This window comes from Symphalangus syndactylus, chromosome 11 (genome assembly GCF_028878055.3).
Source record: "Symphalangus syndactylus isolate Jambi chromosome 11, NHGRI_mSymSyn1-v2.1_pri, whole genome shotgun sequence".
NCBI classification, from domain to species: Eukaryota; Metazoa; Chordata; class Mammalia; order Primates; family Hylobatidae; genus Symphalangus; species Symphalangus syndactylus.
Window position 1 is genome coordinate 38,220,579 of NC_072433.2, and position 144,179 is coordinate 38,364,757.

Genomic DNA, 144,179 nt, shown 5'->3' on the forward strand with positions numbered 1-144,179 from the left:
AGAGTGCAAGAGCCCAAACAGAATACAGAAGTGTCACTTAGAGAAGGAGACAGAGATTAGAGCCTGAGCAGGCTGAGTTGGTTGGAAAGTGTGGAGTATAGTACTGAGAAAAAGGAAGTTGGTTATAGATATAGCTACAGAAATCTCTACAGGAAACCCCTTAAGTCTTTAGTTAATTATTGTTATGAACTGAATTGTGTCTTCATCCCCCTCACCTAAATTCCTATGTTGAAACCCTAGCCCTCAATGTGCCTGTCTGTGAAGACAGGGCCTTTAGAAAGGTAAGTTAAGGTTAAATGAGATCATAAGAGTGGTGGTCTAATGCAATAGGAATAGTATCTTTATTTATTTATTTATTTTTTATTATACTTTAAGTTTTAGGGTACATGTGCACAATGTGCAGGTTAGTTACATAGGTATACATGTGCCATGTTGGTGTGCTGCACCCAGTAACTCGTCATTTCACATTAGGTATATCTCCAAATGCTATCCCTCCCCCCTCCACCCACCCCACAACAGGCCCTGGTGTGTGATGTTCCCATTCCTGTGTTCATGTGTTCTCATTGCTCAATTCCCACCTATTAGTGAGAACATGAGGTGTTTGGTTTTTTGTCCTTGCGATAGTTTGCTGAGAATGATGGTTTCCAGCTTCATCCATGTCCCTACAAAGGACATGAACTCATCATTTCTTATGGCTGCATAGTATTCCATGGTGTATATGTGCCACATTTTCTTAATCCAGTGTATCATTGATGGACATTTGGGTTGGTTCCAAGTCTTTGCTATTGTGAATAGTGCTGCAATAAACATACGTGTGCATGTGTCTTTATAGCAACATGATTTATAATCCTTTGGGTATATACCCAGTAATGGGATGGCTGGGTCAAATGGTATTTCTAGTTCTAGATCCCTGAGGAATCGCCACACTGACTTCCACAATGGTTGAACTAGTTTACAGTCCCAACAACAGTGTAAAAGTGTTCCTATTTCTCCACAACCTGGTATCTTTATAAGAGAAAGGGATACCAGAGCACTCTCTCTCTCTCCCTCTCTCTCCAGACATATATAGAGAGAAGAGACCACGTGAGGACACATGAGTAGGCAGCTGTCTGTAAACCAGAAATCTTATCAGAAACCATCCTTAATAGCATCTTGATCTTGGACTTCTAACCTCTAGAACTGTAAGAAAATAAATGTCTGGTTTTGTAAGCCTCTCAGTCTGTGTTATTTTGTTATGGCAGCCTAAGTAGACTAATATAGCTACTAAGCTGCACATGCTCAGCAAAAGACTCCATGAGGACAGATAAAGAACATCTATTGGAGAAACAAAAAGTACTGAGGAAAGAATACCTACAAAGGAAGCTGTATATTGAATAACTACTGGAGCTCACACAAGGTTAGAACACATTTGATTTCTGAACAGCCAGAGCGTAGAGACCTTGTTGAATATCCAGGAGATTCAAAAGAGACCCTCAGAAAGGCTACAACTTAGGCATAAGGCTAGTCTAATCCTAGAGTAAAGAATACTATGGACCCTTTCTTGTAAAACCTTAAAATAAGCCTAGAAAGAACCAGGCTGATCTGCAAGTAAATTAACCACCTGGCAGAACAAAACTAGACACCCGATTTAAGGATGACAGCCAAATCTAGACACTTAATAAAGTGGCATCCATAATTTCCAGGATATAACACAAAATTATCAGACATGTAAAGAAAAAGGAAATATGACCTATTACTAGGAGGAAAATCAGCTGATAGAAATAGAACCAGAAATAACAAAGATAGAATAGGAAATGAGAACTTTAAAACTGCATATAAATATATTCTAGAAATTTAGGAAATCTGTGAACATAATGAGAGAATAGGAATTCTCATTAGCCAAATAGAAACTAAGAAAAAAACTAAATAAAAATTCAAGAAGCATAAAATGTGGTATCTGAAATGAAACATGTATACTGCAGGAGACACAATTGGTGAACTTGAAGAGCAACAAAAAATTTGAAAACCAAAGCATACAGAAAAAGGAAGATGAAAAAAATTAACATAGACTCAGTGACCTATGGAATAGTCCAAATGGTCTAACATATAGTAATTAGAGGAGAGAAATGAGAAAGATTGGGGCAGAAAAATTATTTGAAAAAAAATACCTGAAAAATTTCCAGATTTCATGAAAACTTTAAACTTACAGATCCAAGCAGTTCAATAAACCCCAAAAACATAAAGAATATCACACCAAGGCAAATCATAATACAATTTTTCAAAACTAGTAACAAAGAAAAAATGTTAAAAGTAGCCTATCTACAACTATCTGATCTTTGACAAACCTGACAAAAACAAGCAATGGGAAAAGGATTCCCTATTTAATAAATGGTGCTGGGAAAACTGGCTAGCCATATGTAGAAAGCTGAAACTGGATCCCTTCCTTACACCTTATACAAAAATTAATTCAAGATGGATTAAAGACTTACATGTTAGACCTAAAACCATAAAAACCCTAGAAGAAAACCTAGGCAATACCATTCAGGACATAGGCATGGGCAAGGACTTCATGTCTAAAACACCAAAAGCAATGGCAACAAAAGCCAGAATTGACAAATGGGATCTAATTAAAATAAAGAGCTTCTGCACAGCAAAAGAAACTACCATCAGAGTGAACAGGCAACCTACAAAATGGGAGAAAATTTTCGCAACCTACTCATCTGACAAAGGGCTAATACCCAGAATCTACAATGAACTCAAACAAATTTACAAGAAAAAAACAAACAACCCCATCAAAAAGTGGGCAAAGGACATGAACAGACACTTCTCAAAAGAAGACATTTATGCAGCCAAAAAACACATGAAAAAATGCTCATCATCACTGGCCATCAGAGAAATGCAAATCAAAACCACAATGAGATACCATCTCACACCAGTTAGAATGGCCATCATTAAAAAGTCAGGAAACAACAGGTGTTGGAGAGGATGTGGAGAAATAGGAACACTTCTACACTGTTGGTGGGACTGTAAACTAGTTCAACAATTGTGGAAGTCAGTGTGGCGATTCCTCAGGGATCTAGAACTAGAAATACCATTTGACCCAGCCATCCCATTACTGGGTATGTACCCAAGGGACTATAAATCATGCTGCTATAAAGACACACGCACACGTATGTTTATTGCGGCACTATTCACAATAGCAAAGAGTTGGAACCAACCCAAATGTCCAACAACGATAGACTGGATTAAGAAAATGTGGCACATATACACCATGGAATACTATGCAGCCATAAAAAATGATGAGTTCATGTCCTTTGTAGGGACATGGATGAAACTGGAAACCATAATTCTCAGCAAACTATTGCAAGGACAAGAAACCAAACACCACACGTTCTCACTCATAGGTGGGAATTGAACAATGAGAACACATGGACACAGGAAGGGGAACATCACACTCTGGGGACGGTTGTGGGGTGGGGAGAGGGGGGAGGGACAGCATTAGGAGACATACCTAATGCTAAATGATGAGTTACTGGGTGCAGCACACCAACATGGCACATGGATACATATGTAACACACCTGCACATTGTGCACATGTACCCTAAAACTTAAAGTATAATAATAAAAAAAAGTAGCCTGATGATAAATTACATACAACAGAACTAGGAAGATAATTATTTTTAATTTCCCATCAGAGACAATAAACAGAAACAGACAATGAAATCTGTAGTGTACTAGAAGGAAAAGAAAATCAACCTAGAATTCTGTATCCATCAAAAATATTCTGTAAAAATTAAGCCGAAATAAAGACATATTTAGACAAACTAAAGTTGAAAGAACTTATTGACAGAAGACTTGTGCTACAAGAATTGTTCAAGGAAGGTCCTCATGCTTAAGGAAAATGATGAAAAGTGGAACTACATAAAGAAATGAAGAGTGCCAGAAACAGTAAATATGTAGATAAATATAAAATACCTTTCTTTATCAAAGTCTTACTTGCTGTCAATTGTTATAATTATTTATAACAAAAATAATTAAAGTGTCTTGTGGGGTTTAAAACAGATAAATAACATATGACAATAGCAGAAATAATAAGGTAGAGTAAAATGAGAGTATATTGTTGTAAGGTTCACACACTATAGGTGAAAAAGTGTACTATTATTTGAAAGTAAACTATATTACATTAAAGATACAGTTTAGATGTGAAAGATATTATAAGCTTTGGAGCGACCATTAAAAATAGGTAATTATATCTAATAAGCCAAAAGAAAACATAAAATGATAAAATGTCAAAAAAATGATTAATTCAAAAGAAGTCAGAAAAGGAAGAGAGAGTATCCTAGAACAGATGGAACAAACAGAAAACAAAAAGCAAGATAGTAGACTCTGTATGGTAGTAAACCTAACTGTATCAATAATTACATTAAATGTAGGTGGAGTAAGTGCTCCAATTAAAAGACAGAAATTGTCATATAGAATAAAAAAATCAAGGCCTTAATGGGTCATAAAACATTCATTTAAGAGACGCATTTAAAAAATAAGGACAGAAGTTAACAGTAAAAGGATGAAAAACTATAAACCATGCAAACACTAATGATAAGAAAGTTGGCATGGTTGGAGTAGCTATGGTAACATTAGGAGTATTACTAGAATTAAAGAGGAATATTTCATAATGATAAAAGGGTCAATTCATCAAGACTATATGAAAATCGTTAAGTGATTATGAATCTAAGGGCGGGATGTCAAACAAACTGACTGCTGATAAAACCATGGTTGCAGTTGACAATTTCAATATCCCCTTATCAATAATTATAGAAGAAGCGGACAAAAAAAATCAGTGAGGCTATAGAGAGCTTATATAGCATTACCAACTAACTGAACCTAATTTTCCTTTGTTGAACATTACACTCAACAAATGCAGAATACATATTCCTTTCAAATGCACGTGGGACATTCAACAAGACATACATAGACTGGGCCATAAAATGAGTTTTGAAACATTTTTTAACTGAAATTTTTTGAAAAATCAGAGATTCTTTCACCCTGCTCCAACCAAGCACCCAGCCCAAGACAGAAAACCTTCCTCATTGTCTTTCTTTGTCAGGAGATGGATTTTTCCAGTTCATTATTTTACTGAGCCTCTAACCCTTCATCTGTTTTTTCTCCCATGAGGTCTCAGTTCAACATTCCCACCTTATACAAAAAGCTTGTTTTTGTCTTCCATAGCCAAAAAATACTAAGTCCCTTTGTTACTGAGACTGACAAACGTCTACAGGACAACTGTAACTTTCAGGCTTTTACACAGTTTTGGTTTTCAGCTGCTTTCCACTTTTGACCATTGAGGAGTTCCCTCAGTATTTTGCATGCTCATCTATGCATTTCAAAATATGTTTGTGATATTGTGTTCAGTATTCTAGGGTTTTGTGGCCAGCAGGTTCTCAGGTTATCTAGTTCCCATGTTTCTGGAAGTTAAAGCCTGGTTATTTTAAGGGTTCAGGTTACTTTGGCCTAATCAAACATCCCCTCATTTAGAGCCAGGCAGCCTTGGGTTTGAAATCTAGCCCTGGTATTCACTAGTTATGTAACTCTGAGCAAGTGATGAAACTTCTCTGAGCCTTAACTTACATATGAGTTTCAGACGATCGTAAGTCTACGTTTTCAAGTTTGTTGTAAGGACTGTCTCTAATCTTACACAATACAAGGCAGAATAAGCAAAAAAATTAATGTATCATTATTCATTCATTCATCAAAGATCGAGTGTTTACTGTGTGCCAGGCATACCTTCTATGTGCTAGGAATAACAGACAATAAATATATAAACAAGTAAATAGTTTCATGTAAGTTCAAGTGCAATAACAAAACAGGAAGTGGGACTGAGAATGTCTGTAGAAACATAATGGGCATTTCTAATTAGTGACTGGAGTTCCTACTGGATGATGTGACATTTGATTTAAAATCTGAATCAAGATGAAAACTTTCTGAAATTAGATTGTGGTGATGGTTGTACAACTCTGTGAATATAGTAAAAACATTAAAATGTATACCTTAAATGGGTAAATTGTATGTATATGAATTATATCTCAATGAAGCTGTTTGTTTAAAAGTCTAAATGAAGAAGAGAAAGCCAGATAAAAATCTTGGGGAAAAACACTGTACTTAAGAGAACAGCAGCACAAAACTCTGAGGCTAGAATAGGGCATTAGCCAGTTTGAAGAAAAGATTTGCTGGTAGGAGTTTAGTGAGGGAGGAGATTGGAGACAGTTGAGATTTAGACTGTGGGTTGAGCCAGACTCAACACCCTATTTAAGGGTGACAGGGCTTTGTAGGCCATATTGAATATTTTGAATTTTTTCCAAAATGCAATGGGGGCCTTTGAAAAAAAATTAAACTGGAAAAGTGATGTCTGGTTTATGCTTTGAAACAATCACTGTGCTTTCCACAAGGCAAGAGAATTAACAGCATAGAAAAAACACAAACAGGAAGAAAAGCAAAGGAGATAATTCCACAGTAACTAGAAGGAAGTCCTAGGTATCCCACTTTTGACTTGGTCCTCAGTTTCCTCAAACTCTACTTTATTGATTATATTCTTATTTTGAGAACAGAGGTGTGACTGAAAGGGCTATCACAGCAGAAGGACCAATAAGAAGTAGAGAATTCATGCTCCACCACTACCCACAAATGAAAAAAAATATTGTAGTATCCTGAAGTTCAAATTGTCTCTGATTTCCAGTACCTGGACTGCTCACAGAAGGTTTTGGCATTTTTGGCTGACCGAAAATAGGCCATTCTAAACCGCTTCTGTCTTCCATTTAAAAACGAAGTCAACATTTGATATATATCATTCATCGGTAAGAAAATATATGGCAGAAGTTAAATCTATAAATTCTATAAATCAGGCGGCTGTGTTGTTTTATATAAATGATTAAAAGTATGGCCTTTACAATCAGACAAAATTTGATTTAAGCTTTGTCATTTAATGAGTGACTTAGAAATAGTTTTAAATTTTGTTAAATAAAATAAGGGACAAACATAACTATGCTTCATTGAGGTTCAGATGAGTTGAACTGTAAATGAGATGCCTAGACATCACTTAGCACAATGACTAATACATGATAGGCACTCCAATAGGTAGCCATTATAATTATTATTGCTTATTGTAATAATTGTTGTCTGTTACTTTTACAAAGGAAAAAATAGTTTGAAAAGGTGAAATCTACTCACCTTTAGAAGACATGAACCGGTTAACGTCATGTAAAATTACCTTCATGTTAAGTTATGGTTAAAATTACCATACTCTATGTAATCTATAATAATAATGTCAAATTTTTCCTGTAATAAAAGTAGTTTAAACCCAATTTTAATAATTATAAAATCTTCAGCAGATTTCTCAGTAAGTTTTAGCAAACTATTTCTAATTATGAACTACTATGGAATATTGAGTTGGATTTTTTAATAGATCCCAAATGAAAATCAAACTCATACTGAAAGGTGAAGCCAGTTGTGCTTCTGGGTCGGGTGGGGACTTGCAGAACTTTTCTGTCTAGCTAGAGGATTGTAAATGCACCAATCAGCATTCTGTAAAAATGGACCAATCAGCACTCTGTAAAATGGACCAATCAGCACTCTGTAAAATGGACCAATCAGCCGGACATGGGTGGGGCCAAATAAGCAAATAAAAGCTGGCAACCTCGGCAAGTGGTGGCAATCCGCTGCGGTCCCTTTCCACTCTTCACAATAAATCTTGCTGCTGCTCACTCTTTGGGTCCGCACCAACTTTAGGAGCTGTAACACTCACTGCAAGGTCGCGGCTTCATTCTTGAAGTCAGTGAGACCATGAACCCACCAGAACAACCAACTCCGGAGGCGCCACCTTTAAGGGCTGTAACACTCACCTTAACATCCGTTGCTTCATTCTTGAAGTCAGCAAGACCAAGAACCCACCAGAAGAAATAAATTCCGGACATAATATGTTTAATATTAGAAGAATGATTACACATAGCTTGTTACCGATTTCAAAAAAACAGTAGGTACAGTTTTTAAAATTTACATTCACAGAGAATTTTAATGACATTGGAAAATGTTATGCTATAAGTGAAAACATAGGATATAAAACAGCATATACACATTGTTATTTTGAAAATGTAAGAAACTTTGAAAAAAGATGGAGTAAAATATGTATAAAATTGATAATAGTTGATTTAGGGTGGTAGAAGTAAACATAATTTTTTCTGTTTATATTTTTCTCTATCTTTTAAATTTTGCTAATGTGCATAGGTTCTTTTAAAATAAGAAAATAATAAAGTTAATACGTTATAAAAAATAGGGAGCTGGCTGTTGAAGTGCAATGGAGACAATTCGTTAGAACATGTTGCTTGTTACACAGACACTTGAGAAGTTTGTTGAGAGAGAACGATTACTTAGAAACAAGAGTTACAGTAAATGGGGTAAAAAGGGCAAAAGTTCTTCAGGTTACTATCCTATTTACCAAAGTTTGTGATACGTAATTTGAATATATATGAAGAGCTTCACCGCTATGAAGCCATAGGACTTATTTGTCACTCTGAAAAAACAATTTAACAAAAAATTGAGGAGTTCATTCAAATGAGCAGAAAAGGAAAAAAATGTAAATATGTCTGCTTTCCTGGAAATGGTCTTGCACCAGTATCTTTCTATTCATGTTAGCATTTTCTATATAAGAAACAAATACCCAAAGACTTTTGTAGTGGAGAGTCCATCTGTTCCAATATAGTCAATACCCTCTATTTGAGCATCAATTAGTGGCCTTCAGTTAACCACCTTGCATTCGGTAATAGTCTGAAGGGGAGAGTTCTTGATTCTGGGAATCAGAGAGCTTTACTGCTGTGCCTCATGCAGAGAGCAGACCAGATGTCTTCTAAAAGTGAGGCAGTCTCCTTTAAATATCCATCAGAGCTAGCATTACTATCACGCTTAGCCTTCCAAGGCTCTAAAAGCAGTGGCAAAGGAGGAGTAAACATACATAATGCAAGCAACTTGGTCTATAAGCAGTCAGTATGTCATTATCCTTCAACAGAACTCTTTCAGTTGAATTTTTATGGTTTAGAGGTTTTAGGATATAATACTTCTCTCTTCAAAGAGTATTTTTTTATATTACTGTATGAAACCATAGTGCATTTAACTGACTTAATAAAATGTAACTCTTACTTTAAATCTTAAGAGGAGAAAAGTCTCTGTGAAAGAAATCTTTGTTAGCAAGGTATATAAGCAGAGTCCTGGTCTGCAATAATATTGATGATCACAACTTGTGTTACTATATAAAATTCAACCATTCAAAATTCCACATCTTTAAGAATATTGCTACTTTGGGCAAAATTTGAGTTTTTCATTAGAGTAAAATCATTTCTGACGTTTCATAAAGTTTAATGCAAATAAAAATGATTAATCATATTCATAAATATGTAAATATATGATATTAAAAAGGTATATTACATTTGATACAAAATGGCAGAACCAGAATTTTTTAATTGCTAAGAATTTTATGTAGCAAGTTTGTTTATTCAGTAACATAATCACAAAATAGAAATATCACATTCACAGAAGTGGAAATAAAGAGCATAAAATATTATTTTAAAACAGGAAAGCAATGGGATCACTTTCAAGAGCCTCAAAGAAAACCTTTAATTTACAATGCTATGCTTTCATGATTAATAGGATTAATGTGTGGTTTTTCTTTGATAAAAGTAGTCATGATTTTTTAGTATTACATACATTCATTGCATATGACAGACACTCTGATAAAAATGTACTGTTCTAATTACTTAAGCAATAGTTTTGGCTCATTTAACACCTTGTTTAAATAGCTTTAAGACATATAAGAGGCAAATAATTACATATACTTAAGGATAAAATTTTCAGGTATTATCCAAACACACATTTACCCATTAAATTAGAACACTAACTGCTTAATATGTAAAACTAGTTTGAAATCATGACTCTTGATTAAATACATACTTCAACATCTCTCATGAGACTTCCCAACTTCAAAAATGACTTTAAAAAATTAGCTTGGGGGCGAATCACCAATACATTCAGAAACACAGCCAAAACAAGGAGTTTTATTTCAAAGACTGAATTCAGAAAATGAACCAACTATTTTCGTACATTATATTAATAAATTGGTTCTTTGTTGAAAATCTCAAACATGAATGATATTAGCAATATGCATGTATGAGACCCATTAAAAATGACAATTCAAAAAAATTATTGCTTAACCTAAAGGAAAAATGTTACTGTTGGATTCCTGCCTGGGGCTTAAATTGTGGTCTTGCATTAATAAAGTAGGTTTTTTGATTCCCTAGCTTTGGGTGATACCTTGAAACCTTTTGTGTTTTCTGGGAGATATTTCACACAAGTTCTAAAATTTGAGAGTCCACTCAACAAAATAAAATTCCCACTTACATGATAATACATTAATTCTAATATTATATAAATAGAACAAATCTGATTCATTTATAGGGCAAGTGCTACATTCTGAACTAGCTAACTCAAATTAAATTCAACTCTGTGGCAAACAATTCATTTTCTCATTAGGCAATCAATGTTACCTTCAATAAGGCAATTCCCATTTACCCTCTGGCCATAGCAGTTGTCTTAAAACCAAGTTCTAAACCTGTAGTTCATGTAAAAGGATATGATTTCCTTAGCAAGTAGTTAAGAAAATCTACAATAGGCTCAGGTCTGTAATCCCAGCACTTTGGGAGGCTGAGGCGGGTGGATCACCTGAGGTCAGGAGTTCGAAACCAGCCTGGCCAACATGGCAAAAACACATGGCTACGAAAAATACAAAAATTAGTCAGGTGTGGTGGTGGGCACCTGTAATCCCAGCTACTCGGGAGTCTGAGGTACAAGAATCACTTGAACCCAGGAGGCAGAGGTTTCAGTGAGCCGAGATCGCACCACTGCACTCCAGCCTGGGTGACAGAGCAAGACTCCATCTCAAAAAACAAAAGAAAAAAAAACTACAATAGAGATGTATGTTAAAGAGAATATAAGTTCTTAAGAAGCTGTGTCTAATTAATGAAGCTCTCCCTTCCCATATTCAGTGATCCAAGAAACTGAAACTTAAATGGAAAAATGAATCTGTAAAGTTATAGATGTAAAATTCTCAGATTCTTCATTCTTATTTCCCAAATGGAAAAGGATTAGAAATTCTATTACTGATATTTAGAGGAAAGTAGATTAAAAAGTGTTTATATTTTTAAAACTTTATACGGTGCTGCTCAATGCTCACCAATAGTAAGACCATTGCATTCATTTGTATATGCAAATTAAACTGGAAAATCCATAAAAACGTATGTATCACCAGTAAACGAATCAGTAAAGTACAATATAACACAAAAGAAAAAGAAATATTGCTTGATTTTTTCCAATAAAAGCCAGGTTAATAAAAACATTTTTAGTAAGAAAATCTATCATTCTTATTTTAAAAATTTTCAATTTTAAACATCATTACCAACACATTAAAAGTATTATCAATAAGTGCCTTTACAATTTCAAGCAAAAGCTACTGTGTTTTCCTTATTGGAAATACTGCTTTCAGTCATCTTTTTTGTCTGAGGTACTCTCTTCATGCTTTTCAGGGCTGACTTTATTACTGGCGGTGGAAGGGGTTGTCTGGACTTCTTTTGGTAATGAAAACACATGGCACGTCTGGAGGTCTAGGTATGTTGTAAATATCTTAGCATATTCTGGATGCTTTAAAGCAAAACTTTTAAATTCCTCTAGAAGAGAAAGAAAAAAAATCCAGTAAGTTGGGGTGAATCTTCTTTTGGCATGATGCAGATTAATAAATGACTCTAATAATGCAATTATTACAAAATTCTGCTACTCAACACACAAACATTGCTGATGAAAATATAAGTTGTACAACCACTTTGGGAGATAGTTTTTCCATTATCCAGTCAAGTTGAAGATATACATACTCTTTGACCCATTAATTCTACTCTGAGGTATATATCCTAGAGAAATTTGTGCATATTGTGCTCTGAGAGACATGTATGAGAATGTTCACAGCAACATTATTTATAATAGATAAAAAATAAAAACAACTTGGATGTCCATCAACAGTAGAAATGCATAAATAAATTGTGTCATACTCATGGAACATAAGGCCATATGGCAATGAAAATGAATGAACAGCTATATAGTAACAATGTGGATTAATCTTAAAGCCATACTGTTTAATGAAAAAAGAAAGACATAAAGTAACACATAATTGTTTATATAAAGTCCAAAAACTTAGACAAAATTAAAATTTAATACTTAAAGATACATACTTTAGGGGTGAGCTGTTAAAGTAAAATAAAGCAAGACAGAGATTCCTTTTTAAGTCAGGATAACAACCCCCTTCTTTAAGAGAGAGGTAGGGGTGTGGTTGGGAAAGGGCACACAGGGGTTTCTGGAGTTGTGGAAAAGCTCTATTTCTTGACTTGAATGGTAGTTACACAGATGTTCACTTTATAAAACTTCATTGTGCTTTATATGTTTTATTTAGTTTTCTGTATTTTTGTTATTTCTAGCAATTTAAAAAATGTTTAACAAATTATATTACCCACCACTTTCTATAACCGGTTTTTAAAACCATTTGAGCCATTAACTCTGGTACAGAAAAATACAGTCTTAAAAAGCTGAGCCTTGATTTATAATCAATAATGGATAGGAAAGTGTACAATATATAATAATCATACCACAAGACCTCCAAGTAGAGGAGTTCTTTTTATCTCAAGTGTTTTAGAAGCTGAGATAGGGCTATAGAAGGCTTACTTAGTTAACTATCGGGACTTGAACCTCAATCCTCCAGTAACCTGGAGTTTCTGAAATATTCTTCTGTCTTCTACTTTGAAATCCTTCTATTCTCTTCTTTTGGGTGGATAAAACTTTTATTGAGCTTATTACAGCAAAGATAGCATGGTCTTTGGATTAGCTGCCATTTGGCTCTATAATAAAAGAATTTTAACTAAATGTCCTATTTCTATCCGTTTACTTTTAAAAAATCCTCTGATAAGCAAGGGTCTGCTTCATGACACATTAGACTACCTAACTCTTGCATATAAAAATAGGTCTTAGTCTGCAGTGATCTATGATCATGCCACTGCACTCCAGCCTGGGCAACAGAGTGAGACTGTATCTCAAAAAAACAAATAAACAAACAGGTCTTAGTGATGAGGAAGTCACCAGATTGAACCCAAATCATTATTTGCAATTGCAATGTTGTTTTGCATTAATAAACCACTTTTTATTTCTAAATCAGGCAAACTACTAAGTATTCTTTTTTAACTTCCAAAATAAAGGTTCTTGTTTCTAGGGATACATTATAGAAAAAAAAAATAAATAAATAAAGTTTCATCTACATGAGTCTGTTTCAATGACGGAGACACATAGAAGACTTAAGTGACTTTGAAGATAAGTGAGCATGACAGTTGATCTACTGAAACCAAGAACTTTAATTTCAAGACTTGTGCTATGGCCAAAAGATCAAGATCCTCTATTGGGATGTCAGTGGCATTAAAGAGTAACTCATTTCTGGAAGTCCTGTGATTGACTCTGTGTGGAATTTGAGCATTAATTTAGATAATGGAAAACTGAAAATAAAGTAATTTAAGGCAGCAGTCCCCAACCATTTTGGCACCAGGGACTGGTTTCATGGAAGACAATTTTTCCATGGATGGTAAAGGGGACTGGGGAGATGGTTTCAGGATGAAATTGTTCAACCTCAGATCATCAGGCATTGGATTCTCATAAGGAGCGTGCAACCTAGACCCCTCACACGTGCAGTTCACAATAGGGTTCATGCGCTCCTATGAGAATCTAATGCCTCCACTGATCAGACAGGAGGCAGAGTTCAGGCTCTAATGCTCACTCCTGCTGTGCAGCTCCATTCCTAATGGCCACAGATCGGTACCCATCCATGGCCTAAGGGTTGGGAACCCCTGATTTAAAGGATCACATTTAAACAATCTAAATGGTCACATTCATGACAGATATCAGTATCTACTTTCTAAATAAAATTATACTTAAATACTTCAAACATTCTTGAAAAAAATAGCAGATTTGCCTAATATTGAGAAAGGGGAGATATTCTGTATTCTGCAAAGAAAAAGGTTGAACTCCAGAAAACAAAGCAGATTTCCCTGAAAAATTACTTAAATCAACAGGTTATTATGGCTATCTACAAATCATTTTTAGTATTAGCTTCCATTGAAGTAGTTATCCCAAATAGTTTTTCAAAATTTAGTAGTTTAGAGTAATAGTCTTACTTATGAAAAGAAAATAGCCAGAGAATTAGTACACTTGAGTTTATGACTCATAAGTTTCATCTCAGTATTTATACTTACCATTTTATCCTATTTTTTCAAATGAACTCAATAGATTAAGTGCCCTAGGCATTTAATTACCTAAATGACAGTAATTAAAAACAGAGAGTAAGAGAAGTATGTGATCTGCTTTTCCCATCCCATGAAAGTTAACAAGCTGAAACTCTTGAACACCATAAGGAAAGAGTAATTAAAGAGGAGTCTCCATCCAGCCTCAGGGGAAAGACTGGGGAAGATAAGCCAACTTGACATCCATGACCACATCAAACCCAAGATGGGGAAACAATTATCTTGGCCTCTCCATTGAGGTGTGTTTCTCAACAACTGCACTGTGAACATAGAGAAGCTTCAGTCCAGTGCAACTTGTTTTGATGGATGGACTCGAGCCATCAAGAGAAAAGACAGTTACTGATGGATAGACTTGCCACTTTGCCACAAGGTCTTTCTCCATGATAGACCCTATCTCACAGGAGTTGCTAACAAGATGGCATGAGACAAGGAATGTGAAAAGTTACATAGGTCACTAGTAGTAAACATCAATACATTGTTTAGCTACTATTATTGTTGGTGCCTCAGTCCATGTTCCTTTACTATAGTTGCAACCTACTTGGTTTACTTGTTCAGTTTTGCCTGGCCACACTGACAGCAGAGATCACTAAAGTGTAGCGTCAATAGTGCAGGCTCCAAAGCCAAACTGTTTTCGTTTTTGAATTGTGGCTCTGATGTTCTTTAGCTGAATTATCTTAGATAAGTTACTTAAAGTCTTTGTATCTTAGTAAAATAAGAATAATTAAGAATACCGATTAGATAGGCTTGCTATAAAGATTAAATGGGTTAATAAATATATAAATATTTAGAAGAGTGCCTAGCATATAAGTCCTCAATAATTAGCTATTACTATTATGCCATTACTACTATTATTACTGTGGTCATCATTATTACTATTATGTCTATTATTAATGTAATTAGTTAAGAGAAACAGTACTCTTGAGCATCAGTCCATAGTCTGGATGTCCTCCTTGTAAACTAAGTCAGGAGGCCAGATTGCCTACTCACCATAGGAAATTGAGTCCCCTTGGGCTATTTCCTTGAAGAGACCAGAAACATCAAGGTCAGGCACTCCAAGGGAAGCCTGTAGAATTGTGGAGAACTCTTCCTCTGTTATGTAGCCATCCTCATCAACATCGAAGAGCTGAAGAAAATAAAATGTAAGAATTAGCTCCCTCAGGGTCATAGTGGTAGGGAATAATCTTGGAAAATAAAGTCTTTAATAATTCAAACATCTACTGTGGCATGGGCTAGAAATATGTATATTAAGAAAGTATCATCTCTACTACCCTCACAACACCTGTAGCTTGGTGTTTGAGAGAGACAGGATTAAAACAGGAGCTGTACCAATGGTACATAGTACAAAGGCACAGGGGATCTCCATGGGGAACATAATGAATCCTACCCAGAGAGGTCCAAGAAGGCTTCACAGGAGTTGACATTTGAGTTGGGTCTTAGAACATGAAGAGAAGTTCCCAGAATATACAAAGAATGGCAAGTGATTGCCTGGGGCTCCAGTCAGGGGATAGAGACAAACAGGAATTAGATCATGGTGGGTGTATAATTCCTCACCAAATCCTGTAGGATTATAATGGGAGTGGAGGTGGTGTGATCCTATGAGAACTGAGAAAACTCTGAGGCAGAGTATGGAGGATGAATTGGAAGCAAGAGGTTGATAAAACCAGAGGCAGGAAAACCAATTAAGAGTCTGGGTTTGAGAAGCAGGAAGGATAGGAAGGGATAGAATTCATAAAAAGCAAAGACAAGACATGCATATCAATAAGGGGTCTGTAGTGATGGAAAGGTCAGAAGTAAAAATGATATCTTCTACTTTAGGCAACTGGGTGAAAGCTGATTACATTAACCAAAGTGGGAAAACAGAACAAGTGCCAAATGAGATCAAGAATTAGACCTAGATAGGTTAAATTTGAATCAGAGGTGCCAGGAGTAAATAAGAGATTCGGAATATCAGTTTAGGAAACTGATGAGTCTTGAGATATGAATTTGGGTAAGAATGGAAACTATGGGTATGTTTGAGCTTATCTGTAGAGAATGCACAAAGTAAAGCAAAGTCCTGGGAACAGCAACAGCTGAGGTATGAGTAGTGAAGAGGAACTGACAGAAAAGGCTTAGAAGCAGCAGCCAGACAGGAGAACCAAGAAATAAGAGCATGCATCTTAGAAGCTAAGGGGGGTGTGTTCAGGAAAGAGGAAGAGATGCTAACAGTGGTAAGAGCAAAATGCCATAGGAAGGCCAAGCAAGAAGCAAAACTGTTTGTTGGATTTGATTATTAGAGGATCCTGATGACTTTAGTAAACAATTTCAGGGGACCAGAAGCCAGATGGTAATGGGAATCAGAGATGAATAGAAGTGAAAAGCAGAGGCAAGAAATATGGACTCTTCATTTTAAGAAATTATGAAACAAAGGGAAAGAGATAATCGGGGTAGTACCCAAGCACAAAAGAAGTTATTTTAGGAAGGGAGAGACTGAATATGGTTTAGGAGGAGGGGAAAAGGCAGTAGAGTGGGGTAGACTGAAAGTCATGCAGCAAAATAAGGATAACTGATGGATAATTAATATTCCATATTCAAAATCCTCTCCTGGGTCTTAAGAATTTTTAATGATATGAGTACTTACTTTTTATAACACTGATCAAAAATATTCAAATCACTTTACATGCATTAACTCAACCCTCACAATAGTCTTATGGTAGGTGCCACTGTCAGTTCTGTCTTACAGATGGGAAAGCTGAGACACAAAGAAGTTAGGTAACTTTTCCCAAGGTCACACCACTTGCAAGTAGTACAGGGGGCATCCAAATCCAGGCAGATAATATCTAGAGTTCCTGATGTTGACATTTCTACTTCTGACCAAATACAAGATCAAAAACAGAGAAAACCAGGTATTAGATAAGGGGTGATAACCATGAAAAAAATAATAAGCAAATACTGAATCATATTTTAATGGTTCCTAAAGGGTAGGAGGATAAAAAAATATAACTTGAAGTTGAGATTTGTTGCCCCAGCAGACAAAGGTCTGGCTTCAAGTCCATTTCTTACCACTCAGTGCATAGTTAGGGGATACAATAGTTGGAAAGTGAAAAGTGAATCGGCATCTGTTTTCACAAACTGTAGACCTCAGGCTCTTCATGCGCCTTGGACTTCACACAGTAATTGCCAGGACTCAGTCATAGCTCCCTCCTCACAAGCTCTAAGCTTTCTTCAGAGGCCTTCCATTTCTAAACAGTTTGCGCCAACTCATCTGAACAGTCTAAATTCTTGCCAGGTTTGGTGCTTTGGTGTCTCTCACTTCTGTGTAAGTTCCTTTTACATGGTCCATACTAAAGACTTTTACTTCCTCTATATGTGTCCTTTGCCATAACTCCCCTCTCTAAACTCTTCAATTTCCCTCACTTACTCGTCACTCCCCACTACAAAGCTCCTAGATCTAAGGTAAACCCCATGCATGATCTAGACTCTGGTAGAAAGTTTAACACCTCAGTTTCCTTTGAAATGGGGACTGATATCTCCCTATTGCACAGAATAATGTGGAATCTTAATGAAAACATTCTGTCTTTCCCATCAAGTACATGGCCCAAGACCAGCTGGACCCTCCCTGAAATGTGCATTATGAACAGAGTTGGAGTTTGCTCATTTTAACTGCAGTGGCCAGGGAGGTTGTAAGGCTGTTCCTGCAGCCAGGACCTCTGAAGCTTCCTGGCTGTGAGTTTTCCCTTGAGTCTACTCCCTGGCCTTAAAAATAATTCCACTTTGGCGTCCGTCAGCCAGTCTATCTTATTGCTTGCAAATGAAGAATCTTGATTAATATTCTAAGTGTCACTGTGAAGGTGAAATGAGATAAAAGATGGGAAATTAACTGTGAAGTGCTATCCAAATAAAAGTACATAAAAGAATCCTCTATGTAAAAGGATACTACTAAATAAAAAGTATGCAAAAATACTTCCAAAACATAAAACACATTTGAAAAGGAGGATTAAAAAATAACCAATGTAAAGCATAATTCTTGCCTTACTGAAAAAAAAGCTAATTATAGTTTTAAGCCCTCCTTTTTTCCCTTCCCCTTCCCCAAACCAAGGTCTAGGCTAGATAAAAATCTCACAGCTTCTTTCAAAACGTAATTACTGTGATTAAGGGCCAAATTTTATATCAGATCTTTCATTGGTAAATCAAAAATGACCGTTTGCTCAACTAAACTTATAATTACACATACAATCCCCAAACAGAAACAGAAATATCTAGATCAGAATAAGTTAGCTATGTGTGTAATTTTAGGTTTTATGATGAATAAGTCTGTAAAAGCTGAAGGGTTTAAACTTTGGAAAAAGTCTGGCCCTTGCCTTATGACCATCTGCTAAGCATCACCCATTTAGGTTCTTTATAGGCCTAGCAGTTAACACAGTTTAAACCAATCTGAAATAAAAAATAAACTCAGGGGCTCTTCTGTCAATGATAGTGCACATGAAAATTCCTAAGGCTTATCCCAATTGGCCTCTAAGACATAAGAAAGAACTCTTGGAAGAAGAAAAGTCTTTCTAGATAATAGAGGGGGGGAAAGACTTCTTGGAATTGCAGGGAGACGTTCTTCTCCAAGAAAGTCAGGAAGAGATGAGTAGAAAACAGAAACAGAGAAGGTCTGCAGCTCTCCTGCCAGACAAAAGCAAGGAAACTACGTGGCTGTACAACAAGAGCCAATATACATAGCTTAGCAAGACAAGGAGAGAAATGAAGTTTCTCTTTTACTTGAGAGACAACCTTAGAACTAAAAGTGAGTATCATATTTAAACATACTGATTAGATGAAGCCCCTTTACTCTCAGAACAGAACATACATTTTGGGAATGTATTCTTCCCTCTTGTTTTGCACTTGTAAGTAAGTGGTCCTCAAAATTCAAACTTCATCAAGCTCTGTGGGAACCAGGGACATGAATTTTATTCTTCTGCTCCCAATTTAGATCCCTGTATTGCTGTGAAAATATATGTGATACTACAGGAAGACATGAAGGGTAGGAACTTGGGACATTTATGATGGTGTTCACCTGACGCCACAATGACAAAACAAATTTTATTAGAAAAAGTACCACTGAAAATATCACTGACATACAGAATGAGAAAATAACGATAGATCAGAACTTTCCAGAGAGTGAATTAGGATGACTAGTGACAGGTGGTGTTTATTTATAAACTTCCCTTTGGGGCTTCAAAATGGGGAAGCTGAAAAGAAATAATTTTTTAAGTTATCTTGTGAAATCTCCTGCTCTTCAATCTTGATGCTGTTAATTAGGCTACTTCTAGAGACTTTTTTGCTTAAATAAATGCTTGTGTTTTCTTTATTCTCAGTAGCAACTGACTTAATCACATTATTGTCCTGTACATGTCACAGCAGATCTATAAAATCACATAATAGATTCACTGATTTTCAAATAATACACTTAGAGTCAACACTTGTTTACAAGGCAGACCAAGATGCTTTCAATGGGGCTGACAGTACCTTAAATGCCACCTGGATGATCTCCTCTGTGTTGGAAGGGTTGCACAAGACAGCCAGGCCAATCACATACTCTCGGAAGTCGATACTGCCATCATGGTTCTGTGAAAGGATAGGATAAATCAATTAGGAGGGCCACTAGTGGAATTATTATTAATCCTACTACGAGGTGAAATTCAGGTATGTCTTATAGCTCAACCTCATCATTCACTGTTTGGAGACAAGTCTCACTGAGAAGGAACAGCAAGCAAGTAGCCCAACTATTCCCAAGAAGGAAGAAAAATATATTTTCTGTTCAGCAATAAATATAAACTTCTCATGACTGGGGCCATTTATCATGGCTCTGTGGCACCCAGTGTGGGTTCTTGAGCTCAGCTTTGCCATGATGGGAGCCCCTCTGGGAGGCAGGACCTATGAGTTTCATCCTTTGTGGAAGTGAAGTGTTCATTCCACCATTACTGGTGGTCCTGCCATAAAGACCAACACCAAAGGGTCATTAAGGGTCCTAAGGGGTTACTAAGCAATATTCCACATGTGGTTAATGGAAAGAAAAGAAAAAGGGCAATAATCACAGCTACATTTTTTCTTTCTTCCAGGCTTAATCTGCAGTAAACCAGGAGCAACTGAAGCAAACTTGGGCAGCTTTAATAGCCCTGGGGGACATCAGCCCAGAAGATCTTACACTTCTAAGCCACTGAAAATAAAGCATAACTAGTATAATACACCTTAGGAGGCATTGCCTGATGGCAATATAAAGGAAGAAATTGATCATTGTAATTCGGGCTGACTAAATACAGAGTTTTCCCTGTACATTAACTGTTTACCTAGACAGGAGCACTAAGAAGATGAAAATGGAGAGAAGAAAGCTTAGGAGAAAAGGAAGAAAGAGAGAGACAGATAAGGTAGAAAGTAGGGAGGACTGAAGGAAGAGAGGCCATATAGAGAACTAAAAAAGAAAGAGGGAGAAGAGGAGAAAGGACAAATGCGATGGAAGTGTTAGAAAAAGATAGAGAGGTGGAGGGAGGGTAGGAGGAGGGAGAAAGAAAGAGAACTGTAAGTAAGTACTTGATTATAATACCAGGTGTTAGAATCATTTTGGCAGCAAAATTTTCAACTGATAAATTCCCAGATAAAGTATGAACTAGTAACAACAAAGCTAGGGCAGTACTTAATTTGATAGGCTAATAATAATATTTGACACAACAAGAGTATGATAATCATCTGTGATGAAGTATCTACACTTCAGTCAAAAGTTTCTTAAAAGCAAGGGCTGTTTCCTTTGTGTAACCGTGTATTCTCATTCCGAGGCACAGAGACAGGGGCTAAGAAAACAAAAAACAAAAAACAAAAAAACCCAACTTGTTCTCATCTACCCTTACCTACTACTCTAGGTTCATAGAACTTTCACTTTAAAACACTAAGGTAAGAATTCTTTGCTGGAGATTCATGGATGAATTTGGGGAAGGAAGGGCTGTGAAGCCCCTGAAATGGTAAGCAATTTTTATGACATCTTTCTAGAGAAAAATGTAGCTTTTATCAGCTTCTCAAAGCAACCAAAACTTAAAAAGTTAAGAATCATTTTCACCATATTACTTTATCTTACTGCAGGGCAGAAACTAAAAAGAGTAATAATCTAATTTCGTTTTCCCACCAGAGAAGGTAGAAACAGAGGTTTCAAGATTTCCCTAAAGGAACAAGGTTTATTCCTGAAACAAACATTCAGGTCATCTGACTTCCTTTTGTCTGATTACGTCTGTTGGAGAGCTGGGTTTTTTTTCTCGTTGTTTTTTGTTTTTCCTTTTCTTTAATCAGCTTTATTTGTGTTGATTACGTTTACATTCAACAGAATGCATCTATTTTAAATGTACAGTTTGATGTGTTTTTTGGTCTTTGGTTTTTTTTAAAGATATGCTCTTACTCTCTTGCCCAGGCCGGAGTGCAGTGGCTATCCATAGGCACGATCATAAGCGCACTACAGGCTTGAACTCCTTGTCTCAAGAGATCCTTCCACTTCATCCTCCAAAGGAGCTGTAACTACAGATGTGTGCCACCACACCCAGCTTAGTTTGATGTGTTTTGACAAATATATACACCATGGTAACCAGCGCCACAGTCAATATCTACATTTCACCACTCCAGAAGTTTCAGAGAAGGCAGAGTATTAAAGGAAATAATTTCCTTCTTTGCCACCACCATTTAATTTTCTTATGCACTCTGGAGGGCTGTTTTTACTGAACCTTAGAGGTTGAGGAGCTTCTTGAACCATGGCTATATTGCTCAACATAGATACACTTCTTCTGCAATTAGCTTTTTCCACTAAGCAACATAGAAGTCTTAAATAGAAGTTCTTAAGAACAGATCCAAGAATGATTTATGGACACTGAAGTTACTATCATAGATTGTCTGTATAATTGGAAATACTCCTTTGAATTTATGTTGTATCTTTATTGTGAGATACCCAGTTTTTATCTATACTACCAAACCCTATGTGTAACACAGGTCAAGAAGCATCATTAAGTCATTTTGCAGATGGAGAAATAGAAATGTGACAAACTCTTAACATTACCACTAGTCACAGAACAAGGTAACATTCTGGACCCCTAATTTCATTAACATATGAGTGGTTTTGAATGACAAAGAATGTTAAAGCAGAATCTTGATGATCACAAGACAGGGTATATGAATCTTTTCATCCTAGTAATGTGAAGGAAAAAGCAGCATGGAAATTATTCTGAGAGATTATATTATTGGATTAGTAAGTCAATATACTGTTAAGATTCCAAATTCAGAATAACAAAATTTAGAACTGGAAGGAATCTTATAAATCATCCATTTAACTTCTTCATTTTACCAATGAAAAAAATGAGACAAAAGTTTCTCTTGAGGTCACAAAACTCACTATTGCCATAGCTGCAATTAAAATTTAGATAATCTGGCTGCTTACTAAAGCAAATAGCTTGATAAAATGTACCCCAAAACAGATAAAAATTATACAGCAAAATATACTATTTTTAATTCTTAAATGTCAAATCAGTATCATGATAAGAATTATTGCACAATCTTTGGTTCTTTTCTTTAAAACCTACTGAGGTCCCCAGGAAGAATTATAAACTTAATAAAAAAAAATCTAGACTTGAAAATATTTCAGGGCCACATTTCAAAGGAGACCAGCTCTGTGGAGGGAGGCCATAATCCCTCCATAACCTGTCCTAATCTGGAGCCCAGAGAAGTCCAGAGTTAGAACTAAGGAGTTACATTGGGTAAGTACAAATAGAAAAGATAATGGTCTCATGGAAACTCCAGCGTGGGCCCCATCCCTTTGCTGGAAGTCAGCAGGATCAGAAAAGCATGGAAGTGTGTGTGAGGGGAGGTCACTGTGAGCTCATGGCCCCCCAGCACCTTTCATCTGCTTAGTCACACAGCACCAGCTTTCAGGGCCAACAGGAAGCTCCAGGCTACTTGTTCAAATATTGTCCACTTAAAACTCTTGAAAAAATAAGTGATTCTCATGTGTCTGATTCTCAGGTATCAGTTCCTTCCAGTTGTTTCATAGTTGAATTTATTCAACATCTTTATTCATATGGAATTAGATACTCTTTATAACTTTTTATGTTTAGTAAAATTTAAGGATATGGTTTTGAATACATTTTGCAATGATAAACTCCCAAGAAGAGGGACTATTTTTCTTTGTTACGTTATAACTGAAATATATCATCCCTGTAAATGAGAGATAATCAGTGTCATCAAAATAATTTTAAAATGTTTACATAAAACAGAATTTACTTGGCAGCAACCAACAGAAAAAGTCTTCACATCTTCAGAGATACTCTATAAATCCAAAGGAGTATTATTATTAAAATACAGTAAATTCTCAGTTATACAGAAGAGTATGAGAAGAAGTATTCTATTTAACTCAATATTCTGATTAAGAGCATATTTCTACCCATATATATAATTGAATCAGTTTTCTAGGAATATAATTGTTTTAATCTACTTAAATATTTTTAAAAAGCAATTCTGAAGGTTCTTCAAGATCAGTAGGCACATTAAATATCCATACTTTGTAAGTGCCTCCACAAATATTTTTTAAGTCCCCACTATATGGGTAGTTGTGTAATACTACTGACAAGATTTTTTTTAATAATTGTTTTTTGAAGACAAGGTCTCCCTATGTCACTCAGGCTGGACCCCCCGGGCTCAAGCAATCCTCCGCCTCAGCCTCCCAAGTAGCAGGGACTACAGGTGTGTGCCAACTTGCTTGGCTAGTTGTGGGGATTTTTTAATTTTTTTGTAGAAACGGGGTTTTGCCATGTTGCCCAGGCTAGTCTTGAACTACTGGGCTGAAAGTGATCAGCCCACCTCAGCCTCCCAAAGTGCTAAGATTATAGGCACGAGCCACCAAGCCTAGCCAGTACTGATAAGATTTCTGACTGGGGTAGCTAGATAAACCAACTTTTAAGAACACATGCATCACTACCCAAAAATATTTTTAAAGTGACCTTTAAGATCACATACAAATTTTGAATGTTTTTGGAAGTTTGCTGTTCATAGTCACAGAGTACATGATTCTTTTTCCTTTTTTATAGGTTATAAAATTTAGTGGATTATATCAAGATAAAGTTACTTTTCAAAATCACATGGGATCTTTTGAAATTTAAAAATGTAGATGTATAATTTCACATATTTTTATCACTGAGTATGATTTTCAATTTACATGGATTAAATTACTTAATGTCAGAAATTTGAAAATAATGGCATGGCGTTATATGAATTATCTTATATAAATATTTGGCTATAAATAGTCTTGCATATAGAACAGGCAAATATTTAAAAAGGTGTCAAGTTAAATATTGCTTCTAACATTAAAAATATGCCCTTAAAATGTCAAATATTGAATGAAAACTAAGAAATTCAATCACTTGCTAGGCTATTGGTTCTACACAATGCTAAATATTTGGTTACTTGGAAAAAGTCCAGATTTTTTAGTTTCTAGTATCCACTCTGATGTCTGCGGTTACTTACACAAATTCAGAAGAGAAAAGGAGAGAAACTTAGGTAATTTCGGGATGTTTTTCCATGAGCATGCTGGAAGAGAATTGTAAAAGTAGGTAATCCCTCAACTTGAGAAGCAAGGGCAATAATACCACTCCTAGTGTGAGATGATTGTTTTAACTGTTATGAAACATTTACAATAAAGTGAGGAACAAAAATGTGGTTACATTGTTCTTTCCACAACCATCCTATGGAAAGGTTAAATTATAAACCTAATATTCTGAGACCTTAAAAGATGTCTGGCAGCTTTCCCCTTTCTTGGCTACTTTACTACATCCATGCCTAACATATTCCTGGACTTATTCTAAAATAGATTGTTATTAATGTGTGGTTGCTGGCAGCAGCCTCCTTCTTATGTAACCACACCTGGTCTAAGTAGCACACCAGACCAAGGTTAAATTACAAGTCCCTTGAGGAAAATGGATGTGATCTCTCTGCTTGGCTTGGTTCAGAATTATATGTGTGTGGTGTTTCATAAATATTATATGATGGTGATGATGGTGAACACAAAGGTCAAAAGCCAACCTCTCCACATTTCACTGGGGATTTCTAACAGGAAGCTGAGGGATGTTAACAGGCTAGTTACATCATTTCCATAGTTACAACTTTCTTCTAAATGAGTCCAAAGAGGAAGGAAGAATTTATCTGCAAACTCGGGATGACCCTCCAAAGTAGCCTGGGGTAGAGACAATGCACTAAAAATCAGAGAAGCAGAATGGGTAGAGACCAATTAAATAGCAGACAGAGGAACTGAGCACTTAAAAATGTAGCCTCTCTAGCTGTGTCTACTGGCACCGGGATTCTGAATTCTGTTTGCTCTGCTATAATAGCCTGTTATCAAAATTATAAAGCCAAACCAAGTCTGTACGCAAGAAAGGCACAACTACCCCAGCTTTTGGGTGGCATTTTCTTGGTATTTCTATTTTCCTTCTCCTGAATGCTGGCAACACTGACTCTCCTGCTTGGCCTTAGTTTTGGCTGAGACAGGCTTAAAAAATACTGTGAGGCGGCGCTACTTCAAAGCAATCAAGGCTGTCAACCTTGGCTGATCATTAGAATCACTTGGGGAGCTTTAAACATATTCATCTCTGGGCCCCACCTCTAAAGAGTCTTATTTAACTTATTTGGAGATTCAAGTATTAGTATTCCTAAAGAGCTCTCCCAGTGATTCCAAATTGCAGCCAGGGCTGAGAACAATTGCAATAGTCAGCAATATATGTTCTCTATATTGGTTTACATTCCATTTAACTGATTATTGTTCATGTGTTTTTCTTTTTTTTTTTCTTTGTTTGCTGCTTACTTCCTGCCTGTAGTTTTCAAAGATAAACGGAAGAATTTTCCTTGCTCTAAGGCAGGACAAGACACGACAGGAGCTGGCTAACGTCAACAGGGCATGCCTGATTTTGTATGAAGTATGTGTAAGAGTGAACATTTTGATTTATTAAGGCAGCTAGAGACATTTTTGAACTATGAGTATACTGTTTTATTCCCCGATGCCTTTGACTCTCTTTACAAATGTATCAAAACAAAACAAAATTGCTATGTGCTTTTTTTACTAAAGAAACAGAATTAAAGAGCTTTAGAATTTTAGATAGTAGCTCCATCATTTAAAAAAAAAAATGCTACCCTTATATAAAACTGCTTAATTTCATTATCTGAACCTGTTTCTTTACTAAGTAAGTTTCCTAAAAAGCACTTTTCATTTTTTTACATAATGGAAAAACCAGGTATAAAATTACAAGAAAAACAGATTTTGAACCTCTCTCCTCAACTTTTTAAAATGGAAAATGTATCTCCTGAGGGCTTTCTTGATTTATTCTAGGATTAAAAAAATTCATTCTTAACAACAATAACAACAATAATAAAGTTCCAACTCCTTGGAATTTATTCACTAAATAAGCAACACCTTTAAAAATCTACTCCATTAGAACTCTACCCCACAACCTCCCCATCATATATATGTAAGTCCATATAAATCCAAATCTCAAAAAGCTGATATACAAACCACTCAGAACATTTTTCATGAAATATCCATTTTAATTCAGCAGTAAAAGGCAGCACACAATCAGAAATATGTAGAGTTGTGAAAGAGCTTGCCAGGAAATGAGAGCTGTTGCACAGGGTATCAGCAACTGTGTACAGCTTGGCAAGGTTTTCAGTCCTGTCCTCAAGGGAGGGTCTTGACTTCTCAGTTCCCACTTCAGGAATACATGGTCAACTGCAGCCATTCTTTGATAGACACTTGAATCAGGCCATCTCTATCTCTATCCAGAGACTTGAAGGCACGAAACATGGCATCCAGGCGGACCAAGCAGCTGATGAAATTGTTAAAATCCATATCTCCATCTTCATTAGCATACCGGCGGACAATCATTTGGTAAAGTTGTTCATTTAGCTGGAAGCCTGCGGCCTGCAGAGCTCCCCGCAGCTGAGAACTTCCCAGAGACCCAGAATGGTCCCTGTCATACTGCTTGTAAACACACTGCCATTTCTTGATGTTGTTCCACAGATACTTAAATTCTTCAAAGCCCAGTTTCCCAGTCGTGTCACTGTCCATGACAGACACAATGCTCCGGCAGGTGTCGAGACTAAAACCATCGGTCTTCAGATCCTTGTGCTTAGAAAGGACTTTGTTGAGAATATTCATCAGATCAGTGGCACCCACCTCCATGTCTGGTCCAGCCAGCTGTGTAAATTGTTGCCGAAATCGCCTAACTTCCTCACTTTCTGAGGCCTCCACATTGGTGAAATGCTGCTGAGTGGGGGGCGGTTCTGGAGTATACTGAGCTGCTGCAGCCTCACTGATAAAATTCACAATTCCTCCAACTATCCCTCCAATATTTCTTCCTCCTCCTTCTCTTCTCTGACCACCTCCTCCAAAGAGGCCTCCAAGAGCTTCTCCAAGACCTCGATCCGCTCCTTCCAATAGAGCCTTTGCAAGAAACATGCTTTCAGTTTAACAAGCAAATGCGGCAGCAATCTTAGAGATGGTACGAAAAAAGATGAAATGGAGTTCAAGTAGTTTACATGTGGAAGAACTGGCTTTTCTTTACCTGCTCACACTGTACCACGCCCCATGATGTGATGTTTCACATCCTACTGAAGATACCTGAGTTCCAAGAGGTCCTAGCACCTGCCATATTTTACAAGGCCTCAATAAAATTGTTTTCACTCTTCCAGATATTTATAAATTATAGTATTTAGGACACCTTAGGATAATAGTTTTTTTTAAAAAAATTAAACTATGCATTTTTATGTCATTGATTTCTTAGTCCTCTGTCTCAGCACCTAAAAAATGATGTGCATTTTCCTAACAGGGAGAAGGTAAATGATGCAAGGAAATCAAAAATTTCTTTTCTAAGAAATATTTATTGTTAGGATAGAATTGAAGAAATCTGGGGTATTGGAAAATATTTATCTAATCCTCTTCCTTTAGCAAAGATTCTCAAAATCCAGTAGTCTTAAGACAAACTTAGAAGGGAGATTTTTAAAATGCAAGGTCCTGAATTTCCACTCCCAGAGATTCTGATTCCATAAGTCTGCTGTGGGGTCTGTGATCGACATTGCTAAAATCATTTTTGAGGTGTAATATACATGTAAAAAATATATCACATAAATCACAAATGGACAGCTCAAAGAATTTCACAGACTGCACACATCCCAGAGGCCTCTTCATACTTCTTTCCAGTTACTTCCCTCTTCCAAGGATAACCACTGTCCTGACATCAACACCATAGATTGATTTTTGCACCCTAAATAAATTAAATCAGACAGTACAGACTCTTTCATTTATTCCTTTTTCATTATAAAAATGTTAAATATTTTAAAATTGTGATAAAATACACATACCATAAAATATACTATTTTAACCATTTTTAAGTATAGAGTTCAGTGGCATTAAGTATATTTGCATTGTGAAACCACCACCACCAGCTATCTTCAGAACTTTTTTCATCTGGCAAAACTGAAACTGTACCCATTAAAGAATAACTCCCATTCTCCCCTTCCCCCACCCCTGGTAACCATCACTCTATTTTCTATCTCTATGACTTGACTACTCTGCATGCCTTATATAAGTGGAATTGTACAGTATTTGTTCTTTTGTCTACTTGCTTATTTCAATGAGCATAATTTCTTCAAGATTCATCCATGTTGTAGCATGTGTCAGAATTCCCTTCCTTTCTAATGATGAATAATATTATATTGCATTAATATACTCATTTTGTTTTTCCATTATCCCATTGGTGAATACTTGGGTTGCCCCTTTGGCTATTGGGAATAATGCTGCTATGAACATGGGTATACAAATATTTGTTTGAGTCTTTGCTTTCAATTCTTTTGGGTATATACCAAGAAGTGGAATTGCTGAATCAAATCATTCTATTTTTATCTTTTTAAGGAACTACCATACGCTTTTCCTTATTGACTGTACCACTTACATCCCCACCAGCAATACACACGAGTTCCAATTACTCCATATGCTTGCAAACACTTGTTATTTTCTCTTTTGTTTTGTTTTGTTTTCTAATAATGGCCATCCTAATGGGTGTAAAGTGGTATAACATTGTAGTTTTGATTCGCATTACCCTAATGATTAATGATGTTGAACATCTTTTAATGTATTAATACTTACTGGCCAAAGAAGATCTTTGGAAAAATGTCTATTTAAATCTTTTGGCCATTTTAAAATCTGGTTATTTGTTGGGTTTCTTGTTGTTGAGTTGCAGGAGTTCTTTAAATATTCTAGATATTAATCCCTTATCAGATATATAATTTGTAAATATTTTCTTTCATTATGTAGGTTACCTTTCCACTCTGTTGTTAGTGTCCTTTGATGCACAAAAGTTTAAAATTTGTATGTGGTCATATTTATCTATTTTTCTTTGGCTGCCTGTGCTTTTGGTGTAATATTCAAGAAATCATTGAGAAATCTAGTGTCATGAACCTTTTCCTCTGTTTTCACCGAAGAGTTTTATAGTTTCAGCTCTTATGTTTAGATCTTTGATCCATTTTGAGTTAACTTTTGTATATGTTAACTTTTGTATATGTGTAAGGTAAGGGTCCAACTTCATTCTTTTGCATGTGGATATATAATTTTCCCAGCACTATTTGTTGAAAAGACCATCCTTTCCCCACTGAATGGTTTTGGCATTCTTGCTGAAAATCATATGACCATATACACAAGGGCTTACTTCTGGGTTCTCTATTCTATTCCATTGGCTTATATGTCTTTCTTGAAACCAGTGCTGCACTGTTTTGATTACTGTAGGTTTGAAGTAAGGTTTGAAATGAGGAAATGTCAGGCTTTCAACTTTGTTATTCTTCTTCAAGATTGTTTTGGCTATTCAGGGTCCCTTGAAATTCCCTACGAATTTCAGGATTGATTCTTCTATTTTTGTAAAGAAACACTGGGACTTTGAAAAGGATTGCTTTAAATCCGTACATCACTGTAGGAAGTACTGACTCTTAATATTGTCTTCTAATCCATAAACATGGACTATCTTTCCATTTATTTGACTCTTCTTCAATTTCTTTCAGCAGCGCTTTGTAGTTTTCAGTGTACAAGTCTTTAGCTTCCTTCTTGAAGTCTATTCCTAAGTATTTTAATTTTTTCTATGCCATTGTAATGGAATTGTTTTCTTAGTTTCCTTTTCAGAATTGTTCATTGTTGGTTTATAAAATGCAACTGATTTTTGTGTGCTGATTCATATCCTGTAACATTGCTAAGTCCCTTAATTAGTTCTGTGTTTTGTATGTGTGAGGGGGGATCTTTGGGGTTTTCTACAAATAAGATCATATCATTTGTTAACAGAGATAATTTTACTTCTTCCTTTCTAATTCATATGCCTCTTATTTCTTTTTCTTGCCTAACTGTTCTGGCGATGATTTCCAATACCATGTTGGTAGAAGCATGAGAGTGGGCATCCTAGTCTTATTCCTGATCTTAGAGGAAAAGCTTTCAGTCTTTCATCACTGAACACAATGTTAGCTACCAGCTTTTCATATATGGTGTTTATGCACTTTCCTTCTAGTTTGTTGTGTGATTTTATCAGGGAAGAGTACCGAATTTTGTTAAATGCATTTTCTGCATCCATTGAGATGATCATGTGATTTTTCCCCTTCATTCTGAGAATATGCTATGTTATATTAACTGATTTTCATATATTGAACCATCTTGCATTCCAGGAATAAATCCCACTTGATCATGGTATATAATACTTTTAATGTCCTGTTGAATTCTGTTTGCTAGCATTTTGTTGATTTTTGCATCCATGTTCATATGGCATATTGGTCTATAGTTTTCTTCTCTCCTAGTGTTTTTATCTGACTTTGGCCTCATGGAATGAATCAGAAAGTATTCCCTCTTCTTTAATTATTTGGAAGAGTTTGAAAAGAACTGGTGTTAGTTCTTCTTTCAATGTTTGGTGGAATTTTCCAGTGAAGCCAACTGGTCCTGGGCTATTCTTTGTTGGGAGGTTTTTGGTTACTGATGTAATATCTTTGTTAGTTGTAGGTCTATTATGTGTTTTACTTCTTCATGATTCAGTCTTGGTAGGTTGTGTAGGAATTTGACAATTTCATCTAGCTTATGCAATCTGTTGGCATACAGTTGTTCATAGTACTCATTCATCATCCTTTTATTTCTGTAAAATTGGTAGCAATGTCTTCTCTTTCATTTCTGGTTTTATGTGTCTGGCTTTTTCCCCCCTCAACAGTATATTTTTGAGATTTGAGTTTATGTTTTTAATAGGCATCTTCAGAAGTCAGTCTGTAACAGGTAGCCTGGATAATACTTTGAGAAATCCTACCTTTAATACTAGTTATAGTCAGAGTACAGGTCCTCCAGAGGTTATTGGAAGTTCTATTGGTGAACTTGGGGAAAAGCAGCTAGGACTTAATGATTAAGTCATTATATTACTTAGCATTTGGGGTCTGAATTTCAAATCTACAAAATGATAATAATAATATCGCCCTTGCTTACTTCAAATGATTCAATCTGATTTATTATGTATCAGGACTTCAGCTAGTACTTAGGTTACAAAGGTGAATAAAGCAGGATGGCTGTGCTCAAAAATCAAGTAGAACTACAGGAAACTGGTATAATTATAATATGAAGTCTATGTTCACATTTCTACTATTAATACTAATCTATTATATTTGTATATAATATGTTTTAGTATTTAGGTTTCATTGAATTCCTCTGAAAGATACAAATGAATTTTAGATAAGGTAAGAAAAACTCAAGAAAAGTTAAGCTAGTTATCCAAGGTCATGCAGCTAGTACACTGTCCTATGATATCAAACCAGTAGAGGCACACAAAAAGGGATCAGTGAATTCTTCTGAGGCAAAGGAAAGGAGAACATTTACCTATAGAAGAGATCATGTGTAGGCCTGACTGGAGGCTGAGTCTCAGAGTTCTCCAAATAGATAAGGGATATAAAAGGACAGTCTAGCAAAAATACAGAAGAGCTACAGAATATGAGGTATTCAAGAGATGGTGAATAGTACAATGTGATGAGACTCTATTGCTAGGAGTGATGAGAGATAAAGAGAGATCAACAAAATGGAATCAGATTGGAAAGGGTTTTGAACTGCTATGTGGCAGAGTCTCACAAGTAATTGTAGAAACTACTGACAGCTCAAATGCAAAGTCAAAAGGAGATTAGATGTGAAATTGCTTTGGAAATTATGTAATTCTAGAACTGAATAATGATTATTCTAGCTATTATTAGGGAGAGAATAGTAGCCAGGGGACATCACTCTGTCCAGGACATGAGAGCAATGTCCTGTCTTCTGCCACACTGAGTGGTTTGTGTAAAACTTTCCAACAACTGATTTTATTTCTCATAGGCACAATGAAATGGCCTCTGTGAACACCAAAAACCAAATGTCTTCTTTAACTACTCAGCAAAAGTATCGCAAAAGAACTGTCTTCCTTTTAGGGAATCACAAGGGGCCATCTGGCTTTAGACAGATTTAAACCCATTCATATAAGCTTCTCTCAGAGAAAATTACATGAACTTTGTTTTTATAATACTGCAAATTAACTTGATGATATCGACTGTCATATAAAATGTGCCTCCTTGTGCCCGTCTGAAGTGTTTTTTTTTGCTGTGGTTTAAATCCAATTCTTCTCATTTATTTTCTGTGAAGATGGAGGGCATTTGGCTAACAGTTTCTCATAAGCCATCATAGAATAAAAGACTATTATTAGATTAACAAGCTTTTTCTCCTCTGGATGATTTAATCCCCTATGGCTATTTATTAGAACATTAATAGCAACCTTAATTGCTGTCTGTGGGAACTCTACCATCCATATCTGCAAAAAAAAAAAAAAAAAGTGTAGGAGGGGAAGAAGCCACATCTGATGGATAATTTAGTCCCAATTTGGGGAACAAAGTTATTAGACTTAAAAAGTACACAATGAGACACAATGTTATTAAAAACTTTATTCAAAATAGTCCAAAAATGGAAAAAACCTAAATGTGTACCAACTGGCAAATGGATAAGGAAAATATGATGTGTCCACATAAAAGAATACAATTTGGCAATAAAATGATGACTGATACATGCTACAAGATAGATAAACCTTAAAACATTATTCTAAGTGAAAGAAGCCAGACACAAAAGACATACATTATAGGATTCCATTTATATAAAATGTCCAGAAAAGGCAAATCGATAGAGATAGAAAGTTGATTGGTGGTTGCCTAGGGCTAGGGGATAAGTAGGTGACAGGAACTAACAGTTAGTGACATAAAAAATCATACTGGGGTGATGGCAATGTTCTAAAACTGCTTGAAAGTTGATGACTGCACAACTTGGTAAATTTACAAAAAAAATTATTGAACTGTATACTTGGGTGAATTAGGATATGTAAAATATGCCTCAAGAGAATTATTTTTTAAAAATAGTGACAGTTTGTAGTAAAAAAGAATACCAAACTAGGAATCCTAGTCTCAGTCCTGCAATTAACCAGCTGTGTGGCCTTGGGCATGTAACTTCCTCTCTTGAGCTGGCAATCTTCTGCAAAATGAAGAAGATGGGCAATTTGATACCCAAAGGTCTGTTTAGCACTACAATTCTGTGAATCTAGACTTGTGACAGCAACATCATTCTTGGATTTAGTTTCCTTCTGGTGCCTACACCTTTTTATGCTATATATTAATTTAATTTAATCTTTCTTTATCTGGGTCTGGTTCTACAACTTTTAAAGACATGCTCACTTACCCTTATTCCCACTTTGACATATTGTCTGGTGACTGCAACCTATTAAGCACGTTGCTTTCCAAACAGAATTCCAAGGGGAATTGAACCTCATCTAGTATAACACAGAAGGACTCACAACTCCCATTTTAGATGAAGCCTTTCTGTCAAGTGGGGCTTTCATCTAACTGCAATATGATCTGGACCAGACCTTCCTAATTTGTTGATAAGAATGTCATGTTGGATGAAATCAAAAGCCTTTCTAGAGTCATATAGATGAAATCTATTTCGTTTTCCTTATCATCTTGGACTGTCATTCTGTCATACAGGGAAATTAAATTGGTCTGACACAATTTTCTTTTTACAAAGCCTTGGTCTTTACTTCCTTGTGCTCTTGGAGGAGGCCAGTAATTACTCCCTTGCTCTAGTTTAAAAAGTTACATTTTAATTTTACAGTCTCCTTTCTGTTTCCTCTGTGCATCTCCCAAGTATACTTGCACTGAGAAGCCAAAAGTAAAGCATATAATTCTCATGTCTAAATGGACATTTTAGTTAACTACACTCAGACACAGAAAATACTATAATGGACTAAATGGAGGAGTTAAGTGAACCTGAGAATTGAATAGGGAAATACTCAGACATATAGAACCAAACTTTCAAGGCAGCTTATACAACTGAATAGAAAAGTTTATGCATCACACCCAGAAAGTTATAGCTTTTTTTTTTTTGCAAACTGTATCATATAAGTTGTGGAATAGACTTCATAGCAAATCCTGATTGACGGATTGGAATCAAAATGGTTCTTTTCATGTGAATTATGAAATACTGTATTACATATAAAACCTGAACTGGAAACTTAAAAGATAGAAGACTTTACTGTTTGTTTCCAGTCATTTAAGCCACCTAAGTGCCCTGTCCTAACTCTCAGCATGAGCAGAAAACCTGCACACTACAGCACCCTACCTTCTCTAACAGGAAGGGGCAGGCAAGGATGTTTGTTATTATTGGCACTCAAGATTTAACACTTGAACTAATACCAAGAACAAGAACAGGGCAGACAGGAAAAACTTGGAATAAAGAAACACATTCATTCCACATAATGTGAAACAGTAATAAAACATCTACAGAAGTTTACAATAGCCAAGAAGGCTGGATTGCCAAAGTGCTAAAGTATATACAAACTTTTCCTGTCTAGTATTTAAACAAAGTACATAGTAATGCCAGAAGAACTAAGTACTTGTTAGGAGTAGAAATGGGAAAAATCATGGCCGTTGTTAAATTTCTTACACAATGGAAATCATAACCATCTATCTAAATTTTACTAAGGAATAATCTATGATGCACATAATGGTGTTGGTAAAAAGAGAAAGTGAGCTCATGCCAGGCTACAGCTTAGAATTAGAAATCAATTTCCTCACTCTTTTCCTCTCCTCTGTGAAGATGAATGATACATCATTACTTACAACTATGGGAGGATAGTAACAAGAGCTAGACAGATTAGTCAATAATAAAGAGTCTTAGTGATCCCTTTAAATCAGATGTAGAATACCCACAAATTAATAACAGTCACTATAAGTCAGACTTACAGTGACTTGTAGTAATCCTTCAATCCAGTTCTTAAACCTATGAGCATGCTTTGTTTTCATCAGCTTAGGAAATACAGTAGGGACCAGTGAACTACAGCTGGTGGGCCAAATCCAATCTGGGCCTGTTTTGTAAATAAAGTTTTATTGGGACACAGTCATGCTATTCATCTATGTATTTTTATGGCCATTTCTGCTCTATAATAGTGGAAATGAATAGTTGTAACAAACACCATATGGTCTGCAAAGTCAAAAATATTTTCTATCTGGTCCTTTACAGAAAAAGTTTCCTGACTGAAATATAGCTTTGCTGCTAGTGAGTATGTTGACAGTGTTAGATAGAAAATTAAGATGAATGCATCTTGAGATGTAGTGTGGAAGAAATATGACTTGCTTGTGGTAGGAGGTAAGAGACAGATAATATGGTATATTGGCAAGTTTGCAAAAAAAATTATGCGCTTATAGAAATATGTGAGAACTGTTTTATAGGTACAGAAGATAACACTGCCAGGGCAGCACACAACTGCTGAATAACACGGTGCTGAAGGGGGATGAAATGAACAATGATGTTGTTTGGACATTGCAAGACATTGTTATAACTGTAAAAATGATTGTGCTATAATTAATTCTGATTTAGCCAGTGTAAAAATTTCTTAATCTTGTTAAGTGTCTTTGAATCCCTTCAAGTGTGCTGGCATAACGTCTACTCTTAATCTGAATTGTAAACATAAAAAATGTTGAGAAGCCATTGTTTTAAACCATTGTTTAAGCTCTTAGCTGTCACTCATCTGGACATTTAACTAATCCCCAATGAACCTCTGAACCAGAGAGTTAAGAACACATTCACGAAAATAAGAAGCAAAATTAAACCTAAAGATGAAAAGGGTCTTTTTTGTTTTTCAAAGATATGAGACCTTTCCAAAGGAAATTATCCCAAACTAGTGAACTATGCCATGCTTTGGATCGTGAATACCACATTTCTGTTGGGCCTTCAAACTGTCTGCCATCAAATATCTGAGAATGTAAAGACATGTTAGAAGGAGCTAATAGCATATTTTTGTAGGATAAATTGAGACAAAAACAAAAAACATTATGAAGTTTTTGTAGACTAACCAAGAATGTAGGTGGGAAGAAAAAGTAAAGGAATGGTGGAGAGATATTGAGGTTTTCCCTCCATCCCCCAAATGCCAACCGCAACAGCATTAGACTTGAGGAAAGATGAGAAAAGAAAAGAAGAAAGGGGGAAAGGAGGATAAAGTGGGAAGGGAACATGGGAAGGGCTTATGGGAGCATTTTTCCAATGCAGGAATTTCTAGCTGCTGAAAGAGCAACAGGGACACCTTACCTTTTCTCTTTCCCATCCTTCCTCCCCTTCCTCCCATTGTGTGCTTAGATTAGCAAGATAAACTACCCTGAAAGAAACAAACTATGGAGCTGCTGAAATTTCTTGCCTTTCTCATCAAACGTCCCTCTGCTAAATCACTCACAGAGACTGACAAAACAAGCCTAGCATGGAAAGTGGGTATGTAGATAAGGTGTGGCATCAATTGCACAATTCAGCTTCTCAAAACAAAGTAAATCTTCACAGGCACAGACATTCAAGTGTGTTCAGAACAGAAAGAGAGAGAGAGGAAGACAGAGAGAGAGACAGAGACAGAGACAGAGAGAGAAAGGAAAAAAGGAAAAAGGAAGGCAAGAAAGGTGAAAATGCATTAATCATTAATTCTCCAGACTATTTTCTCTACCTTCCAGTATGTTGGAGATCAAAAGAAAAGTGCTTTGAAGAACGGTTACGGTTTATATCTAAACCTCAGACATACCATACAAAGAAGTAAAACAAACAAACAAACAACATCCAAAAAAAACCCCCACAATTATAAAATAATATGTCAGCCTACCAAATCAGTTCATGCGAAAATGCGGTAACCAAATAGGTTACAAAGGCTCATCAGTCTTCCAACTGCCTGGGCCAATTGTTATCTCTAGTCTGAGTTAGTCAATCAGCTAGCTGGCAGTTATTTTAAACTTTGGTTTATATCCCCTTCGCCACTCAAATCTTCCTATACTCAACAGTGCTGTACAAACAATGAGGGTGTTGGCAGGTATCATCAATCATCAAAGACAGAATTGGTGTCACAGCAATTCTTTTTTTTTTTTTTTTTTGAGACGGAGTCTCACTCTGTCGTCCAGGCTGGAGTGCAGTGGCGCGATCTTGGCTCACTGCAAGCTCCGCCTCATGGGTTCACGCCATTCTCCTGCCTCAGCCTCCCGAGTAGCTGGGACTACAGGCGCCTGCAACCACGCCCAGCTAATTTTTTTTGTATTTTTAGTAGAGACGGGGTTTCACCGTGTTAGCCAAGATGGTCTCGATCTCCTGACCTTGTGATCCGCCCGCCTCGGCCTCCCAAAGTGCTGGGATTACAGGCGTGAGCCACCGCACCCGGCCCTGGTGTCATAACAATTCTGTAACTGCTAGCTATAATAGTTTGGCACCTGAAGGACAGGGCAAGCTCTACAGATATTATTTTTAATTTTGATTAAAAATCCTGATGAGCACAATGTCTAAGATATGCTATAAACTTCATCCTTTGTCCCTGTTTCATGTCCCTTCCTATTTCCCTATCTCCTGTCCTGGTTTGTACATCCCTGCCATGTTCTTTCCCATCGCTAGTTTCATATATATAGAAATTTTATTTAAAATTACTTGCATGGTTTCTAAAACCATAGTGGAAAATGCTATATAAATCTCAGAAATATTAGTAATCATACAAGTAAAAAGGTACCTCTAATTTTCCAACTTGTGCAGTTACATCCAATAATTTACTTGTGGCTGGAGTGGTAACTCATGCCTGTAATCCCAGCACTTTGGGAGGCCAAGTTGGGTGGATCACCTGAGGTCAGGAGTTCAAAACCAGCCTGGCCAACATTGTGAAGCCTTGTCTCTACTAAAAATATAAAAATTAGCCAGGTGTAGGAGTGCATGCCTGTAATCCCAGCTACTTGGGAGGCTGAGGCAGGAGAATCACTTGGACCCGGGAGGCAGAGGTTGCAGTGAGCTGAGATCACGCCACTGCACTACAGCCTGGGTGACAGGGTGATATTCAGTCTCAAGAAAAAAACAAACAAACAATAAGTTACTTCTTTCTTCCCCTAAATCTTCATTGCACTTTATAGTAGTACTGCTGCAGTCATACAATAGTATTTCATAGATGAAGACAGATTATTTCTATGCTCCATGCAAGCCCAGAAGAGAGGTCCAGGCACTAAACCTAAAGGAAGGTTGCTTAACAGCATCTTGTTAAAGAATAGTTCATCTATGAGATCACAGAATAAGTCATTAGAAGAATTTAGTGTGCTCTGGGAAAAAAGAAAAAAGCCCGGGTTATTTTGGTCATCAAGCCATGTTTTCTTTACAAACTACTTTTTTTTCCCCAACAGTAAATATAAAACTGGAACTTTTGCTACACGCCAAGATGGATGGAATCTTTAGCCAGCCTATCATTCTCGACTATAACTAGAAACTTTGAACAAAATACAAAAAGCAGCTACTTCTGGACAAAATACCGTAAGAGGATGATTGGTGAGGAAAGTCAAAACTTGAAGAACAACTAGTAAGGCTGTAAAACCATGGAGGCCACTTAAAGTAAGACATTATTAAACTGTTGAAAGAAAAGAACAGTCAACTCAGAATTCTAAATACAAGCATATCTCATGTTACTGTTCTTTGCTTTACTGCACTTCACAGACAATGTATTTTTTGTAACAATTTGAAGATTTGTAACAACCCTGCATGAGCAAGTCTATCAGTGCCATTTTTCCAACAGCATGTGCTCACTTCATGTCTTCATGTCACGTGTTGATAATTCTCCTAATATTTCAAAAAAGTTGTTATTATTATATCTGCTATGGTGATCTATAATTTGTGATCTTTGATGCTACTATTATAATTGCTTTGGAGCACTACAAACTCTGCCCATGTAAGATGGCAAACTTAATTGATAAATGTGTGTGTTCTGATTGTTTCAGGGACTGACTGGCCATTCCCAGTCTTGCTTCCTCTCCTTGGTCCTCCCTGTTTCCTGGACACAACAATACTGAAATTAGGCCGAGTAATAACCCTACGACGGCCTCTAAGTGTTCAGGTGACATAAATGGTTGTACATTTCTTACTTTACATCAAAAGCTAGAAATGATTAAGCTTACTGAGGAAGGCATGTCAAAAGCCCAGACAGGCCAAGAGCTAGGTCTCTTGCATCAAACAGCCAAGTTGTGAATGCAAAGGAAAGTTCTTGAAAATTAAAAGTGCTACCCCAGTGAACACACAAATGATAAGAAAGTGAAACAGTCTTATTGCTGTTATGAAGAAAGTTTGAATAGTCTGTATAGAAGGTCAAAGCCACAATATTTTGTTAAGCCAAAGCCTAATCCAGAATAAGGCTCTAACTCTCGTCAATTCTGTGAAGGCTGAGAGAGGTGAGGGAGCTGCAGAAGAAAAGATTGAAGCTAGCAGAGGTTGGTTCATGAGGTTCAAGAGAAGAAGTTGTCTCCATAACATAAAAGTGCAAGATACAGCAGCAAGTGCTGATGGAGAAGCTGCAGCAAGTTATCCAGAAAATCTAGCTAAGGTAATTGGTGAAGATTTTCAATGTAGATGAAATGGCCTTTTAATGAAAGAAAATGCCATCTAAGACTTTCATACCTAGAGAGAAATCAATGCCTGGCTTCAAGGCTTCAAAAGACAGGCTGATCCTTTTGTTAGGGCCTAATACAGTGGGTGGCTTTAAGTTGAAGCCAATGCTCATTTGCCATTCTGAAAATGCAAGGGCCCTTAAACATTATGTTAAATCTACTCTGTCTGTGCTCTATAAATAGAACACCAAAGCCTGGATGACTGCACATTTGTTCATAGGATGATTTAAAGATTATTTTAAGAACATTGTTGAGACCTACTGCTCAGGAAAAAAAGATTCCTTTCAAAATATTACTGCTCACTGAGAATGCACCTAGTTACCCAAGAGCTCTGATGGAGATATAGAAGGAGGCTAATGTTGTTTTCATGCCTGCTAACACAACATCCGTTCTGCCACCCATAGATCAAGGAGTAATTTCGACTCTGAAGCCTTATTAAGAAATGCTGTAAGGCTATAGCTGCCATAAGAAATGCTATAAGACTATATAGCTGCCGTAGCTTCTGGTGGATTTGGGTAAAGTAAATTGAAAACCTTTTGGAAAAGATTCACCATTCTAGAAGCCATTAAGAACATTCATGATTCATGGAAGGAGGTCAAAATATCAACATTAATGGGAGTTTGGAAGAACCCAACTGCAACCCTTATGGATGACTTTGAGGGGCTCAAGACCTCAGTGGAGGAAGTAAATGCAGATGTGGAAATAGCAAGAGAACTAGAATTAAAAACGGAGCCTGAAGATGTGACTGAATTGCTGCAATCTCATGATAAAACTTGAATGGATAAGATGCTTCTTATGGATGAGCAAAGAAAGTGGTTTATTGCAATGGAAACTACTTCTGATGAAGATGCTGTGAACATTGTTAAAATGACAACAATTGATTTAGACTGTTACATGAACTTAGTTGATAAAGCATTGGCAGGGTTTGAGAGGACTGACTGCAATTTTGAAAGAAGTTCTACTGTGGTAAAATGTTATAAAATAGCATCGAATACATCGAATACCACAAAAATATCTTTTTTTTTTTTTTTTTTTTAAGAGATGGAGCTTCGCTCTTGTTGCCCAGCTGAAGTGCAATGGCGTGAACTCGGCCCATTGCAACCTCTGCCTCCCAGGTTCAAGCAATTCTCCTGCCTCAGCCTCCCAAGTAGCTGGGATTACAGGCATGTACCACCAAGCCCAGCTAATTTTTGTATTTTTAGTTGAGACAGGGTTTCACCATGTTGGTCAAGCTGTTCTCAAATTCCTGACCTCAGGAAATCCACCCACTTGGCCTCCCAAACTGCTGGGATTACAGCTGGAAGTCTAAAACCTTCAGAATAAAATTCTAAACACCCATGTCATTAATGTATGAGTTTTGATATAAATTTTAAAATTCCTTCCAGTTCCATACCACAAATGTGGTTATATGGTCACAATGTTTATTTCTGACCTGGTATTTAAAATAATAGATACATATATTATTTTATATCATATTATACTAAAATAATAGATATATGATATGATATATGATATATGATATTTTATTATATTATATATGACAGTATAATAAATGTTACAATACATACACACAATTATTAATATTACTATTAAGGAGAAAAAAACAAAATCATGCAATTAAACCATAGGCTCAGCCTTGATTCTTCTAACACTGACTTGTCAACTTTTTCAAATTGCCTACCATATTGATTTACTCACTGTAGGACTGACAGAGTAAAAATGTGAAAGATTAAATTTTAACATACCCTGTCAAAGAGTGCAAAAAGTTGTCTCAAGACATCTGAAACAGGCAACTTTAAATACGTGGCGAATTCTTCAATTCCAATTCTTCCTCCTTTTGAGGAACTCGCAATAGATGCATATTCATCCAAATGCTTACGAACACCATCCCAATCTAATCTAAACAAACAAGGAATTATAGATACATGTTATTAGACCTTTACAATTCACATGGACATTTTATGATCATTATTTTACTAATAATGTATCTAAGAGAAAAATATTTTAAGTGTTAAATTTGTAAAGGAGAATAAAATAGGTACTTAAAAGCACATATTCAACATATATGCAGGCATTTAATCTTTTAAAGGATACTTGTATAACCGACAATTATCTCAAATATCTCAGGGAAAGAAAAGTAAATAAAAAGAAGAACATTGTAGTGGAATAATAAATTATTCATGAGAAGAAAATAAAAAAGCAAATATTTTAAATCTAAACATTACTTAGTGAGTCTATAGTAATGTATTAAGTTTTTAAAGATGAAATAACAATTCCTGCTTTCAAGAAGCTTTCAGGCTGATAATGAATTCATATTTCACAAAATGTTATGATAGGGGGATTCATTAGACTATACACATGTCCTCCAAGATTAGTTACGAAAAACCATGGTGATAAAACACTGGAAAATGCACTGTAGCTTACATCATATCCTACCTTTGCTTTGTTGAATTAAACAAATGACCTAACATATACTTCTTAACCCAATTTCAGTGGCTAACTAAACTTTTTAAATCTACAGAACATTGTAACCATAATATGCAAACAAAAGCAAAACATTTTTGTTATCTTACAATATAGATAATATTTTCTATATCAGTTATCAAAATATTATACTTTAATACTGAACTTTGATATAGTAACTGGTTCTTCAGCTCATTCATAGACAGGATGTTAATTAATAAATTCTGCAAACTCCAGATAGGGATGAGAACAGAATGAACTGCAATAAGGGTAGAGGGAGGTTGAGGGTTACACCTTTTATAGCAAATAGCTCAACAAGAATGTTCTCAATGGTTTAAACTAGATCTAAAGAGCACGAAGAAGATTTTTGCCTTTTTTTTAAAAATAGGTATCCAGAAAAAAAGGCAGATCTAGGGCAAGTATTTAATATTCAGTGATGGTAAGAATTGCAACTATACAAATCAATTCATGTTTCTCATGTGAAGTTCTGACTACCACATGCCAGTATCATCTAATGATGCTGTCCTTGTAAGAAGGTGGCAGGATTAACTTCTCTGAGCCACTAACTCCCTCTGAGTAGGGAGGCAGATCTGTGTGGATCCACATTTATTATCCCTTGGTCTCCTCCTGTGACCAGTGCACATATCTCTGAGTTAACTGTTCTTGAAAAAGCAAAAGTAGATGAATAAAATGTGAGATAAATTCACAACTCCGACTTTCCCAATATACACCAAGTGGGAACTAGAGCTAAGCATTAATGAAGCAGGAGAAAATAAACAGATAGGATTTCAGATCCCTTTTGGACAACTTTATGAAAGTGTAGTCATTTTTAAATACACTTACTTCAATTTCCGGCTAATTTTAGTAAATTCCACCAGCCCAGCTTCCATAGGCAATGTTAGCTGTCCTGCTGAAATCATCAATCTGCAATCTTCATAGGTATGATCTGTTACCGGTATTCCCAGAGCTCTAAAAGTATTAAGAAGCAAACTAAAATTCATTTTTTTTTTAAAAAAAGTAATCATATTTCACTAGGCTTTAACTGGTTCCAAACAACAGCAAAAGTATTTACTACTTTTTAAACCAGTAACTGTCGCATTTCTTGACAAAGAGACATGTTTCTCCATTTCTTCGCAGACTTACTAAGGATTAAGTTAATCTCCTTATATCTACATGCTTCTGTCTGTGTAGCTGATAATTTTTGCTTTGTGTTTTAACTATAATAATAATAATAGTTGCCTTCAGTCTCATGGAAAGTAATTAGAAGACTTAGGTTCAAGTCCTAGTGGAGTTTTTTTTACCAGCTATGGATGAAGCCTCACTTTTCTCATCTGTACATAGGAGTGAATACTATCCTTATTCCAAATGGTTATTGAAAGGACAAAAAAAGAATGCCTATGGAGGGTACTGTTTAAACAGATAAATGGAGCCTCACACAGTGCCCCTCACCTGTAATCCCAGCACTTTGGGAGGCCAACACAGGCAGATCACTTGAGGCCACGAGTTTGAGACCAGCTTGGCCAATGTGGTGAAACCCCATCTCTACTAAAAATACAAAAATTACGTGGGTGTGGTGGTGGCACACCTGTAGTCTCAGCTACTCAGGAGGCTGAGGCAGGGGAACTGCTTAAACCCAGGAGGCAGAGGTTGCGTGAGCTGAGACTGCACCAATGCACTCCAGCCTGGGTGACAGAGGGGGACCCCATATCAAAAAATAAATAAAATAAAATAAACAGATAAATGGCATTTGTATATAGTGTAAGTAAGCAATCTATTCAAATTGCTAGCTGTCTATGTTTTTCATCTTTTATAGCTAGAGATCACCTTCTTGCTACATAGCAATCTTCCAAAAATACTGTAGCAAAAGATATTTCTTCTAAACCTAAACATCCTCCATCCTTAAGGGAAAGTATAACTCCTAGTTCCTACTTCACTACTCACAGATTAAGTGATAGTGAATTAGATTTGAAAAAAATACATATTTATAAGAACTGGAAAAACACTGAATACCAAAAAAAAGTTGCAGTACATGAGATAAAGATTCCTCTTCACTAAATTTTTATTCACAAATATTCAGTGAAAACCACAAAATTATGTCTTTAAACTGCATTGGATTTTGTTGAATCATTGCTAGAAACATTACATTTTCAATGAATACAATCAGAATAAAACATTTTTTTTGGCCAGGTGCAGTGGCTCACGCCAGTAATCCCAGCACTTTGGGAGGCCGAGGCAGGCGGATCACCCGAGGTCAGGAGTTCGAGACCAGCCTGGCCAACATGGCGAAACCCCATCTTTACTAAAAATACAAAAATTAGCTGGGCATGATGGTGGGCGCCTGTAATCCCAGCTACTCGGGAGGTTGAGGCAGGAGAATCACTTGAACCCAGGAGGCGGAGGTTGCAGTGAGCCGAGATCGTGCCATTGCACTCCAGCCTGAGTGACAGAGCAAGACTCTGTCTCAAAAAAACAACAACAAAAAACAAAAAAAAATTTCTTTCTATCTAAAATATTTTTTCTAAGCTCTTTGATTAATAAGTGTTGTGGTATAAGAATATATAAGATGGAAAATTAAATTTTAAAATATTTTGGGACTTATAATAATAAATAGTACAGTATAATAGTTAAGAGCTTGGGCTTTAGTAACAGGAAATGTGGATTTGAGTTCTAGCCCAGACAGTCACTACCTAGTGTGACTTTGGGCAAACTACTCACCTCCCCAAGTCAGCTTTCTTACTTATATCATAGAGTTGATGTAAAGATAATGTTAAATAACTTAAGTTGAGGGCCTACCACAGTACTTGTGTCTTCAAATGCTTTTATCATATACTTTCCTACTTGAGTCTCCTAATAATCAAAACCATGAGAAAGACAAGGCAATGATTTTAACTCCCATTTCACATGTGAGGAGAAGGGGATTTGGAGGAGACTTGTCCAAAGTTGTGCAGCTAATCAAGGTCTTTCTTACCCTTTATCACAAGTCATTATTACCTCCGCACCTTTGAATTCAGAAAAAGGCTGTCTAAACAAATCCCTTCTCTTGTTTCTAAGCACAATTTGGGAAGCCAAAATATCTGATATAAGTTCTCTCCATTTTTTTTTTTTTTCTTTTTTGAGACGGAGTTTCGTTTGTCGCCCAGGCTGGAGTGCAGTGGCATGAAAACTTGGCTCACTGCAACCTCTACCTCCCAGGTTCCAGCAATTCTCCTGCCTCAGCCTCCTGAGTAGCTGGGATTACAGGCGCTTGCCACAATGCCTGGCTAATTTTTGTATTTTTAATAGAGACAGAGTTTCACCATGTTGGCCAGGCTGGTCTCAAGCTCCTGACCTTGTGATCCACCCACCTTGGCCTCCCAAAGTGCTGGGATTACAAGTGTAAGTCACCGCACTCAGCCCAGTTCTCTCAATTTCTAATAATTATCTTGCTTTCTACTTTTTGGATATAAGCTGGCATGAAAACATAAGAAAGGAAGAGAAGGAAATAACATAAAAACTAACTTTGTAGCTGATCTAGAAACTAGATAAAACAAGCACTTCTATATACACTTCTATATACATTTAATAGCAAATTTTTTGCCAAACATTTATTCTATTTTGAAAAGTTATTCTGCAGAAAAATATTAAGATACACATATTAGAATAAAACATATACTTATAGAGACACATACATATACATATATACATGGCTGGCTATATATATGAAATCTGGCTGTAAAGCTAAATTCAGCTATGAAGCTAAATTCAGAGTTCTCATTGAATTTTTACTAAGAGAATAAACACTGCTGGTCTATTAGCTCCAAACCTACCACTGGGAATGACGGAGGTGGTGTGTGGGAAGAGGGTGCACACCTGGAGGGCTCTGAGGCTACCTGGTTGGTGGTATAGTATAATACATTCTTTCATTACAAGATAGGGGGTGATTTATCTAGTCAGAATGGCCAGTTAGAACTCCCTTATGTGCAGGAAAATATTAACCTTATGTTTTATAGTTTCTAGATCCTAATTCATAGCCATCCATGAAAAGGTGTCTTTTTCCCTCTTCTATGCATCTCTTTTTGCATTGCAAACTTTCTCTTTTTTGGTGCTATAGTCAGTAATGCCTTAGAAACACTCATCCTTGGGCAGCTATATGAAGGTCGAAGGGATAGAAGGTGGGCCACGGCAGGAACCACTGGGATCATCACAAGGCTCAACTGACAGTGGCAGGCCAGCTTAGGAGAATCCACCCTGTGCAAGGCACTGGCTGGTCTTTTCTGGTTATTGTATCCTCTCCAGTCTTTCTGGTAAAGATATATTTCCTTATTTGTGGTATGCAGCTGGGGAAAATATTTATAGATTGTTATACTGACCTCATCCTGGGCACATTATCTTACGTATCAAAATGAGTTGGGGAACGAGGCCTTCGGGGGTTTAAAAAAATCCTTAAAATGAGTTAAACGACATGTGCCAATAATTTTCAAATTATTTATGCGTTATAATCAAATATAGACACTTACTCTGCCATTAAATTCCGGACTTTATTGGCAAAAAGGACAGGATCATTTTTTTCTTCATCATTTGGTACTTGAACTGGCATAAACTGAAAGACAAATATACCTTTCCATAACAATGTCTTAAGCCTAAGACATTAAATGCCAAGTAAATTAATTTATACATTATCAATACATTAAATCATCTACCTTTCTAGAACATAGGTTATATGAGGTAATGGGGCACTGGGCTTGTACTCAGGAGATCTGTTTCTAAGCCCTGGGTCTGCTTGTGTGTTAACTAGTATGTCATTTAACTTTGCTGAACCACCTCCTCAACTCTAAAAAGAGGGCTAAGATCACTACTTCCCTGGTGATTGTGAGGGTGAAACAAGCCAGTGTCTGGAATTCCGGAAGTGTAAAGCTGTAGCTACTAAGATCTTTCTTCTCGAGTTGCATTTTCTACTACTCCCATCCCTTTATGTGAAAACTTCTTTTTTTCTTTTCTTTTTGTCTTTCATCTTCTCTATCCATTCTAATGTCAACCATATTTTTACTATTTGTTTGAACTTTATGTTTTGTCATTTATTCTGCTTTTTAAAAAAACTCAGTATTGGCTTTACAGCTTTTTGCTTAACACCATTTTTTGCTTTAGCATTTTTAATTGTACTTTTTCTCTGCTTGATGTTCTGTGATGCCTCAATTGTACTGTTCTTGTTTTTATTTATGGTTTTCTAACATTAACAAGGTTTTAGTGCCATATTCAAGTTATTATGTATTTTTCAGCACCTACTATATACCAGGCAAGATTAATAGGACCCTATTCCCTGCTCTAAAGAAGATCAATATTTTAATAGTATAGAACAACACATTGATAACCCCATATGCTAAGTGTCATTACCCCTATTACCCCCAATTATAGATGGGGCTCAATAGCTTAATTAACTTACCTAAAGGCATACAAGTCACATGGCCAGAATTCAGCCCAAGATTTGTCAGATTCAAAAAAAACCTTATTTTCTCCACTAACCATCCTTCCTGGAGTATGAAAGCAAGAAGTAGGAAAGGATTAATTTTGTCAGGGGCCAGGGAAATGCAGCCAAAGAGGAAGGTGGTGCCTAGGGAAAGAGTGCACACAGGAAAGCTAATTCTGTTAAGGGTGCTCTATAGAAGAACTAATACTTGATGTTGGCTTTTTAAGAATAAGTGAGATTTTGCCAATAGTTACTGTTTATTGAATTATAACTACAAACCAGGCATCATGCTAGGTGTTTTACATACATTATTTTATTTCATTAATTTTTCCCCCATAGTAGGTGCTCAGGCACTGCACTAAGCCCTAAAAACATGACAGCAAAGTCCCTGCCCTCAAGAAGCTCTCCATTCAGTAGGGTAGAAATTTATGAAACAGTGAGCTAAATCCACCAATAAGAGTTACCATCCATTAAACATCTACTGTGTGCTGGGTATTTTGTATTAGGGGCTTTATATGATTAACTCTCTAAACAATTCCTTGAGGTAAATCCTACCACTTCCATTTGATAAATAAAGAAGGCAACTAGAAGTAATTAAAAATACCATTTTTTTCCAAATGGACCTGTTTTCAAGTCTTGTCAATCATATTAAGAAACCCGTAAGCATTGGTATCTCAGAGGTGACATTTAAGCAAGGGAATGACATGACCAGGTCCAAGTTTTTGAGTGGTAACTTCAGCAGTAAGGACTGTATGCACCAAAGAAGAGAGTAAGAGCAGGGAGAAAGTCTGGAAGCAGCTGCAATCATGGGAGAGATAATAAGACCTTGAGTAGAGGGAGTGAGGGTGTGGAGGATGGCATGGATGCAAGTTGTATTTTTAAGATAAAATGTATGGAATTATAGAATAACGTGCTATAGGACATTTTTACTTTTCACATTTATCTGATTATTTCCTCTCTAAGGAGGCAGCTGCAAGCTGCAGAAAGAGTTCTTGGACTAGGTTGCTGCCTGAGATCTGCCGTGTGATCCTGGAAAAGTCATTTAGCCTTTATGAGCCTCAGTGCCCTCTCCTGTCAAATGAAAAAATTTAACTACATGATCTCTGAAGTCCTTCCCATTGGAATTCTGTGTGTGGCTATTTTGCATAGTTGTTTTTTAAGATGGAAAAATAAACTAAGCCACTAGAGGTCCCCACATCCTTATATACCTAGAATAACTATCTTTGCAAAGAAATATTTCTAAAAATTCCCCGCGTCCTGATCTAGTAAAATTTCTTGTATTTGCTTAGTATAAAATCCAAGAAAAAAAAACAGGAAGTTGAAATTAATGTTCATAAAATCTCTAACAAAACAGTGTAAGAAATTAAAGTTTTTAATTGCCATATAATTCTTCATTTTTTAAAAAAGCTAAACAACCATTTGTAATACACTTGATTTGTAGGTCATAAAAGTACATACCGAAAACCTTGAAAAAGAAATTGCTGCCACACTGTTAACCAAACATAATATAATGAAATACAGGTTTGGTTTTATATTAGTGCAGGTAGTATTTTTCATAAAATGATTTTTAATAACTCTCATATTGGTGTGACATCTTATTCTTAAGGAATAAAGTTCCACTGAGAGTACAAAATAATTAAAATCCTAAATTTGACACCCATGGGCCTTGGAGGCCCCATTCCTCCTAAGAAGCAATTCAATGGAAATTCTAATAAAAAGTCACCTCTCCTAGGATAAGACCTTGCCCTCTATATCACATTTCCATTTTGTACAGTCATTCAAGGCTCACAGTATGAATGTACCCTTTATTTGGAAAGGAAAATCAATCAAAGAGAGGGGAACATGATTGCCACTATCTTTTATAGTTCCCAACACACATCTATATACCCCAATGACTTCAAGCCCCTAAGTTTTCCTTTCTAACTTCATCTTCTCTCAGTATCCTCAGTACACACATTGATGACTCACTTGACATCTTGGCCACAGATATTCTTCTAGACTCGACCTCTGCCATGGAAACAAACTTATGACTCTAATCTCTGCTAAGTTCTTCAATCAGTTTCCCCTCATTATCCATTAGTGTTTATTTCTCCCCTAATCTGGTCTTGCATAGACCATGACAACCTAATGGTCACATCTGGATCAATCATCCCTCTTTATCCACTCCCTCTGGCAACATCTCCCTGCCTATCTACACTGGACTTGGGAGTCGGATAATTCTGTATTACCTGTTACTTAGAATCTTTCACTTCTGCCATGCCCACAGTGACAATCACACACCCTCAGCCACCTCTCCTGATCTTGCCTTCATATTCCTGTTAAGGACCACTGAGAGATGCTAAAAATGTTACATATGCTCCATGCTTTTCAAGTTGCAATTCCACTTTTACCTCACTCTTTTGAGGTACAAATGGTACTTCACTTTCAACTTTATAAAGAAGACAGCTTATGTGAACTTATTCCCTTCTATTGCACCTGAAACTGGCTTCACAGCTCCACTCCCCTCTCCTTTCAAATACAGTATTCTCTGTACCTTCCCCATACTTAACTTTGCACCATCCTGTCCCAGATGAGGAGGAGACTAAGCGACACGTTTCTCAGGTTAACATCTCATTTGTGCTTTTGGTCCCAGAGTCCCCCACTTCCTCTCGGTCCTTAAATTGCATACAAGCAATATACAAAATTCTTCAGCCTACTATTTAAGACATCCATCAACCAATGCCAGTCACTTACATAGATTCTCAGTATCACTAAAGCTAGTTTATTCATTTTTCTTGACTATATATCAAGCACATTCCTTTCTACTAAAAAAATGATGAGGAAGATTGAGGAATTATGACACTATAATCAATCTTTTATTTTTTCCTTGTAACAGAAAAGAATTTTAAAAGGACAATCTTAACAAATATGCAGTTCTAGTTCTTCCTATAGTTCTTTTAAATCTTCAAAGAGAAAAAATGCAAAAGAAGGAAGATATTTTTAAACAATGCTTGCTGCTTCCTTCCCAAAAGAACAGAAACATCTAGATGAGACAGAAAGTAAAAGTTAGTGCTTATTGAACACTTACTATGTGCCAGCACATAAGTAACCTTATTACTCCTCAAAACTCTATAAATTAGGTGTCATTATCCCCATTTTTGTCAGTGAGAATGCAGGCTTAGAAAGGTTTAATTTTCTCAAGTACATACAGGTAAGTAGTAACAGGATTAGAACAAAAACTCTAGTTAATACCCTTTTTATTTCTCTACTAGTATTCACAAATTCCAGAATTTTACCAAGTTCCAGAAGAAATTAGCTTTGTTAGAACAAGTACATATGTAGGGTGTGTGTGTGTGTGTGTGTGTGTGTGTCTGTAGTTGTGTGATTGAGGTTTTCTAAAAGGCTCATTTTAGATTAAAAACTACAAATAATTGTAGTGCATTTGGATACTTAAATAAACTATATAAATATCTTTGAATCTTCCCTAAGCAATTAGCTCCCTAAAGATCTTAAAAGTGATATATACATGTAGCTGTTGATGATAATACTCATTATTAATTGCAATCTTTCCCTAAATCAGAAATTCTTTTTAAATAAAAAAAACAAACCTTTCTATTACTTTAAGGAAATGAAATGCCCACCACAGAGTATTTTAGGCCCAATGCTAGCCACTATAAGCTCACTATAAGTTTTTAAAGGAATTTTCCTAAAGAAAATACAGTAGTCTCCCTTATCTGGGATTTTGCTTTCTGTGGTTTCAGTTACCAACAGTCAACCATGGTCCAAACACATTATATGAAAAGTTCTGGAAATAAACAATTCATAAGTTTAAATTGCATGCCATTCTGAGTAGGGTGATAAAATTACATGCCATCCTGCTCTACCCTTTCTTCATCACAAGGAGAAGAGGGATGAATATAGTACAATGAGATGTTGACAGAGAGAGAGAGAGAGAGACCACATTCACATTCAACTCTTATCTATATTGTTACAACTGTTCTATTTTATTATTAGTTATCACTGTTAATCTCTTATTGTGCCTATTTTATAAATTACACTTTATCAGAGGTATGTATGTATATTTAGGAAAAAAGTTAGTATATATAGGGTTTGGTATTTCTTGCAGTTTCAGGCATTCACTGGGGGTCTTGGAACATATTCCCTACAGATAAGGGGGGACTTATTATATGTCTAATATGCCCACTACAGACAATTTTTATTTATCTATAATATATACCAGATAGCTTCTAAAGTCAACATGCTTTGAATACAAACTGAGATATAGCCTATGAAGGAAACTAACTGCACAGTCAGTGTAAATGGCTTGTTTCCATTCATAAACTAGCTGCGGCCCACTTAGTGCTTTATAGTGTGACTTAGCATGTATTCTCTCTCATGAGATAAACTAGCAGACTCTTAATTCATGTCACATTTTGCAATGTTTCCTACTAGCTATTTTATTCCCTATGCCCTAAGCCATATCCTTATAAAGGTATACTTGTGAAGCAGCTGGTTAATAAAAGTATGACTAAAAGATACTTTAAGAACACCCATTATGCCACATTACAATTCAAAGAATAACTTTTAGTAGAACCATTCTGTAGACAGACGTCTTCATCATTGTTCAAGGATGCCAGAAGAACAATTACACAGGACATGAGGTTTAGAACTAACTATATTTTTAAGATCCAAGAGTCAAGAAAATAATAACCTTTTCAAAAATACTGTGTGTCTCTATGTTGGGAAGCAGAGAGGGCTGGGAAGAGGTGGTAAGAAAATATTCCTAAATATTAGATTCATTATATCTTAGATATCTAATGATTTTGGTAATTAAAGTGTTTGGTAGTCATCATTACTGAGGGCAGACTTGTGAAACTAAAGGATATGGCAGTCAACATATTGGGGTGTCATGTGACTCACAAAAGCAAGACTAAAATGGCACTTTAATAATTCATTCAAAGTTCATTTGAAAAACCATAAAATTAATATCATATTCTTGAATAATATATCTTGAATTAGGTTTACCTAATATTCAAGAAGTTCTAAAAACATGTTTAAAATAAGATAGTAACAAGGATTTCCATCAATTTTAAAGAAAAAGAAAAAAGGGGATTACTTGAGAACAACCAAGACAATTGAAACTGGAGCAACTAAATGTACTGAGACCACAAACCAATCTCAAGCTGGGCCTCGGCAGACATAGTGGAAAAGCTGGAGCCTCAGAGATGGCCCAGCTCTTACAGAGCTTCAAGCCAGGGTGTGGTATACTCAGTGCCTGAAGGGCTGCTGGGATACATCTTCAGTTAAATCCAACAGTGAGTATTAAAATATTAAAATATCATAAAGTATTTAGGAGTCACCTGGGTGAAAGGGGGAGTCATAAATTTAAAGTAAACATAACTAAAATAAGAATATCTGTACTAAATTTGAAATCCACCAATTCTCATCCTCTTGTTCTGCACTACAATTCTAATTCATCAAATCTCTGTCGATGCAGTTATTTTCAAGCAGCTGAAAGTCATTTTATTTGTGAAGTTATGGAACAAAGAATACATTGTTTTCTTTGCCAGAAAAATATGATCCAAACAGGTCTCAGAACTGGCTGGAGAATGCAAATATTGTAATTTTTTAAAAAAAGACAGAAAGAAAGAAAAAAAGAGAAAGCCATGACACAGAAAGGAAATGTGGTAATAATGGTCATGACAAAAAAATAAAAAAAAAAAGAGGAATCTGAATACCTCTGTTGTAATGCAGTTTGACCACTGACATGCTACGGCAAAAAAGACAGCTTTGTGTACATTTCTACATGTGTTGCTAGATCTTGTTTTAGCTACAGAGGAGTACATTGAGAGGAAGAGACAATACCTTGCAGAGAAGATAGCATGTCTTTTTTAAAGTATGAGTTTTCTTGTTTTTTTAGAAAAATGAAACAGGCCTAGACTACCTGAGCAGCTATTAAAGAAGCAAGAGCAGTGCTCAGAGTATTTAGAAATATTATGATATAAGGCTTCCTGAAGTGTATTCTATAGAACACTGGCTCTGGGAGATATCCAGAGAAAAAGGTTCTGTAAGTCAGACATTTCAAAGGCACTGAGTAGTCTTGAGAAAAAAAAAATTCATTTTGTTTACCTTGATACTTCCTAACATTATTAAATTAGTTTTTGTTCCTCAGGAACCTCTAAGAAAAACCCAAGAACAAGTGTGGGTTTTCTTTTTTTTTTTTTTTTTTTGGCCACAGTGAGAGATACTGAACTGGTTTTAAAAGTGGGGGTGTGTGAAATATAATTAATAAACAGATATTTTCAAGACAGGTAGAAAAATGCAAATCTCAAGAAAATTTCACTAAACTCATTCTGAAATGTAATTTGCCCTCCTAAATCATTTGGTATTACCAACAATCTCTAAATGGCCAAATCACTAAGCTATCCAACAAAGCAAAATAGTATTCTTGTGAATTAAATTCCACAGTCCTGTCACTTAGGCACTAGACCCCACTCAGAACTCTGCATGACACAAGCAAACTTAAGGTTTTCATTACACAATCCATGGATGCAATTAGAAAATCTAGGAGACCCATTATCAAACCGTCTCTCTTCAGAGACTACCTGAGGGTACTGCTAAAACCGACTGGATTCTGAATTCAGGGGTCTATTCTACATCATATCTAGAAACTAAGAACAGCTCTGGAACCAACCTTTAAAGACTTAAAAACCTGGTCGAAATTTTCAGAATACTGTAATAACTCCTCTCTCACTACCTGCCACTGTAATTCAAACCGAAAGACTGTCCTGTGAATGATGGTATGTGCTGCCTCCCAGATAGAATTTCCTTGGGCTTTTCATGTGCAGGGTGATTTCACAGTGAAAGCTTCTGACCTCTGTGTCTCTCCCCTAGACCCCAAGTAGCATCTCTTAGCTTTCACAAAACATTTTCTTTAAGGAGGTGTGGGGCTCTATCAGCTATCATCAGTTCCTTTTGTCAGGATGTGAAAATATATCATTCAACTTGGCAGAGGTCAGCATTAAAGGAGTAAAAAGATGACAGCAAGGTGATGCCCCTCTGGCCAGCCAGGGTGGTTACATGTTTCAAGTTCCCAGAATCTAGAGGTGTTTTCTAACATGATTTCAAGGGCTAAATCTGACAGCCTAGGTTTATATACACAATTTTTAAAACACCAGGGTTTATGTTATGGGTGATGGACCTTTATATCTGGTCTCTCTAGACTAGAAGTTCAAAATTAAAGGAAAGGCCAAATCTCAAGTTCCAAGGCTACATTTTGAATGACTTACCTCAATTTCTACCTTTGTGAAGAGCTGGCAGAAAGTAAGCATACAAAGCTGAATGCTGAAGAGAAAAAAGAAAAGTCTATCTTTATACAGTAATGCAAGTACCATCTTATATTATTCAACAATCATTTCTTTACACACAAATACCCCCACATCACACTTCATATATATTTTGCATTTATAAATGCTACACTGCAGCTATAACACTTTTTGGGCCTACACAACTATTCTTTATTTTTTTTTTTTTTTTGAGACAGGGTCTTACTCTGTCACTCAGTCTGGAGTACAGTGGCATAATCATAGCTTACTGCAGCCTCAACCTTCTAGGTTCAGGTGATCCTCCCACCTCAGCCTCCCAAGTAGCTGAGACTACAGGTGTGAGCCACTGTGCCCGGCTTAGACAAGTATTCTTGACAATTATTATTCAAAAGTTAAATCATCAAATGAATACCAAATATGTATTTGAGTCAGAGCCTCAGCTCAACAGACTAAACCACAAATTTGAAGTTTCCTTGACAACACAGACTCAAAGGCCCAAGTCCCTAGAGAAACTACCCAAGGCCACATTTTAAGGTACGTAAATGTGTTTATAAAACTCCTAGGTAGATCATTACATTTCTGAACTCTTTTTTGACATTAAAAAAAATCAATGGGCCTTTCCTTAAAAGCGGAAGCTTTATCAAAATTGTCCCAGTTATTAATAAATGTTTTAGTTATGAGGAAATCTGAAAAGCTGCAAATTTCATCGTAAAGGCAGGCAAAGGCTGTCTTTAAAGTGGTTAAGCAACCCTCTCAAAGATAATGTTTGAAATAGTTGTTTCTACTTATAGTGTTCCAGTACATATTTAGACTCTCTGAATAAGATTTCTATTGGATTTTTAGTTTAGTCTCATTAGACAACTGACCCAGAAACCAGCAGAATGGATCAAACTACACATTTAAGAAAAGAACCAACCAATCTCTTTTCACTGTTAAGAAATTAAAACATAATTTATCTGCAAAAGTTACCTGAGGGGACTTATTTAAGGAATTTAGGAGCTTAAGAATTTAGTTAAAAGAAAGAATTTAGAAAGTAGATATATCACTTTCATAATTAATTATAAATTGTTAATGTGTCAGTTCACAAATCTTCCATTTGAAAGAAAAAAATCTTTTACTATCTATAAACTCTAAAGTCAATCCACACTATCTAGCATAAGTTGTTTTTAATTATTTAAATGGAGGTGTGGAATTCAATTACTTGAATAGATGCATTCTATTCTGAAAATTCTGAATACTGTAAAAAAAATGAAACCACACATAAAATCTCATTTAACCTGTCTTGTCCACCCTACAGACAGACCAAATACTTCTTAGACTGATACAAAACTTCTCTAAGTTTATTCCAAGTCTCCTTTTCCTTGGGATATTCGTTTTGGTATGAAATCTGTTTCTTAGAATCCGTATCTAGAGTAACACTTTGAGCAAGGGCAATTGAGAAAACAGATTTAGAAGTAACAGACACAGTGCTAATAATATTAAGTAGATGAGAAGAGAAAAGTGGACGTGAGATTTGCAATAGATAGGTGCAATATGGCATTTGAACAAAACAAAGCTGTGCCTTTTAAAGATTTTGTGTTTGTTTAAAAGTCCTGAAAAATTTTTGACTCTCAAAATATTTTTTCTCCCTTTCATTCCTGAATTCTTTCTCCTAATTTCCTTTTCCTCTTCTCACATACTTTTCAGTTGAGAAGGCTAGATTAACTAAACCCGTCTATTATATTTTCTATCCCCAGTTCCTCTTCCAGAAAAGCTTTCTCCTATTTGATCACCACATTAACCTGGACTGCTGGGCAACCAAAAAAAGTCCTATTGGCCACATCACTATCTCTGTAAGGAACTTAACCTGTAAAGGCCCAAAGGATGGCACACCTCAGGAAGTGGAAGTATGCTACGCATCCATTGTTAAGGCACTTCGTTTTCCCAAATACTTTCATACTACCTGTTTCTCCCAATTCTCCCATTTCTAAAAGCAATCGGGAATTCAAAATAAGTAATGGCATGAAACATGTATTTTAGTCAAATGAATAAATTGATTTCCTGTTAAGTGAAAGATAATATGCTGTTTAGATATCCTTTACAATTTATGTTCTCTATTTTTGGTGTTATTTGCTTATCTTCAATGATTAAGGACTGAAGCATAACAAGAATATAAGTGTTTCATATGCGTTAATATTTATTCTACTGTCCCATCAGTTACCTATTCTGATTTAAATTTATTATTTCAAAGCAATGTATATATACACAAAATGGAGAAATTATGCAGTTTTGATTTCAGAAGTTGGTTGGATTACACTGAAGTTATCTAAAAATCCTACAATGTGCTTAAGGCAACTGACGATTTCCTTAAATATTTCCAAGTGATTGTCACCTATCCATCAACAATGTTATCTGAGCTTTGTGCTTAACAATATGAAAACTGGGTAAGACCCTAAGGGAAGTCTTCAAATTCGGGTGTTTCATATGGCTCTCACCAAAATTTAAACAGGTTCAGACTTATTCAGAGGGAACTAAACAAACGATCTTGAGATAAACCAAGTTTCTACATGTTCTGTTCTTTTTAAAGGCCTACTTCACATCAGCTTGCTTAATAATGAAACTGTATTCCTCTTCTCTCTTAAGTAAAGTGCTTATAGAAACTGCTGATTCCAATGCTTTTCAAATCCAAGAGCAGAACTGAAACCTTGGTTAGCTATTTTTTCAACTCATATCAGACACATCATAGCTATTTCAGGCCATATGACTAAGTTTTTCTGAATGGCTTAAACCAACATAGTAAGTAAGGATAGAGACACTAGATAATGCCAAATCTGCAACGGAGATAAAACTACAAAAGTAAAGCTAACTATGATGCAAACTAGGTCACTTACGAACTAGCAGACAAACACTTGAGACCCATTTGGATGGGACAGATGACTAAAATTTTGCACACAGGAGACTCCAGGGGTTAGTGGTCAAGATAGTGATGCTCTCTACAGAGACTTATCAGTTATAAGACTTAGGGCTCTGATCAGAAATCTTTATGCTTTTAAATATAACAATATTTTTAAAATAATACTTTTTTAAAGAATGAATAAATGATCTTTCTTTTTCTTCACTAAAATAGAATTTATATAAACTAATAATAGACATAAGTGACTTACAATGTATATCCTTGCCATGTCCAGGTCACAGTATCCTATAATAACAAAATTATTTTAGCTGTTAGTCTGGAGGAAAAATACTAAATAAAATAAAGATCTTATATTAATATGGGGATTCATGTATTTTTTCTGAAATTAAAAGCAACATGTTGATAAGTAAAATAAATACATTATTGTTAAAGAACAGTGAACTGCCATGAATTCTTGGATTACATATCTACATAGCAAAGATCTTCCTAATGTCAACAACTTTTGATGAAATGACTTGTTCTAATTTTTTAAAAACTATTTTACATGCTTAGCCACTTTCCTCCTAATATGAACATATCTGGATAATTAATTTGCCTACAAAAAACTCAGAATAGATCAGTTTTCAAAAAAAAAGCTTGTTTGGGGGAAAATAAAATAATATGAACATACAATAAACTCAAACCTATAGGCAGAAGTACAACGAATAAAAGTTTGATAGATTTTAATTCTTTTTTTAAAAGAATAGATGTCCAAGGTTGAAAAACCAGCCCCTAAATAGAAAACTGATTTGATGAATAACCCTTAATCTTAAATAGTAGAGATAACTAATAATTATATCCTGGCTTTTAATATAAATTCTCTAGTACAGAAAGTTCCTCTCAGAACAAAAACATTCCCTCAAAAATCTTTCTTTAGGAAAATGGTGGTACAATCAATATCTAGAGGACAACAATGTACCCAACTGGAACAGAAGAGACTACTTCCTTCTGGACTTTATATAAGATGTTAAGTTAGGCCAGGTGCGGTGGCTCATGCCTGTAATCCCAGCACTTTGGGAGGCCAAGACAGGTGGATCACTTGAGGTCAGGAGTTCAAGACCAGCCTGGCCAACATGCTGAAACCCTGTCTCTATTAAAAATTCAAAAATTAGCTGGGCATGGTGGCACATGCCTGTAATCCCCACTACTTGGGGGGCTGAGAAAGGAGAGAGAATCACTTGAACCCAGGAAGTGGAGGTTGTAGAGAGCCAAGATCGCACCATTGTACTCCAGCCTCGATGACAGAGCAAGACTCTGTCTAAAAAAAAAAAAAAAAAAAAAAAGACATTAAGTTTTCTCAGGTATTTTCTTATTTAGTTAAGCTACTTACTACCAAGGCTCACACAATTAGTAAGTACTGAGGCAGTAATGAAAGACCAAGCCTCTTTAATATTTATCCTGCTATTTCAATACTTCTTCACTAGTAATGACCACTGAATCAAGAAAAATTTCCTTCTAGAGTTAATGAAAATCACAAATTTTTAACTATTCATTCTAATGAGACCCTAATCTGGGAATTAATGACACCAACATGGTGACAACAGAGTAGAGGCTAAGAAAATATCTTCCTGAAGTTCAGTAATAGCAAAATAATCTTTAATATTGGTATCAATGGATATGTGCCTATCTTGCAAAATTTTAAAAACTAGATGTGGCGAGCAGAATGAGCTTTCCCATTTGCGTCCACCATTTATCTGTTCAAAACCTTATTTATATATTAAAAGGGGTTCCAGAGAATCTGTGCTACTTGGAATATTGAAATTCTTCCTGTGGTAAAATACTGTGCTTACCAGCTTGTTTGGGTATCTGAGGAGGATTGGCTGCACTGGAACTCCTGGAATGAAGGCTCCTGCAACCACATTGAAACTTTATAATGTGTTTTTATGTGAATAAAAGTTTTATGATAAAGAGAAAATTAATAAATAGTATAAATAGACTGAATATTGTAAGAGTATGTGTAACAGAAATCATTTGCTAAATGTTGGTAAATGCCTAGTGCTTACCAAAATGAGGGATTTTTTTTTTAATTAAGAACTACTGAAGCAAAATATTAAATGCTGTGCCTATGCCACTTAAAATATTTGTTTATTCATTGATTTATTTCTCCACTTTTTTTCATTTTCCAAGTGTTAATATTCAACAGAATTGTTTTAAGTAATGATAAAATCAAGACAAAGAACAAATAAGAAGAAAAGCTACATGAAATCAAATGCTTGAAGCAAGAACTACCACACTTGCTAGAAGTGAGTCATAACTTTGCTGCTGAGCATTCTAGCAGCTAATACAAAAACATTTTAAAGTATTACAAATTATAATGAAAACTGCATTTACTGACTTCTAATGTTAAAAAAGAAGTGAACCTTAGAAAGCATCTGAAGACATTATAATGATAATGAGATAGGTTTTCTACTTGATGACATAGAACCTTACGTGTCTATGAGGGTTCCCAAACACACACACAGCCACACATCCTAAGCGCACATGCATGGAGTGGACACTCCAAGGGGAGAGGAATTATGACACCAAAAGAGAAAGCAAAGCAGTAAGTTCTACGGATCCACAACGTTAAAAAGTTGCTATCAGAAAAGAAAAAAATGCTCAGAGCAAGCTAAAGAGTTATTTTGTGTATTTCTGTAAAATCATTTGTGAAATCTTACATATTACTTTGTTAGAATACATAATTTAATTTTTCTCACCTGGTTTAAAAGTAATCAAACAGGAACGATTAGTACAGGTACCTTCTGGGAAAACTAGTATCTTGGGAAAAAAGGAATAGATTTAATATTTCAATCTAATTAATAAATTATCTATTTACTCGCTTTCTTATGACTTCACAAACAGCTGCCAATGCTTAAAAAACAAAAACAAAAGGCTAACACTTGATTCTAATGAAAGCTACTATCAGATTATTCAATTTTCTTGTAAAGAAAGTGTTGTCTATTAATTTAATTAGAAAATGGATTTAAGCTTTGAATAAAGAATATACTTAACAAATGTCTCAATGATAAAACTAATGATCTGAATAAACTTAAAAGATGTAGAGCATAATTCATGGTCAAAGGGTGCATTAGGCTACATTAAATTCTTTCTTCTGCTATATATCCTTAACCAAGTAATTTCCAACTTTGTTTCAGTTTTCCCATAAATATTTACTCCCACAACATATAGTTCAGGCATGTCTTGAGGGCAAAGGAAAAAAGATATGTGTACAATGTGCTTTATGTTTACTTGAATTAGTTGACATATGGAATACAACTTAATATCTTTTTTTCTTTTTGAGGCAGTGTTTTTAGCTTTTAACAGATTTCTTCATGTTTTCAAAGTAAAAAATATGCAGTATGTTAGTTTCCCCATTAAGTAAAATAGCAACTTAATTTTCTGATGCTTTTAAAATTTAGCCATGAATAAATTGCTAAGTGAATAAAATAAAATAAAGTAAAATCCTGCACTCACAGCAGTTAGCAAAGTGTTTTTATGATAATTAGATAGGGAAAACATTATTGGGCTACATTGCCACAATAACAGGTTATTTATGAAACAAAAATTATGAATAGATATAATTCCATTCTCCAGTTTAAAAGTGGATTTCCTATGACAACGGGATACAATATCAAATATACTTTATTCAGTGAAAATTCAACAACTAAACTACTAACAATTAATGGATGTACAGTGAATCGTAAAATCTCAGAGCTGGAAGGGCCATTAAAAGTCACCTAGTAGATCTAATGCTTGATTTCTTTCTACAATAGTGGTAGTTCAGCCAATGCCTGAAAATTCTAGAAAAGGATTCCACATCAGACCATTCCACTTCTGGACAGAAAGTTGTTCCTCAAGATGAGCAAAATGAGCTGAAATTTATCTATGTGTTATCTCCCACCTACCAGTCCTAGATATATTCTTCGGATCCACAGAGAAAAATCAAGCCCTACTCCCAATGCCACCTATTCTCAGTCCTTTTTTAATCATTCCTTACTTGCTTTGGTTTCTAAAACAACCCGTTTGGTCACATACTTTCTCTTGGACCTTAACATCTTCATGTCATCATGTGTGGCCAGATAACTGTAGGACTATTAGTCTGCTAGAGATGAGTTGTTTTCAACTGGGCAAAGATAAAGGGGTGCCTATTAAAATCACCCTTGGCTTATTTTGCAGTAAATGTTACCCCCCAACCCCCACATTCCAGGGAAGGGGGTGGTGAGATGGTAATGTTTGAAAAAAGTTCTACAGGTGATTTTGATATGCCCCTTGAACTGAAAAGCACTATCTAAATATACTTCAGGTGAGATTAAAGATTTAATCACTTACCCACCACAATATTGAGTATAACTGAGCTTATATAATCAAGCTTATAAAATATGAAATAGGAGATACTTTAGTATAATGGTAATAGATACTCAGGAATCTCCTATCTCATCTTTAAAGTGGTAATTAAATTTAGAGTTAGAGAATCAAATTTTTATAACACAAAGAGAAAATTGGTTCAAAGAGTTTGGAGAATAAAAAAGAATAATACATTTAATTCCATGGAGTATCTCATGGGGAAGAGGACTTCTTAATACTTGCTACTGTATTTATTCTGCACCTATTATGCTAAAGATACCTAGTATAGGTGTCCACAGATATTGCTATCTGTGGATTCAAATGAGTAAGTCTACCTATATACAATTAATAAACTCCCAACATATTTAAATTATTAACATCTACCATGTTTTACCTGGGGCCATTCTCCTCCTGATGTTGTTCGCTTTATTATTTCATTTATTGTGTTTTTTCGGGAATCCGGATCTACACGGGACACCAAAACTGGTTGCACAGCCCGTAACAGTCCTTTAAAACAAATGAAAAGTCACAGGCAAGACATTTTTTGGCTAAAGCAACCACAGCAATAATACTAGATATATAACACATTGTATGGAAAATTTAAATGAGTAAATCAAAGAGAACAATTAAAAAACAATTTATTAGAACTTAGCTTCTAATTTTGAAAGAAGTGGATATTTACAACTAAAAACATTTCATTTATTTAACAGAAGTAAGCAGCAAAAATACAAAAGGAAGCAAATGTAATTTTCTCCCTAAAGGTCTCCTAAAGGTCTTCTTCCTCAACTGACATTAAACCTTTGGAATATGCTACAAGATTATTGTTTCATTTTAGGAATACCTTGAAAACTGATTACGTGAATTCATAGTACACATAAGTAGGAGTAACCATTACTCATAATACTGCAATTTTCAGCAGAACATTTTTTTAAAATAGCTTCCTAACACAAAAAAAAATCAACTTCAATTTACCAAAAACCTATTGCTACACAATTTTTCAGGAAAAAGCCATATTACACAAAGCATGGTAGTTACATTAAAAAAAAAAAGTGTCTTAGCTGAATGACAAAGCTGCAAGAACTACTATTACTTCTCCAGAGCACTGAGACAACATCAGGGAACTTTCACACTCTCTCATCATCTGATGTTTGCAATAACTTTGGGACAACAGGGAGTAATTACTTGGAGACAATTCTTGAGGGAGACCAAAGCATCTGGTAGGAAAAACATTTCACTTGCGTCATTATTTTTTATGGCAGGAAGTACCTATTGTTTCACATCATAATTTTCAAAGAGCTACACATAGGTCCCTCATGGAGATTTGGGGGGCAATAATGAAGAAAACAGAGTGAGGAGAAATCACTTAACTGCATTTAGCAGCCTAATATCCTGAAGATAAATTCATGAAACAGCATATACCTGTGTTTTCATAGATTCTCTCAAATCAAACATGGGTTAAATTCTCTCAAATCAAGCATAGGTAGTATCTGAAAACTAGTCTTTCTGGCTATATATAAGAACAGAAAGACATAATGGTATAGTGATAAAAGTTTCAAAGAGTTATGAAGCTATAAAAGGGAAGTCTCTAATCTTTTTTCATAAATATACTATTTCCATGTAGTAACTTATTACAATAAAGTAAATATGTTTGAAATGTTTATTTTAAACTTTTTAAAAAGGTTATCAATAAACTATATAGGATTATTTTAATTTAAAGCATGAGCATGAAAATATTTTATCTACGCTACCTTACAAGTACTTACTGCCAATCAGTGGGACTTGTGCATTCTCATTTCGAGATACTATAGAAGGTAACCCAGCTATAACACAGGCAATTCCATCAAAGAATGTCGAATGAGGGGCAGCAACAAAAACTGGTGCTTCCAAAGGACTTGCAATCTTTCCTTTTACAGCAACTATAAATCCCATTGAAAAGAACATAGCACGAGCCAGAAATTTCAAAGCTGTTTGAGTAATTTTCCTTTGAAAATATAGAAAAGACATAATTAGCTTTGTTAATTAAAGCTAGCAGCAGGGTTTTACTCTATAATACAATAGGAAAACCAAAATATGTCAGAGTATTTCATATGAAAATATGAGCTGAGGAGAATAATAGCTAACACTTACATGGCGCTCTTTCTGCCAGGTGCCAGACACTATTCTAAATGCTTTATATATAGATTAATCTCTTTAATCCTCAGCCTAATCTTTTGACGTAGGTATCTTGAAATTATAACTCCCATTTTATAGATGAGAAAACTGAGGCACAGAGAAGTAATTCGCCCAAGGATATGTGTGGCTAAGAAACAGCTCTATCATTCTGAGACTATAAAGTGTTAAAAATGAATTTTCAACACACATCCCCTACTGAGATATCCAAATCAGAACTGTCCTTCAAAGTGGTTATCTTGGGAATCCACATATGTGTAATGAAGATGCTACTATCTCCTAAAACACTTTTGGAGCTCTCACACTGAAACTGTTCTCAGAATTATTTTAGGAATTTTTTTAAAAGTCTTGTAATCCATATTGTTACAGTTTTTAGATATTATCAACAATCATCAGAAGTGAGTTCACCATTTCACTTCCCTGGAACAGAGATGCACTTAAGCAATTCCAGAAACTACTTTTTTTAAAAACCTTTAAAAAAGATTCTGCCATTATAGATTAGTTAATTTATCAAACTGTGTCAGGAACTATGCCAGACACACAAGACAAGTAAGATCCAATTGAGTAGGGAAACAAAAATGTATTCCTAGAAGTGCAAACACAGGAGGGATATCTCAGTATGTGAATAAGCATATAGCTTTTTATGAAAAACAAAATATGTACATCATCCCGGAGGTATCTAATGAGAGCTTTTTTTTTTTTTTTTTGAGATGGAGTTTTGCTCTGGTGCCCAGGCTGGAGTGCAGTGGCGCAATCTTGGCTCACTGCAACCTCTGCCTCCCAGGTATAAGCGATTCTCCTGCCTCAGTCTCTCGAGTAGCTGCGATTACAGGCACCCACCACCAGGCCTAATTTTTGTATTTTTAGTAGAGATGGGGTTTCATCATGTTGGCCAGGCTGGTCTTGAACTCCTGATGTCAAGTGATCTGCCTGCCTCTGCTTTTAAAAATAGGATTCTCATCTAATTCTCTCCACATTTTTGTAATAATATAGTGAGGAGCTATTAGCAACTAGCTCCGAAGAAGTTTCTGTGACTTTTATTTCACAAGAAGGAGGTAAAGAAAACCACAATACTTTCCCAGACGGCACAGAAACTGTACCTCCCTTTCTTCTCCTTTAGTTTAGAGATGAGATTTCTACTCATGTAATGACACGAAGTGTATTCTTTTATCAAATTTCCACACCTCTTATTTTTTATCCATAGTGATGTAGCTTCTGATAACTATATTTATCCCATATTCTGAGCCATTAAACACTCCTATTTAACATGTTTAAAGAATGGCTCTAAGTCTGGTCCCACATAATAACTTCAGCACTACTTGTTTGAGAGGAGAAAGAGATTCTGGTTTAATTGACAAAAGTAAAACTTTCTTTTCTAACATTTATTATATCTATTGTCTGGATTACTTAGACTATTCCTTCTATCATCCTAGGTTTTCATAAGCCACTGACAACAAAAACCAAAGACGTAATCTGAAAAGAATTGGTGAGTTATAAAAACGTTCCTTGAAGCATTGTTTTATACTACACAACCTTGAGTTTAAAACAAAGGAGTATGATTTGCAAGAACTGAGATTTCTCTGGGGCATTGCCAGCATTGAATTCATTTCCACTTTGATAGTGACATTTGTTCACTGGAACATGAACTGAACAGCAAACTATGTATTTCTTTAAAAGTTTCTAGAACAGTCTTTCTCAAAATTTTTGGAGGATGCATTCACATTTGAGATTTAAATACAAAAATATCCTTGCATATAAAAATTTGGCAACAACTTCAAAGGGTTTGACAATGCCCTGAAACCCATCTACAGATTTGGAACTCACATGGAATCCATGGACTCCACATAAGAGGCTGCACTTTTAAGGCATACGGATCAAAACAATTTGGTTCCGTTCAATAAGAATAAACTTTTACCAGTAGCTTTGTTAACTCATGATCAGTTTCTCCTCTATTACCATCTTAATTAGATAATGCCTGAAAAGCACTTCCATTCTGCCTCATGCTAATGTTTAAAATAACTAGACTATACTGGTTAATAATTGTTATTAATAATTGTTTTAATAGAAATTACTACTAAAGTAATTAATAAAAATAATATAACTAATTCACTTATGCCACTGCAGAAAGCTGTAGAGGGAGAAAAGCAAATGTGAAAACTGAGGAAGAGCAGAAGAGAGCAAGGTATTTTGTAGCTTCACTGGTTTCAAGTATAGTAGTTGGGTGTCTGGGTGTCTTTCCGAACTAGGGATGTATCACATTTGGCAATAACTCGGAAAACAAAATATTTTAACATTAGGAAATTATAACTTTTAGAAGATTATCATAATGTAGTTGGCATTTGGGCAGTAATTTCTACGCATTTCATATAAGAAATAAAAATAAATTATTTATTATTGAGTAGGCAGATAAAACTGTAAAATTTATTATTGAGTAGGCAGATAAAATAGTCTTATCTAACAGCAGTTAGATCACTGACTAAACTGTGATGAACTCTTCTTATATTGATTTAATATATCTTAATTTAATATTATGTCCTAATATTTTGGACAAAATTATTTCTTACCTCCTCCAACCAGTTACTGGGTGGGTCAGCTTTTCAGGACAGCATACTGTTGAAATTGCAGCAAATGGCCATGCAAGTAATAAAATTAACGCAACCAATAAGACACGAATTGGAAGCAGGATAATCCCAAGAAGGAAAATCTGAAAGTCAAAGTTGGTAAAAATAAATGAATGGACATTATTTTAATTCATAGCTATCAAACAGAAACATGTAATAGGAAAGTTTTATGGTGTTCATGCATTCAGTCAAGGATGAATTGACTACTAGCCTGTACCAGACAAGGATTTAAGCACAAAGAAAAATAACAAATTATATCTGACTTCACAAATCCTACTGTGTAGCAAGAGAAACACTGAAGAAAACTGAAAGACAAATGATCTGCATACCCATGAAAGCGAATAGAGAATGCTGGGGGAACAAAGAAAAGGTGTATATGATTTAGCAGCCAGGAAAAGCTTCCTGGAGGAGTTGTAGCCTGAACAATCTTGCAGTAAGCAGGAGCTAGCAAGGTAAGAAGGGGAAATTGCTTTTTGAGAGCTTTAGGTAGAAGAATGAAGGCAAAAGAGTGTGAAGAAGTAAATACATTGTTTTATATACCTGCCAGAACTTTATAACTAATAACAATAACGAGATAGATGAGAAAGTAAGAATAAATAATAAGAAGAAATGAAAAGTAAATGAAAAAGAATAGCAAATAATACATGGAAGCTTACTATGTAATATAACAGCCATTCTAAGCACTTGGCATGTAGTAACTTATTTAGTTCTTACAACCTTAAGTTTCAAGTTTTACATACCAGAAAGGAGTAACACAGAGGGAGTTAAATTGCTTAAGATCCACAAGTGGTAGAACCAGGATTTGAACTTAGTTTGGTTATAAAGTTTGTGCTCTTAATTCTTTTACTGTACTGCCTTTTGAGTAAAATAGACTGTGCTTATGTATGACACATTGTCTTTTTTCTATAAGCTAATTATATTACTCAAATAGTAGCCTTTGTCTGTCTCTACTGGCCCTTATCTGATTCTGAGCACCATCAAATAATTTAGAAAAAATGCCAAAATATTCTAATTATCTGATCTTTAGAATATTAAATAGTAATACAAGGAAATGCACAGATCTAAAGTATACAATTCAATGAGCTTTGATAAATGTATACTCATGTAACCACCACCACAATTAAGACACAAAACATATTTACCACTCCCAGAAAGTCATCTTGTGCCTCTTCCAGTCAAACCCTATGTTCTTAGGAAACCAGTGCTAGATTTCTATCACCATAATTTAGTTTTATCTGTTCTTAAATGTCATATAAATGGAATCATACATCATGCATTCTTCTACTTAATACTTTTTATTCCATTATGTTTTTTCATACACCAGTATTTCATTCTTTTTAATTGCAGAGTATTATTTCACTATGTGACCATATGACAGTATGTTTATTGATTCTCCTACTGATGAACATTTGGGTTGTTTCCAGTTGTGGGCTATTATGAATAAAGCCACTATGAACATTCTTGTACAAGCCTTTATGTGAATATGTTTTAATTTCTCTTAAGTAAATATCTAGGAGTGGAAATGCTGGCTCATAGACATTATTTAACTTTATAATAAACCACCAGTTTTCCAAAGATGTGTCATTTAAAAGTATCAGTGGAAATGTGTGAGAATTTCAGCTGCTGTACATCCTTGCCAGCATTTGGTTTGGTAGACTTAAAAAAAACTTTATTAAGGTACAATGTACATAAAAGAAAAAACATCTATTTTAATTTTATAGATTATGAGTTTTTCAAATGCATACCCCTATGCAATGACCACCACAATTAAGATATTTACATCATCTCAAAAAGTTTTCTTTTGCCCTTTGCAATTAATACACCCTCCCCAAACCTAAGCAAACACTGATAGGCTTTCTTTCACTGTAGTTCTACCTGCTCTAGATGTTCATATAAATAAAATCACCAGCATTTATTTACCCTTTTATATCTGGCTTGATCACTTCATATTTTTGAGAGTCAACCATATTGTCATATATATCAGTATTTACTCTTTTTAATTGGAGAGTACTATTTAATTGTATGAATATATCATGATCTATTTATTTACTTGTTCATGGACATTTGGCCTATTATAAGTTTTCAGCTATTATAGCTCATATGAACATTAATGTTCAAATCTCTGTGTCACCATACATTTTCATTTCACTGAAAATAAAATTATTGGGTCATAGGGCATGTTTAACTTTGTAAAATACTATAAAACTATTTTCCAAAGTGGCTTCACCAGTTTACATCCCCAGCAAGGTATGAGAGTTCCTGTTGTTCCACATCCTCACCAACATACGGTATGGTCAATTTTTTTATATTTAATTTTAGCCATTAAAGTGGGTATAAAAGGATATCTCATGTGGCTTTAATCCACATTTCCTTGATGAACAATAATGTTGAACGCATTTTTCAAATACTTATTGGTCATTCCTTTAACTTCTAATATTAGTGTCTGTTCAAGTCTTTTTGGCCCATTTTTACTGGTTTGTTAGTCTTTTTCTTATCAGTTGGTAAGAGTTCCTTATATAAATGTATACAAGCCCTTTGTCAATATATGCATTGAAAATATTTACTTTCATTCTGTGGCTTTCTCACTTTCTTAATGGTGTCTTTTGATTAAAGTAATTTTAATTATGATGAAGTTTAATTTATTAATTTTTATTTTATGTTTAATTCTTTTCTGTGTCCTTCTGAAAAAATCTTTACCTCAAGGTCCTGAAGGTATTAATTTTTTTTCTTCTAGAAGCTGTATGATTTTCACTTTTACATTTCACTCTATGGTCAACCTTAAACGACTTTTTTTGTGTGGTATGCAGTATGAATCAAGGTTCATTTTTAAGCATAAATTTATCCAGTTGTTGCAGCACCAAAAGACTTGACATTCCTCAATGAATTTTCTTGGTCACTTTGCAAAAAATCAATTGAATATTAATGTGTGGATTTTCTTTCTGTTGCATTGATCTGTTCATCTATACTTCTGTCAATACTCCGCTACCTTATTTACTACAGGCTTGAAGTAAGTCTTGAAATCAAGTACTGTGTGTCCACCCATACATTCTTCTTCATCATTTTTCTGAAGGCTATTTTAGATACTCTGCATTTCCATGTAAGTTTTAGAATTGTCAGTTTCTACACATACACAAAAGCCTGTTAGGATTTTTACTGAGATTTCAAAATGAATCTACAGATCAATTTGGAGGAAATTGTCATCCTAATAATACTGATTCTTCCAATTCATAAACATAGTATATCTCTCTATGTAAGTCTTCATTAATTTCTCACAGCAATATTTTGTAGTTTTCAGTGTAGTGATCTTATTTGGTTTTTCCTAAGCATTTAATGTTGTTTTATTGCTGTTATAAATTAGATTACTTGATTTTATTTTGCAATTGTTTGCTCCTATAGTATATAAATGTAAGATTGACTTTAAGTTTTGATCTTTTATCCTATGACCTAGCCAAGTTCACTTATTAGTTCTAGTAGTTAGTTGTTCTGTTGATTCCTTAGGAAGTTCTTCATATACAATCTATATCATTTGTGAATAGGACAGTTATACTTTTTCCATTCTAATCCATATGTCTTTAATTTCTTTTTCTTATCTTATTGCACTGGCTAGGATTCCTAGCATAATGTTTAACAGAAGTGGTGAACAAGATATTTGTCTTATTTCAAACCTTTGAGGAAACAGATTCAATATTTTACCACTGTGATATTAATTGTGGGTATTTTATAGATGCCCTGTATCTGATGGAGAGAGTTTCTCTTTATCTCTATTTTACTAAGAAATTTTTTTTATCACTAGTGGGTACTGAATTTCCTCAGGTGAGTTAATGAAATTTCTGCATCTATTGAGATGATCACATGCATTTTATCATATGTTCTGCTTATATGGTGGATTACACTGAAATTGGAATTTTATATGTTAAATCAACCTTATATTCCTGATATAAGAAACTTGGAAGTGATATACACAGTATCATCCTTTCTATACAATGCCGTATTTGACCTGTTAATGTTTTATTAAGAGTTCTTTTAGCTATGATCATGAGGAATATTGATCTATAATTTTCTTTTCTTATAATGTCTTTTTCAGATTTGATATCAAGGTAATGTTAGCCCCATAAAACTAGTTAGGTACTGTTCCACACTTCTCTACTTTCTGAAAGAGCTTGTGCGAGTGATTTTATTGTATTCTTAAAAGTCTGACAAAATTTACTAGTCAAATAATCTTGGTGAAACGTTTTATTTAAATGTATATGTGTGGATACAAAATAAATTCAAATTCCTTCATAGATAAAGGGCTATTCATATTTTCTAGTTCTTGTGTCTATTTTTGATACACTGGATTTTTGTCCATTTCATGTATGCTTCAAATTTACTGGCATAAAGTGGTTAATAATGTTCCCTTATTAGCCATTTAGCCTATAATGATATATGCTGTTTCATTCTTGATACTGGTAATTTGCATTTTCTTTCTTGTTTTCTTACCAGTCTTCGTAAGGATTTATCAATTCCATTAATCTATTCTATTCATCTATTAAACAAATGTTTGATTTTAATTTTCTATGTGGTTTGTTTTTATATTTCACTGATTATTGCTCTTATCTTTATTATTTCCTTTCTTTGACTTTGTGTTTAATTTGTTCTTCTTCCAGCTTCTGAAGGTAAAAACTTAAATCATTACTTTTAAATCTTTCTTCTTTTCTATGTATTTAAATGTATTGGTTTAGTTGCAAGCACTGCTTTAATTGCATCCTACAATTTTGATACTTTGCATTTGGTTTACATTTAGTTTAAAACATTTTGTAATTTCACTTGTAATATATTTTTGACCCAAGGACTATTTTAAAGTATATAGCTTGATTTCTAAATATGTAGATTTTTATCAGATATATTTGTTATTGATTTCTAATATAATTTATTGTGTTCAGAGAACACGCTCTGTAATATTTCAAACTTTTGATATTTATTGAGATTTTTTTATGAACCAGCATTTGGTCTATGTCGGTAAGCATTAAATGTGTACTTGAAATTATATGCTGGTATTTTTGGACGTAGTGTTCCATAAATGTCAGTTCAGTAAAAGTGGTTACCGATGTTCAAATTTTCTATATTATTAATCTTTGGTTTGATTGTTCTGTCAATTACCAAGAAAAGTATATTACCATCCTCAATTATGTTTTATTTATTTCCTTGTTTAGTTTTCTCAATTTTAGCTTCATGTTTTCAAAGTTCTGATATTAGGTACATAAACATTAAGTGCTGCTAAGTTTTCCCACTGACCTTTTAAAGAAATGTTTCTCTTTATATCTGATATCATGACATGTCTTGAAGTCTACTTTATCTGATATTAATACAGTCATATCAGCTTCTTACACTTACACTATTTCTACATTATCTTTTCTCCCTTCTTATCTTTGTATTTACATTTATAGTGCATGTATTGTGGATTAACGTATAGCTGGGTCTTATTCTTTTGTCTAGTCTGAAAATCTTTGCCTTTAAGTTAGAATGTTAATTAATGTATATTAAATGTAATTATTGATGTATTTGGGTATAAATCTACTGTTTTGCTATTTCTTTTCTATATATCCCATCAGTTTTATGTTTCTGTTTCTTCTTTTCTGTTTTATTCCTTGAGTTCATGAAATTTTTCTTTAGTGATCCATTTAAATTTCTTTAATGGCTCTTTAGCTATACCTTCTTGTACTTTTAGTCAGCAGTTGGTCTGAAGATTACAATGTGTGCTTAGCATAAGACAATGTACTCAGATTTAATACTGTACCACTTCACAGAAAGTGTAAGAAAAGTACAATTCCATCCCATCCACCACCCTTTCAGTATTGTTATGTTTTACCCCTACATATATGTAAACCCAAGAAAATAATAATTTTTGTATTAAATGGTTACATTTTCTAGCTCTTTGATGAAATTAATATAAAGAAAAAGTTTTATATCGCTCTTTCCATATTTACCATCTCCAGTGTTCTTCATTCTTTCCTGTAAATCCAAGTCTCAATCTGGTGTTATTTTCCTACAACCCAAAAACTTTATTTACCATTTCTTTTTTTTTTTTGTGATGGAGTCTCGCTCTGTTGCCCAGGCTGGAGCGCAGTAGTGCAATCTTGGCCCACGGCAAGCTCTGCCTCCCAGGTTCACTTCATTCTCCTGTCTCAGCCTCCCGAGTAGCTGGGACTACAGGCACCTGCCACCATGCCTGACTAATTTTTTGTAATTTTTTTTTTTTAGTAGAGATGGGGTTTCACCATGTTAGCCAGGATGGTCTCAATCTCCTGATCTCGTGATCCGCCCACCTTGGCTTCCCAAAGTGCTGAGATTACAGGCGTGAACCACCGTGCCTGGCCTCTTTACCATTTCTTGAATGCAGGTCTGACAACGAATTCCCTCCATTCTTATCTGAAAATGTCTTCATTTTCCCTTCATTTCTGAAGAATATTTTCATTTGATATAGAATTATAGGTGGATTGGGTTATCTTTTTATTGGTGAGTTCTAAGAGTTGTTTATATGTTTTGAACACTCTACTCTTATCAAATGTATAATTTGCAAATATTTTCTCCCATTTGGTAAGTTATCTTTTCAATTTCATGGTAGTGTACTTTGAATCACAAAGTGTTTTATTTTGATGAAGTCCTCTTTACCCATTCTTTCTTTGGTGGCTAGTACTTTTGTTCTATGTCTAGAAAACCATCTCTAATCCAAGGTCATGAAAATTTACACTTATGTTCTCTTCTAAGAGTTTTATGATTTTAACTCTTACATTTAGTATTTTGATCTGCTTTGAGTTAATTTTTGTATATGCTGTCAGGTAAGGACCTAACTTCCTTCTCTTGTACATGTCAATCCAATTGTCCCAGACCATTTGTTGCAAAAACTACTCTCTCCCCATTTTATTATCTTGGCAATCCTGTGGAAAATCAGTGGCCACAGATGTATGAATTTACTTCTGTATTGTCAATTCTATTTCATGGATCTATATGTCTGTCTTGTTACTGGTACAACATAGTCTTGATTACCGTAGCTTCACAGTACGTTTTGAAAATGAGAAAAGTGAGTTCTCCAATTTTGTTTTTATTTTTCAAGATTCTTTTGGTTGTTTGTAGTCCCTTGCATTTCTGTATGAATTTTTAAATTAGCTCATCAGTTTCTGCAAAAAATAAAGAAGCCAGCTGATATTTTGATAAGCGTTATACTAATCTGTAGATCAGTTTGGGAAGTGTCATTATCTTAACAATTTAAGTTTTCCAAATTTGTGAACACAGGATGTCTTCCCATTTATTTAAGTCATCTCTAATTTCTTTCAATGACATTTTGTAGTTTTCAATGTAGAATTCTTCTGTTGCTTAAGTATTTCACTCTTTTTGATGCTAACTTAAATCGAACTGTTTTTAAATTTCATTTTTAGATTGTTGCTTGTGAAAAAATACGCCATGATTTTTGTATATTGATCTTGTATCCTGCCACCTTGCTGAACTGATTTATTAGCTCCAAGTGTTTTTGTGCATTCCTTAGGATTTTCTATGTTTAAAAAATCATGCCATCTTGATGTTTTTACTTCTTCCTTTCCAATATAGATGTCTTCTCTTTTTCTTGCCTAAGTGCCCTTGCTAGAACCTCCAGTACAATGTTGAATAGAAGTGATGAGAGTAGATATCGTTGTCTTATTCCTGATCTTAGAAGAAAACTTTTTGGTGTTTCACTATTAAGTATAATGTTAGCTATTTTTCACAGATGCCCTTTATAAGGCTGAGGAAATTCCTTTCCATTCTTAGTTTACTGAGCGGTTTTTATCATGAAAGTGAGTCAAATCATTTTTCTGTGTCTATTTTCTTGTGCTCTTTATTCAATAAATATGGTGCTCATGTTAATTTTTCTATGTTGAACCAACATTACATTTTTGGGATAAATACCACTTTGCCATGGTATAATTCCTTTTATTAGTGCTGGATTCAGTTTGCTAGCATTTTATTGAGGATTTTTGCATATATATTCACAATGGATATTGGTCTGTAGTTTTCTTTTATTGTGATTTCCTTTTTTGGTTTTGGTATCAGAGTAGGCCTAGCCTCACAGAATGAGTTGGGGAGTGCTCCATCTTCTTTTATTCTTTGGAAGAGCTTGTGAAGGATTGGTGTTAATTCTTCATTAACCCTTTGGTAGAGTTCACCAGTGAAGTCATCTGGTCCCCAACTTTTCTCTGTGGGATGTTTTTAATAACTAGTTAATCTTTTTATATATTATAGGTCTATTTGATTTTTTATTTATTCTTGAATCAGTTTTGGTATTTTGTGTCTTTCTAGAAATTGGTCCACTTCAACTAAGTTATTTAATTTGTTAGCATGCATTTGTTCATATAATTCCTTATAACCCTTTTTATTTTGAAAAGGTCAGTAGTATTGTCCTCTCTTAACTTGAGTCCTTCTTTCATTTTTTTCTTGGTCAATGCAGACAAATATTTGTCAGGTGTTTTTCAGAGTACCAACTTTTGGAGTTGTTATTTTTCTCTATTGTTTTATTATTACTTTGGAATCATTGGTTATTTAGAAGTAATTTAATTTCGACATATTTGTGAATTTCTCAAATTTTTTTCTGTTATTGATTTCTAGTTTCAATCCCCTGTGGCCAGAGAACATACTTTGTATTATTTTAACCACTTTATATTTATTGAGAATTGTTTTATTGTCTAACATACAGATCTACCTTGGCAAATGTTCCATGGGCACTAGAAGAATGTATTTTCTGCTGTTGTTGAGTGTTCTACATACATATCTGTTAGATCTAGTCTGTTTATAGTGTTCTTCAAGTCTTCAATTTCCTTACTGATACTGTCTCATTGTTCTACCTTCTATTGTTATTGAGTAATTGAAGTCTCTAGTATTGTTGAAAATCTTTCACCCTTCAATTCTGTCACTTTTTCCTTTGTGTATTTCTGAACTCTGCTGCTAGATGCATATATGGTTATAATTATTACATCTTAATGAATCAACCCTCTTATCATTATAAATGTCTTTCTTTAGCAATAATTTCTGTCTTGAAGTCTATTTTATCTGATAGTAATACAGCCATTCCAGCTCTCTCTTGGCTACTGTTTGCATGGTATATCATTTTCCATCTTTTTACTTCCAACCTATTTGTGCATTTGAATCAAAAGTATGTCTCTTGACCAGGCATGGTGGCTCACACCTATAATCCCAGCACTTTGGGAAGCCAAGGTGGAAAGACTGCTTGAGCCCAGGAGTTCAAGACCCGTCTGGGCAATATAGGGAGATCCCCTCTCTATAAAAAATACAAAAATGTGTTGGGTGTGGTGGTGCATGCCTGTAGTTGCAGCTACTCAAGGACTGAGATAGAAGGATCACTTGAGCCCAGGAGTTCAAGGCTAGAGTGAGTTGTGATTACATCACTGCACTCCAGCCTGGGTGACAGAGTGAGACCCTGCCTTTAAGTAAATAAATGAATAAATAAAGTGTGCCTCTCTTAGGAAGTGCACAGTTATATATTTTTATCAATTCTGTGAATCTTCATTTTAATTGGATTGTTTTATCAATTTATATTTAATGTAATTACTAATAAGGCAGGATTTATATATGACATTTTGCTATTTGTTTTCTGTATGTCTTAGGTCTTTTTAAATTTCTTTATGTCTACATTGCTGCCTTCTCCTGTGTTAAATATTTTCTAGTGTAACATTTTAATTCCCTCATTCTTTCTTTTGCTATATTTAAAAATGTATTTGCTTAGTGGTTGTCCGAAGTGTTGCCATCTTAACTTATAATAATTTTCTGGTTCGGATCAACCAACTTAATTTCAATAGTATACAAAAACTGTGATCCATTCCCTCCTTTCTCCTATTTGCTATTATTGTGATACAAATTATGTCTTTATACATTGTATGTGCATCAACACAGATTTATAATTATTGCTTTATGTAGATGTTTTTAAAGTTGGATAAGAGAAAAAAAGATTTACAAACAAAAAAAATTTCATTTGTACTGTCCTTTATATCTACCCATGTAGTTACCTTTACCACTGCTGATTATTTCTTCATGTGAATTTGAGTTACTATCTAGTATCCTTTCATTTCAGCCTGAGAGACTCCTTTTATTATTTATCTTAGGGCATGTGTGCTAATGACAAATTCTCTCAGTTTTTGCTCATTTATACTTCATTTTAAGGATAGTTTTCTAGCTATACAATTCTTCGTTGACAGTCTTCTTCTTTCAGCACTTTGAATATGTCATCTTGCTACTCTCTTCTGGTCTCTGTGGCTCTTGATGAGCAATCAGTCATTAATCTTCTTGAGGATTCTTTGTACATAATGTACATAATGTATCTGTATATATAGGTATCTTTAAGTTTATTCTTAGAGTTCCTTGAGCTCCTTGAGAATGCAGAATTGGGGTTTTTAATCAAAATCAGCAAGTTTTTGGCCATTATTTCTTCTAATATTCTTTCTGCATCTTTCTCCTTCCCTGGGACTCCCATTATGAATCTGTTGGTAAAGTTGATAGCATCCGCAGGTCTCTGAGGTCATTTTTCTTCATCTTTTTTTTCTTTATGTTCCTCAAACTAGATAATCTCAGTTGACCTGTTTTCAAGTTTGCTGATTCCTTTTTTGTTTGATATAGTCTGCTGTTGAGCCCCTCTAGTGAATACACACACACACACACGCACACACACACATGCATTGCATCTTTATTGATATTCTCCATCTGGTGATACCCTGCTCCATACTTTCTTTTAGCTCTTTACACATGGTTTCCTTTAGTTATTGGACCATATTTTAAATATCTGATTTAAAGCCTTTGTACAGCAAGACTAACGTCTGGGCTTCCTCAGGGAAAGTTTGTATTGACTGCTTTTTAAACTATTTGTAAGCTATACTTTGTTTTTCTTTACACACCTTGCAATTTTTAAATGAAAACTAAACATCTAAGTAATATAGCAACTGGAAATTATTCTCATCCCTTTCCAGGGTTTGTTGTGGTTGCTGTTTGTTGTTGTTATTTGTTTGTTTAGTGTCTTTTATAAACTAATTTGTAAAGCTTGTATTCTTTGTCATTGTGGCTACTAAAGTCTCTGACCAGTTAGCTTAGTAATCAGCTAACGATTAGAGATTTTCTTAAGCACCTGAAACCAATAAGTTTCCTGATGCTTGCAAAGGGTCTCTGTGTACATGTTGGGGCACATCATAAACAGTCAGGTGACAGATGACAACTCTGCCTTAGCCTTCACTTTCTGCTTGTACAGTCCCTCAAGGTTAGTCAGAGGTGAGAACTTAGGGTATTTTTAGATATTTTCAGGACATGTGCATAGCCTTGAGCACAAACAAAGCCTTACTCATGTGGACAGCCTTCTAGATTCCTAGGAATATGTCAAAGCTTTTAAAGTCCCCTATGATCATCTCATCCCTTAGCTTTTCTTTTAAGGTTTTTGGCTAGCCTACTGTTTGCTCCAACTGTTACTCACTGTCTCAGGCAGCTGTGATGTTAAGCAATTGCCTCTGATTTTTTTATTTTTATTTTTTAAGAAGCAGAGTCTCCCTATGTTGCCCGGACTGGCCTTGAACTTTTGGGCTCAAGCAATCCTCTCACATAAGCCTTCTGAATAGCTGGGACTACAGGTGTGCACTACTGCACTCGCTTTCCTCTGACTGTTTTTGACAAACGCCCTTGAGAGAAGGCTATTTGCACTGTGTAAGCACCAAGACAAATCAAATAAAGACAGTCTTGCAAATGAGGCATTCCAGGCAGCCACTAGACTGACCAATAATGACAATTCCTTGGGAATAGGGCTTTGAAAATGCTCCAACACTATTTTTCCACCTCTAGTGGCTGACAGGTTGCTGGTTTTCATTACGACCGTAGGCCATTGGTTTTTAAGGCTACCACAGAGCCGAGGATGAGGAATTAGAATAAAATTAAACTGTAACAAAGCCTACTATTCTAACTAAGAGTCAGCACTCTTAAATAAATGCTCCTCAGATTGTTGAAAGCCTTTGGTTAATTTTCAGAGCTAAGACAAAGTTGATTCTGATAATTTTTTTGTGTTTTCATTGCTTTTATAGAGAAGATAATTTTCAGAGGCCTTTACTTCACCAGTTTTGCTGATGTCTCATCTCAGTTTTTTTCATTCTGCTTTTTAGACTGAATAATTTCTAGTGACCTATCTTCAAGTTCACTAATACTTTCTTCTACCATCTTCAATGTGTTGTTGAGCCCATCCAGTGAATTTTTCATTTCAGATATAACAGTTTTCAGTTTTGAATGCCCATTTGGTTCTCTTTTACATTTTCTATTTCTCTGCTAAGCTCCTTCCTACTATTCATTCATTATGCCACTCTTTACTTTTAAGTCCTTGAGTATTTTTATAATAGCTACTTTAAAGTATTTTTCTGCGAAGTCCTACATTTGATCATCTTAGGGTCTATTTTTATTGCCTGATTTTTCTTTTGATCATAGGTCACATTTTCCTATTTCTTTGAATGTCTAGTATTGTTTTTATAGTATTTTGGCCATTTTGGGTGATATATTACAGATATTCTGGATTCTGTTATCCTTTTCTAAAGAATGTTGATTTCTGTCCTAGCAGGTAGGTAAAATTCTGGCTGATTGCATTCCCTTTGTGAAGGCTTAGTTTTTTTTTTTTTTTTTTTTTTTGTTCTTGTTCTTTTATTTATGATTTTTCTTTTTTTTTTTTTTTTACTTTTTTTTTTTTTTATTATACTTTAGGGTTTTAGGGTACATGTGCACAATGTGCAGGTTTGTTACATATGTATCCATGTGCCATGTTGATTTCCTGCACCCATTAACTCGTCATTTAGCATTAGGTGTATCTCCTAATGCTGTCCCTCCCCGCTCCCCCCACCCCACAACAGTCCCCAGAGCGTGATGTTCCCCTTCCTGTGTCCATGAGTTCTCATTGTTCAATTCCCACCTATGAGTGAGAACATGCGGTGTTTGGTTTTTTGTCCTTGCGATAGTTTACTGAGAATGATGTTTTCCAGTTTCATCCATGTCCCTACAAAGGACACGAACTCATCATTTTTTATGGCTGCATAGTATTCCATGGTGTATATGTGCCACATTTTCTTAATCCAGTCTATCGTTGTTGGACATTTGGGTTGGTTCCAACTCTTTGCTATTGTGAATAGTGCCGCAATAAACATACGTGTGCATGTGTCTTTATAGCAGCATGATTTATAGTCCTTTGGGTATATACCCAGTAATGGGATGGCTGGGTCAAATGGTATTTCTAGTTCTAGATCCCTGAGGAATCGCCACACTGACTTCCACAATGGTTGAACTAGTTTACAGTCCCACCAACAGTGTAGAAGTGTTCCTATTTCTCCACATCCTCTCCAGCACCTGTTGTTTCCTGATTTTTTAATGATGGCCATTCTAACTGGTGTGAGATGGTATCTCACTGTGGTTTTGATTTGCATTTCTCTGATGGCCAGTGATGAGGAGCATTTCTTCATGTGTTTTTTGGCTGCATAAATGTCTTCTTTTGAGAAGTGTCTGTTCATGTCCTCTGCCCACTTTTTGATGGGGTTGTTTGTTTTTTTCTTGTAAATTTGTTTGAGTTCATTGTAGATTCTGGATATTAGCCCTTTGTCAGATGAGTAGGTTGCAAAAATTTTATACTTTTATACTTTTTTAGGGAAAATTTGTTTGAAGCTGGCTCTTAGTCTTAGACTGAAGCCTTAGTCCTAGGATATAGGACTAGCTTTTCTCCTATGGTATCACCTTTCTGAGGTTTCAGTGTAAAGCCTGAGATGTTTGCCAAGGCCCTCTTAATTGGTGGGATTCTAACTGTGTCTTTTCTGTGGTGTCTATTAGTTGAAATGTCTGCTCAGTTTCTTCTTTCTTCTAGCTGTTACTTTCCTCCAGGGTCCTTGAAGGTTCCTTTGTAAATACACAGCTCAGGAATCGGCCAAGGTTTTGAGATAATTTATATGCCAATTTAGGGGCTCCCTCATTTCTAGGTTCCTCCTTTCTGGGACTTCCTCCTTCGATTTTTAGCCACTTTGATAGTCCTGAACTTTGTGCTCTGATATATCAGGTCAATAAGGCTGAGGCTTTCTAGCAATCCCTTCACATGGTGTCAAGTGATAAACTTCAGGGAAAAAAAGGGGCTCGGATAATGTTACACAGTATAGAAATATTATTTCAAGCAACAAATCCCTCCAGTTTCTGTCTAATTTGTGTTGCTCTATAGTGCCTTCGTGTAGCTTTTCATATTTTGACTAGGGTTTATAATTGTTATGCACAGAAAGGTTTGTCTACATTAAGCTACTCCACCATTCCTGAGACTAAAACTAGTCCTGTTAAATTATTATTATTCACTTGAAAACTGACTTACAAATATAATGAAACTTTGCTATCAGTCTTATTTCCTATAAAACAAAATATGTATTAGGTAAGATGAGTAGGAGCTTCAGAACTATAATACAGAAGGGATCTTGGATCCAGGAGATTTTTCTTGAAGCTCTGTGTACATGGTAAGCAAGCTATTTTTAGATAATGTTATATTTATTTGAATGGTGGTGCAATGAAGTATGGTGGTATACTGGGGAAGAGTACTGTGGAGAAGATGAGATGACTCAAATTCCCAAGTCACTCTGGTAGGTCACTGGCTGAGATTCTCTTCAAGGAGGTATCATTATTAAAAACCAAGAAATAATCTTGACTGAAAGAAAGGACCATATAGCATAGACTCTGAAGAAAGAGTTGGAATGAGGTTAAAGTATATTAGCATAAGAGTCACTCATGTCTACACTGAGCAACCCATATGGATTTTAATTGAACAAGTTGCAAAATATCAGGCAACTTTTTTTTCTGTGCCATCTTCAAGGTTTGCAACAAACAATAGTGCTTAATAGTAAATCAATTTTGAGTTAACTCATTGACAAATTAAGAGAATTCCCCATCATATTTCCATTTTGTAATATGTCATCTCCATTGGGTGGCCTTCTCTCAGTGTTATTCTCTGGTTTTCCTTCATTACACTTACTAAAACATGAGATTATATATTTTTGTACTTGTTTGTTTAACTTTCTTAGTGAAATGTGAGGACAACAGTCCTTAAGCAAGACATTGATCATCATTTAAGATTAAATTTAGTCTAAATTAATCATACTAAGCCATACTTAAATGAAAGTATGCCCACCTTTTAAACTGGATAATATGGACATTGTTTTTCTACCATGTCTATTCAAATCTTCCCTTTACCCAGACGATTCAAGCCACTGAAACCTCTTCGGTATCTCTGATCTATATAAACCTAAAAAGTATTTTTAATATCCAAACTTTGTTAAATCCCGTTTAATCCAAGTAGTAAATTTTAAGTACAGTATATACTTTGTAGAAAATATATAGGATAACTATCAGTATTATCAATATTAAGATCAACAAACAATAACAGATTATTTCACCTAATTTTAGCCCTCCTTTGAGTTATTAATATTCCAATGTAATAGACGAGAAAAGTGTAGTTCAGAGAGGTTAAGTGACTTGGCCAAAGTCACACAACTAATAAATGACCAGTTCCTATAACTGACTAGCTATCATTCCATTATACTATAACTCTCAGAGAGTTATTTGGAAGAGATCTTTAAACAGTAAGAAACCAGGTGATGGAAAAACTTAATAATTTATTATAGGTGCAATATAAATATTTGTCAACATTCAATTCTGATTCTCTCCAAAATATGAAGTCAAATAGATGGGCATATTTTCATTTAAGTATGATTTAACTAAATAAGACTAAATTTAATCTTGAACAATGGTCTATGTATTAACAAATGTTTTAAAATGTGAAAACACAAAAAGAATATCTATTAATTTAAAGACATGAGGATCACATTTTTAAACGTTTAATTTCCACACAAAGCGGTATTACTATATTCTTTATCTTCTTCCTCTCTCACACCCCTCTTCAACCAGACACCCATCTACCATTACTCAAGCCACCACCTGCGTTGCTTAGCTCCACACTTAACCTTCCCCCACTGTAGAAGACAATGGCCTTAGTGCATACAACCTGATTGCAAATATTATACTGCTTCAAATCTAAAGTAATGTGTGAGATGGACATGAAAACTTCAAAACTGTTCCCCCCGGCCCCCTGCAGAACACACAGGACAAATTGTGGTTAGCAGGGTCTATCTTGTTCTCTGATCACTAACTTCAACAAAGAGGAAGTCCAAAGAGTGCAACTGCCAATGGTAAAAGGAACCCCTTTACAAGAAAAAGGAAAGGAAAGGAGAGGAAACTTCCTTTGTGCATAACAGTATAGCCATTTTTAACAATGGAAAACAGCCTCGCTACTACTTCTCATGCTTCAACTTAGGAAACGTTTTTAGGTGAAGACTGATTCTGGACCAAAACTTCTTGAACACCCTAAGCTGACTCAGTTGTCCCTTTTCTTTGATTCTGACTTCCCACCCTCCATCATGCTCCTGCTCAGCTAAATCTTTCCAGCCTTACCTGTTGTTCTAACCACAGACCTGGGCTCTCTGCCTTCTGCCTCACTCTTATTCATCCCATACTGACTCCTCCTTCCTAAGGCAAAAAAAAAAAAAAGACTTCTTCAAATCTACTCTCCCGTGGTAGATCTGCCTCCCACTATACTCTCATAAACTCAAGTTGAAGCTTCTGTCACAGATTCACAGATTCCTTCAACCTTCTGGGGCATGGAATGTAGCCTGCGCCACCAGCCAGCTAGTCTCTTCCTGTTTTGGATCCTCCTCTCAGGCCCGCATCTTCCCAGCATCTTCTCTCCTCCCGTGCCCGCTCAGACCATTCTCTAAATGTCCTCAATTCTCAGACGCACATCTCTGCCCCTTTCAGGCTCACGGCCCCTCAAAAGTCCTCTCCTCTCAGATCCACTGCTCTTTCTTCCTCTGATGCCTTTGCTTCCTAGACCCACATGCCCCTCAGACCCACGCGCCCCTCGACCGCCCTCCCCCGTCAGACCAACACCGGTTACTTGGACCCGCCTCAGACTCTGGCTCCCCTAGGGCCACCTCCCTCCTCAGACCCACGCCCCCTTCAGGCCACCTCCCTCCTCAGACCCACGCCCCCTTCAGGCCACCTCCCTCCTCAGACCCACGCCCGCCTCAGACCACCTCACTCCCTCGGACCCACGCCCCCCTCCGCCGCCCTCCTCTCTCAGACCCACACCCCTTATCTGGACCCCCCTCAGACCTAGGCTCCCCTCAGACGACCTCTCCCCTCAGACCCACATCCCCCTCAGACCACATCCCCTGTCAGACCCACGCCCCTCACCTGGACCCGCCTCGCCGAGCCGATCTGCGTCTGCTGCACGAAGGGGTTCGGCACCGGCGGCGGGAAGAAGGACGCCTGACGGGGCACCATGGGCGGCCGCAGCCCCACGTTCCTGACGCCGGCACCTGGCAGTGTGTCCGCCACTGCCGCCGCCTGGGCGCACCGGCTCATAGTCGAGCCGGGCGTAGAACTCGGCCGAAGCGACCTACGCGGGCGCTGCAGCGAAAACTGAGCCAAAGACCCACTAGAGGCCCAGCCTAGGGCGACGCTGGGGAGCCTCTGCGCAGGCGCTGAAGTTACCTAGACGCCGGCTGCTGCCGCCCTGCCCCTTCGGCTGTGACACGCCCCAGGCTCTGGCCACACCCCCTCAGGCATCTGGCTCCACCCCCTTGGTAATATAGCCCATCCCCTCGGAAGGGAATGCTTTTCCTTCAGAGCCAAGACCCTGAAGGGTACCCCAGGATCCCTAACACTCCACGGCGAGACACTAGGCAGAGTTCCCTGCTTTAGGGTCGGGCGGACCTGGATTTTCAATCCCTTTTACTGGGCCTGTGACGTTGGCCAAATCACTATCTCTATGAACCTCAGTTGCCTTCTGTAAAATGCAGATAAATGTATTCTCAGATAATCCTAACCTGGATCCAGTAATGCCATTGAGCAACCACTTCCGCTGGGCTGTTCCATTAAGTGAACTAATATTAATACACCCATGATGGCACTAGGAGTGGAATTTGTTTCACTGAAAACATAATGGACTGACAGGGGAGAGATGGTCCTCCAGAGGAAAACTGAGCTACTATTACCAGAAAAGGCAAAAATTACAGTTGCCCTCCACGCTAGATGAGGAACCTGACCCAGAAAAGGGAAATGTATTGGGCTGTGGCTCCATTTCACACTGAGGAAGTTCAAGCCTGTTTGGACCTATGTGGGTGCTCATGGGGGTGGGAGGGCAGGGGTTTGTCCCATTATCTGAGGACAGTTGATCAACCCTGAGTGGCTGAGAGTTAAAGAAAGGAGATGATAATCAACTCATCCCTACTGATCAACTCTGCTCACAGCAGGTAGGAAGGCCAGGATGAAAATCTGAGTCTGAGCCCTGGGGTTCTCCAAAGTTACCCTCTGAATGTCAGAATCTTCCAGCCCTACCACATAGATGTGTGGCCTTGAGTCAGTCACTTAACCTGAGTTTGCTTCCTTGTCTAGGAATGGGAGATTCATTCTAACTCCACAGAATTATAGCAAGGATTAAATAAAATAATGCATGTGTAGTGTTCCTAGAGAAACACTGAAGAAATGGCATGTTTTAAGCATTATTATGTTGTGGAGCCACTGACTTTTCTCTCAGTGTAACAGGGAACATTAATAACAGTGCATTACAGCCATGATAGAAGATTCCCCAGTCTAGGGGGTCTTCAAGTTGGGACTGGCAGACCCTTGAGACTCTTTAGCCAGATACCTGCACAGAAAGATGTCTTTCCAACTGTCAACAACCTAAGCCAGGCCAGGAGCAGTGGCTCACGCCTGTAATCCTAGCACTTTGGGGGCTGAGGAGAGTGGATCCCTTGAGCCCAGGAGTTCGAGACCAGCCTGGGCAACAAAGAGAGACTCCACCATCTCTAAAAAAAAATTAAAAATTAGCTGGCTGTGCTGTTGCATGCCTGCAGTCCCAGCTACTCAGGAGGCTGAGGTGGGAGTATTGCTTGAGCCCAGAAGATCAAGTCTGCAGTGAGCTATGATCGTGCCATTGCACTCCGGCCTGGGTGACAGAGCAAGACACTATCTCAAAAAAGAAAAAAAGAAAGAAGAAGAAGAAGAAGAAGAAGAAGAAGAAGAAGAAGAAGAAGAAGAAGAAGAAGAAGAAGAAGAAGAAGAAGAAGAAGAAGAAGAAGAAGAAGAAGAAGAAGAAGAAGAAGAAGAAGAAGAAGAAGAAGAAGAAGAAGGAGAAGAAGAAGAAAAAGAAGAAGAAGAAGAAGAAGAAGAAGAAGAAGAAGAAGAAGAAGAAGAAGAAGAAGAAGAAGAAGAAGAAGAAGAAGAAGAGGAGGAGGAGGAGGAGGAGGAGGAGGAAGAGAAAGGAGGAGGAGGAGGAGAAAAGAAGAAGAAGAAGAAGAAGAAGGGAAGAAACAAAAAGAATCTGAGCCAAGGGGACAGGCCATGGGAGGATAAAAGATAGAAAAGATGATGGGGCCTGGAGTGGTGGCTCACACCAGTAATTCTAGCACTTTGGGAGGCCAAGGTGGGTGGATTGCCTGATCTCAGGAGTTCGAGACCAGCCTGGGCAACACGGTGATACCTGTCTCTACTAAAACACACAAAAAAATTAGCCAGGTGTGGTGGCATGCACCTGTAACCCCAGCTACTTGGGAGGCTGAGGCAGGAGAATCACTTAAACCTGGGAGGCAGAGGTTACAGTGAGCCGAGATTGCGCCACTGCATCCAGCCTGGGCGACGTAAGACTCCGTCTCAAAAACAGAAAAAAGAGATAGAAACAATGACATCAGGATCACTGAGGAGGTCACCTGTAGAGTTCACTCCTTACGCACCTTCCTCACCAGCCCCATCATAAGAGGCCAGAAGCAATATACCATCAATCAGACTATCAGAGCCAGAAAGGGCCTCAGAAAAACCCCAGGCCTTCAATTTCTGTACAGCAGTAGCTCCAGAATTTCTATGTAGGAGATTAGGGGTGGGTAGACTGGTAGGAAGGAGTAAGGAGCTTATCCATTAATACCAGCTGTGTTTAGAAGCAAGCACAGTGTTTCTCCCCTAGCTGTGTTTATCCAGCGTGGTTTTGGGGGTGGTGGAGGGTGGTGAGATTCTGGTTTGAGGGCTAAAGCTCCTCTGCTAGGCTATCCTTTGGCCTTGTAGGTCCCTAATAGCTATGGGACCCTGGAAGAATCACTTCTCTTGAGCCATCAGTCTCTTCATCAATAAGATTCAACTAATAATAGCCTCTTTCTATTTATGTGGTTGGAAAGGTTAAATTAAGTGACACATGAAAAGCGCCTTGCACACAGAAAGCACTCTATTAATTGAGGGGAATATTATCGTTGCTGTTCATTGTTAGCAGTAGCATTAAAACTGATATGATTGCTAATGAAGAAACTGAGACTTAAAGAGGAAGCAAACCTTCAACAGATGCCACAATAAAGCAACAAAATTGCTGTTTCTTCAGGGCTCTTTCTACAGGACAGAGGGACTAGAGTTTACTCTCCCTGAGGTTCTCTTGCTGTTTACTTTGGAAGCTCTGACCTTTCCAGCAGTCACCAACACCTGTGCCCTGCAGGGAGCAGAGATTTGGACTTCTTAAGTTTCCGCTTCTGGCTGGGTCTGTGGCCCTTGTCTAGGCTCTGCTAAAACAGATGGCAAACACAGCCACTCAATAGGTGTCTTTATTCATACTTGTTGACATTTCCCATGGGGAACGGTTGAAGGGAGGGGCAGGGAGGGCTGAGCGGGAAGCCACGGCTTGGTTTTCCTCCATCCAGTGGAGAAGAGACTCAGTAGGGACATGCTAAATAGAGTGAACAGGGGAACCATCACTATGTGGGCTGAGATGCACTGTGCAGTGACTTCAGACAACCTGAGTCCTTCTGTCAGGAAATGCAATTTCTAAGTGGAAAAAAAAAACAAGACCCAAAGAAAAAAACAAAGTGCATACAAGCAAACTGCGAATGTAAGAAAGGTTCTAAGGCAGCCAGCAGTGAAAAGCCAGGGGTTTGGAGTGGCCACCTGGCCATGCCCCTATCCCACTGCCCTATGCCAGGCTGTCGGGCCACCAGTGCCCTCTTGAGACAGTCTCCATTGGCTCCAAGGGTGCTGTGAGCCACAGAAGCTTGTGAAGGGAGAAGAGTCTGAAGTGTGGCAGCACCAGGGCAGCCCAAAGCAGGGCTGCATTGAAAATATCAAAGTATCTCTTTAGGGGTGGCTCTGAGGGTTGGTGGGATTGGAGGGGGAAGGGGCGCCTGGGAGGAGTACAGTCAGCATCTATTCTTGGGCACAGGGAGGAGCCACTCTCTGGAATCTTAAATTACCAGGTAGGAGTGAGAATGCTGATTAGCTGTAGAGCTGAAGGCACGGCTGCCAGGCCCTTCCGGGTCCTTCTCTAGTGCTCCAGGCCCGGTGTATGGAAGGCAGTGGAGAGGAAGGGCCTGTGGGAGCCAGGGCCAGCTCAGCAGCTTAGCCAGTCGGATTTGATGCTTCCAAACTTCACGCTCTTCAGACTTTGGTTCTCCAGCTTCAGGTAATAAGCACCCTTGAAGAAGTAGCTGTGACCTGGGATAGAGAAAGAAGAGACTGTGACCCCCTTATCCTGACATTCTGGCACACAGAAGGTTCCTGGGAACTTTGAATTTCTGCCTGGCATAGGGAAGAAGCTTTTAAACCAGAAGAGAGCTTTGAAAGTCTGAGGCAGGAGGATTGCTTGAGCCCAGGAGTTCGAGACCAGCTTGGGCAGCATAGAGAGACCCCTGTCTCTACAAAAAAAATTTAAAGTTAGCTGGATATAGTGGTGCATTCCTTTAGTCCAAGCTACTTAGGAGGCTGACATGGGAGGGTTGCTTAAGCCCAGGAGTTCGAGGCTGCAGTGAGCTATGATTGTGCCTCTAGCCTGCGTGATAGAGCAAGACCTTGTCCCCCACCCAAAAAAAAACTCAATTATGGCCGGGCACGGTGGCTCACGCCTGTAATCTCAGCACTTTGAGAGGCCGAGACAGGCGGATCACGAGGTCAGGAGATCGAGACCATCCTGGCTAACATGGTGAAACCTCCTCTCTACTAAAAATACAAAAAATTAACCGGGCATGGTGGCAGGCGCCTGTAGTCCCAGCTACTCGGGAGGCTGAGGCAGGAGAACGGTGTGAACCCGGGAGGTGGAACTTGCAGTGAGCCAAGATCATGCCATTGCACTCCAGCGTGGGTGACAGAGGGAGACTCTGTCTCAAAAAAAAAAAAAAATTCAATTGTTTCAACCTGAGCTGACTGAAGAAAAGAAAACAAAAACAAAAACAAAACACAACAAAAGCCCAGAAGAGCCCCCTCTGGGAGTGGAAGAAGGGAAATGGCTGTGAAATAAGCTCTCTTATTCCCTGTTTGCTCATCTCTAAGATGAGCATAAAGATATCAACCTTCTAGGGATTGCAGTGAGCATTAAGTCAGATAACACATCCTATTATTAAAAACAATAATCCCACTTAACACAAGCATCAAACTAAGCACATTGCATGTACCAGAGGTGGCGAAACAGGATACATCCAGTCCTATCAGGCCCACAGATGGGTTTTATTTGACTCTCACAAGTTTGTTTTGTTTTGTCTTTAAATCTGAATAACTTGCCAACATGTAAACATCCAGAAAAGTCACACAGAAGTACAGATTTCTGGCTTCTTTTAAAAAAACTAGAATATCTAATATAGAATATCTAACAACACCAGGCCCCATTCTTTTCTTTGAGACCGGGTCTCACTCTGTCACTCAGCCTGGAATGCAGTGGCATGAACACAGCTCACTGCAGCCTCAAACTCCTGGGCTCAAGTGATCCTCTCTGCTCACCCTCCCCAGTAGTTGGGACTACAGGTATGTGCCATCATGTGTAGCTAATGTTTTTTTAAATTTTTTTTTTAGAGATAGAGTCTCACTATGTTGCCCAGGCTGGTCTCAAACTCCTGGGCTCAAGCAGTCCTCCTGCCTTGGCCTCCCAGAGTGCTGAGATTACAGGTGTGAACCATGGCAGCTGGCCTAGGCCCCTAATCTTGCCTGCCAATAATTATCTGAAGGTGAGAAGGAAGCGTCTCCTGTAAATGAGGCACATGCTCTCTGATTCCGCGCAGACTCCACAATTCCCCACTGTCTGCCCCTGCCTGCTTTACTCATTTGTGCTACCTGCCTGACCCACGGAGCTGTTGGAGTTTGTGATTCCTGACATACATAATCTCATTTACTATTAATATGCTAGCATGTACTAGGTGCCCAATAGATGTTTATTCTTGAAGATAACCCCTAATCTAGCATCTGATTGTACACTGCTTTTTCTTGGACATGTAAGACCTTCAGCTACTGGAGGTGAGGGCCTGTGCTTAGCGTACAGTAGGTGCTCAAAAAAAAAAAAAAATCTGTGGAATTTAGTTAAAATCTCCTCTAAAAAAGCCAAACTGGACCCATTTCCAGGACCCTAGAGAGCTCACAGATGCCTCCTCAAGAGTATGATTTTCAAACTCCAAATTCTATCCCTTGCTGCTACTGGTTGTGTTTTAATCAGCAGGGGGCCAGGGGCAAACTGGTTGAGTGGAGGATCTTTGCCACATGAGCAACAGAGCATGACAAAGTTTGCCTTGTCTCAAATGGAGTCATCCTGCTGCTAATGGGAGGTGGTCACAGGCCTCCTGCAAAGCCCAAAAGGCCTGGGATCAAACCCCAGAATGAATCCACGGCACAGAGCCCATGTTCCTTCTCCCCCAGCCCAGGCCTTCCACCCTCCCCTGCCCTGGCTCCAAGCCCTGCAGCTGTGAGAAGTCTTTCTGGGTCTTACTGCCTGGAGCCAGGCCAAGGAGCAGAGGTCAGGGATCTGGAAACCTTCCCAGCACTGGGATGAAGGAGTTGATTTGTTTTCCCGGGCGCTGCCTGCCTGCCTGCCCTGCACAATGAAGAAGTGTGTGTTTGCAAGGAGCTGGGCCCTGGCTAGGGACGGGTAGTCCTAGAAAGCGGAGACAGTCCTAGGCGGCTCACCGCTGCCCTGCAGGTCCACGACGGCATCCAGGTTATCGGGGATGGCATTCCAGGCATCTGCGATGAGCTTGGGGAAGCCAGGATCCATTTTCTTCTTCACCTCATTGTATCTGTAAAGAAACAGACACAGTGAACCAGCAGGGCCTCTCTAAAGGACACTTGCCCCCGGCCTGGATGGGAGCACCCAGTTGATGGCTCCTGGGTAGGCCTCGGAAACTGGACCTAGCCCTTCAGGGAAGCAGCCAGCTGCAGTGGAAGGAAGGGCATGGAATCAGACCTGAGTCTGAGCCTCAGATCTACAACTTTTAATTATATGACTTTGGATAACCCCATAAAAACAATCTCATGATTACTGCTAACACTTATAAAGCACTTACTACATGCCGAACAGTGTGTTAACCACTTTCCACACAGCCTCTGTTTTACCAGCTGTAAAATGGGGTTGTGTCTAATTTAGTGTATTTAATTTAATACATGCATTAAATAAAACAGCACATGCCAAGCCTCTATCCCCATGTCTCATAAATGTTTAGTAAGTACTTAAGAAATGTTAGCTCCCTTACAAACAAATCCCTGCTGTAATCCGAGGAGTGCTAAACTAGAAGCCCAGAGATGGGAATCTGCCCCAACATTCTTTCACTTCATGGCTTGGAAAAATTGCTGCTTCTTCATCTGCCACAGGGAGATGACAGTCCCTGCCCTGGGAGATGATCATGGCTGGGGCAGTGAGGTTACAATGCAAGGTGGAAGGTACGTGTGAGTCCAAGGCCTGTTAGTCGCAGGGTGGGCCACATACCACTTCAGTTCCAGCGGCAGCAATCCTGGGCCCCGCCTTTAATTCAGGTAAATACTTTGGGCATCAGTTGGTATGTTCTTCTCCCTGGCCAGCAACTCTTCTGTCTTTTAAGATTTTTGGAGAACTTTTTAAATGCTGCTGTCATGTTGATTCCTTTGCTTCTCCGCTTCATTATTCCGTAAATATTTACTGAGCTCCCACTATGGGAGCTAGGGATATCCTAGTAAACAAGATCAAGTCTTGCCCAAGTGGAGCTGTTTCTAGATGAATCTGTGTTTGCATCCCATTCTGGTAGCAGCCACCCTTTGCTCCACAGTGCCTCCTAGTGGGCTGTCTTCCTCTCTGCAGCCAGACTTGACCACCTCCACCCTGGACCCCAACAGCAGCTTTCCCTATATGCTCCCTTCTAGAGGGGACTTCTCCCTCAGCCATCACCCCGAAGAACTAAAGCCTTCCCTTAATCCCAGCTGCAGCATAAGACTCGTTCTTACAAAACCTGGCATGCTTCCTCATGCCCTGGGTCACCAAAACCAAGTTCCCTAGCTCAAAATCCCGACACTCCCATCCAAGGCACCTCCACTGAGCCCTCAAACTACATTCCCTAGCGTTAGGATGGTTTGGAGATGTGTGTCCCACACTTGAACTGGCCCTCATTTCTTTCTCATTCTACCCACAGAAGATGGGGATGGCAGAAGTCAAGCCCATTTTACAGATGAGGAAACTGAGGCTCAGATAAGAGAATTATTTTGCTTCCAAGTTCTTTTCATCCAGAAAGAATACAAGCACTGTGGTGTCAGAAGATGTGGTACTTCTCTGCAGCTGTAGAAGTTGCCATGTATAGCAGATGTTAAGGACACAGATATTTGTGTCCCAGCTTTTCCTTGAGCCACTTTAGCCTCAGTTTCCACACGGGAAAAGGAGCTAACAGTATCTACCTCAACTGAGAAATATAGGTGGCATGCATAGCCTCAGGCTGGGCTATGGTAGAGGCCCCATACTGAGAGCCATCATTATCTGATTCAAATGTGTTTACATAATTTTCCCTCATTCTACTAGAAACTACAAGACGGCAGGGTGTGATGATTTCTTGACCCCCGTCTCTCCAGCAGCTAGCTAAGCGCCTGGCACACAGCAGATGTGGAACATATATTCGTGGCTTACTGAAAGCTTCTACAAGCAGGGCCTGAGCTCTTCCGGCATGCTGAGGACAGCTGCTCAGCCTCTGTCACTGTGGGGCTCTCTCTCCTTCTCCAGCAAAGATGCCTCTGGGGCCTCTGCAGACTCCACGGCAGGGCCAGTGTCACAAGCTCATTCACCACTTCTCTTGGAATAGAGATCTGTCTCCTTTGGAAGCCAGCCCAGAGCTTCTGATAGGCCCTTCAGCTCTGCCCTTTTTCAGGAAGTCTCAGGGTGGTTCCTCTGCAGAGTAGGCTGTCTGTCCTGGCTCTGGCTTTGGGAGGTGGGCTTGTGTGGAAAAGGACTGGGAGGCAAATAACTGTGCCTGGAAATCCAGCAAGGCACTGCCACAACCTCCATGCCTGTGTATGTGTGTGTGTGTGTGTGTGTGTGTGCATGTGCGCACACGATCATGTTCCTACATGCTAGGAACAGGTCTGTTTTTACATGTTTACATAGATACAGTGCATGGGAAAGTGATTTAAAAAGTCCTTCCAACACCATAATTTGAAAACATCAGGGCTTTAGGATTCTAAGATTCACGTTTCTGTGGGTCTGTGCCGCTCACCAGCCACAATTCTAAGACTTGGAGATTCAGGGCTCCTACAATGCTGAGATGCCATTTGCAGTGTGTGTGTGTGTGTGTGTGTGTGTGTGCGCACACTGTCTGGGGCTAGTGTCTGGAGCCTGTGGGTGGAAAGCCTGCTCTGTGGTTTCCTGCCTGACTGTTTTCTTTCTTGAGGCTTGAGATATCAATCAGCTTAGGTTGCTAAGTGTCTTAGCAATATGTCTGGAATTCCACCCTGACATGGGCAGGCCTGGGATATAAAGTTTCTGAATGCAGGGCAGCTGGGGGGCAGAGTAGTGGGGAGGAGGGAAGGGGGAGAAGACAGAGGCTTTAGGAAGTAAGCGGAATTGTTTTGGGGATGGCAGACGAAGGCCTCAGGAAGTGCCCTCTAAAATTCTTGGGTAGGGCCCAGATGCAGTGGCAGCCATGGAAATAATGTGGGGATACCAGGAGGGAGGGGATGGAAAGACACACCACAAGTCTTTGTGCCCCAACTACTCTTTCCTCACTAATCAAATGGACTGGCAGGTATAGTGGAGGGGGTACTCGGTTAGAATATAAGATAAGTAGCTATAATCCTGGCTTTGTGCAGACACACATCTCTCAATAGCTTGGGCAAGTTATTTAATTTGTTTGGACCTCTATTTCCTTTTCTAAAGAGTGTGAAGAATTACAGTCAAACTCTTGAGGTCTGGGCTACCTCTCATCAGCCACTCCTGGATATTAGGTTCCCTGGTCATGACTATAGCCCCTCAGAACTGGACCCTTTCCTGTAGATAACCTGGAGCACAGAACCACCTGCTTCCAAACTGTTCCCCTGCCAACCTGCACCCACAGCCATGGGCCTGCTGTGGGCATGACACAGGGCACCTGCTCCTTCCAAGGGGTCTGATTTGGATGCTGGCTTCTATGGATGACTGGTGCATCCATCTCTAAGTCTTCTTCATATTTTGTCCTCTGCCTTCATGTTCCCCCATCTCTTGGAACCCCCATTCCACCATCTCAGGTATAGAATAGTAGTGAAGAGTGAAGATTAACATGTTTTCCCAGGAGACAGAATGCCAGGATTCAAATCCCAACCTGTCCCTACCTGGCTATGTGACTCCAAGCTGGTTACTTAACCTTTCTTTCTTTTTTTTTTTGAGATGGAGTCTCGCTCTGTTGCCCAGGCTGGAGTGCAGTGGTGTGATCTCAGCTCACTGCAACTTCTGTCTTCTGGGTTTAAGTGATTCCCCTGCCTCAGCCTCCCTAGTAGCTGGGATTGCAGGCATGCACCACCATGCCCAGCTAATTTTTTTGCATTTTTAGTAGAGATGGGGTTTCACCATGTGGCCAGGCTGATCTGGAACTCCTGACCTCAAGTGATCCTCCCATCTTGGCCTCCCAAAGTGCTGGGATTACAGGCGTGAGCCACTGTGCCCAGCCACGGTTACCTAACCTTCCTGAACCCAAATTTCCTCATCTGTAAAATGGGAGGAATAATAATTCCTATCCCATAGAGCCCTTGGGACAGTCTCTGGCACATAGTGTCAGTAGGAGCAGTTATTATCTTTATTTTTATTACCCCCTTCTTCAGTGAGTCATTTCAAAATGTGGGGGTCCAGACCAGACATGGGCCAATCAAAAGAATTCTGCAAAGAGAAAGGATATTCCAACCAGAATTATATCAGCAATGTGTACAAGAATGGTTCACCTTTGGCAACATCTCAGAGGTGCTAGAGACCAGAGGTTAGAGACCAGAGAGAGGGCATCCAGAGCCCACCGACCTCTGAACTCAACCCAGGAGGCTTGAAGCCTCAGGGCGGCTTCTCTGTCTCTCGCAGCCAACTGTGCTGCTGTCCTACCCACCGCCCTCCCTTACCTCCAGAATTTGTCTCCAGCAAAGATGTATGTCTTCTTGTTTTTGCTCCAGTTAAAGGCGGCATCCACTCGCTGGACATCAGGGGGCAGTCCCAGGCTGGTCAGTGGCTTGGGGTACCCTCGCTCCAGGGTGCTGGCTGAGTAGATCCAGTATTCATTCCCTGAGGTGGAAGCAAATGGTGTGTTGGCTGCTACTGACATGCCCTAGGCCAGCCTGTTCCTCCCATCATCTGTCTGTCCACGGGCCCCACTGCAGCCATTCCCAACAGAGTGCAACTTCCTGCTCACTCCTGGTTGCAGTGGCCAGAATCAGGGCTCACACAGAGGGCTTTAGAAGTCAATTACAGAAGGTGCTTGGTCAACGTGAGTTGGGGGATAAATCCAGCTCACACTCTGCTCACCAAGTCGTGCACTCTAAGGGCCTTGCTGCCGTGAAGAGGCACCTTCTGCTAATTTGCCAAAAGGTGCCCTAGGAGCCAGCAGTTGTCCTGGCCGGGACCCATGATTATGGTGGACTGGGGGAGATGGGAGCCAGGTGGTGGAGACAATAAGTACCCACAGTCTTGGCTGAGCCTTTATCTTCTCTAGGATCCCACCTCAGACCAGGGCAGTGAGGACCTCCTAAGTCCTTCTTTATCCCTCATAACAGCCCAGCTGTCTGTCTCCCTGAGTAGTTTGTGAGCAATGTGAGGGCAGAGCTGGTATCCCCAGGGTCTGGCAAAGCCCAGTGCATGGAAATGCTCCAATAAATGCTAAATGAGCAAACCTGAGCCATACAGACCTCACCTTGATGATTTCTACCACTTCTAGGGGCTCCTTGTACTGTTATTTACTTAACATTCTGCTTTCAGTGAATTCATTTTGAAATCTTTAAAAACAGATTTATTAAAAAATGTTTTTTCGCTGTCAAAATATCAGTTACTGAATAATCCGTTTCTGTCCTGATTTGAAACTCCACCCTATTGTAACTAACTACCTCTGTTAAAACCAATTTATGTTTAAAAGTAAAAATGAAAACAAGTATTCTTTAAAACATTCGAACTAAAACTGTTACCTGCCAAAGACTGTATCACTACAAAGGCGTTAGGGACACACCAGCACTAAACTGAGACTTTTTTTCTTCTAGAAAAGAAATGAGATGGATTGAAAAGAATTAAGAAAATGAAATGTGTACACTGAGGGTTAATGCCATCTGATGTTGGGTGTCGGAACCAGTCTCCCAGAGGAGTTGTGCACTTTGGGAAATAATGTTGAAAGAATGAATCCTTAAAGGAGAGGGAGCACCCACGGGTGCATAGGAACTGTGGTTTGGGAGGGGGAGTGAGCCTGGGACACCCAGGAGCCCTGGTGCAGAGCCCTGTGGAGCTGAGGGCCAAGGAAGGGTACTTCCCACACACCTGCAAAGAACACAGCCTTCTCCTCCTGTGGGGCCTCGTATACCGCATCAATCTTTTCGGGGAGCTCAGGCCAGAATGTGGCCACCAGCAGGGGCCCCATGGGCTTGTCACGTGGCGTCACGGTCCGCCAAATGAACCTGGCAGGAGGCAAGGAGGCACAGGAGACCACATCTTCAGTCACCCTGCAGCTCGAACAACATGCACCCCCCAAACCCGCCCAGAAACATCCCAGAGATGATTCCATGATGGGAGTGGGAGGCAAGATCAAAGGAAGGTTGGAGAAGGACTGGAGAACTGGCAGAGCTCCTGTCTGCAATCTGCTGAGCTGAGAAACATCCTCCTACCCTGTTATCTCCCTCTACCTCCTCCAGGAAGCCTTCCCTGACTACCTCTGTCCATATTGTGTTTTCCCTCTCTAAGCCTCTCAAAATCGTCAACTCTGAGTGCCTGAAACAGTAGTGTCTGTTTGTCTTAACTCTTCTATTTGATTAGAGGCCAACTGGGGCAGCAGCTGATGACACTCAAGTATTTCCTGAATTAAAATGAAATGAATTTGTGTACTTTGTCAAGAGTAAGAGTTATCATTTATTGAGGTCCTACTAAATGCCATGCGCTTTATGTGCCATGTAATTTAATCCTCACAATCTTTTAAGACAGCATGCACTCTGGATGGTCTACCTGGCATTAATTATCTATTTCCCCACCATCCTTTTTCACAAAACTCCACATTTATGATCCAGCCTTCACCTCCTCAGACCCTGTGTCCCCAACCCCCATTCTAGGGGTAGATACTGATTGGTCTAAGCCACTGGTTCTCAAAGTGCAGTTTCCTGACCAGCAGCATCTGCGTCACCTGAGAACTCATTAGAAATGCAAATGATTGGGTCCTTCCAGAGATCTACAGATAAGAATCTCTGGGCTTGGGGCCCAGAATCTGTGTTTTAACAAGCCTTCCAGATGATTCTAATGCATGCCAAGGTTTGAGAACCACCAGTCTAAGCCAATCAGAGTTTAGCATTCCCTAGCACTGTTACTGATTCAGCAGTTGCCATATGACTTACAGTGGTGTAAAGACGGAACACACAGACTTGTATTTAACATCTGGGGGTCTGTGTGTGTGTACCTGTGCGTGTCTCTTTCTCTCTTGCTTCCTGGGAGAGGGCAGGAATTAGAGCCCCAATTGCCACTGGTAGCCTTCTTGTGACCATGAGGGAGAACCGGCCTTAGGATGAAGTCAGTGCAGAGGCTAGCAGTGGACAAAGACATCAAGCCACTGACCCTCTCTCTGCCCCTGCAGGCAGCTCTACCCCTGGACTTTGTACCATATGAAAGCAATTTCTCTCTACTGTTTAGGCTGGATTGAGTTTGCAGAGGGATGGTCTCTGTTATTTGCAGAAAATCATCCTAGCATAGGAAGGTGTCACAATTTTTATTTAGCAAATGAAGCTCAAAGAGGTTAAGATTCAAATTACTTAGTTATTACCACATCAATGACTAAGTAAATTAGTTATTACCAAGATTCAAATCCAGATCTGACTCCAAAGTCTGAGTTTAATCACCCTGCGATACTGTCCTTCATGACCTCCACCCTCACCAGTGCCTAGCAGCAATTTTTGCTCTTGGTTGAAGTTTAATATTTACTGGTTAACCAAATAAGTCCATTAAACACTCGTCAAGTTCCTTTTGAAAGAAAACTGTGATGTGGTAGGCCAGGGATGGCTCCAGCCTGGGTCTGGGCTCAGCATCCTTTCCTAGGCCCCACACATCTGAGATCTGCATGTGTGGTCAGGGCTTTCTTAGTGGGAGGAGCTCCAGATGAAGGACATTGCCAGATCCTTACAATGGGGACTGCAGAGCAGTGCTGACATCTGCTGTCATATATCCTGATTTGGGCATTTGAGGCCTGATGGGACCTGATTTCTCACTACATTCTAAGTCTTATCTCTCACTGCATTCTTGCCATTTCCCCACTGGCTAGCAGACCCTATGAAGGGCAAGGCATCTGCACCCCAGAATCTGGCCCAGTGCCTAGAGTAGAGGAAACTCTTCCTGAAAGTTTATGGAACATCTTCTAGCCTCACCAGATTCTCGCTGGCTAATCCAGAAACTTTCACATCACTATGGCTTGGCTCTGCAGGTCCCTCTGTCTCAAAGAACCTCCTAACTTGTCACCCCCATCAGATTCTTGCTTCTCCTTTAAAGGCTCTGCTCAAATGCTGCTGCATCTGTGAAGCCTTCCTTGACTGGGACGTGCTCACAAAAGCACCTAATGCCTCTGCGATCACTTTTCTTTCATCCTGCCATGTCAGTTCTCTATGCCTATTTCTCAAACTGGACTTGTGATGCACAAACTTTAATGTGCATCAGAATCACTGGGAGAATTTGCTAAAATGCAGATTCCTGGGGCCTAGCCCTAGAGTTCCAGTCAGGAGGGTCTGAAGCTGGGGCAGAAAACCACCTTTTAATACTCACACTCTAGGTGGTTCTGTTATAGGAGGCCCATGAGCCTGTCTTTGAGAACACGGATCTAGCAGCCCCCCACCCCACTGTCCCGAGAGCATCACTCTTCCTCCTCCAGCTACTAAAGCCTAGCAAAGTATTTGGCACAGTAGATGCCAAACAATTATTTGTCAATAACAATAGCTAATATGAATACACTTACTCTGTGTCAGGCATCGTTTTTGTTCTCAGCACTAAGTTCATCTAATCCTTACAACAGCCCTAGGAGATAGGTTGGAATATTAGCCCATTTTATAAATGAGGAAACCAAGGTAAAAAGAAGATACTTAATTAACTTGCCTATGATTATATAACCAGTGAGTAGCAGTTACAGAATTCTAACCCAGAGAATCTGGCTTCAGAGTCCATTTTCTCAACTACCACACTCTATGAATGAATAAATGGATGAATAATGAATATTGGATGGCTGGATCATAAATAATGGATAATAGATAGCTGGCTGGATGGATGGATGATGGATGGAAAGATATAGGTATGGATGGATGGAAGGAAGGGTAGATGGATGGATGATAGAAGAATGGAAGGACAGACCCTTTAATGAGGTCCTAGATACTGCCTGCCATTCTCCAGGGAACTAGGGCACTAGAGTAAACCTCAGCCTTTAGTCAACTGAATGGTGATCTTTAACTATAGCATGAAGAATACCATCTCTTTCTACTCTGCAGTCACTCACCACCCAAACACAGAGTAATTTGGCCATGTGAAGGCAATGCCATTCCAGAAGAAGGCCTGTGGTAGACTGAATTATGGTTCCCAATTCTTCCCTCAATTTCGATTTTAGGATTATGCATTCATATGCATTTCCATGTGACTTTGCAGTACCACCCTCTAGGGTAGGTGTTGGGATTGGCCACGTGACTTATTTCAGGCAGTGGAATATTCTCAGACAAGATGTGAGTGGAGGCTTTAAATGAGCTTGTATAGTTCAGTTTGGCCTCTTGCACCCTGTCATCTGCCAAGAGTAGCTGCTAATCCCATGAGAACAATAGGCAGAGCATACCTGAACCCAAACTGTAGCTGAAAGCCAAGATAACTAGTAGACCCACAGACTATGAGAAAGCAAACAAAATGCTTGGGTGCAAATCCACTGAAACCTGGAGGTTGTTTGATACACAGCAGAAACTGCCTAATACAGATCATTCTGCGAAGCACTTGGTGGAGTCTTCAGCAAAGAGTGAGGGAAAAGAATAATGGCATAAGAGCAGAAGACAGGAGACAAGGAGGACAAGAAGTAAGCTCCTGCACTCACCGGTCCTTGAAGAAGAAGATCTCACCACGGATCTGAGAGATGCCATCAAAGACAATGTCCTGTTTGCAGATCTCAGGAGTGACAGGGCCCAGTGTGGGGGTGGGGCCGGTGCCAAGGTCAATGTCAGGAGAGGCCCCTGGGGGAGAACACCTGACCTTAGACTCTCTGCAGCTCCAGAGGTTCTCCCCACCAGGCTGAGCCCCCAGGGGTGCCCACTTGACCAGCTAAGAGTCAGAACAAATTATCTTCTGGCCTTAGTGTAAGCTCCGTAAGATAACAAGAAGATGCCTGGACTTGGCGAGTCCCGAGGCCCTTTGTACTTTATATATGCTTTTTACTGACATCACCCAAATCAGTCCTCTCTATAGCCCTGGGAGTGGGGTATCATTATTGCACCATTTCACAGGTGAGGAAACTGAGGCCCAGAAAAGTTGAGTGACTTACCAAAGGAGTCAAACCCAAAGCTCAGATTCTTATACCCACAAGAGTAAGGGCAGTCAGGGGGCCACTGGTGTGTCCAGCACTGAGAGTATGGCACTTTTCATGATAAGCAATTATTTTAGAGATGAGGAAACTGAGTCCAAAGAGGTATAAAGACTTACACAATATCTTGCAGCTAGTGACGGGCAGAGGCCACATTTGAACCCAGCACCTCTCACGGCAGACCTTGGGCTTTTTCCTGAGTCTAGCAGTCCCCAAACTTCATCACTCAAACAGCATTTTCACCATTTTGGCCTGGCTCAGATCTCACCAGGACCATTAAATATTTTTAAAAAATGAACTGACTTTTTAAACTCTAGCCTCACTGTAAGCACCAACAATAAATAAATAAATAAATAAATAATAATTGGCTTAAGGCACTGGTTGTTCTGTTTCTATTACATACTAGAATCAAAGCTTATTATGAAAACTAGAAACTTCCGCCCCCGTATTGTTAAGGTCATTCCACATTATGGAAAATTCTGTCCTGTACTTGGCTATTTTCCTGGATTCTAAACTCCACTGGGTTGCTCAAACCTGTGTCACCTTGCACCAGGTGACCTTACTCACCTAGAAAATGGGAGAAACCCAGAAATGGAACACTAAGAGTGACATGGATATTAGCATTGTTCGGATAGGGAAGAGTTATCCAAGTATCCCCTTGGAGAACTGCTCTGCCTTCCCAGGACCAGGTCAACACTCCCATTTCCTGCCCTTGTCTCCTGCACTCCTGGCTGGATGAGATCTTGCTGGTCCCACCCCCTGGGCCTCCATCCCAGGCTACATGACCTCCCCACTCCCCACCCTCCACCCCCACCCCCCGCCCGGAGGTTTACCATAGAGCTCCTGAATGCCCTTGATGTCATCCTGGGACAGACGGAAGTTCTTGGTGTAGGTGTAAATGGGCGCCATCAGGGCCCCAGGGTCCTGGGAGTGCTCCAGCCCCATGGCGTGGCCAAACTCGTGGGCTGCCACGAGGAACAGGCTGTACCCTGAGGGTTGCAGGGAGGAGAAAGGGTTGAAAGGCAGGAAGAGAGATGAGAGAGAAATCAGGACCTGACCCAGTGAGGCAGACTTTTGAGGACAGCCCCACAGTAAGGCTGAGAACCCAGGAAGCGGCATATGTTGATTTTTCTTTCTTTTCCTGAGAATTCTGGGATCAACACACAATTACGGCATTAGTGCCTATTGTTTCCTAGTGGGGTCAGCCAAAGTCCTCTTGTCTCTTTCCAAGTCAGTATCAGGACAGGTGTGCTATAAAGGAACAGGACAAGCAGTATCTGAGAATTTTCTATTTAAAACCCCATTCATTTTAAAATCCTGCTTCCTGGCTTTTTGTGTCTCTCTATAAAAGATGAGCTCTACAAACCCAGCTCCTCATGCTCTCTGAAGAGGTAAGAGAGTGGGGATAGGCTGGCCCCATGTTGCCACCATTTCTGCCCAGGTGAAAGCAGTAAAAACCACTCCCACTTAGCGTGGTTGCACAGGCTGAGCCACAGCCAGCGAGCAAAACCCGTGTCACACCCTGTCGTGGTTAAATGCGTCCCCCCAAAAAAGATTTACCCAAGTCTTAACCCTAGGGACCTATGAATGTGATCTTATTTGGAATTAGGGTCTTTGCACATGTAATTAAGATGCAAGTTAAAATGAGGTCAGAGTGGACCAGAGTGGGCCCTTAATCTGATATGGCTTGTGACCTTACAAGAAGAGGAGAGAGGCCAGGCACGGTGGCTCACACCTGTAATCCCAGCACTTTGGGAGGCGGAGGCAAGTGGATCACCTGAGGTCAGGAGTTCGAGACCAGCCTGACCAACATGGAGAAAATACAAAATTAGCCAGGTGTGGTGGGGCATGCCTGTAATCCCAGGTACTCAGGAGGCTGAGGCAGGAGAATCACTTGAACCCAAGAGGCAGAGGTTGCAGTGAGCTGAGATCATGCCACTGCACTCCAGCTGGGCAAGAGCAAGAACTCCATCTCAAAAAAGAAAAAAAAGAGGAGAGGCAGGCAGAGGGGGAAGAAGGCCATCCATGTCATGACAGAGGCATAGACTGGAGTGACGCATACTTCAGAGGGAACATGGCCCTACTGACACTGTGATTTTAGACTTCCAGCCTCCAGAAGCATGAAAGAATACACGGGGTTTGTTTGAAGCCATCAGTTTGTGGCACTTTGTCATGGCAGCCCTAGGGGACTATGATATTCACCCTGGGTGAGCCACTGAGCTCTGGATCCTTGAACCACTCAGGAAGATGGAGAATCCTACCTTTAGGCTGGTAAAATCAGACTGTGTCCTAGCAAGGAATTTAGCAGGGGATAAGAAAACCTCCTTTGGCCACCCTCTATCCACTGACATCTGCCAAGTTCCATCTCATGACGATTAAAAAGAATGAAAGTAACACAAAGACAGGCTTGCCCAATTCTGACAGGCCTTGGACCTGCCCTCTGACCTGGCCATTATGGGCCACCAGGGAGCTTTAAGCAACCCTGTAACCCTGGGCCCTGTAGCCTAGAGCGGGCACAGGGCCCCAAGCACCCTGCTCACTACACTGAGCACATAGTAAGGTCACAAGCTGTCTCCTGGTCACTCTCTCCCCTGAGCTTGTGAGTCCTGGGGGGCAGAGAGCTGTCCCAGCCAGCTCCATCCTCAGCACCCAGGACTGACGAGGACCCACCATTTATACCCTGGTAACAGATGGTGCTGACTGATGGGGGAGGGAGGGCTCTGGGGGCTCCCCTAGGGCTGCGTGGACCATGGGGTCAGATCAAGCATGAGGCTGTTCCTTTTTTCCTTTCTTTTGCTGCCTACCAGCTCCTTAAAGGCACCTCTTTGTGTAGTGGGAGTGTCTCTTAGGAGAATTGTCTCTCTGGTAACCTGTGCTCAGAACTCAGCCAATTTTGGTAGTCACAAGCCCGCCTGGAGGGTGGCTGAAGGGAAAGGCAAGAGCAGTGACCCCTCAGGAAGGCCAGTTCTTACCCAGGAGGCGGGTAGCTGCATCTGGTCTACCAGGGTCTGATTTTGGAGGCTGTGCCTCCACCTGGATGGGCAGGATCTAAGCAGGGATCTTGGCTCCACCAGCGATGGGCATTGTCTCAGCCCAGGTGGGCGGGTCTGGGTAGGTGGGTGTCTGGGGGGCAATGTCTATGCTTGAAGTGGGTGAGGTCTCAGGAAGGTTTTTGGAGCAAGTTTAGGGGCAAGGGCAATGTCCAGGGTCTCTGTCCAATGACCAGGGCCTCGTACCTTGGTCAGGGCAGAAGCCCCACTTGCGGTCGTCATCGTAGTTGGCTGTGGTCGCACACCACATCTTTCCATCACTGCGGCCGGCGCTGGTGCAGCTCTCATATTTGTTGCCCAGGAAAGTGAAGGGGAAGACACAGGGGGCACCTTCTGAGTTCCCACCAACAGTGGACATGGCTGTGGGGTTAGGGATACGGGTCAAAGCGCAGCAAAGAGTCTGAGGCTACCACCAGGAGCAATGACATGACGCTGACCTTAACAAACCACACCTAAGTTAGACTCAGTCCCAGCCACTGTATCTTTAGACTCATCTCACCCACCCCTGACAACAGCCTTGTGCAGGAGGGACTGAATAGCACCGCGTTTCATGGATGGGAAACAGATCAGAGAGATGATGAAATTTCCCTAAGCCAACACTTCTAGGAAGTATCAGAGCTGCAATTCAAACCCAGGAAGCCAGATTCCAGAGTTCTAATGAGCCTCCCATGGAAGGGGGCAGATGGGCTAGGGGCAAAGGGAGTTGGATGAAGCTGATGGCACCAGCACCAGCCCCTCAACTGTGAGCCCCCTTGGGCAGGGCTTTGCAGAGACCAACCTCTGTGTCTGCTGCACAAAGCAGGCGCTCAGTAAATTCCTGTTGGAGGAAGGGAAGAAGGAAAGCAGGGAGGGACAGAGAGAAGGAGGGCAGGAGGGAGACAGGGAGGAAAGCAGGGAGCTCTTCATAAAAACAGACTAAAAGGTGGAGATACAGACCAGGAAAGGCAGGGAAGAGAGACTGCAGGGTTGGAGAGGAGGAGAGAGAAGTATCTGTCAGAGAGCCTAAGAGAAAAGGGATGCAGGTCGGTCAGAGGATCCTGAGCAGACCTGACATTTAGGTGTCACCAATTCAACTGTTGATGCCCAATGTCTGTTCTGATTTCGGTGCCCAGGCCATACCAGGTGACAAGTATCCTGTCTGATTTCAGTGCCCAGGCCATACCAGGTGACAAGTATCCTGTCTGATTTCAGTGCCCAGGCCATACCAGGTGACAAGTATCCTGACAAGCTACACGGACATACATCTTGGGCGTGGATGTCATTTGCACGATGTCTTAGCACCCCTGTCTTGGGGAAAGGAGGCGGGCACAGGGAGTCCTATGGGTTTTTTTTTTTTTTTTTTATCAGATAGCAGGTGCTGGGCCCTGAGAGAGGGAGAGGCAGTGGCACCCACCGGTTTCAGGGCAGAAGCCATACTTCTTGTCGCGGTCGTAGTCCTCAGTGGTGCCGCACCAGCGGTAGCCATCCGTGCGGCCCTCAGTGGTGCAGCTGTCATAGGATGTGCCCTGGAAGCGGAATGGGAACTTGCAGGGCTGTCCTTCAGCGTTGCCACCCATGGTGAACAGGGCTAGGGGTGGGGGAGAGAGGGAAGGATGTGAATGAGACATGCTTCCATGGGCATAGGGCTGGCTGGCTGCCCACCTGCCGGTTCACACCAGTGAAGTTGATGCATTGTTAAAATATTAAGAAAACATCTCTACTGGTTGGTAAGGAGCTGCTTCTCTGAGCTCCCAGAGAGAACCCCTGCTTCCCTGGTTATCCCAATCCCTCCCCTGAGACCTTGTGGACTACCCAACAACAAGATGGTTGACACCTGGCACACAGCAAGGGCTTCTAGAACCCTGCCTCAGCCCCAAGGGCACTGTCCATTCTGCCTGGTCCACGCCTGTACCATGCAAATTTCTTGTAATAATGATGTATGACATGAATATATCAGTCATGGCAGGCAGGACCATGAGAATCTCTCTCCATTTGATAGGTGGAGAAATCAAGGCTAGGACAAAGCTGATTCTCAAACTGCTCATGGTCACAGAAATGAACGAAGTGAATGAAGGTTGTAACTAAAAACTACAAAACGCACAAATCTCAATCTCTCTTGCTCAGTCTGTCACTCTCATACATGTATGTGTGTGTGTGCACACGCATACACAGAAAGCTTGCTTTACTTCCTGTCAACCCCAGGCCCCTTCCTGGATGGCCTTGTTGCAGTCTCTGTAGGAAGGAGAGAAAGAGAGAAGAGGAGGAGGGAGGGAGAAGGAGGTGGTGCCTTCAGGTCCCTTTTACTAAACCCTCTGGGCTCCTACTTTGACATCTTCAAGACAGGGGCCATAAATGGAGAGCTGGAGGAGGGAGTGGGGTTCAGAGCCTGGCCTGTCTGTCTTGGATTCTCCCCGTCCTCCCCTCATCCACTCAAAGCTAAAAAATGGTGTGTCTCTGGAATTGCCAACCAGCAAAACCACAAGTCCATAACAAGGACCATCTGTGCACAACAGCGCCAGAGGTGACCTCACCAGCCCCCGTTAACTCCACCATAGCCGGAATGGAGCACATTCCCTGGCCTCCCACCACAGAACTCGAGGCCCTGTATCCTCACCGCTCCCCTCTCTACCAAAAGACCTTGACCTGCAATGCCAGAAACAATGGCACCTAGAGAAAAAGCAAGACTGAGTCCAGATACCTTAGTGGCCTCAGAGTTGAGAAAGGCAAAGTGTTAACTTCGACCAATGCCAGCCCCCTGCCTCTGACCTCCCATTTCTACCACCCAGGAAGCCCCTGTCTCCTCCCAAATTCCCCTGACAAGGATGGCAAGAATCAGACACTGACTCAGCGGTCAGCAGGGGCTGAGTAACAAGAATCTCTGCCTCGAGACCCAGACACGTGTGTGTTGTGCGTACTTGCATCTGGCTAAGCACAAAGTAAATGGCTAATGTCCAATGCAGGCAATAACCCTTCCCAAATTTATGAAATACAACTGTTTCCACATCTATCTATCACCAAAGCATTCTGTTCCTATCAGAGGGGTGACATAGGGAAAGGTTAACGCCACATGTAATCCCTACCGGGAAACGCAAGATACAAAAAATATTTTTATTTCAAAATTTCTGACTTATTAATGGTCAATGGCTTAAACTGTTACTTAATATAAAGTTTAGTTCTGGTAATAAAAGTGTAAACAGGAAGGGAATTAACTAGCTCTTTGTTTCTTTCGTTCTGTCAAGATGGTTGGTGCTTAGTCTTCAGTTACAATGGGGTTAGGGAGATTCACAGACATAAAATTACAGACAAAAAGACGGTCTTTAGTCTACGTAGATTAAAGAGTCTCTGTGAGATGGGAAAGAAGATAGTGTTAAAAATTTTCAGACTTTTTTCCATTTTCCCCAGGTTTTCTGGGCTTTCAATCTGCAGAATTATCAAATATGATGACTTCATAGAGTATGAAGTTACATACACTGTCTTTTTGTGATTTATGACTATTAAGTGTGTCAAGGATATTTTTAAAAAGGATTGAGTGTATATGTCAATATGTGTACCCCATTTTAAAAGATTTCCCCCATGTGGCTTCAAAATCTCTGAAATGTTGCGTCTCAGGCACTGACAAGCACACAAACACAGAGTCAAGCCTAAAGTCTTTATCAAGACACAGAGATGCAGACACAAGCTAGACGGGAGGCAGAAAAAGACAGTGCCCAAGAGAGGCAGATAGTATAGCCCCCATGCCCAGACACACACACACACACGCACACACACACACACGCATTAGCAGAGGCAGCATCAGGACCAAGGCAGGAGCAATAGCTGAAATTCCTCAGCTGGAGTCCACAAACCAGGTTGAGTCCAGCCCTGGTCTGAATCCTGCCTCCCTATCACACTGCTAGGTTTCCAGCTACCAGCAAGCCTTTCCTCATGCCCTTGAAGTATCAATCTTGACTGAAGTGTAAAGACTGGTTCTAGAGAGAACCACTGGGCATTGCAATAGTTCTAAGTTCACTCCAATATATGTGAGAAATAAATAATTAGCAAATCAAATCTGTGACTTCCTAAATGATTGCTAATGGTGAAACTTAAAAAAAACCGACTTGATTTAATTAAGGTACTAAGTTCATCATGGTACTGGTGGGAGAGAAACAGCAATGGCTCAGATCAGGATGGGGGGGAACTGAGTGAAGGACGTTGGAGGGATGCTCATTGACTGGCAGTGCCAGCCAGTCCTGGAGAGTGTGGAGGGCGGAGCACAGTGGGGAGCCTGGGAAGCTGGAGGCTTGGGGTGGAAAGTCTTGTGGACTAGAGTGGATGCTTACCTTCGTGGGGACAGAAGCCGTACTTGCCATCCTTCTCAAAGTTGTAGGTGGTGGAGCACCAGAGGAAGCCATCGCTGCGGCCGGTGTCAGTGCAGCTGTTGTACTCCTTGCCATTGAACAAGAAGGGGAATTTGCAGTACTCCCCATCGGCATTCCCGTACTTCACACGGACCACTAAAGGGTGACATGGAAGGGGGAGGATGGACTTCTCCAGGCCTTCTTTGGAGACCAAGATTCTGACTCACCCAGATGTGTGACTTTCCTCCCCTCCCACCTCTTTGGTCCAAGCAGATGGAGTGGAGAGAGGACAGGAGAGAAGGTCTGGGGCATGCAGAGGGCCCCTTTCTCACCTTGGCCTTCTCCCAAGGTCCATAGCTCATCATCATCAAAGTGGGAGTCTCCCCCAACACCAGTGCCTGGGGCGAAGGCATGAGCCAGGAGTCCGTCCTTACCATCAAAGGGGTATCCATCACCATGCTCTGAAACACACATTGGGTCTTAGCTTCTAGCTGTGCCACCTAGACCCTGAAACCCCTCCACACTCCATCTACGTGTGGAGCCTGTCAGCCCACCCAGCATCTGTCCCCTTCCCTTGTCCCAGTGGGGTTATCCAGGACTGTGAACAGGAGCTCAGTAGAGATCTGCTGACCTGGCTGTTACCATCCTATCGTCTACACTGCTCTCCCAGGTTTACATGACTCCCAGTATCCATACCCTCTACCTTCATTGTCTACTCTACCACCATGACACTATATCTACCACATACCCACATTGTCACACTAGTGTCCTCACCTCTATCTTCATCATCCCCAGTGTCTATGCCATCCTCCATCCTGTCAATACTGTCCTCTTAACCACAATCCTGCCTTCGTGTCACACTATCACCAATATCCGCAACACAAATCCTCATGCCCACCTTGTCACCAAGGCCTGTACCACCCACCCACTTGTCTACATTGTTTCCATGCTCTTTACCTTCATCACTTACCACTCAGTGTCTATACCACCTACCTTTATGTCTGTGCTACTGGCAGTGTTCACACCATAAACTCACATGGCCCCCTGGCCCCAGGTTTTATGACCCTTCCTCTCATGTCTACACTGCTCCACTGTTTCCAAACCACTCTCATATATCTACAGTTCCTCAGTGTCTACCAGCATCATCCAAAAGAGCTTTCTGTGATAAGAGGAATATTCTGTGTCTGTGCTGTCCAAAATCAATAGTCACTAGCCTCCTGTGTCTTTTGAGCACTTGAAATGTGCCCAGTGTGATCAGGAAACTGATTTTAAATTTTTATCTAATTTAAATTTAAATAGCCATGTATATTCTACCTAATGGCTGCCATATTGGACAGCACAGTAGACCACTTGCTTCGGGTTTAGACGGCCTCCAGGTTACACCACAGCACACCATCTGCCCGCATGTCAACGTGGCTCTCCAGTGTCTACTCCGTGTTGTGCTGCCCCCATCTAAACCACCCCCAGGGCCCACACCATCTACTGTCCTATCTAAGCCACCCTCAGGATCCCCACACCCCTCTAATGTCCGTCTCATCCCCTCGTCTCAACACTGATCCCTGCCGGCCCCTCTTTTGCCCCCATCTTCTGCCTACCCCAGCGGCCAAAGTTGATCATGATGTCTGCCTCTCCATCATGGATTCGAGAAAACCGCAGTGGGGTCACATCACTCCAGACTTGGAAGGCACGAGCAAAGGCATCATCCACCGTCTCTGGGTCCAGATCAGGCGTGTAGCCAACGATCCTGGAGGTGGTAGAAATGCATGTGAGTGTGTATGCATGTGCATAAGTGTGTGTATATGCAATATGTGTGTGTGCACAGATATATGAAAAAGTTTGAGTGTGTGTGTGTATGTGAACACACAAGTATATGCACAAGCATGGGAAGGGTGCACAGGTATGTGTTTGTATATGTGAGCATGTGCCTGCGTGTATATGTGTGTAGGCTGGGCAGGGCTCACTGCCAAGGACAACCTTCCCAGAATGCCTTGAAGACCCAGGGAGTCCCAGGCCAGCCAACATTTTTAGGCCCCAGCTCAGGAGTTCCATCTGTCACTTCTGGCTGGTGGGGGAGGGCCATAAGTAGTGCATTATGGGGCATAGGGCAAAGATCTCACCATTTGAACCCAGCACCACCCAGACAGAGCACAGCTCTTGGCCCAATTAGCAACCAATTATAACCCAATTGGGCTGCTAAACCCAATTAGCTACCAATCATCACGTTCCTTCTGCCCATCCCAATGACCTCATCTAAAAACAGTAACAGTGACTATCATTACTACACTCTTGCTCTGTGTCAAAAATCATAGAAGCCGTTTGTATTAGTTCAATCTAGCTTAGTTCCCCAACCAACCACAGAAGGGCATTTTTTAAGCCCCATTTTGCAGATTGGAAAGCCAACATTCACAGCACTGAAAAGTAACCCAATGTCTCATGGCTAGCAAGTATGAAACTCAAGTCTGACTTCATTTTCTAAGAACTGTGTATTGAAACTCCCTAAGATGCCAAGCCTTCACAAAAGACACCTCATGGATCCCCTGAGTGGAGCGAATGCATGGGTCAAGGAGACTCCTGTCCCTCAGCCCAATGGCCCTGTCTCCCCAAGCCCTGCCCCGGCACCTGTATGTGATCTGGTTCTTGTCCCACTTGGGCTTGCGAGGGAAGAAGTTGTAGTTGGCCACATCTGGGTTGCCGCAGCGTGGCTTCCGCATGGTCTCGATGGTATTCTGGTCAAGATCACCTGTCTGGGGCAGTCCAAAGAACTTCTGCATCTTCTTTAGTGTGTCCTTCAGCACAAACAGGTTGCAGCTTTCCTTGGGGCAGCCATAAAAGGTGTTCAGGTATTGCTGAAAGAAATGCACAACCCCAAGGCAAGCAGCCACATTAGGATGGCACAGTATTGACCAAAGCAGACTGTAGCAATCAGCCCCCCAACCCAGTGCCATAGTCCAGACAAGATATAAGCCAGGGGTCCCAGAGCTCTGAGTGGAGTACTGGGTTCCCAAACCAGCACTGTCACCCATTAGTTGAGCGGCAGGACATACAGCTATAGAGAGCATGGCTACCACTAGTTGGTGCTGGGTGCTGACTATATGTCCAGGCACTAAAGTCAGAATATGTTAACTCATTTAAAGCTCAAAACTCTATAATGTAGGTATACTAACTCTATTATACAGAGGAGGAAACTGAAGCACAGAGAGGTTAAGAAACTTGCTTACGATCACACAGTTCACAAATGGTAGATGTGGATTTGGGACAAAGCAATCTGGCTCCAGAGGCTGTGATATGGAAACGCGATACTCCAGCATCCCTCCTTTACCTCTATCCACTCATTTATCTACCTTGCAGCTGGTGACTTGGGGACTTTTTTCCTCCTTTTTTCTTCTAAAGAGATTCAAGGACTATGTGCATGGGCTCTGGCAGCAGACAGACCTGGGTTCAAATCCTGAAGCAGCCATTTGCAAAAAGAAAGTAGTCCTGTCCTTCGGGAGCCATACAACTGGCCCTGCCCAAACTGAGGCCAAAACTGAGCAGGTCCCTGCAGAGGTTCAGGGAGCAACTGACTCATTTATTTATTCAACAAATACTTTTTAATACCTACCATGTACCAAGCCCAGTGCTACTGCTGAGGAAAAATTGGTGAACAAGATAGACAACTCTGTCTCTAAGGTTCAAATCCTAGCAGGGAGGCTGATAGATCACAAATAAAACAAAATGAAGTATGTGATAAGTACTGTGTTAGAATGGTGAAAGGAGCCAGGAGATCTTCTGACAATGGTCCTAGCCTTGTTGCATGTAGTTAGGAAAGGGGAAATGGAGGACATAACAATAATAATAATAGAATAGAATAATGGCTACTGCTTATTGAGTACTTACCATGTGCTAGATAAGCACCTAAGAGTACCTCTCTTTTAACCCTGAGATAGGAAATTTCCCAGTTTGCAGATGAAGAAACTGAGAAGTCACTTGCCCAAGATCATCACTAGGCCAGCTGGTTGGTTCATGCACTCTTTGATTTGAAGCCAAGCATCTAAGTCCAGAGCTATCTTCTTAAGCCCCCACTGCATTGCCTCTGGACAACACAGACTTCCATTTGTCTGAGGTGTTCAAACCAGGCACCTCTATCTTGAGTAGGGGCTGGGTAAGATGAGGCTGAGACCTGCTGTGCTGCATTCCCAGGAGGGCAGGCATTCTTAGTCACAGAATGAGACAGGAGGTTGGTAGGACTGATTTCACAATATACAGGTCAGGTCACAAAGACCCCTATGATAAAACAGGATGCAGTAAAGAAGCTGGAGAAAGCCCACCCAAACCAAGACGGCAATGAGAGTGACCTCTAGTCGTCCTCACTGCTCATTATATGCTAATTATAATGTATTAGCATGTTAAATACATTAGACACTCCCACCAACGCTGTGACAGTTTATAAATGCCATAGCAACATCGAGAAGTTACCCTACATGGTCTAAGAGGGAGAGGAACCCTCCGTTCCAGGAACTCCCCACCCTTTTTCCGGAAAACTCTTAAATAATCCACCACTTGTGTAGCATATAATCAAGAAATAACCATATGTATACTCAGTCAAGCAGCCCATTCCCTGCTCTGCCTATGGAATAATCACCCTTTTATTCCTTTACCTTCTTAATAAATTTGTTTTCACTTTACTCTGTTGGCTTGCTCTTGAATTCCTTCCTGTGCAAGCCAAGAACCCATGTGGCCCCCAGGCTGAACCCCACTTTAGGGGTTCATCCTGCGACCCATTGGCTGGAAAAGGTGTAGGAACCCAAGTAGCTTTGTCATCGTCCCAAAGCTCCACTCTCACCCCCACCCAACAGCCGCATCTTTATGCCAGCCAGCTCCAGACCCTTGAAAAAAGTAGCCCTCTAAAAACGTATGGAGGTTTCCCAACCCATCTATCCAGAGGGGGCTGAGACCTAGCTGCCTGGAAAGGGTGAGAGTTGGGAGAGGGTAGGTGTCACCTCCTGAAGGAGTTCCTAGGGTGACCAGAGGGCATGGGCGTCTTCTCCCGGACAGGTTGAGGGGGAGGCTGGAGGGCAGGGTGGCTGAGGCAACAAGGGAGCAGATATCCCCTGGACTGGAAAGGACATCTTGATGGGCCCCTGGCCTGCCTCTCTCCTCAGGCCCTACTTACGCAACACTGCGGCCAGGCTCAGTGCCCCTCCAGCCAGGCGCGCGCACGCTCACAAGACAACATCTGAACAGCGGTTTGGGAGCCCAGCCAGGAAAGAGGGCTCTCTGGCCGCTCTCCGACCCGAGCGGAGCGCAGTCCGCCCCCGCCCCACGCGCCGGGCCCTCCAGCGCCTGCCCCACTCCTCCTCCCTCCTGCCGGGCCAGCTCTCTCCTTCTTTTCTCCGACCCTTTGGAGAAGTTCGAGGAAACTTTCCGAAGCCCAGCCCTTGACTAATTTGTCCATTAAGCCAGGAGAAAAGATGCGCTCTCTGCTTCCCTCCTGCCACAATCACTTCCCAAATGGCCCCCTCGAGCTGTTTATTTAAAGGTCCTTCTCCGGATCTGTGCCGAAGGTTCCTAGAAGTTTGCTAAGCCCGGCTTTGGCCAAGCTCCCTCCCATCCTTATGCACACATTGAGTTTACCCAAATTGTGTGCCAGAGCCCCGTTCCCAAAGTCCTACATTAGCAAAAACGACCCCTTTAGCTGTTTGCCAAAGGCCTACCTAGACGCTTGGCAAGAGCCCTTAGCAACTGCCCAGATGTGTCCAAAAGTTGTTTACAAAGACCGCCCCCTCCTTGCCAAATGTCCCAGATACTAGAGGAGGTCCCCACTATTTACATAAGAGTCCCTTTCCAGTAGTTTGCCAGGTCATCCCTCTCCCACTCTCTGGCTTGTTTTTCGCCCCACTGCTGTATGCTGAAGGTTGCCAAATTGTTTAACAAAGGTTTTCTTTGCTTACTAAAGATCCCCCACCGTTTGCAAGAAATCACTCCAATAGCTTGCCAAAGACCCCCCAAGTTGTTTACCGAAGACCCTCCCCCACGCTGTGTGCCCACCGCCGAGGGCAGGGGGAGAGACACCCCATCCTTTGCCTCCGAAGTTTGTCTAAACGTGGTTCCTTGAGGCCAGCGCAGCAACTCACCACTGCCAACTCTTTGTCCGTTTTGGGGGCTACATCGCCGGGGAACTTGATGATGGGCGACGGCGCGGCGGCGGCTTGGCTCAGCAGGCAGCCCAGGAGGCAGAGCGCCCTCAGGGCACCAGTGAGCGCGCCCCGGGCCATTAGCGCCTCCATCGTAGCGCTCCCGGGCCCCGCGCGTCGCCCGGGGGTCGCTGGCTCGGTGCGTGTGGCCGCGTCGCCGCCTGGTTGGAGCCTGCTCTGCGGCGCAAAGCTGCGCTCCGAGGGTCCGCTGGCTCGGTGGCCTGGGCTTTGCCTGCCTCAGCGGCTCATGGTCCGGCCCCCGCTCCCCAGCCCCCGCCGCCGCCGCCGCCGCCGCCGCCGCCGCAGGTCCTGGCAATCCCTTTGTATGTTTAAAGCCCCAGATGCGCGGCCTCCAGCCACCGCCTGAGGAAGTCTGGATGCAGCGGAAACAAGGGAGGGCAGCCGCCAGATGTAGCCGGCTGGGCTGGGAGGGAGCTGGCAGAGCGGGGCTGGGGGCGGGGGGCGCACTCGGGCCCGCCCCTCTCTGCCCCACCCCCTACTCTCCCTCCTCCACTTTTCTCCTCTTTTTTCCTTTCTCCACCTCTTTTCCCCGGCCGCCTGCTACTCCTGGCCTCTGCGTCCACCCTCAGTGCACGACCTCGTCACCCCACTTCCCTCTCTCGCGATCTGGGCCCACAGCCTCAGAACCCCCTGCTGGGAAACATCTGGCGCTGTCGCTCTAGGCCCTTGACGTCCTGAGGTTAGAGAGCGGTACTACTTGGAGGGACGCCGGCTGGGCCAGGACACCCTGCACTCCCTGGGGTCAGGAATGGGAAAGGATGGTCAGAAACAGATGATCAGCCACATTGATAGATGGTCAGAGACAGAAATTTTCGATATTTAGAGATAGGGACAGAGAGGAATGGGATGAACAGAGATGGAAAGAGAGAGATGGAAACAGAGACAGTGGAAGGTCTCGGGTTCCTTCCTTACCTCTTTCCTTCTGCAAATGTGTAAGCCTTAACTTGGCCTCGCAAAGTGCGAGATGCTAGATACACCTTGGGAAATAGAGCAGTCAGGGGCCCCGCGTTAGAAACGTTAGAACAAGAGCGACTCCATCTTGAACAGGGGGCTGGGTAAAATGAGGCTGAGACCCGCTGGGCTGCACTCCCAGGAGGGTCCACATTCTCAGTCACAGGATGAGATAGAAATTGGGCAAGACTGGTTTAATAAGATAGAGGTCACAAAGACCCCACTGATAAAACAGTATGCAGTGAAGAAGCCAGTCAAAACCAAGATGGCAAAGAAAGCGACCTCTGGTCATCCTCACTGCTTATTTTACGCTAATTATAATGCATTAGCATGTTAAAGGAAGCACCCACAAGTGCCATGGCAGTTTATAAATGCCATGGCAATGTGGGGAGGTTTACCCTATATGGTCTAAAAAGGGGAGGAGCCCTCAGTTCCACGAATTCCCCACTCACTCTTGAATCCTTTCCTGCGCCAAGCCAAGAATCCATGCGGCCTCTCAGGTTCAATCCCAATTTTGAAGTTCTCCCCGTGACAACCGTCTCTGAGGAATGTCTTCTCCCTCTCTCAGGAAAGACAGTTGAGAGATAAGCTGTGATGGGAAACTCCAGCAGGCTGTTGGGAACGCCTGACTTCAGCCCCTAAACTAGTAAAGACAATCAAGGAAGGCTTCCTGGAAGAAGTGACTTCTGAGCTGAGACCTGAAGAGCTAAAGAGGTGGAGTTCTGGGTGGGGAATATGGGAAATGTTTTAGGGAACATTGACAATGGCCCAGAGATGGAAAACAGCAAGAGGCACTGGAGAAGGAAGTTTTTTCTATCTGAAAAAGGTGGGGCACAGGGTGAGGGGATGCAGCTGGAGGGGTCAGTAAGGACCAGCCTAGGAATGGGGCAGATAGGACTGGGGGTCAGCAGGGAACAGTTTGAGAAGTAAGGTCAGGGGCTGAAAGAATCAGGAGCAACATGCTTGTGGGGGGCATTGGAGGTCATGATTATGAGTCTTGATCATCACAGCTGGAAAAATCTCTGCGGCTTGGGTCTCAGTGGGCTTCAGACAAGTTCAGGCTTGTCTGGTGGGTGTGTGCTGCTGACTTTCCAGAGTCAGTTTTAAAGGAGCCTCTTGGGAGGGACCTTGCCCCGCAGGAGGGAGCCAGGCCCTTCAGCCTGACCCAGTGAGAAACCTTGGCTGTTTTGGAGAGGGCGAGACTGAGGTCAGTTGGGAAGGGGGATTGCCTCCTGGCCCAGCCCCATTGGGCTCATGTCCACGTCCTGTGGATAGCCAGAGAGCCAAGTTGGAGAGCTGAGAGCTGAAAGTGAAAATGGAAAAAGTTGTCTCACTAAAGCAGGGGCTGCAAACCCATGGCCTGTGGGCTGAATCCAGCCTGAACAGCATTTTGAAATTTGGGAAACTTCATGTAAAAATCTGACTTTCTGGTTTTCTTTTTTTAAAAATTTCCCAAAGATCTGGCAGTACTAGATGCCAGTTTCCATATGGCAATAATTTGCTGAAGCTGAGTAGTGACTGCTCCCTTTAGATGAGGCACATACTTTGGTTTGCCACAGTCCTCACCACTCTCTATTGTATTGCCTTGTATGTGACTCCCCTCACTAGGTGTTCCTCATTTACACTTGCCCAATTTGAGTTTTAACCTTTTCAGAAAATCTCTGGAGTCTGCATAACATGCTTTGGGGCTTCTCTGGCAGAGGGCAGCTTTGACTGTACCTCTTCACAGCCTCTGTGGTTTTGGCATACCAAGGGCCAGTTTTCCAGTGTGGGGCTTGGTGCCCATTCAGAGATGGCAATGGCTGCAGAAGCAGCACTCAGTGAGAGAGAGGCTTCTGGGCCCAGCAGTGACTATGTCAGAGGCACTGGAACCAGAGCAACTCCATCTTGAATAGGGGTTAGGCTAAGACCTGCTGGCCTGCACTACCAGTAAGTTAAGGCATTCCTAATCATGAAATGAGATAGGAGGCTGGCACAAGATACAGGTCACAAAGACCCTGCTGATAAAACAGGTGGCAGTAAACAAGCTGGCCAAGACCCACCAAAACCAAGATGATGATGAGAAAAACCTCTGGTCAGCCTTACTGCCACACTCCCACCAGCGCCACGACAGTTTACATATGCCATGGCAATGTCAGGAAGTTATCCTATATGGCCTAAAAGGCAGAAGCATGAATAATTTGCTCCTTGTTTAGCATATAATCAAGAAATAACCATAAAAATGGGCAACCAGCAGCTCTTAGGGCTGATCTGCCGCTGAAATAGCCATTCTTTTACTCCCTTACTTTCTTAATAAACTCCCTTTCACTTTATGGACTCGCCTCAAATTCCTTCTTGTGTGAGATCCAAGAACCCTCACTTGGGGCCTAGAATGGCCCGGGGGACGAGGAGAGAACAGGCAGTATCTGATGATAATGGGCTTGTTGGTGAGCACATGCAATATGCTCCAGGGCCCCTGTGCACTCCTGTATATCTCTCTTCCCCTGCCATGGTAACCCTGGGAGCCCTCTGTTGATCTGGCAAAGTCATAAAATGAAAGCAACCAGACCCACTACAGACTTCGTAAGTGAAAAACAAACTCTTACGCAACGAACCATGGAGCTTTTGGGATATGTTTGTTACTGCAGCATCTTTTAGTCATTCTTAATATAGATGCAAAAATGCTGTTTAGTGGATATAATTTTGTTCCCAAAAAGATACGTTCAAGTCCTAATGCCTGTGACTGTGCCCTCACATAGAAATAGGGTCTTTGCAGATACAATCAAGTTAACATGAGTGGGCTCTAATCCAAAGCCTGTTGTCATGATAAGAAGACAAAAATGTGGACACAGAGACACACAGCAAGAAGAACTCCATGTGACCATGGAGGCAGAAATTGGAGCAATGCCTGCAAGACAAGGAGTTGCCTACAACCCAGAAGCTAGAAGAGACAAGAAGGAATTCTTCCCCCAGAGGCTTCAGAGGGAGCATGGCCCTGCTGACATGTTGGTTTTGGACTTCTAGTCTCCAGAGCTCTGAAAGAATAAATTTCTGTCTTAAGCCACCTAGTCTGTAGTGCTTTTTTACAGCAGCCCCAGAAAACTACGCAGGCTGTGATGAGAAGACATCGAGATATGACATGAATTCTGTCATTTATTCAGGAAGTTTTTGATGAACACTGTTTTTGGTGCTGGGGTACAGTGGCATTAAGGTAGTGTTTTATTGATGAAGAGCAGAAATTACAATGCGGGACACTAAGCAGGGGACAGAACATTGAGGGAGGTAGTGGCCATCTGCCATGTAAGCCTTCCTAAGACTCTGTCCTCCTACTTTTAGTAGCTGCCCCTTAGTTTCCCACTGGGAAGCCCCTTCTCCCCAACTCTAGCTCTGAGTTCAGCAGATGTGACCCACCTCCTGGCTCCACAGTGGCGATGTGACCCAAGCTGGGCTAAAAGGCAGATCCAGGCATCTTGGCGAGGTGATGATTCAGATACTGGCTTGTGAATCCATTGGAGCCAAGGAAAGTTAATTCTGGGACTTTAGCTGGAGGTACAGGTTACCTCATTTTATTCACACTTTGCCCTACTATGCTGTGCAGAGATAGCAATTTTGCAAATTGAAGGTTTGTGGCCACCCTGCGTCAAGCGAGTTTATCGATGTCATTTTTCCAATAGCATGTGCTCACTTCCTGTCTCCGTGTCACATTTTGGTAATTCCTGCCATGTTTTGAAATTTTTCATTATTATTATATCTGTTATAGTGATCTGTGATCAGTGATCTCTGATCTTACTATTTAATTGTTTTGAAGTGTCACAAATGTCAGGCCTCCGAGCCCAAGCTAAGCTACCATATCCCCTGTGACCTGCACGTATACATCCAGATGGCCTGTTCCTGCCTTAACTGATGACATTCCACCACAAAAGTGAAAATGGCCGGTCCCTGCCTTAACTGATGACATTACCTTGTGAAATTCCTTCTCCTGGCTCATCCTGGCTCAAAAGCTCCCCTGCTGAGCACCTTGTGACCCCCACCCCTGCCCGCCAGAGAACAACTCCCCTTTGACTGCAATTTTCCTTTACCTACCCAAATCCTATAAAACGGCCCCACCTCTATCTCCCTTCACAGACTCTCTTTTTAGACTCAACCCGCCTGCACCCAGGTGAAATAAACAGCCTTGTTGCTCACAGAAAGCCTGTTTGGTGGTCTCTTCAGATGTACGCGAGTGAAAACAAACTGTGTCCATATACAAGGGTGAATTAAATCACCCTTGTAAATGTGTGTGTTCTGACTGCTTTACCAACTGACTGGCCATTCCTCATTTCTCTCCCTTTCCGTGGGCCTCCTTAGACCCTACAATCAACAATATCAAAATGAGGCCAGTTAATAACTCTACAATGGCCGCTAAGTGTTCAGGTGAAAGGGATGGTTGCACGTTTCTCACTTTACATCAAAAGCTAGAAATGTTTAAGCTTAGTGAGAAAGGCATGTCAACAGCCCAGAGAGACCAAAAACTAGGCCTTTTGCACCAGCTAGCCAAGTTGTGAATGCAAAGGAAAGCTCTTAAGGAAAATTCAAAGTGCTATCCCCCCGCAGTGAACACACGAATTATGAGAAAGTGAAACAGCCTTATTGTTGATACTGACAAAGTTTGAGTGGTCTGGATAGAAGAACAAAACAACCATAACATTCCCTTAAGATAAAGCTTAGTGCAGAGCAAGGCTCTAACTCTCTTCAATTCTATGAAGGCTGAGAGAGGTGAGGAAGCTGCAGAAGAAAAGTTTAAAGCTAGCAGAGGTTGGTTCATGAGGTTTAAGAAAAGAAGCCATCTCCATAAAAGTGCAAGGTAAGCAGTAAGTGCTGATGGAGAAGCTGTGGCAAGTTATCCAGAAGGTCTAGCTAGGACCATTGATGAAGGTGACTACACTAAACAACAGATTTTCAATGTAGATGAAACAGCCTTCTATTGAAAGAAGATCCCGTGAAACAGCCTTCTATTGAAAGAAGATCCCATCTAGGACTTTTATATCTAGAGATGAGAAGTCAATGCCTGCTTCAAAGGACAGGCTGACTCTCTTGTCAGGGGTTAATGCAGCTAGTGGCTTTAAGTTGAAGCCAATGCTTGCCTGCTAATTCAAAAATATTGGGCCTTTACGAAAATTTCTTTCAAACTACTACTGCTTATTGAGAAGGCACCTGGCCACCCAAGAGCTCTGATTGAGATGTATGAGATTAATGTTTTCATGCCTGCTAACACAACATCCATTCTGCAGCCCATGGATCAAGGAGTAATTCTGACTTTCAAGTCTTATTATTTAAGAAATGTATTTCATAAGGCTATAGCTGTCATACATAGTGATTCCTCTGATGGATCTGGGCAAAGTAAATTGAAAATCTTCTGAAAAGGATTCATCATTTCAGATGCCCTTAAAAACATTCATGATTTCGTGGGAGGAGGTCAAAATATCAACATTAGCAGGAGTTTGGAAGAAGTCAATTGCAACTCTCATGGATGGCTTTCAGGGGTTCAAGACTTCAGTGGAGGAAATAACTGCAGATGTGACAGAAATAACAAGAGAATTAGTATTAGAAGTGGAGCCTAAAGATGTGACTGAATTGCTGTAATCTCATGATCAAACTTGAATGGATAAGGAGCTGCTTATGGATGAGCAGACAGTGGTTTCTTGAGACAAAAACCTACTCTTGGTGAAGATGCTGTGAACATTGTTGAAATGACAACAAAGGATTTAGAATATTCCATAAACTTAGTTGATAAAGGAGTGGTGGCAGGGTTCAGGAGGATTTACTCAAATTTTAAAAGAAGTTCTAGTGTAGATAAAATGCTATCAAACAGCATTGCATGCTGCAGAGAAATCTTTTGTGAAAAGAAGGGTCAATCAATGCAGCGAACTTTATTGTTGTCTTATTTTAGGCAATTGCCACAGCCACCCCAGCCTTCAGCAACCACCACCCTGATCACTCAGCAGCCATCAACAATGAGGCAACACTCTTTGCCAGTAAAAAGACTGTGACTCACTGAAGGCTCAGATGATTGTTCTCATTTTTTTTTTTTTTTTTTTTTTTTTTTTTAGCGATCAAGTGTTTTTAAATTAGACTATGTACCTTTTTTTAAACATAATGCTATTACACACTTAATAGACTACAATATAATGTAAACATAACTTTTTTTTTTTTAATCAGGGTCTTACTGTGTCACCCAGGCTGGAGTGCAGTGATACAATCATGGCTCACTGCAGCTTCTATCTCCTGGGCTCAAGTGATACTCCCACATCCGCCTCCCAAGTAGCTGGGACCACAGGTATGCACTACAATGCCCAGCTAATTTTTTTGATTTTTTTGTGGAGACAGGGTCTCACTATGTTGCCCAGGCTGGTCTCAAATTCCTGGGCTTAAGCAATGCTCCCCCCTCAGCTTTCCAAATTGCTGGGATTACAAGTGTGAGCCACTATGCCTTGCCCATAACTTTTACATGTATTGGGAAACCAAAAACTGTGTGTGACTTGCTTTGTTGCAATATTTGCTTTGTGGTGAATGCCTGGAACTGAACTCGCAACCTCTAGGAGTTATGCCTATATTTGGGATGCACCTACACTTTCACCTGTAAATGGAGTTGGTCTGACCTAAGGGTGGAGCCACCTTTAAGGTTAGATAGAGGCTTCCGGAGGTTGAAGCTTCACCAATGGGAACAGAGCCAAAAAATCAGTGGAAACCCTGGACCCAGCCCTGCCTGTAGCCAGAAGTATCCTTCACTTTTTAGTTTGTGAGCCAATAAATGTCCTCCTCTCAACTTTGAGTTTTGTTTTGTTTTTTGCTTAAAGCTGCCTGTGTTGAGTTTCTGTCACTTGTAACCTGAAGGCCTTGAATGAAACAGTGAAAGACTTTAGCTGAGAAACCTCTTAGCTGAGAAACCTCCCATCTTAGAGATAAGAAACTGCAAAGCTTCTCATCTTTAAGGTCTCAGCTCCAGTGCTGCCTCCTCAGTGAAGCCTAGCTTGACTAATCATCCCCTAAAATGAGTCACCTCTGTGTTATTTCATTTCTGGAAGCTACTGCTGTCTTGAAACAATCTTGTTACTTTAATTTCTGACTTCTTTATTGACTTCTGAACTAGAATGTCAGTTGTGTTTCCAGTACTTAGAACAGGGTTTTGCACATAGTAGGTACTCAATAAATATCTGTTGAACAAATAAATGGTTGAAGAAATGAATGATTCTTCCATACATATGGGCAGATGGAAGGGCAGGCTCAGTAAACAGAGTTAGGGCTGGTGGGGTGGCCCCCAGGGTAGAAGGAAAGGCCAGAAAGAGCATGAAGGCTACAGAGACCCTCTGCCTGAGGTCCCTGCCCTCCTTTGTTTTGTCACAGGTCCCAGGTACATCTGAGAAGTATTCAAGGGCCCAAAAGTGGGCTGGGACACAGAGCCCTTAAGGAGCAGAGGCAGGGCGTTCCCCAGGGCCAAGGCATCCCAGAAGATTTATGTTCTCTCTGGGCTCCTCAATCCCAGGCTCATGGATTCCAAGCTCCGAGGCTCAGAAGTCCTGGTTACTGTTCTTAAAACCCTTTGCCAACTTTGACTCACTCTTAAAATAAAACCACAACTCCTTGCCACAGCCTGCAGAACCCTCCACACCCTGCCATGACCTCTCTGCAGCAATTGGGATCCCAGGAGGGAGCAGATGGCCCTCCCGGATAAGGATAATTCGAGGAGAGCTTACTGACGACGGATTAATTCCAAAGCACAGGGGTAGGGTATAAGGGAAGCCAAGGGGTGGCACGCAGGGACCCGGGCCAGAAGTACCAGGCCCAGAGGGCTGACCAGAGGGAGCAGTTCCTGGAACCCAAAAGGAGGGAAAATTGCACACAGCAGAGGCCATGAATGAAGCAGCCAGCCCCAGGCGACCTCCCAGGAGGAATCCGGAAATAAACACACTGACTGTATTCTCCTCTCTCCTTCTGATCTTTTGCCATGCTCCCCGTTGGGAGAACCCAGTCCAGCCCAGGGAGCACAGGAGCTGGGCAATGCAGTCTGAGGGTGGGAGGTGCAGAGCCACCTGGGGAGGCAAAGAGGAGGGCCCAGCTCTGGCTTCTATCTTCGCATTCTTTCCCTTGATCTTTCAGCCTGGGCCACACTAGCCATCTCTCTATTCCTGAAAGATAGCAACCCTGTGGTGAGGGCCATAAAGGTGGCTGCTGGGGTCCTCTCTTAAGAAAGAACTTGCAGGCCGGGCTCAGTGGCTAACGCCTGTAATCCCAACACTTTGGGAGGCCGAGGCAGGCGGATCGTTTGAGGTCAGGAGTTCGAGACCAGCCTGACCAACATAGTGAAACCCTATCTCCGTTAAAAATACAAAAATTAGCCAGGAGTGGTGGCGCCTGCCTGTAGTCCCAGCTACTCAGGAGGCTGAGGTGAGAGGATTGCTTGAACCCTGGAGGTGGAGGTTGCAGTGAGCCAAGATTGCGCCACTGAACTCCAGCCTGGGAGACAGAACAAGATCCTGTCTCAAAAAAAATAAAAATAAAAAAGAAAAAGAAAGAACTTGCCATTCAGCAGCAGAATGCAGTGAAATGACAGCCTCAGCCTTTAAGCCTAAGCCCTCCTCCTTTCAGTCAAGCCCCAGCTAATGGTTAAGCATGGCAGGGGGCTAGAGCCTGGTGTATCTGCCTAAATGTGGGACTCCTATCCTTTCTCCAGAGCTTCCCGTTGGGTGGGTTGATACTTTTCAGAGCTGTCTGGAGGTCTGATATTCTCTCTTTTCAAATATGCCTCATCCCCCTTTTTCTTTTCTTAGTCCCCCAAACTTATAGCTTCATCTCAGACTCTGATTCCTGGAGGACCCAACTGACACATCTGTCCCCACTGGATTTTGCATTCAATGTTCCCTTGAACTGCAAAGCTTCTCATCTTTAAGGTCTCAGCTCGAGTGCCACCTCCTCAGCAAAGCCTTCCTTGACTAAGCATCCCCTAAAACCAGTCACTCCTGTGTTATTTCATTTCTGGCAGCTACTGCTGTCTTGAAACAATCTTGTTACTTTAATTTCTGACTTTTTAAAATTGACTCCTGCACTTGAATGTCAGCTGCATCTCCAGTACTCAGAACAGGGTTTTGCACATGGTGGGTGCTCAATAAACATCTGTTGAATAAATACATGTTTGAAGAAATGAATGATACTTCCCTAGATATGGGGAGATGGAAAGGCAGGCCCGGTAACTGGAGTTGGGGATGGTGGGGATGGTGGTCCCCAGGGTAGAAGGAAAGGCTAAGCAGAGCACTGGGGGCTCTGCCCTGGGCTGCTCAGGAGTCATTTGGCTGACTCAAAACTCTAGGGATTTTCTTGTCTTATAAAGGCACAGGTTCCATCCTAGAGCTTCCCTTTCTGCCATGTGGAGGTAAGGTAATGATAGACCACTTTAGACTTGGGAGTCTGAAGGTAGAATTGTTTATTTGTAACCAACAGCAGGAGAAATTTAGGGTAGGCTCTAGGTGGGACTTCCCAACAGCAAATAAAAAGAATGAGGATTTAAAGGGTTCATAAGGTAGGTCCACTTCCCTGAGGGACCTTAGCAAGACAGAGGACTGGTGAGACCCTCTTTGGCCTAGCCTGGACTCATGGGTGGACTCCAGGACCTTAAGACAGCTTAAACATTCTGGCTGGGCTGGGAAGGACAAGCGGGCAGTTGGCTTCCTTCCTTGCCACCCCCACCTTGCTCATTGCTTCCCCCACCCAATTTTCTCTCCACCACCCCCACTTGGGGTCTCTGAGTCCCTGAGTCACTGTCCTCCAAGACTCTGCCCCGGCCTACTTCCGCATCTCTCCCTGCTGTGTTCTTAGCCACAGCCTCTGACTTCGGTTTTGTCCAAATGTGTGGCCTCTGGCTGGGATGGTCAGGACAGGTTAGGATGTGGCGCTGGGGCAGCTGTTGCTTGTGCCTGCTCACCCTCACTCTCTGTTCTTCTACTTACAGCACCCTAGGCAGTCCTTGAGAAAGCAGGTGTCCCTACCAGCCATGTGCCCCAGGCCAGTGGGAGACTTGATCCCTCAGGGACATGATGCTAACTTCAGGAATGGGCATAGGAGACTGTTGAACCTGTCTGTCTGGGGCAAAGGGCTCCTCAGAGAGGCGCAGGGGAGCAGAAGACATGGCCTTGTGATGCTGTTTGAGATCCTGGATCCAGCTATACCTGAAACCAATCTAGTCTTGGATTTTTCAGTCTAGTGAGCCCTTTTTATACTTAGTCCAATTTCAGTAATGTTTCTATTATTTGTACCTAAAAGCTCCTGGGCAATAGAAGTGTTACCTTGGAAAGGCCACCACTTAGCTTCTCCCCAGCAGGACTCATCCCCCTGGGAAGGAGTCTTAAGCACATAAGGCTAGTGAATTGCCATAGGTCCTGCTGTGAGTCTGTCTGTCTGCAGGTCACTAAGCCCGGCAGAGACCTTGCCATTTCCTGTGCTCCTAGGGGTTGGGTTTTCCCCTTTTGGCACCATGCGGTGGAAGAGATCAGAATAGAGATCTGGCCCCCATGGAGCACCAGGACATCAGTGAGGAAGGGGCCACATTCCTGCTGCTGTTTGAGCAACCCCGGGAAGCCCAGGTTATGGGGAGCTAGTTGGAAACCAAGCAGTGAGCTCCCTGTGCTGTACGCGAATGTGCTCAGACCAGCTTGGGCTCCTCTACTGGGGGAGGCTGCAGAGAGGATTCTACCCACCCAGATCTGCCTCTGATTGGAGGACCTATGCCCAGCTGCTAGTATGAGGCTGCCCTGGCAGAAGAGACCAGCCTCCCTGAAGGTCACGTCTTTTCCTGGAGCAAGGCATACAAGGCTGGTTGGTGCCCAGTTAGAAAGGCTCCACTCCCTCCTTTTCCCAATTTGGAACATTTCTTTTTTCTCTTTTTCTTTTTTTTTAAAGACAGAGTCTCACTCTGTCACCCAGGCTGGAGTGCAGTGGTGATCTCAGCTCACTACAACCTCTGCCTCCCAGGTATAAGTGATTCTCCCGTCTCAGGCTCCTGAGTAGCTGGGATTACAGGTGTTTGCTACCATGCCTGGCTAATTTTTGTATTTTTAGTAGAGACGGGGTTTCACCATGTTGGCCAGGGGAGTCTCAAACTCCTGACCTCAAGCGATCCGCCCGCGTTGGTCTCTCAAAATGCTGAGATTACGAGTGTGAGCCACCACGCCCAGCCCAATTTAGAACACTTCTGAAGTGCCGTTCAGTTCTAGAGCTTCCCTGTGAGGTGGGATGAGGCCTTTGTGGAGACCGCATAGCAGCCCACCTTCTTACCTGCCCCATTCCACTTTCTTCCTTCCCCTTCTGAGGGTGGTGACCCCGACAGCACTCCCTGATAAATCTCCTGCTTACTCTTTGTCTCAAAGTCTGGGCCTCCTAGGCAGTCCATCCTGTGAAAATCCCCCATAGCACCATGGGTTCCTCATGGACACTTGTTCTTTTGGGTTAAGGCACTGTCCCTTAGGTGGGGTGGGGTTGGGGACAATACTTTTCCAGAGGAGAGGGAACATGGTAGCCACACATTTGTTACTGGTAGCCTTTCCAGGCCTGCCTTCCTGTAGAATGGAAGACCACAAATGGTCGGAGAAAGGAGAGGCCCAGGTCGGGGCGTAGCCAGAAGTGGGGTCCTTGGGCAGTTAGGGGCTGCTAACCGAAGACCAGCATGTCAGATCTGCACAACTCCCAGAGATGATCCAATTCAATTTCCCTGTTTAATGACAGCCAATGCTGGGAGAGAGACTGAGCACTGACTGCATGTCAGGCACTGTGGTAGGTCTTTTATGGATGTTAATTTCCAGGGTATTTCTTTCAAACGGGTGGCATGGTTAGCAACCTGTTTTATAGTTGAGGAAGCTGAGGCACAGAGAGGATTACTTACTCATGGCCACACACTTAATATCAGCATCAGGATATGCTTTGGGGTTCTCTAATGCCACAGCCTTTCCACCTAACCACCACATTACATAGACTTCTCGGAGAGATGGGGAAACTGAGGCACGGAAAGGCTTTGCCTGCGCCACACAACAAAGGGAGGACAACCAGCAATCCCCTGGGCTCACTTTGAACCAGGAACTGTGCCAGCCATTTTCACACAGGTTGTTGTACTCAGTCCTCCCAATAAATTCAGGGGTGACTAGGCTATGAATATGATGGGAAAAGTGAGCCCAGAGAAGTTAAGGAATTTGACCAAGGACACGCAGCAAGTAAGCACAGTGCTGGAACCCGAATCGTTGATTCTTTCCTCTGCAGCTGCTGCTACCTCTCCCGCTGCTGGGTTCTCTATCTGCCCAGCTCCCCACTCTGCTGTCTGGTGCCCCTTTGTGGCATCCCTGCAGCCAACATCCCTCTGCCCCTCCACCGCCCTCAGCTCACTGGTTCTCCCTAGTTTAGGGATGTTCTCCAAATGCCCTCCCTTTGACCCATCCGCAACTCTACCCTACTTTGAAAGGCAGCTCAAAACTCCTTGCCTCCAGGAAGTCCTCCTTGATTCTGAGCCCTTCATCTGCAGCCATGTTTGGGTACTGAATATGGCTTCCAGATCGTGCGACCCCAGGTGACAACCTCATAGAGCCTCACTCCCTTTATTTGTCCAATAATTGTAGCAACTCTCTCTCAGGGCTGTGGCAAGGAATTGTTGGTGTTTACAGTGCCTGGAATGCATGCAGTAGATATCTGATAATTGATCATTATCTTTATAATAATGTGTTCCCTACAGTGTTCACCAAGCAGGCCTATGTGTATGTGTATGTGTGTGTGTGTACAGGTGTGTGTGTGTGTGGGGGGATATATGTGTATATGTGTAGATATATGTATATGCATATATATGTATATGTGTGTTGTATATATGTGTGTATGTATGTGTATATATGTGTGCATGGATGTGTGTGTATGTGTATGTGTACACCTGTGTATATATGTGTGTATGTAGATATGTGTGTATATATGCACATGTGTGTTTGTGTAGATATGTGTATGTGTAGATATGTGTATGTGTATGCATGTGTGTATATGTGTGTATGTTTATGTGTGTGCATGTGTGTATGTGTGTGTGGATATGTATGTGTGTATGTGTATATGTGTGTGTATGTATGTTTATATATGCGTGTGTGTGTGTGTGTGTATCTGTCCAAATCAAAAGATCAAAAGTCTTTGGTGAGTACCTACTGAGTGCAAGGTTTTTATGCTGGGAGGAGGCACCCAGACCATTGGCCGATGAGGCTCTGATGAGGATGGGGTTGGATGCTCATTACCCTAAAATAGAACTGGGCCTCCCTGACCGCCTAGCTCCTCCTTGGGCTTAGAACTACCTGGGCAGGGAAGGATCTGTGCATCTCTCAGACCACAGGTTCGCTAAGGCAAGATGACTCTAGCCCCGATCCCACATTTCTAAGGCGCGCTTCCTTCTGCAGATAGGCTGCGCCATCTGGTGGCCACCTTTGGAGACGCAGCCTCAGGGTTCAGAGCGTCCTGGATCAGCCCATTCTCTGGGCTCATGGCACCATCTACTGGCTTTAATGCACAATCACGGTCCATTAGCTTCAGGCTCAGCATCACCTGAGGATGAGGTTCTTTAAAAAATTCTGGGACTCCATCTTAGAGCTACATAATCAGAATTTGGGGGAATGCATCCATAGAATTTATATTTTAAACAAGATTCCCATGCGATTCTTAACTCTGGAAAATTTTGAAAATCATGACCTTGCAAATACTTCTGCTGAAGTATTTGCTCCTGCTCCTCACCTGTTTGGTAATAAAATCAACATCCACTTTACGTCTCAGAAAGCTCATTTACTATTTGTTGGCACTACTTATCCTCTTAAGAGGGAGACGGGGCAGGCTGAGGTTCTTGTTTGCAATTTAAAGATGAGGAAATGGGGACCCAGAGAGTCACATGTACTCACCCAAGACCACACAGTGAGCCAGCAAATACCTTCCCTCCTTGCTCTTGGCACGTGGGGGGCAGAAAGAAGGAGCATTTGCCATCAGGAGGCCTGGGTTCTCCTAGCTGCACTTTGCGAGCAAGAGCTCTGCAAAAGTAAGATGGTGCCACTGGGGTGGGACTTGCTGGCCCCTGGGTCATATGATGCTCCTGTTTGTCTGTCTGTTGATTACTGTAGCTATCTGGCTTGCCCATTCTTCATCCTGGTTGGGTTGAGGGTGGGGTTGGGCACTGACCTGTCAATCAGAAATAACGACATGGAAGGCTTCCAATCATAATAGCTTGCACCTGTCGACAATGTTACAATATTGTTAGGCCCTGTTCTAAGTACTTTACATATATTAGTTCATGTGATCCTTGCCACAGCCCCTGAGAATGCATTATTATTATGGTCATCTCTTTATGCATGAGGATACTAAGGCATAGAGAAGTTAAGAAACTCACTCAAGGTTACACAGAGAGTGAGTGTTGACCCAGGCAATCTGCTCTGGTGCCCACACTCTTAGGCTGGTGCCATCCAGTGCCCCTGGAGCAGGCAACATTTGGCTTCTGCACCCTCAGTGACATCAGTATTTTCTCTGGTCATCCTTGGCCAAAGCACCCTCCCTCTGGGGCTCTCTGTCTCTATATGTTTATTTGCCTGGTAAATGTTTATTAAGCCCTGTGCTGAGGGCTGGATATATAGCAGCAATTAACCACAGTCATTGCTCTTGTGGCGTTTGCATTCCAGTGGGGAGACAGGAAATACAGAGCAAACAGACTCATAAACAAGGTAATTTTAGATGGCTGGGAGACCTGGGAGAGATGAGGTCAAGATTATCTGATGGGGGCAACTTGAGAATGGGTGGTCAGGGAGGGCCTCTTGGAGGCCCTTGTTAGGTCTGAGTCCTGAAGGAGGAAAATGAAGCAGCCACATGCAGAACAAGGGGAAGAGTGTTCCAGGTAGAGCAGATGGCAAGTGCAAAGGCCCTGGGGTGGGAACAAGCTTATTGTATTTGAGGAACAGGAAGAAGACCACCGTGGCTGGAGCACAGTGACAGGCACAATGAGCTTTTGTGGGCTTGGTTGGAGAACATGTGTCCCCACCTCCTTGGGAGTTGTCCCTCCTCCCCACTGAGGACAGTGTTGCTGGGAAGGTGGATTGGGTTACTGTCCTGCCCTCTTCAGAAGCCAAGACGGTTCTAAGCCTTCCTCCTACTACCCTGCCAGGGTGGGGCTGTGATCTAGGCTGAGCCAATGGGACACTTATATGATTTTTTTTTTTTTTTTGAGACAGAGTTTCACTCTTGTCGCCTAGGCTGGAGTGCAATGGCATGACCTCGACTCACTGCAACCTCTGCCTCCTAGGTTCAAGCAATTCTCCTGCCTCAGCTTCCCGAGTAGCTGGGATTACAGATGCCCACCACCAGGCTTGGTTAATTTTTATATTTTTGGTAGAGACGGGGTTTCACCATGTTGGCCAGGCTGGTCTCGAACTCCTGACCTCAGGTGATCCACCCGAAAGTGCTGGGATGACAGGCGTGAGCCACCGTGCCTGGCCCACTCATAGGACCTTGCGTGACATAGATACAGATGGAACAATGGCAGCCCAGGCACAGCAGCTGTGGGACCCTGAGGCCTGGTGTTCCCACCTTGATGTCTGCTCCAGTTGTCTGGCTCCCTTATCCTATTCTAACAAATCCCCCTTTGCTTATGTTGGCCAGAGTTTACTTCTGTGGCCTATACCCAAATGACCCTACTGATGCAGTGGAGGAATGAAGGAAGATGAAGTTGGGTCCAGATGCGCTAGGCCTGGTTGGCTAAGCCAAGGAATTGGGTTGTGTTCCAAGGAAAATGAGGTCCCTGGGGATTTTTCTGGCACTGCCCTTCTGAGATGCTGTGATTCTGTGTGGGTGGCTTCCCAACTACGGGCATGACCTTAATCCACCAGCCCCTGTCCGGAAGCTCTCCCCTGCCCACCCAGGCCCAGGTCCCCACCACACTCTACCACTAGTGCACAATTGCCCTCCGCAGGCACCCAGGCAAGGTGAGCTTGGGATTACTTGTCTATTTCCCATGCACCCCTCATAAGGTCTCTCTATGGCTCAGATAAACATCTCTAAGATTTTATCCCTACCACACACTCCACCAAATGAAGAGTAAAATAAGAAGGGAGGAGAAATAGACAATCAGAACATCTTATATGTTGTGGGGCCCAGGAAGGGGGCTGAGGAGGGGTCAGGGAGCCAAGGTTCAGCCAGTGCCCCAAGTGCCTCCTGCCCTTGAATTCCGAAGCATCAGGAATCAGTCACGGTAACAACAGCCAGCTGGTGACCCCAATCCCTCTGCACAGCAACAAGCCCTGGCTCTTGTTTTTCTAAGAATCCAGTCAATCCTCTTTCCTGTAAGTTGCAACCCAGTCCTCCCCCCAGGCAGGGCTGAGGACCTTGTCTTCCCGATGGTGTCACCTGGAACTCGGGTTCCCCTGCTCCCTTTCTCTTCAAATAGGAAAATTGGCACAGCTTGACTTTCTTCCACTGCCCTCCCAGTCACAGCTCAGACACCTACAAACTCCCACCGCAGGCTGGAGTGCCCTGGAGCCCTAACTGTGATACCCAAGTCAGTTTCCAAATCCGGACCTTTCTGCATCTCCTGTTCCCACTCTCAGTGAACTCAGCTGGTTCCTGCCCTTCCTCCCCAGTGACCAGCCCTGAGGAATTGACAGCTAGGCCACAGCCTCCTGCTCCTCCAGCTTGACCCTAATTGGAATAAGTACCTCCATCATGGAATCCCAGAGGGACTCACGGTGGGGTTGTAGGCAGTGAGCCATGATTGCACTACTGCACTCCAGCCTGGGCAACAGAGTGAGACCTTCCAAGAGAGAAAGAGGGAAAGAGAGAGAGAGAGAGAACAGAAACAGAGGAAAGAAAGAAAGAAAAGAAAGAAAAGAAAGAAAGCCAGTCATTTAAAGTTTACATTGAACAAGGGCTTACAATATGCCTAATATGCCAGGTGTTTTACAAGTATTGATTAATTGATTCAAAAGACATTTATTGAGGGGTGTAAAATGACTATCTCTATTTTATAGATGAAGAAACTGAGGCACACAGAGGTGAAATAGCTTGCACAAATGTTGGTAAGTAGATTAGTCATGGCAAAGCTAAGCTAGGCAGCCTGCCTTCCTTTTTTTTTTTTTTTCCATGATGGAGTCTTGCTTTGTTGTCCAGTCTGGAGTGCAGTGGCGTGATCTTGGCTCACTGCAACCTCCGCCTCCCAGGTTCAAGCGATTCTCCTGCCTCAGCTTCCCAAGTAACTGGGATTACAGGCATGCGCTTTTTTTTTTTTTTTTGTATTTTTAGCAGAGGCAGGGTTTTGCCATGTTGGCCAAACTCCTGACTTTGTGATCCGCCCACCTCAGCCTCCCAAAGTGCTGGGATTACAGGTGTGAGCCACCATGCCCGGCCCTCATAGTCTTAATAACTGAAAGACAACAGCTTCTAGAAGGATTTTGTAGTTCTCAGCATTGCCTGCCATGTCTGTACAGGGCAAGGCCTTCCCCGGGCAATTTCCTTTCCCATGACAGAAAAAGGGTGGGGCCCCTCTGTCCTGGTGTTGTGTGATCAGCTATCTGGCTGTGGGTGCAAAAAGGATGCACTGAGACCAGGTTTTGAAGGCATTGACAGACACATAGAGCTCTTGGAAGGCTCCTCAGCCTCGCCTGTCCTCTGGGGCGGTTCTCAGAGGTGGATGATGCCGCAGAAGCAGCAATGCTGCAGGTTCTCACTTGGAACCTTCCATTCCAGGCCAGGCCTGGAGGAGCAGCCATCCCAGGCAGGAATTGCTGGAAAGGCTGCAGTCCTTAGAGAGATCTGGAAATGAGGCTATGTTTGTGAGGCAGCAGTTGGGAGCAAGAAACAGAAGCCCCCTAAGACTAACTAAGGAGAAGGGAATCGGAGTATGATTACAAGAACCCTGGGAGGCCAGCTGGGGGTCTTGAAAATCACGGGCTCAGGCTGCTCTCAGCTCTTTCTCCCTGTGGTCTCTCTCTGTTTCCCAGACTCCCCTCTCTGCAGTCGCCCTGGGCAGCTCACTCTTCCTGTCCCCTGACCCCTCACGGTGGCCCCACGTGGTCTCTCGGTCCACTCAGCTGTCCTTCCAGGTCCCTGTGGAGAATCCCTGAGATAGGAATATAGAAGGTGTGGGGGCCAGAGGGGGTGCAGAAGGTGAGGCACCATTTCATCCGTAACAGCCATGACCAGAAATGCTAGTAAATGCTTTTTGAGGCTTGTTTCATCGTGAGATTCTGCTTCAGAGGCCAGTCGGCCATTTTTCAGCCCTGGCCTCTTTGGCTGCCGGAAATAAGACCCCACTCTAGCAAAGAGAGTTTCTTTTTTCTTCTTTTACAATTCCACATCGTTCCAAGGGTGATATTCAGTTAGCCCACCTCAGATGGTGTCTGAGAGTGTTAGATTCTGCTCATCTGATACTGAGAATGGTGTCTGAAACAGTCAGTGCTGAGTAGCTGTTGTGAGCAGGAGCGGATGGCTTCCTACATATCCCAGTGAAATCAGCCCGGGGGCTGCAGGGTGCTTTTCGGAAGGGCCACTCCCCAGGGAAGTGAGGATTGTGGGGATCCCAGTCAGTCCTGCCTCCCTGAATTCAGCCAGTTGCTGTTCCGAGCTCCCAAACAAGGCCATTTTTTCAGCATCTATTACGTTGGTGCAAAAGTAAATGTGGTTTTGCATTACTCTCAATGGTAAAACCGCAATTACCTTTGCACCAACCTAATAGGGTTCCAAGACCTTGGGTGTCACAGGCCCAGACAAATGAAGCTGAGGGCCAGGGGTGAGAGGAGATGGCTGGATTGGAGACTGGTGCATGAACTGGGCATAGGCACTGCAGGAGGGAAGCTGGGTGGGGCCTGGGCGAGCTGTTTTCGGGGATTCTGAGGCTGCAAGGGAGTCCGTGGTTGGAAAACCCCCAAGAAAAGGACAGACTGGTGTCAGGGTGTGAAATGTCCTTAGACTTCTCCTCTGCCCCACCCCAGTGACCTAGAACTCAGCTAGTTTTGATGCTTGTTGAACCAGAAATGCTGTTGACTGAGGCTCTGAACCCTCTATTTGTTTGTAGGGGGAGGGAGGGCGTCACATAGAGCTGCTTTTTTTTTTTTTTTTTTTTTTTTTTTGAGACAGAGTCTCGCTGTATTGCCAGGCTGGAGTGCAGTGGCGTGATCTCGGCTCACTGCAACCTCTGCTTCCCGGGTTCCAGCGATTCTCCTGCCTCAGCCTCTTGAGTAGCTGGGATTGCAGGTGTGTGCCACCACACCCAGCTAATTTTTGTTGCTTTAGTAGAGACAGGGGTTCACCATGTTGGCCAGACTGGTCTCAAACTCTTGGCCTCAAGTGATCCATCTGCCTTGACCTCCCAAAGTGCTGGGATTGCAGGTGTGAGCCACGATGCCTGGCCTGAGCTGCTTTTTAAAACATGAATTAGTTGCTATATCAGTTAGCTGTTGCTGCCTAACAAACCACTCCAAAGCATAATGGTTTCATACAACATTTTTTAAAAATTAGTCAACAGGCTGGCTGGGTGGTTCTGCTGATCCAGGCTTAGCTGATCTGGGCTGGGCTGTCTTTCATCTGCAGAGCTGATGGGTCAGCTGAGCTGGGCGGGTCTAGGCAACCCGTGGGATGGTGTGGCTCTTCTCCATGTGGGCTCTGGTCCCCAGCAGTGCAGCCTGGGCTTGTCTTCACGGTGGAGGTGGCTTCCAAGGCAGAGGATGGAAATGTGCAAGGCCACTTGAAGCCTAGGCTCAGAACAGACACAACTTTGCTTCTGACACACTCAGTGAGTCAAAGCAGATTCAATGGGTGGGGAAATAGACTCTAACTTGCAATGGAAGAGGGTACAAAGTCACTTATAAAAAGTTTAAAGAGGCGGAAGATTGGGGCTATTTTTGCAATGAATTTACCAAGTCACTAATATTTCTAGCCTTCCTTAGCAAATTCCCAGTATCCACAGTAAACTGGAACAAAACAGGAACCGCCCTTTCAGGTTGGTTGCTGTTAGGATGTGCTGTTTCTGTTTCTTTTTTTTTTGAGATGGAGTTTCACTTTTTTTGCCTAGGCTGGAGTATAATGTCGCGATCTTGGCTCACCACAACTTCCGCCTCCCGGGTTCAAGCGATTCTCCTGCCTCAGCCTCCTGAGTAGCTGAGATCATACGCATGTGCCACCACGACTGGCTAATTTTATATTTTTAGTAGAGGCGGGGTTTCTCCATGTTGGTCAGGCTGCTCTCGAACTCCCGACCTCAGGTGATCTGCCCGCCTTGGCCTCCCAAAGTACTGGGATTACAGGCCTGAACCCAATCTCACTAGGTCTGTCATTCATATCTCTTACCTACTTGGCCCTGTAGGCAAGTGAGTTGACCATCTCGCCCTCCAATACAACCAACTCATGCTCATGAACTGGCTCCCCGTTGTCTACAGGAGAAAACTAAGCTTCTTAGCTTGGCAGTAAAGGCTTTTTGCCATGGACTATTCCAGGCTTACCTCCTGCCTTTGCCTTTTGTCCCTCTCCTCAGCTCTCTCTTACACCCTAATTCCTTGTCACACTTTTGCAAACACAAGGCCCCTTTTCTTTATGTTCTTCTGAACCTGTCTACTTTGCAACCTGTTCCTTCTGCCAGGAATACTCTTTCTGTGCCTGGAGAAACTTTCTTCTCCTCAGGCTGTGGCTTGATGTTGTGCCTACAAAGTCTCACTTTATCCTTTTGGGCTTCCCTTGATGCCATCCTCCACATCTTGACCCAGCACAATTGACTCCTCCTTCCCCAGCTCTGTCTTTGAGGGTGTTATAAACACAGCCCTCTCACTCCACTTGATGTGGCTGTAGATGTGCCAGACTGCCCCAAAGTGTGTGTTTTCACCAACACACCTGCATTCACGTCTTGCCTCCACCACTCATAAACTCAGTTACCCTGGCAGGTTAGTTGATGATTTCTTCTAGCCTCAGTTTCCCCATCTGTGAAATAAGTTTACAATATATCTACCTTTGGGTGTTGTTCTGAGAGGCTCAATTGAGGTAGCAGATAGAATATACTTAGTATGGTGCCTAGAACATAGCAGACATTCAATAAATATTCGTTGTATGAATAAATAGCCCAGGCCCAAGTCCTTTGCAGCCTCAGCACCTCCCAGCCTTCATGAGACCCTCTCTGTTTTTTTTGGGGCAATAGTATTTCTATTCTTCAATCCATGTCAACTTCTTAATCGCTTTGTGGGGACTGGAGTAGGGGGCGCAAAACATGCCCACAAAGTACTTGAAATTATTGCTATTCGGGAATCAAAAGACAAAGATTAGTTGCCTGTCTCTGTCTCACAAACAAATTAATGGAGTGGCAGCTTTTGGTGCAAAATATGGTTCTTGCCGAAAGGATTATATGTATTAAATCCCGCTAGAATATGCTGTGATTGTATGTGTGCGTGTGTGTGTAAAGCAAAGCTGCAATAATCATACATTTACAACTAATAAATTGGGTCCTTTAATTCCTCTGCAATAAGCCTTTGAAATATAATCTGTCATTTCAGACTTACAGAACATGACTTTTCATAATTATAATTCTCCAGCACACATTACTACTTATAATTAAATTCACTTTTAGGAAATATGGAGCTTTTTTGTGGATTATCTGTTCATACGATGTCATGATGGTAAAATTAATGTATAATCTGTTGAATACATTTGGTTGGTTTTTGGATAAAAACACACACACTCTGCTATTGATCAAAAGCTGGAAAGACAGATGAGCTGAACAAAATATATACTACTTCTCAGCAACTGGCTGAAACAAAGCCAAAGCAAACCCAGGCATATCTTTCCCATCCCTGCCTCCCAAATAGGGCATCTAGGGCAATGGGAAAAAAAGCGTTTGAGTTATTTGAAAGGACACAAATGTTAAATTATGGCCAAATTGTCTGCTGGAGATGACACAGTGTCATAAATTTTGAACAGCAGTTGAGTAAAGGTCTCTTGCTGGATGGATGATCAGAAAACAGACCCCAAAAGGCTCCAAACCAGCGACCGTGTGGAGGAGACATATACGGATTCATGAGCTAAGACACAAAGGAAAAGATAAGCAGATAAGGAGAATGAAAACCCTGAGAAATAGGCACACAGAAAGTGGGCATTCGTGGTCTAACAGCACCATCTCAAGTTTTTTTTTTGAGGCAGAGTCTAGTTCTGTCATCCAGGCTGGAGTGCGTGCAGTGGTGCAATCTTGGCTCACTGCAACCTCTGCCTCCCGGGTTCAAGTGATTCTCCTGACTCAGCCTCCCAAGTAGCTGGATTACAGGCAGGCGCCACCACGCCTGGCTAATTTTTGTATTTTTGGTAGATACAGGGTTTCACAATGTTGTCCAGGCTGGTTCAAACTCCTGACCTTAGGTGATCCACCCGCCTCGGCCTCCCAAAGTGCTGGGATAACAGGCGTGAGCCACCATGCCTGGCCCATCTTAAGCTTTTTATCAAAAAAGCTACATTGCATTTTTACAACTCTGGACAAAAATGTTTCATCCAGCTCAAGGTCAAGGCTGGCCAAAGCCATGAATTGGTGTGTTCCCTACTCATATCTCAAGAGAAGTAAATGCTTCCTGAAGACTGGATTTGAAGAATGATGAGGAAATCTCTCCCTACCAGTGGAAATGTCCTTCCAGGTTGATTCTTTTTCCTAAGGCCCAGGAAGAAGACCTCTGTTTCAAGGATAAGGTTTTCCTGGGAGTGGCAACTTGAATGAGAAGTCAAATATTTAGCATGAACCTGACAACGTGTGTGACTTTGACAGAGGTGTAAGACAGAGGGCACCTCTGCACTTGGGACAATGAGTTTGAGCAAGAGGACTAGGTGAATTGCTGTTGATACAGGAGTGGCTTCCAGGAGCAAAAGGCAGGGAAAAGGTTAGAGATGTGTATGTGACAGCATGTGTCTGTATGTGTGTCTTTATGTGCCCATGTATACACGTGTTTGTGTGCATGTGTTTATGTATACATGTATCTATGTGTATGTGGTCTGTACATATGTGTGTCTGAGTGTGTAAGCATGTATCTCTGGGGTGTGTCTACGTGTCTGTCTGTGTATGTCTGTCTGTGTATGCGTGCCTGTGTCTTAGTCCATTTGGGCTGCCATAACAACATGTCATATACTGGGTTACTTAAAATAACAGAATTTATTGCTCACAGTTCTGGAGGCTGGGAAGTCCAAGATCACGGCACCAGCAGATTCAGTGTCTGGCAGGGGATCCCTTTCTGGTTAACAGACAGTGACTTCCAGCTATGTCCTTATGTAGTTGAAGAGGCAAGAGGTCTCTCTCTGGCCTCTTTTATGAGGGCACTGATTCCATTCACAAGAGCTCCTACCTCGTGACCCAGTCACTGCCCAAAGGCCTTGCCTCCTAACACCATCACCTTGGGAGTTAAGATTTCAACATGGGAATTTTGGGGAATACAGACATTTAGACTATAGCAGTCCATGCATATGTGTATGTTTCCATCCTGAGTGTGTGAGTGTGTGAGTGTCCCTGTGTGAGTGTATGTGTCTGGTATCTGCGTGTTTATGTGTGAATGTGAGTGTCTGAGTGTGAATGTGTGTTTCTGTCTGGTATCTGAGTGTTTATGTGTAAGTGTGAGTGTCTGCATGTGAGTGTGTCTGTCTGGGAACTGAGTATCTCTGTGTGAGTGTCTATGTGTGACTGTGTGTGCCTGTCTGGTATCTGGATGTGTGTGTGTATGTGTGTGTGTGTGTGTGTGCGTGGTGTGTATGAAGACAGTGAGAGGGAGAAGAGAGGAACAGGCCTTAGGCAAGTTTCTTCTCCTTTCTTGTTCCTGAGTTCTCCATCAATGAAACGATTCTTTCCCCAGTGAGTCAGTTAATCTACCAACGTTGCCCTGCTATGTGCCATCTCTGTGCAAGGTACCGGGGATGCAGAAGTGGGAGTCAAGGGGCTCTGCCCTCACAAGCTATCTATGACATCAGGTGGTGGATGATTGTGGCTGGCATCTTCCCAGGGACCTCACATCAACAGCAAGAAGGGCCACCACCTGTGAGGCAGGGCATACCTTTCCCACGTTATTAAAAGTACATGCCTCCCCGCCCCCATAATCCCAGCACTTTGGGAGGCCAAGGTGGGTGGATCACAAAGTCAGGAGATCGAGACCATCCTCGCTAACACAGTGAAACCCCGTCTCTACTAAAAAAATACAAAAAATTAGCCAGGCTTGGTGGCGGGTGCCTGTAGTCCCAGCTACTCAGGAGGCTGAGGCAGGAGAATGGTGTGAACCCGGGAGGCGGAGTTTGCTGTGAGCCGAGATCGCGCCACTGCACTCCAGGCTGGGCGACAGAGCGAGACTATGTCTCAAAAAAAATAAAATAAAATAAAATAAAGTACGTATGTGCCCCCACCATGCATAAGGACAGGGTTAGGACTGCCAGGGGACAGAGGAGGAAGTCCCTCACTTGGCAATAGCTCTCTGGCTGTAGCCCAGGCAGTCACTACTCTCTGAGGTGGTGATAGATGCCACTTTCCTAGGCTCTCCATTGTTAAAGACTCGAAATGCTGCAATGTCAGCAATTATGGAGGCATTTCTTGTGGCTGTGGTCCAGGCAGGGCACAGGGAGGAAGTCATGGGCAGATTCAAGCAGGAGAGCCTATTAAGACAAGCTCTCTAAACAGAGGTGATGTCAGCACAAAGATCAGCATTGGCCTTGGGCCTGAGATGAGATCAAGGACTGAGCAGAAATCACCACTGTGCCAACTTAAAGTCTCATAAATGTTTCTCTGGTTTGTGCTATGGAAAAGGAGAAGCCTAAAGATGGAAAGGGTTTCACTCAAGGTCACACACAACTGAGAGGCCAAGACAGGTCTAAGGACATTGACTTTTAAAATTTTTAGTTTTCTATTATTTTTAGAGACATCTCATTTGTCACCTAGGCTGGAGTGCAGTGGCGCCATCATAGCTCACTGCAGCCTTTACCTCCTGGGTTCAAGCAATCCTCCCTCCTCAGCCTCCCATGTAGCTGGGGCTACAGACATGCACCACCATACACAGCTGACTTTTTTATTTTTATTTTTATTTTTGTTGAGACAAGGTCTTGCTGTGTTGCTCAGATTGGTCTCAAACTCCTGGCCTCAAGCAATCTTCCCACCTCAGCCTCCCAAAGTGCTGGGATTACAGGCATGAGCCATGGGGCCCAGCCAGCATTGACTTTTAATCCCTGGCCTGTAAAAGTATGCACACAATATTATTTAAAACCTATACCTGCCTGTCTCCCTTTCCAAAGTCAAGAATAGGACCAGGATAAGGCTGGAGATGAGATTGAATTTGGGGTTGGACTCATTCTCATTTCTATCTCATTATCTTACACCTGAAGGCACTAATAAATATTCAGTAGATAAATAGATGCAGAGATGGACATATAAATAGATGAATAGGTGAATGAACAAATGAATAGATGGGTGGATGAATGCATGGATGGATGAATGAATGGATGGATGGATAGATGAGTGAATGGATGGATGGATAGATGAGTGAATGGATGGATGGATAAATGAATGGATGGATGGATGAATGGATGGATGAATAAATAAATGGATGGATACATGAATGTATATATGGATGGGTAAAGGGATGGATGGAGGGATGGATGAGTGGATATTAAAATTAAGAAAAGCGACAAAGCTGAGGCCTAACAGCCCACTCCCAGGATTGAAGGCCAGAGTTTGTCCACATACATTTTGTGTGTGTATAATAGAGTTGACCCTCACAAGAGTTCCAAATAATTAGTAGCCAGTACAAAATCAGGAGATTTCACATTTAAAAATGCAGATTTATGGCTTTTATTCTTTTTTTTTTTAAGAGACAGGGTTATGCTACATTGCTTAGACTGACCTCAACCTCCTGGGCTCAGTCTTCCTGCCTCAACTTCCCAAGTAGGTAGAATTACAGGTGAGTGCTACCACAGCTGGCTCTGACTTTTCTTGAAAAAAAAAAAAATCAAAAGACATAGTAACACCAGGTTTGCACTCCACATGAAAACAATCTTGAAGCTGAATAGCAGCTGCTCCTTTTGAAGGGAGAATGATTTCTGGTTCACCACAGTCCCTACCATTTCCTACTATCCCCACACCTCCCCAGTATCCTCAGCTACATCACTTGGTCAGCTCCATAGGTATCTGCATTATCAATTCTTAACTTAAAGAAAATCTTTTGTCACTCTTGTTCTCCTCAGTTTGCTGACACTGCACCAGCCAGTCTGAGGCTGGTATTTTCTTACTTTGCCCTAATCTTCCCTTCATCCGGCATTCTGCAGTTCTGGGTTGTGCACCCAGGGGATGTTAACCAATGCCTTAACTTAAGATGCAGAGAAGACTCTGCAGCCCACCTCACTCCAGTCTCCCATGGGAATGGTAAAAGGTCTAGGCAGCTGGGTGTGGTGGCTCACACCTATAATCCCAGCACTTTGGGAGGCCAAGGTGGGAGGATCACCTGAGGTCAGGAGTTTGAGACCAGCCTGGCCAACATGGCAAAACCCCATCTCTACTAAATATACAAAATAAATAAATAAATAATAAAAAAATTAGCCAGGCATGGTGGCAGGTGCCTGTAATCCCAGCTTCTCGGGAGGCTGAGGCAAGAGAATCGCTTGAACCTGGGAGTCGGAGGTTGCAGTGAGCCAAGACTACACCACTGCACTCCAGCCTGAGTGACAGAGTGGGACTCTGTCTCAAAAACAACAACAACGACAAAAACACAACAACAAAAAAACCACAAAGTCTAGGTAAGGGCTCCCTCATGGCAGAAAAGAAAGGTAGTTTGGGTACTTGTGTTGAGTGGGCATGCAGGCAGACTTGAGGAAAAGGATGAGCCAGCCATCCAGAAGCTAAAAAGGAATGATTTCGGAAAGTGTCCCTTATGCACTTTTGTATTTCATTGACATTTTAATTAAGACTGGAGCACTCTTTGGGGAGCTCTGCTCTGAAGTTGAAATCACTTTAATATGCTGCCCTAGCATAAAGTTAGAGATGAATGGAAGCCTGGGGTTCTCATATGTTTCATGGTACTTAGCAATTCTTTTTCACAATGCATTATGATGTTAAGATGGTTTATGAGTTTCTGTTGGTTAAGTGCAGCCATATCAAATTATAATTTTGCTCAGTGGATTTTGCTCTAAGAAGATTAAAGAGCACTTAGGCCTCCCCTGGTGGGAGGCAGGTCCCAAGATCACCTCAAGCTCCAGGCAGGCCCCAGTAGTTAAAACTGTTGCTGTAGAGCAATGAGGTGAGCTCTGGTTGAGGGATGGTTGAGTGTCATGGCTGCAGGGTCACAACCTCAAGTTTAGCAGCACGTTCTGGAAGCTGTCCTAGCTGGGGATGAGTCGATGTGTACTAGGAATTGCATTTCACATAAGACCCTCCTCAACTTTCATGTGACAAATTTTTGCTTACAGAGCAATGCACTTTCATATCCTGTTGTGGTATTTAAATTTTTTTTCTCTTGGTGGCTGAAACCTAAACACAATCAGAGGTGCATAATGTGAAGTATTCCCACCATGTTTTTTATTTATAACATCAGTTGGATGTAGCTCTTTGGTTGGTGTGTACTTACTGCCCTTGTTCTTCATCAAAGTAGTTTTATCTATATCATCTAAACTTTGTGCAAAATGGCTCCCACAAGCATTGTGAATGGTATTATCAGTTTGAAATCATTATATAACCTTCCAGCAATGAAATAAGTAAAGAACTGAAATAACAGATGCTTTTAAGGTTTGGGAACTTCAAAAACTAGGGTAAAGAAGGCTCATTTAATACATCTTTTAATAAATATTTGGAATAAGTGGGTACTCATCTGGAAAAAATATAAAGTTGGATCCCTACCTCACAACTTATACAAAAATAAATTCCAGATGAATCAATGTTTTCATACATACAATAAAACTTAAAAGAATT

General features: G+C 40.7%; 3 protein-coding genes across 7 annotated transcripts; all 3 read right to left on the reverse strand.

Moving 5' to 3' along the window:
* Positions 1–7,868: 7,868 nt before the first annotated feature.
* Positions 7,869–85,263, reverse strand: LPCAT2 (lysophosphatidylcholine acyltransferase 2). 2 transcript variants are annotated; one of them, XM_055299276.2, is made up of 14 exons: positions 84,972–85,263; positions 67,614–67,753; positions 64,644–64,861; positions 63,275–63,387; positions 61,254–61,314; positions 60,348–60,406; positions 58,769–58,803; positions 55,590–55,644; positions 47,375–47,457; positions 43,722–43,847; positions 42,161–42,314; positions 19,887–19,985; positions 15,387–15,522; positions 7,869–11,738 (listed from the first exon to the last, which is right to left on the reverse strand). In XM_055299276.2, exons 1-14 carry the CDS (start codon positions 85,140–85,142, stop codon positions 11,554–11,556), a joined length of 1,635 nt encoding a protein of 544 aa, XP_055155251.1. In that variant the 5' UTR covers positions 85,143–85,263; the 3' UTR covers positions 7,869–11,553. The 2 variants fall into 2 exon arrangements, with proteins under 2 accessions (XP_055155251.1, XP_055155252.1); XM_055299277.2 differs by lacking the exons at positions 67,614–67,753; positions 84,972–85,263 and adding an exon at positions 66,234–66,314 and having other exon boundaries at positions 9,429–11,738.
* Positions 26,959–27,955, reverse strand: CAPNS2 (calpain small subunit 2). The gene has a single exon (XM_055299278.1). The coding sequence runs from the start codon at positions 27,880–27,882 to the stop codon at positions 27,136–27,138; it is 747 nt and encodes a 248-aa protein (XP_055155253.1). The 5' UTR covers positions 27,883–27,955; the 3' UTR covers positions 26,959–27,135.
* A 3,029-nt stretch (positions 85,264–88,292) lies between the features above and the next one.
* On the reverse strand, positions 88,293–115,663 carry MMP2 (matrix metallopeptidase 2). Of its 4 annotated transcripts, none has more exons than XR_008661104.2 (14): positions 115,220–115,640; positions 111,726–111,952; positions 110,702–110,850; positions 109,439–109,567; positions 109,089–109,262; positions 106,184–106,357; positions 104,977–105,150; positions 102,574–102,729; positions 101,258–101,393; positions 97,489–97,625; positions 96,093–96,252; positions 91,692–91,801; positions 89,003–89,243; positions 88,293–88,318 (listed from the first exon to the last, which is right to left on the reverse strand). XR_008661104.2 is itself a non-coding variant. In XM_055299274.2 (13 exons), the coding sequence occupies exons 1-13, from the start codon at positions 115,370–115,372 to the stop codon at positions 89,140–89,142; spliced, it is 1,983 nt and encodes a 660-aa protein (XP_055155249.1). In that variant the 5' UTR covers positions 115,373–115,663; the 3' UTR covers positions 88,343–89,139. The 4 variants fall into 4 exon arrangements, 2 of the variants coding, with proteins under 2 accessions (XP_055155249.1, XP_055155250.1); XR_008661103.2 differs by lacking the exon at positions 88,293–88,318 and adding an exon at positions 88,343–88,482; XM_055299274.2 differs by lacking the exon at positions 88,293–88,318 and having other exon boundaries at positions 88,343–89,243; positions 115,220–115,663.
* Positions 115,664–144,179: the final 28,516 nt, after the last annotated feature.

Excerpts from the sequence above, each read along its gene's own strand:
- MMP2 (XM_055299274.2), bottom strand. The coding sequence starts at position 115,372 with ATGGAGGCGCTAATGGCCCGGGGCGCGCTCACTGGTGCCCTGAGGGCG. Across the intron at positions 105,151-106,183 it reads TGGCTTCTGCCCTGAAACCG|CCATGTCCACTGTTGGTGGG; the intron begins GTGGGTGCCACT and ends CTAACCCCACAG. Across the intron at positions 102,730-104,976 it reads GGGCTTCTGCCCTGACCAAG|GGTACAGCCTGTTCCTCGTG; the intron begins GTACGAGGCCCT and ends TGCAACCCTCAG.
- CAPNS2 (XM_055299278.1), bottom strand. The coding sequence starts at position 27,882 with ATGTTTCTTGCAAAGGCTCTATTGGAAGGAGCGGATCGAGGTCTTGGA.
- LPCAT2 (XM_055299276.2), bottom strand. The coding sequence starts at position 85,142 with ATGAGCCGGTGCGCCCAGGCGGCGGCAGTGGCGGACACACTGCCAGGT. Across the intron at positions 58,804-60,347 it reads TCAGATACCCAAACAAGCTG|GATACTGTGACCTGGACATG; the intron begins GTAAGCACAGTA and ends TTGTTATTATAG. Across the intron at positions 11,739-15,386 it reads AGGGGACTCAATTTCCTATG|AGGAATTTAAAAGTTTTGCT; the intron begins GTGAGTAGGCAA and ends TTTCTCTTCTAG.